Here is a 144,179-nt window from a genome sequence, read left to right as displayed (position 1 = left end):
TTCTAATTGGGGATGTCTGAGAGACTGAATAGACAATGGGAATAGATAATGGAGGGAACAGAAAGGCAGAAGTTTGAAAGGCATCTGCACAAAATCAAGGTAGGGCTAGGACTTTCAAAAGGAGATAAAGGAAGGCCTTTCTGGGGCCTATAGACAGAAGGGTGCCAGATTCTTTTAAGGTGCATCTGAATAAGATTAAAAGGTAAGGCTAAGGCTTTCAAAGGGAGATGAGGGTCTGGGGCCTGTGAGTCAGGTTCCCTTTGGGGCAAAGGGCAAAGATCTTGGCTTGGGCTCCGCCCCCATCACTATCCACCTCTAAAGAAAGAGATGAAAAGTATGATATGGTCTTACATATATGTGTATGAGTGTATATGTGTAAGTTTATAGATATCTATGTACATGTACATGTGTGTGTATGTGTGTATATATATATACATACACACACACACACACACACACACACACACCCCTATCCGCATTTAACTGTAGCCTTCTTTAGGGTGGGGGAGAGGGACAGGGAGGGGAAAAAATAAAAGCACAAATACGCACAGTGAGAACAAAAGAAAAACTAGAAGGAAGCAAAGAAAAGTTGGGTAGCTTTGACAACAATGGGTAGTATTTATCATATAGGTTTTCTTGAAATGGAAATGTATTGTTTTATACTGAATCCTCTCATGTTCAGCTGTGTCCATGGAAATCTTTTTCTTTTGTCATTTTATATTTAAATTTAAAATAAATAAAAAAATTTACCAAAAAAATTTGCATTTTTTCCTCCCCTTCTCAGTATTGGTGAATTTAGTTCTGTACTATCCTTCTGTATTATTTAAGAAGAAAAAAAAGGTGATTTTTATGATTTAAAAAGAAGAGTCAATACATTGGCAAAGTAGGTTAAGTAACAGTCCAAAGACTTGGGTTTTTAGTCTCAGCTCTGACCCTAACTAAATACTTACCTTAAATGAACCACTGAAACTCCCTGGGCATTAGTTTATATAACTTAAAACTTGAACTAATATCTGCTCTACCTAATTCACAGGTATATAGAAGTAGATTAATATAATATTAAGCAGTCATTTGAGCTTTAAAAAATAAACTTCCTGATTAAATACATATAGATAGCTACATATGTATGTAGTAAATAAATGGTATTTTTTTACTAATTTTTTTAATTTCCACTTTACAGTAAAATATAGCTTAGATACAAAAACTCATTGTTTATGGGTTGCTCTTTTTACTTTGGTATTAATTTGTATTTGTCAAGAAAAGGAGACGATTTTTACATCTAATACTGTAATATCTGCATACTAACATCAGCATAACTGAAAGAAGCAGATACTTCTGGTACTGCTACCATAGTGGTACAGGGGATAGAGAACCAGGCCTGGAGTCCAGAGAGATCTGAGTTCAAATCCAGTCTCAGATACTTACTGGCTGGGTGACCCTGGGCAAGTTGCTTAACCCTGTCAGCATCAGTTTCCTCATCTGTAAAATGAGCTGGAGAAGGAAATGGCAAACCACTCAATTATCTTTGCCAAGAAAACCCCAAATGGGGTCATGGAGAGTCAGACACAACTGAACAACAATCCAGGATCAAAAATCCAATTAGGGACAGCAGCTATTAAGGACTCAAATTCAGGTGCCCCACATACATAGCTTTTTTCTCTCCGCTACATGCCTACAGCCCTTGCTTTCTTTCTCTGAGACTCCTTATGGTGACATAAGACTCATAGCCTGTTATTTTACAGTGGGCACTGCTCCTACTGAGTGAGTATACATGTGTTGGTTTATTTCCTGCTGAGCAGATGCATCTTCCCTGTTGTTAGGTACAATGAATTCATCTACTGACAACACAAGGCTTGAGCAAACGTCAAAAATGGCCTCAGTGACAAGCCATCAGACACATAAGTGTATCCTGCTGGTGCCCAGGATGGCTATTCCCCAAAGCTCATTCAGAGAAGTGACATACAAAGGAACTCTGGATCTTCTTTCTTCACCCTAAAGCCACAATTGACTGTAAATGTTCTGTGTTGCCTCTAGGACCCCTAGATCTAAATTCCGATTTTAATATACTATGACCTCATCTCCTAATAGCATCAGGAGTGTCAGCTACAAGCTACACTAAATATCAAACCATTCCTTCTGTAATGATAGACTGGCTGACCCTCGAGTTGTTCATCAACCAATGAGGTTCTAAGCATCATCCAATTTTGTACCAATGACGTAAGAGTTATAACAACGCAGTTATTGAGTTTAATGCAGAACAACAGCAAAAAGCACGGGCATCAGAAACACTCTTGAATATACATCAGGATTTGACATTATTGTTAGTCAGTGGCAGAGAAATCTAAGGGGTACTGAAGACGAGAAAATGTTACAACATACCTTGCACATAATTAGACCATTAACCAGTGTTTATTGATTTGGAAGAATATCCAGCCCTGCCACAAACTAGGTTTGTAAACTTAGTAAAATCACTGAACCCTTCTGGTCTTCAATATTTTTCTTTGTAAAGAATTGGGGTGGGGGAAGGGAAGGGATGGTAGTTAGCTTAGATGATTTCTAAGGTCCCTTCTGGTTCTAAAATGGTATGATTCTATGACTCTACGATAATTAAGCACCAATTTTTAGCATATTATTTCCAGAAAAAATGATGCTGGAGTAAGCTAATTTCGGGGGGCCTCAGTTTTTCTGTTTGCAAAATAAAACAACTGGACTTAGTGATAGTAACAACAACAACTAATAGTGATGATGATGATAATAAATAGCTAGCATTTGTAAAGCCTTTTTAGGTTTGTAAGATACTTTACACATATTATTTTATTTGGTCCTCATAGAAACTGTAAAGATCTCACAGGTTTTATATAAGTAGTTTCTCTTCTATTATATTTTTAATAAAATATATAAAGAACATTACATGCTTTAGAAAATAAAGATCTTTGTACTTAAAGAGCTTTCAGGGCAAAAGTCAAACAAAATGTGCATAAAACATCAGCTACCACCATCATTATACCACAACTATACATATTGCTAAGAAAAACACAGTTGCTTTTTCAGCTAGATGAAGGAAATGCCAAATGATGAAAAAGAAAATGTTAATTTCTTCATTAAATTACTGCTTTAATTAAATACCTAACTTTAGGCAGTTCCTCATTTGTAATTATTATTTCAGTTTCAGATTTTTAATAGGAGAAAAACAATTTATATAATTTTACATATTAAGCCTGATTCAGCCATATCTATTATGTTGAAAAGATTTCATGCCACTTACAAATATAAAAGTTCATCACATGTTTAAATTTTAACTACTGCAGCTTACTCTGGAGGTCAAGGTACTTTTTTATTAAAATTTTTTTTTTACCTAGACCTTGATATACAGATGAGGTTTTTGCAAAATCATTCCTTGCATTTCTTAACTAGACATCTGTACCTTGTTTGCTCAGCAGTGGACTTTAACAACAGAGCCGCAATTATCCAAGGTTTCAGCCAGTACATCAGTTTACTTAGCCTTGACCTTTGAGTTCCTGGCATTGGAGGCTGCTGAGCAAAGGCTTTATTTACCCCAGTCAGGATATCAGGGAAGTGATTCATGTTTGATGTGGGCCATGGTGGCCACTGACACCTGAGGTCCTTCCAATTCTGAGATACATGCATACATATACAAATATGTTTATAACATGTGTGTACACATGTTACAAATATGTTTATAACATGTGTGTACACATGTTAAATATACATGTACACACACATATATATATGCATATATATATATATATATATATATATATATATATATATATATATATATATATATATATATATATATACACACACACACACACACACACACACACGCATGCATGCAATTCCACAAAGTCCTATTGTGCTTTCTCATCATGGTATGGAAGTTACCTTGAATTCTTAATGCTATGCCAGCAAAGTGTAAGTTCTGTTACTATTATTTTTTAAAATATTAATTTTTAATTTTCAACATTCACTTCCATAAGATTTTGAGTTCCAAATTTTCTTCCCTTCCCTCCCTTCCCCTCACTCTAAGATGGTGTGCAATCTGATACAGGCTCTACATATACAATCATATTAAACATATTTTCATATGAGTCATGTTGTAAAGAAGAATTAGAACCAATGGGAGGAACCATGAGAAAGAACAAACAAAAACACAAAAAAAGAGAGAAAATACTATGCTTCAATCTGCATTCAGACTCCATAGTTCTTTCTTTGGTTGTGGATAACATTTTCCATCATGAGTCTTTTGGAGTTGTTTTAGATCCTTGGATTGCTAAGAAAAGGTAAGTCTATCAAAGTTAATGTTGCTGTTATTCTGTACGACGTTCCCTGGTTCTGCTCACTTCACTCAGCATCAATTCACATAAGTCTTTCCAGGTTTTTCTGAAGTCTGCTGGCTCATCATTTCTTATGGAACAACAGTATTCAATTTTATTCATATACCACAACTTAGAACAAGTCTGTTATGCAAGGATCATAGTGGGATATGGAGAAGCACATAGCACCTAGCGATGCCATGATTTTTGGCCATAACAAACCATAAAATAAAGAAGAACTAGAACAGCTCTCACTCTTGTACAAGTTCACTTCTGCTTTTAGGGTAATAGTGGCAGAGTATCAGGAAATGGGGTCAAAGAATGATAAGATTCACAGTTTTTAGATTGTCAACAAACTTTTAGACTCTATTTAACTATTAGACTCTGAATGTGATATTCTTGTCCAATGATCAAAGAATGGATATATTCCTGTCAGAACTAGATCATATCAAGTTGCCATCCTTAGTTAAGTCAGAAAAAAGAAGTAAGTTAGAGCTAAGGGAAAGAACTGCTAACAGATATTCCTTGAAGATATTTTTTCGAAAGCAGTTAGTATTTTATCCTGTGCCCAAAGGCAACAAGAAAGTTTCTTTCATGGGATGTTTGGTCATTACATACATTTCAATGCTAATGATAATTATTTGCAAAAAGATCAATTAATTTATATCAGTTATGCTTTTGAATAAATTTATTATAGCCAACCTTGGCATATGTTTTTCTTTTTCCTACTTCTTGGAAAATTGATTATAATGATAACTATAATAATCGCTAACATTTATTTAGTACTTTTAGGCTTTGAAAATGTCTTACAGGTGTTTTTCTCCTTTGATCCACCCAACAATTCTATGAAGTAGATGCTGTTATCACTCCCGTTTTAAGATGATAAAACTATAGCTGAGAGAGATTAAGTGACTTGCCCAGGATCACATAGCTAGATATTTTCTGAGGCAGGTTTTGAACTCAGGTCTTCCTGAATCCAGGTCCAAGGCTCTATCCACCTTCTCACCTAACCAATATGGAAATAACTGCCTGTGATGCACCAACATTCAAAGATTAAGTGGTAGATAAATTGTACAAAGAGCTTGACAAGGGTCCGCAATTTAAATCAATATATACTCTGTTACCTGGTGACATCAGTGCAGGGGGGGTGGGAACTGAGGAGGGAGAGAAATACATGTGGAGAAAAATATATAGTTGGTCCAGGCATGGGTGAACCATTAGGTGTGAGGAGGCACTCTGTGTCCTGTGCTTGTGGGGCAGGGTGGGTATGTGAAAAGGGAGCTACCAGATATCATAACACTGGTGCAAAGCTTTCCATTACCCAGAAAACAAAGAAACCTTTATACTCTAGCTGCTTACCTGGCAGGGAGCTACTATTCACCAGTATTCCTCAATTTGCAGTGGCTTATAATACTATACGCTCTGCAGGCCAAGGATTTCCACTTTGAAATTCTATCCATACCATAGTGTAGGCTCTTACCCTTCGAAATCCTAGCTGTTCCCTGAGACCTGCTTCCTCCTTTGTGATGTAGATAAGGTTGGTAATAATTTACCACAAAGAACAAAACCGAGAAAAAAAATGGAAAAGATTTGTGAAATCACTGTAACAAAATTTTCTCCACTAAGGGCATCTGAACCACCACACTTAGTAATACTATATTCACAAATGTGCTTTATAGAAGAAGGGGATACAGCTCTGATTCTTTGAATTCAATCTAGCTTGCTTGTCAATACGAGTGTCACAAATGTTTAGATTCCTTAAGAATCTGTCCAATATGGTGGATCTTTAATACTGTCTTTGGCTGAAAAAAAAAAAAGGGAGATACAAATAGAGACAGACAGATGAAGAGACAGAGACAGAGACACACAGAGACAGAAAAACTCCTAGAGAGATATCAAGTATTTATTAAGCACCTAATATGTGCCAATGCCAGGCACTGTGCTAAGTGCTTTACAAATGTTATTTCATTTGTGATAAAACTAAAACAAACAAGTGGGAAAATGAACCAGACTAGACAATGTATATATAGCAGAGATGCATGCTAGAGATAAAATAATTGTAAGAGTCTGACTGATACACAAGATATCTGAAAGTGGGAAGATATTGAAGGTTTGGGGGAAAAAAACACAAAACAACAAAGCCTTAGACTTTATTAATATTAAAAAGGCAACTGAAATTATGTCAACTATATATTATATTAACCATTAACCTAGATGTGATCTATGACATCCAACATATGCGGGTTTTTTTTTTTTATACATTAACACCATTGGGTGTCATTGTAGAGGGTAGAGGTAGCTGGCTAGTACTTCTTACTCTCTGTTCTCTCCTCTCTACTAGATGGGAGTTTAGCTGAGTCCTTCCTGAGCCTTTCTCATCTTTTTTTTTTGGGGGGGGAGGTAGGGGTGGTTTAGGATGTAATTATTTCCCTCACCTCTGTCCCCTCTTTCTCTCTAGAAAGTTAGTCATCTAGACCTTGTCACAATAATTAGCTCACTTTTTTGTTTTAAACACCAGTATAATGATGGTAAGGCCTATATGGACTCTCTATTTTGTGGAATTTCTATCAAAAAGTTATTAATGTAATCCCAAAAGTTCAGATACTCCAGTCAGGAAAATTCCAATAAAGATTTGGTTCTTTGCCCTAATTTAAATTTATGTGTGTTCCTAGCTTACCCCTAGTCTCTTTTGTTTGATACAAAAATCAGGATATGGGAAATATTTAGATAAGAGAAGTAAGCAGAGTATTATACTGTTACTAGACAAGTATGGGGAAGGGAAGTTGGGGACAAAGTAAAGGGTTTTGGGTGAACTTTTCTCAATTCTTGAAGAGGTGAGTAAAGCCAATAGGGTCAGACTGGGTCTTCTGTTTTGAGATGCTTGCAGGGCCTGATGGCCCATCTCTGTCTTTCCTTTGCTTGCCATAGTTCAGTCCCCCTTTCAGCTTTTCCTTCTGGTTGACTGCCCTGTGTTACCAACTCCTCACTTCTGCTGCTCAGCTTTTATTCCCCACTCCATCCTCTCACTGTCTTGTACAAGCTATATGTGTTTCTTTAACTTAGCATGAATCAAGTCTGGTTCAAAGACTGCAATAGTCTCAATTCACTCGGAAGGCTAAGAAGAAACATCTGTCCATATGAACAAATCCCAAAATGCCAGCCAGTTCTCAAACCCCTACTGCATTCATTCACACACGCATAATTCTATTAAATTACAAATACATATACATTCAGGAAACATACATATAAAAGGCTGTGATGCAAATATTAAAAACTGGAAGTCCCTGAAAATTTTACTAATCTGATTTTTATCTCCTAATGGTGGTTTGGGAAATTTAGCTGCTAGTATTGCAACCTTAGCTCAAATCTACCAATCTGCCTCTTAGAAACTTTGTAAATAAGCTTCTCTTCAATCAGAAAATCTAACATGTTAATACAAAGCCTTCTAAGAACATTTAGCTTTTTTTATTTGAAAATCATTGTATTTATTTATTTAAAAAATTTTTTCCATATGCTTTTGAGTTGAAAATTTTTTCTCCCTTTTTCTCCCCCCCCACCCTCCCCAAGACAGCGCACAATCTGACATAGGCTTTACATTTACATACCCATTAAACATATTTTCACATTAGTGAAGTTGTAAGTAAAAATTAAAACCAATAGGAGGAACCATCAGAAAGATGAAACAAAATTCAACTTAAGGTAAAAATAAGTGAGAGCGATTCGACTTCCACAGTTCTTTCTTTGGATGTGGACAGCATTTTCCATCCCGAGGCCTCTGGAGATGTCTTAGATCCTAGTAATGCTGAGAAGAGTTCAGTTTGACATTCTTAGTCATTGCATAACGTGGCTGTTATTGTATTCAAAGTCCTCTGGGTTCTGCTCACTTCACTCAGCATCAGACCATATAAGTCTTCCCAGGTTTTTCTGAAGTCAGCCTGTTCATCATTTCTTATAGAACAATAGTATTCCATTACATTCATATACCACAACTTGCTCAGCCATTTCCCAATTGATGGGCATCCTCTCAATTTCCAATTCTTTGCCACCACAAAAAGAGCTGCTATGAATATTTTTGTACATGTGGGTCCTTTTCCCATTTACAACATTTAGTTTTGTAATTCCTAAATGACATTGACACTATGAATTAAGAAACAGAAAGAACCATATATATGGTTGGGAACTATAGTCGGTTTATTTATTTTTAATTTGATATAGGCATCTTACTACATGATCATCTAGATACTCTATGGAATCACAGAATGTCAGAGCTGGAGAACTTAGAAAACATATAATTCATTTTCTTCTTTTTAAAGGTGAGAAAACTGAGGCACAAATCAAGTTACTTGTTCAAGATCACATAGCTAATAAAACTACTAGTTTGGACTTGACTTCGATGAGGGAGGAAAGGAAAAGAAAAAATGCTATCAATGCTGAAAATTCAGGCTATTGTATTTCCTAGAAGGGAAGATGAAAGATCTGAGGAATAAAGAATTTTTTTAAGTTACCAGAAGAAAATGAAGCATTTCTTTTAAAGAATCTTCCAAGCAAAGACACAAAGAAGAAAGCTTGCTGTATACATGGAACTAAGCAACAGATGTGATGTCCTTCTTATAAGGAAAAGAACAAGGCCTTCTGAAAAGGAAGCAACAAGGAACAATGACATCATCAATACAGACAGTATCCCGTAATGGTGAGAGGAAGAAAGGGTGAGTGGTGCTGGTGGACAATTTCCCAGTGAAGGGTATGAAAGTAATTATATATTGATCTGACAATAATAGAAAGGTCTGTCTTCTCAGAGTACGTATCCAAGATACAACAGAAAACCTCACAAGACTGGTCAAACCTGATGATTACCAGCTCCTTCCGGAGATTTATGTGGGCAGAAATTATGCTTCTAGGAGGAACATACATAAACACACACACACACACACACACACACACACACACACACACACGCACGCACATGCACACACACACACAGTCAAGGATTATGAAGTCTTGGACAAGAAACTGAGAATCTTACGTGGTATTTTTTTTATTGTTTCTGTTGATCAAGGAAAGGGCTTCAGAAGAGAAAGGTAGACTTGAGAAGTAAATAATTCACAAAAAAATAGGATTTTCATTTCCGGACCATGGCTTAAAAGTCAGAAATAATATACTTCTGGCCATAGATGGAGCACAACTAACAATTCTTCAACAAGCATTTATTAAGCATCAAGTACATGCCAGGAGGGCAGGAGGTGGTGCAATGGATAGAGCACCAGACTTGGAGTTAGGAAGATCTGAATTCAAATTTGATGTCAGACACTTATTAGCTGTGTGACTCTGGGCAGGTCACTTTACCTCTATTTGCCTCAGCTCCTCATCTATAAAATGGGAACATGATGAAGAAAGAAATGGCAAATCACTCCATTATCTTTGTCAAGAAACTCCATGGGTTCATGTAGAGTTGGACATGACTGAACAACAACATATGCAGGCATTGTGCTAGGTGCTGGGGACACAAAGAAAAAATGAAACGATCCCTGTGCTCAAAGAGCACATATTCTATTTGGAATACAATCTATCTATACAAATAAATACAAAGTAATTTGGGCTAATTAGTAATTTGGTAATTACAAATACTATTATACACACACATTATTATGAATAGAATAGGGGAATGGTGAGTACCAACCAACACCTGGAGAGAACTAGGAAAGGCCTCTTGTGGGAAGTAGCACTTAATCTGAACTGTGAAAGTAGCTAGACATTCCAAGAGGGAGAGAATTCTAGGCAAGAGGTACATATAGCCTGTGCAAAGACGTAGATATGGGAATCACCACATGTGGGGTACTGCAAGAAATCCAGTTTAAATGTATCATAAAACACATGAGAGGGAGTAATGTGCAATCACCACGGAAAAAAAAAAGTTGGAACCAGTATGTAAAGGGCTTTGAAGGTCAAACACAGAAGCTGCATTTTGTCCCAGAGGGAAACACTGAAGCTTCTTGAGGAACAGAGTGATGTGTTCACAGTTGTGCTTTAGTAATGTCAACTTGGCAGCTGTGTGGAAGACGGATTGGAGAGGACAGAGGATAGATGCCCAGAAATAAATTAGAAAGCCACTGGAATAGGAAAGAAGTGATGAAGACCCAGATTAGCATGATTATAACATGAGCGAAGGGAAGAGGATGGATTAGGAGATATTGTAGAATTAGAACAGTGACTGGTATGTGATATTTGCCTAGTATCTTGCAAATCTAATCAAAAAAGCTTTAAAATAAAAAGGAAGCAGGAAGGGGAAAGACTAGCTACATTTATCTTCCAAGCTAGATTCCAAGGAGAGAAACTTCAAATAGCAGTAAAGACATTTGATAATTTACAGGATGCAATAAAGGAAGAAATAATAAAAATGTAATAAAAAGGCAGCAATAAAACATAGCTTCAGATGCCTACACAAAGATGCACAAAGTATAGATAACAAGCAAGATAAACCAAGTACAAGGGGGCAAACTTAGGATCATAGATTGGAGCTGGAGGACCTCAAGACTGTGTCGTCCCATACCCTCATTTTACAGATAAGGTAACTGAGGCCCAAGAAGGTTAAGTGACTTGTCCAAGGTCACAAAGGCACTAAATATCAGAAGCAGGATCTGAACCCAAGTATTATGTCTCCAAAGCTATTCTTCTTCCTATTGTACTAAGGTGCCTCCTCACTGGAAAGTTACTAAAAAAAACAAACATGGTCTATGTAGCTACTTCTCCAATCCTGACTAGTGGGTTGGGTACCCTCAGGGTTCTATGAGTACCTTTTAAGGGTTGTTGGGGTTATGACTTACGAGCCTCCACTTTGTGTATTCCCTCAATACCATTTAAATAGTTAATTTATCTCCTTAATATCAATTAACCAATGAACATCAATGAGCTTTTAGAAAGGGATATTCACTGAGAAGGTACAGCCAAGACAACACAAAAACATCTCAAACTTGGAGCATGCCCTCCCCTCTACATACCTGCTCTGGCAGGGAATCTACTTAATTTTAAATGATTGCTACAAAATATCCCCATTCCTGGCCCCGGGAGTACTTTTCTCCCTTGTTGGCATAGCCAATGGACCAGTTGCTTTACTGCTCAGCTGGGCTAGCTCCTTCCTGGGCTGAGTAAAGCAGGTCACTCGGCTGCTACATCTCCTTACCTCACCCAGCTGCTATGGCTACAAGCAGACTCTTGTTACTAACTCTAGTAGCTGTAAGCTTACAAAGTCATAACCTAGTACATACCTTCTCTGATACCCATTTACTTAAGACTGGGAAAGAATAAACACAAAGAGACAAAACAAAAAGATTCATGGCCACATGGTAGCTGGGTGACAGAGAGTGCCGGACGCCCCTCTCCCACGTGGAGGCCCACAGCAATTACTGCTTCATTTGCCACTGGGGAAGGGATTGAGAGATTAGTACTCCTTTTGTGTACACCCTCATCTGCAGTTAAGCAGCCAAATAAAAAACTTTTTGTCACCACACAGTAAACCAACAGGAATGATGGGAAAGGAAATGGAAAGGGAACAGAGATTCCATCATATGTATCTTGAGGTAGCCTTAGCATAATCCCACACGGATAGATACCAAGAAAAGCACATTGACATGCTCTAATGACTAAGCTCTAATTGTCTAACCCCATCATGACATTGGGATAAGACCTAGAACTGAAATGACATTAGGAATTCTAAATGCAGGAACTTCCTCTACCAAAGTAGGTGGGCAATTCTGGAAACTGATGCTTTATTGAAAGCAACAGAGTTATCTACAACATTATATATTATAATGATATACTTATATGTGAAAATCCAAGAAGCATCAGGGGAGTGAAATTCATGTAACAACAATGGAAGAAGAAATAGAAGCAATTTTGTCAAGAAGTCTATTCCCAACTCCCTGAACAAAAAGAGGAAAGAGATGAGGAGGAGTTCAGGAACCAAATCACAATCATGGTACAGAGGTATAATAAAGTAATAATGAGGGACTGTGATAATTCATACATCTTCTAGAACTTTCTGACAAAAAATAAAGCAGATAATCCTGTCTTGATTAGCCTTAATACTACTTATATCCTCAAGAAGGTATAGAAAATCCCACCCTGGATTTGATTCTCACCAACATGGAAGAACTGGTCACTGAGGTAGAAATGATGGCAACTTTAGAAGTGACCACTCTATCTTAGAGTTTGTGCTAGAGAAAAAAAAAAGCCAGGTATAATCTGACAGGTAGCATAGATTTGAGAGAATATATTTCAAAGGGTTCAGAGTAAGGACATGCAAGATCCTATGGCCCCATATATATAAATACATTATAGCTGTACTTTTTGTTGTGGCAAAGAACTGAAAACTAAAGGGGTATCTATCAAATGAGGAAAGGTTGAGCAAATTACAGTAAATGGAATATCTCTGTGCCATAAAAAAATGATGAAAAGAATGGATTCAGAGAACCTTTAAGCACTTGTATGAACTAATGAAGAATGAATTTAGAAGAACCTAGAGACAACTTATAAAAGGACTACAACATTGTAAAGGAAAACATCTGTGAAGGAATTAAGAACTGTGATCAATGCAATGACTGCAATGATCAATTCTAGACACTGATAATGCATCATGCTTCCCACCTCTTGGCAAAGAGGAGACACACTAAGGCATGCTGAGTGAGATATAAATTGTCAGATACAATGTAGGTGAATTTACATGCATACATACATATATATATGTATATTTGTTGTTGTTGTTACAAGGGAGGGCCTGTATTTGGTAGGTTCTGAGAAAGTGGGAAAGTAATGAAAGTGACATTTTTAAAAAAAAGGAAGGAAAGAGTATCAATGAAACATTAAAGAAATAAAGAGAAGAGAGCAGAAGGCAGTTCAGATAGGGACACAGCACAGAGCAGTGATGAAACTACTATTTTAAATTGGAAATATTCTGTACCAAAAAAAAAAATCCTGAAACTGAATGTGATGGGAATTCATAGTTTCAAATGTAGTCCTCTTTTTTCTGCTCTTCTTTGTTTAGGGAAATGTTCAAATTTATTGATGTCTATCAAGCTCATAATAACATACCTGTTGTGGGGGTTTTTTTGTAGCTATATTGGTGAAAAGAGAATTAAAGGATAGCACTGCTACTTAGAAGGAATAATAACAATAATAGTATAATAACTAACATGTATATAGTGCCTACTATGTGCCAAGTACTGTGCTAAGTGCTATAAAATTGCTATCTCACCCTCACAACAACCCTAGGAGGTAGGTGCTATTATTATCCCCATTTTACAGAGGAGAAAACTGAGGCAAACAGCGATTAAGTGACTAGCCCATGAACACAGATGTAGTAAGTTTCTGAGGCTGGACTTGAACTCAGATCTTCTTTACTCCAGGAGTTCTATCCATTGGCATGGGATTATGATAACAGAATAGGAGAGAAGTGAGAATTATTTAACTTTGATTTGATTTCTTTTATCTCTGCCAACTAGAATGACCTTTTGACAGAAGAGGACAGAATAAAAATGGAAAACAAGTTTAAATCCAAGATAAGTAAGAGATAATAAGAGAGTACTTATTGACTCTTAATGATCTCAGGTCAGCAGGTCAAATGAACTACAAGATATTGAAAGAACTACCATATGTAAGTCCTGATCCATAATCAACGACCTTCAAAGGATTTTGGAGAATAGGATTTTTAAGAACAGGAGACATCTGGCAGGACTGGAGAAGAGCAAATATCATTTCAATTTTCAAAAAGGAAACAGAATGTAGTATATAAACTATAACTCAATAAGCTTGACTTTGTTTCCTGGCAAAATTCTAACAGGTATCATCAAACATAAAGTTTGTGAACATATCAGAACATATTATCATTAAGAATTGGAGGAATGTGGGACAGAAGAAGGAAATAAGCAGTTACATAGTGTCTACTAGGTGCCAAGCATTGTGCTAAGCACTTTATTATTTCATTAGATCCTTAAGTAAGGTGGGTACTATTATTTTTCCCTTTTTACACTTGAGAAAACAGAGGCAAAACGGACTTGCCCATGGTCATATAACTAGTAAATGTCTGAGGCTGGATCTGAACTCCTGTCTGCTTGACTTTCAGCCTAGCACTGTACCGCTGAAGAGCCTCCTTGCTAGTACAGCTTCATTAAGAATTGGTAATGGTACAACAACCCTCATTTCCTTATTTGACTGGCTTACTAGCCTGACAGATACAGGGGTAGCACTTTCTTTGGGTTCTAGGGTGCTCTGTGGTTACCTATTCCTAACATTATAGATCACCAATTCCCATTGGTTTGCTTTCCTTTAAAAGTCAACCAGTATAAATTAGCTCTTAGCAAAGGTAAGCTTCACAAAGACGAAGACAAGAAAAATACAAGAAGAGTTTCAAAACATTCCCCTGACATAAATGTAGAGAATCCTCTACCACACACATACACACACACACACACACACATATATATATATATATATATATATATATATATATATATATATATATATATATATATATATCTCCAACATATATGGGTTGAGTCACTTAAAATTTAAAAAGAATGATATATGTATGGCAAAGGCAACTCAGAATTCCTGGTACTTCAGGACTTGGAAATTTCTTTTCTTCATAAAAAGTCCTCATGCAGTGTCCCTTGGGTTCAGCAATTTTTTGCTAGGCAAGATGCTCAGCTTTATTTCCAGGTCCTGCTCCTTTCCACAGCTCCTATTTTTGTTAGGACTAGCTCTCTTTGAGTCCATAGCTGGCTCTCTTTTCTGCTGCCAATGGTACTGTTCCTTGAAGTTGCTTTATTCCTTGAGTGACTGCATTACTATATCTCTGACTCTCTGGAGTGTGTGCCTGACCTCACTCAAATGTGCTTCAAGCTAGGTGCCGCAGTGGTCCAAATGCTGGGTGTGGAATCAGGGAAGCCTTGAGTTCAAATTCAGCCACAGACAGTAGCTGAGTGACCCTGGGCAAGTCATGCAACCTGTCTGCCTCAGGCTCCTGAACTGTAAATGGAGATTATAATAGCACTTATCTGACAATGTTGTTTTGTGTAATATTTGTGAAGCACTTAGCACAGTGCCTAGCACATAGTAAATGCTTAATAAATGGTTGTTTCCTTCTTTCCTTTCTTTCATTTGATGATCACTGTCGGTGTGTCGCCTATTCTACTACTAGGCACTAAAGCTGATGGTTGTGAGAGAAAAGAAAAATCTCTTAATCTCCTCCAGCTGAAGTGTCTTTCACAAAGTGGTCCCAAGCATGGATTTCCTCAGATTTCCAATGAAATACTACCTCTAAGGCTTCAAAGGTGTGTTGAATTTTTGGCTTTTCTCATGATGTCCTTCTTACTTCTACAGCTATGATTCTAACAAAATGGTATATATACATCATAAAGGGATCAGGGTACAAAGACATCTTTAGAGCTAGTTTAACACATTGTTAACATTTTTGCAATTATATTTTGAGTTGTTAGGACTGGGTGACCGGACTGGAACAATTTACCTACAGCTATAAATAATAATTTCAGGGGCAGCTAGGTGGCGCAGTAGATAGAGCACCTGAGGTCAGGAGAACCTGAGTTCAAATGTGACCTCAGACACATAACACTTACTAGCTGTGTGACCCTGGGCAAGTCACTTAACCCCGATTGCCTCACCAAAAAACCAAAACAAAAACAAAACAACCCAAAAAAACCAGAAACAGAACAAGTGTATGGAGCTAATAGTTCAATAATTCACTTCAGTAGATATTCTTGAATTCAACTAGAAATTCTCCGGTTGTCTTATCCAGCAATCTGAGTCTTTGAAATTAAATTCTTACCAATCATCAACTTGTGCCTTCGCATCTCCCAATTAAGGAAAAGAAATGCATTACCTAGGAAAATAGTCATAATAATTGCCTTCTGGTCGCTGCCCCCTCCCCCCCAATTAACATCCAAAAATCCTATTCTTTAATAGACAGAAACAGAAAACACTTCAGATTGTGGGAACACCAAAAACAAGGATCAGGAAATGTAACAAAGTGTAGGAAGAGGAAAAGTGTGAAAGGAAGTATGACCTGGATTTCAAGCCAAGCCTGGAACATTTTGCATGAGTTTCTCCTAATTGCTGATGTGATGCTGAGAGGATAAGCGTGAGCGCCAGAGCTCTGGATAAAGGAAACATTCTTCATTACTTTTTTGAATGAGATATGTGTGGTCCTCAGACTCTCTTTGGGGACAGCAGTGAAGAGAGACAGATTCTGAAAGTGGTGGACATGTAACAGAAGTCAGTTCTGCAACATGTCCCTGATTTCCAGCTTGCCTCCCTGAAGACTTCAGGGAATTTCCCTATGTTGAGATCAGGGCCTTTCTTGGGTTTGAGCTAAGATATATTACTTCTAGCAGAAGAGCTCATTAATTCTGTATATTTTCTCAAAAATTTTTTGAAATTCTCTTTGCTATTTTCTTAGATAAATGAGTTTACTCACTGATGAGCTATTGGTGATGATCCAGCATTTGGTAGAAAGAAATTAAGCCTATGGATTTAAGATTGGGATAATTTCTACCTTGTCCCTCCCTTCCAATAGAATAATCAAGAAAGGAATTTTATTTTGAATCTACTATATTCCAACACCAATAATATTTAATAAGGCAGATATGGTATGGTATTCATCTCTTGAAGACTGGAGAACAGGGTGTCCAGCCAGCCTCATGGCTCCTTCTCTTACTGCTATCAAGGTAGGAATCACAGGTTTCCCTTGGAGAGGAGAGGACAAGATTCTAGAGATATTTGTCAATGCCTCCTGTAAGACTCCTTTATACTATCTTTGTGGTCATACATATCTTACATCTTTACACAAGAAAAAGGTGGAATGTAGAGAAAAAAAAAGGAGGCATCCAAAGAAAGGCAGCAGGAAAAGGAAACAAGGAAAAAAAAACAAAGTTAGGGCAGAGAGACGGAGAGTAGGTAAGTAAAGATCTAAGAGTCAATGTACATTGTATAACTCAATTTATATAATCAAAATGCTAAAAATAAAATAAAAATGATTTTTTAATATTCATTTTAAAATAAAAGTACAGAAGGAGGGGGCCAAAGACAAATTTTTATTTTTATTTTTTTCCTTTTTGGTGAGGCAATCGGGGTTAAGTGACTTGCCCAGGGTCACATAGCTGGTCAGTGTTTTATGTCTGAGACAGAATTTGAACTCAGGTTCTCCTGACTCCACCACACAAGCTCTATCCACTGTGCCACCTAGCTGCCCCTGCAAAGATAAATTTTTTAAGATGGTTTTGCCTAAGGTTTGTGAAAGTTATTGAGATAGTCTACATCAGGTGAGGGGAACCTGTGTCCTTGAGGCCACACATGGCCGTCCAAGTCCTTTGGTGTGGACTGAGTCCCAGTTTTATAGAGCAAATTTTTTTATTAGTGGATATTTGTTCTGTGAAATTTGGATTCAGTCAAAGGGCCACACTTGAAGACCCAGAGGGCCACATGTAGCCTCGAGGCTACAGATTCTAGCATTTAGTGCAGGCACTTCACAAATATAACTTCATTTGATCCTCACAACAACCCTGAGAAGTGGGTGATATTATTTCTATTTTTACAGATGAAGAAAGTGGTGCAGACAGAAGTGACTTGTCCAGAGTCACACAGCTAGTTAAGTGTCAGAGGTCATATTTGAACTCAGGTCTTCCTGATTCCAGGCCCATCACTTATCCACTGCGCTATACGACTGCCAAGATGGATGCTAAAGCAGATTCAAGGGAGTTGTGAGGGATGTAAAACACTCATTTGGGGATTTATCTACTAATACAAAGAAAATATACAGATAAAGGCAAAAATATAAAGTGGGAATTTTAGTTTATCTTTATTTTAGTGTCCTTTTCCTGGAAGGAAAGCTTAATAATATCAATCGCCCCAAGTCATCTCTAACCCCTGTCCCCTCTGCCCCCATCCAAAACAGGAAGTGACTTGATAATATAACTTAGTTAATGTAAGACTCGGTGGAATTTGCATTTTCAAGCCTTTTATCTCCAATTGTGGGATGAATCACAGTTTCTTACTATTGGAAGGACCCTCAGAAGTTGTCTAGTTCAACAGATAGGTGATCAAGAATTCTTCTGTAATGTTCCAGACAATAGGCAATCTATCCTCTGGAGACCTCCACTGGTAGTTAACTCACTGTCTTAAGACAATTCCCAACACTTTTGTATAGTTGTGAGAAAGCTTTTCCTTACACTGGGTAGACATCTCTCTGTAATTTATACCCTACTGCTTCTAGTTCTGCCCCCTGGGGCTAAGCAGAACTATCTAATACCTCTTCTATATAACAACTCTTCAAATTGTCATAGGAACAAAAAATTAGATCTAGAAGGAAACTTAGAGAGGTTGTGCAGTGGATAGAGTGCTGGGGTCTAGAGTCAGAAAGACTCATCTTTCTGTATTCAGATCTGGCCTCAGAAACTTACTGGCTGTGTGACCCTGAGCAAATCACTTACTCTGTTTGCCTCAGTTTCCTCATCTGTACAATGAGCTGGAGAAAGAAATGACAAACCACTCCAGTATCTTTGCCAAGAAAACCCCAAATGGGATCACGAAGAGTAAGGCAGGACTGAAAAAACAACAAAACAAGTCATCATTTTACTGATAAAGTAGTTAAGACCAGCAAGATAAAGTCTCTTGCCTAAAGACACACACATACTTTAAGGCAACTATCATGCCCTGTTGTTTCTCTTCCAGGCTTCTGTATTCTAGGTTAAACATCCTTATTTCTTTCAATAGGTGAATGAATGACAGTCTCCAGTTCTCTCATCATTCTGATCACATTTTGGACACAATGCTTATTAATATAATGACTATGACTTTTCAAAGGATTTCAGGGAGAGAACAGAAAATAATGGGCTCATAGGGGCCCATTATTGCCACTCCCAAAATCCCAGCTGCCCTCTAATCTCAGCAGGTGGCCTCTCTTCCTAATTCACTGAACACAAAGCCATCTATCTCATCATCTAGAGCTGGTTCTCTCCTTAAGACAGATACCTTATCTTGGCTATCCTGCCCAGGGCTGGTTGCTGTTTTTCCCATGACTCTCTCACTCAAACACACTGGTCCAGGAGTAAGAGTTGACATACTCCTTTCTTTTTGCCACCACTTCTGGATCATCCTTCTACTACCAACATCTAACAGCTTCCCCTACTCTTAAGGTTCATTTCATCAGCCTATTTCAACCTGAAAGACCCTTCGCTCTCTTTTTTTTTAGGTTCAGTATGTGGTTCATAGTCTTCCTCTCCATTTAATTCTTGCCCTTATACTTCAATATATGTTAATGTCCCCTTGAACATCTTGACCTATTTCATCAGCATCCTCAATTCTTGCGGCATATATCTTTATTCCACTCACAGGAGCATTGTGTTCAGTTGTGTCCTACTCTTCGTGACCCCATTTGAGGTTTTTGTGGCAAAGATAGTGATGTATTTTGTCATCTCCTTAACCAGCTCATTTTACTGATGAGGAAACTGAGGCAAACAGGGTTAAGCGACTTGCCCAGGGTCAAACAGTAAGTTTCTGAGGCCAGATTTGAACTCAGGAAGATGAATCTTCCAGAATCCAGGCCTAGCACTCTATCAACTGCGCCACTTAGCTGTCCACTTTAGATCTCACTAAAACTATATCATATCCACCTCTTTGAAATCTGTAGCTCCCCACTCTGATCATAAACTCTTGTCTTTACATCTTTTCCTGTACCTATTCTTCCTCCTAAACCCATCCTTCAGTGTCACAAAAACTTTATATCTCTATTTCTCCATGTACCCTTATAATGACTTGATGTTCCCTCTTCATAATTGAACAAATAAAGGATACCTTTTTTAATTCATCAAATATTTATTTTGATAAATAGTATTTTATTTTTTCCAATTACATGAAAAGATAGTTTTTAACATTCATTTTTTATAAAATTTTGATTTTCAAATTTCTTTTACCCTCCTTCCCTTCAGCAAGCAATTTGATAGTTACACATGTAAATATATTTCCACGTTAGTCATGTAAGAGAAGAAAAAGAACAAAAGGGCAAAGCCACACACACACACACAAAAAGCAAAAACAGCATGCTTCAATCTACACTCAGACTCATAGTTCTTTCTCTGGATGTGGACAGTATTTTTTACCACGAGTCTTTTGGAATTGTCTTGGATCATTGTATTACTGAGGAGAACTAAGTCAGTCATAGTTGATCATCACACAATGTTGCTATTACTGTGTACAATGTTCTCCTGGTTCTGCTCACTTCACTCAGCATTAGTTCATGCAAGTCTTTCCAGGTTTTTCTGAAATCTGCCTGCTCATCATTTTTATAGCACAACAGTATTCCATTACATTCATATAACACAACTTGTTTAGCCATTCCCCAATTGATGGACATTCCCTCAATTTCCAATTCTTTGCCAACATAAAAAGATCTGCCATAAATATTTTTGTATGTGTAGTGCACATTTCTGTATATTTCCTCCCTTTTTATGATCTCTCTGGGATACAGACCTAGTAGTGGGATTGCTGGATCCAAGGGTATGCACAGTTTGATTGCCCTTTGGGCATAATTACAAATTGCTCCCCAGAATGGCTGGATCAGTTCACAATTTCACTAACAATGCATTACTGTCCCAATTTTCCCACATCTTCTCTAATATTTATCACTTTCTAAAGGATACATTGTTATCTATCTTTGAATCCAGTACCCTGTGACCTAATACCATTCCCATCCATCTACCTTCTCTTCTACTTTCTTTGGCAGGAAGTCAGGAAACTACATCAACTTGTCACTACAACTTTATGTTATCTAATCTCAGTTGTACAGCTTCATTGTTACAGAATTTTTTTTTCTTCCTTGATTACCATACTCTCTGCAGCAGCTGATTTGAGTTTTTTTCTATTTCCTTAAGCCTTCAACACTGCCCCAATAAACCCAACTACATCACCTCTTTAACTTGTCTGAAAAAACTGAGACCATCAGAAATGATATGCCTTTTCCCTAATTCACACTTCAAAACCCCTTTATATCTTCACCTCTTCTTTTCTTGTTTTCTTCAGTATCTGAGGATAAGGTGGCTCTTTAGTTAAGGCTATTCTCTCTACTTGTGCCCTTCATCAAATTCCTTGTATTTTCTAGGTGGTTGATCCACAGATAATTTCTTATCTTTCAAATCTTTAATCTCTATCTACTGCCTTCTATGCCTGCAAATAAACACAGAACTTCCCTGTCTTATAACAAAACAAAAAACTCTTTACTTACCTTTTGAGAGAAATGATTATTTCTTTCATATCTTAATAACCAATTGTTAAATTAAGATTAAAGTTTTCCCTTCCTATTTCCTCACGCAGAAACAAACCAAATCCTCAGGGGTACGCGCTTTTCAATCTTGGGGAGACCCAACCCAATTAGAAAACCTTACAAACAGAATCACGTCGAGGCAAGATCTTGCCCTTAGGAAACAAGCCTCTCTGTCTCTGAGACCTTCCATTAGAATTTAGGATGACTCACCTTATAAAGGGGAAAACCAGCCAGAGTAGTCTGGGTAGAGATGGATGCTTTTGTTCACATTGCTGGAGGGGGCCCGAGTCTCATGATCACATCACATTCTTAGCAGCAAGAGCTGAAGACTTTTTGCCCACCTCCTCATTAATTGTTAACCAAGCAGTTGATTTACACCCTCAGGTACACCTTTTCCAAAGGCTTTTTAAGCACAGAATGTTCTCCAGAGGATGTCTTTGGTTTACAAGATAAAATCACTGACCATATTTTATTAATTATTTGCTAGCCATAATTAATAAAATGATTGCAAATTACCCAGAAATTATGGCTCCTGGGAAAATTTTATTCATTACATTTACCTTCACTTCCACTTAAATGCAGTCCCATATCTCCTCTTCCTCTAAAGAGAGGCATCTAAGTGGCTCAACTGAAAGAGTGTTGGACCTAGACTCAGGAACATGTAAGCTAAATCTAGCCTCAGATTTTGGGTGTCATGGACTTCTTAAGACTGGTGAAGTCTATGGACCCCTTCTTGGGCTTGGTCACAATAACAAGGAAAAACAAGGGTGGAGAAGCTCTAGCTTTCTACGATTAAGCAAGAGAACTTACGATCTGTAGCTCACAGCTCTGGGGCCTAACAGACAGAACTTATTAATTACTACCCCTTTGGAATCATATCCAATTGATTAATACTGACTGGAACAGAGTAGGGGTCCAAATGAATTATTTCTCACATTCCTCCTTTTTGATCCACAGAAAGATGCCAGCCTATTTTTGGATTGTTACAATCTAAATGCACAGAAGGCAGTCTTCCATGGGCGATGCAAAACCAGAAGGGGGCAGTTCCCTTAATGAGGTGCAAGGGTGACATTAGTGAAGAGAGAAATGGGCACAACTTATAATATGCTGATTATACTCCATTTGATTAAACATTAACTCATACTAAATATACAATAAATGTCTGAGGTGACTCACTGACCAAGAACCATGAAGGATAGGTACCTCCTAATAAAATATGACTTACACTTTTTTTTAATTTTTAAGTTCTTATTTGAATTTGCCAACCTAAAAATGTAAATCCTCTGGTCTAGTGATATTCATGCATTATTAAGATTTGAACTAGTTCTCACTACCCCACTTGGTTATTGTAATAGCAAACTAGATATGAAAATACGGGGACCATAGGGCATTTGTTCAAGCACAGCAACACAAGAATTGTTTGCCCTACACACAGGCTCTGGAAATCTTCTGAATTTCTGAAAACAATTCAAGCATTTTTGACAAATAGTCACCCTGTTATAGTGATGAAAGGCACATCTCTGCAGACAACACAAAGAGACCTAGATAACTAGCATAAGGGGTGGAGGATAATAAGGAATAGGTTGAGGTCTCATGAACAAAGGAATTATCAGTTATTGCTGTCAGTGGTGGAGTAAGAGACTGAAAAGGAGGATTCGAGGTTCCAGTCACTGCAGTCTCAGCAACAGGTAGATTAAGAACAATTTGTGAAGTGTATGATGATGATAAAGGTGTACTTTCTGGAACAGAAGACAGAGTGTGAGAGAGTGTTGATGGTGGAAGACTAGATTCATACCTCTCATGAAGATTTCCTGACTCTACAAGGTAACACTTTTTCAGGTGACAAGCAGCACAACTGAGGCAAGTAGCAAGAGTTATGGGAACAACTTGCCTCATCCCATCTCATACAGTTGTCCAGTCTCTGAAACATCCTCTGATGCAGTCCTGTGGTCCTCTGGAGATCTCTTCTTTTAGGAATACTGAAATGAATGAGGCTTCAGAGCAGTGTCTAGTGGATGGGTTTCTTTAGGTCAGGTCACTTGCAGAGAGCCCCTTCTCTGCTAAAAATCCCTCACAAAATAGACCTTAATACAGTTCTAGTTTGCTACTACAGAAGTTTGGTAATGAAAGCTAGCTCAAATCTTAATAACACTAATATGAATATCACTAGACTACAGGATTTACATTTTTTGATTGGCAAATTCAACTGAAAAATTAAAAAAAATTCTAAATCCAAATTTTATATGTCGCTTATATTATTACTAATCTTGTTACAACTATTTATTAAAACCAACTGAAAATTTTTCACTCTAGCTATTTACTTGTAGCTGCTCATCCCCCTTAGGAGGAGGCTAGGGAACTACTAACAGAACACACAACTGAAGTCATTTAAAAGTTGCCAGAATAGGGCAGCTAGGTGGCACAGTGGAGAGAGCACCGGCCTTGGAGTCAGAAGGACCTGAGTTCAAATCTGACCTCAGACACATAACACTTACTAGCTGTGTGACCCTGGGCAAGTCACTTAACCCCCAACTGCCTCGCAAAAAAAAAAAAAAAAGCAACTTTACTAAAAGTTGCCAGAATAACTGAAATTGTGACACAAAAGTTCTGGGGTGGGATGTATAAATACTTTGAGTGTTGATTTCAAGATAACATAGATCAAATAAGTTCTTTATAATAAAACATATTTGCCTTTCAAGATATGCTCAACATCCAGGTGCTAATAATATACCCAAATAAAATTGTCTTTTCCCACTTAGGTCCATCAATACTCAATTATCCTCACATTAATTTTAGTAAGGACTAAAATTTTAGGCTAAATAGCTCAAATTTTATACCTATTTCTTATTATAGTAGCTCAGATATGCTCCAGTATTAACCTGTGAAATTAAGATATAATATTGTATTTATACTGATAACCTGCCATGATTATAGAAATTTGCCATGAAAAGAAAACAGGGACATCATACAGTATGGGAAAAACGCTTCCCAAACTTCATGTCAGTTCCAGGCTAGAGTCATATAAATAGTCAATTGTACTGAGGTATGCTTAAAAGGTAGAATATTTTTCATTCAAGAGGAAATGTCATACTGTGGAAATCTAGTTGGGATAATCCTATCTCAGCACATGCCAAAAGTTATTCTCCCAGCCTCGTCCATGAGAACTTCACCTGTAATTCATGAATGTCAACCCCATACAGTTACTGGCATCATGGATCATTGGCCTAATAGGATTCCTTGACAATCATAGCTGGAATCAGACTCAAAATAATATCAATTACAGTCCCATGAGGTCTAACAGGAAGTTCCAATAATCACAGCTTCATAGCTTTAGGTGGATTCAGTTATTAAGGGTCACATATCCTTAATGAAGATGAAAAAAGTTCAAGGTCTATAATTTTATATTTCTAAAACAAGCCAGGTTCTTAAGTTGGCTCTGAAGGGGCTTATTCCTTCTAGATCTGCTTCCCAAGTTCTAAGATCATGTCAGAAGACAAAACTAATATAAAACAGAGCTATAAGAAGAACTAAGAATATCAAAAGCATATAATTCACCTGAAACTTCAGAAAATTTCAATTGTTGTATCATGAATGCCTGAATTGGAAAATGAATCTGTGTTTACCTTAATATTATTAGATAGATGTTTTAAACAATTTTTGCGCGTAAAATTCTTAATCCAGTTTTGAAAATTGTTTCGTATTTCCCCTGACATCTCCCATTAATCATATTATTATGATGAAAATATTACAGAGTGATCTCTTATGAACTAAATAACCCCTTCCCCCCACTGGTCTGTAGATGAAGCAAAAGAGAGAACATCAGAACATTTCCTGAAAACAAGATGTGACCCCTATCAAGGTCCATGCAGGCACAATTTCCTTGGTGAAAGCTATGATATCAGAGAATGCTATAGCTTTAGAACTAGGGAATTGCTCAGCCTTGGTCAAGGACTGACTTGGGGACTATAATAATCTTTTTCTGTAAGTGCTCAAAGAGGAATGCAAGCTAGCAGAAGGACAATATGACCTGAAATGCAAACTGATTAAAATCTACACTAGTTGGACAAGTGGTTGTTATACCAGTTGTCAGTGGTATGGTGTCTGGAGTAACTCAACTTTGCTTAATTGAATCTATTATTTCTTGTGTGCCACAATGGCCCCCTCTTATGAACCAAAAAATTATACCTGGTGATAGAAATTCTGGGAAGGCTTACCTTCCTCAGTCACTCAGACCCAAGAGGCTAGTTTAAGCTTTGTAGTACTGTTTCTACTTCTTCACTACAAGTTCACACACAGTGAATAGTTGGTTCAAAATAATAGCATTAAAAGATACAATTACATGAGTTTCCATATGATCCCAAATGATACCCACTTACTACTTAAGATTTGTATTTCTCTTGCAAATCAAAACAACTCTGAGGTACCGTATCACACCTATCAGATGGGCCAACATGACAAAACAGGAAAATGATAAATGTTGGAGAAGATATGGGAAAATTGGAACACTAATACATTGTTGGTGGAGTTGTGAAATGATCCAATCATTCTGGAGAACAATTTGGAACTATGCCCAAAAGGCTACAAAAATGTGCATACCTTCTGATCCAGCAATAGCACTTCTACAGCTATATCCCAAAGAGATCAAATAAATGGGAAAAGGACCCACATGTACAAAAATATTCATAGCAGCTCTTTTTGTGGTGGCAAAGAATTGGAAATTGAGAGGATGCCCGTCAATTGGGGAACGGCTGGGCAAGTTGTGGAATATGAATGTAATGGAATACTATTGTGCTATAAGAAATGATGAACAGGCTGACTTCAGAAAAACCTGGAAAGACCTATATGGTCTGATGCTGAGTGAAGTGAGCAGAACCAAGAGGACTTTGTACACAATAACAGCCACGCTATGCAATGACTAATATTGTTAAACTGAACCCTTCTCAGCATTACTAGGATCTAAGACATCTCCAGAGGCCTCGGGATGGAAAATGCTGTCCACATCCAAAGAAAGAACTATGGAAGTCAAATCGCTCTCACTTATTTTTACCTTCTGTTGAGTTTTGTTTCATCTTTCTGATGGTTCCTCCTATTGGTTTTAATTTTTACTTACAACTTCACTAATGTGAAAACATGTTTAATAGGAATGTAAATGTAAAGCCTATGTCAGATTGTGCGCCGTCTTGGGGAGGGTTGGGGGGAGGAAAGGGGAGAAAAATTGTCAACTCAAAAGCATATGGAAGTGATTGTTGATAAATCAATAAATTAATAAAAAAGAAAAAAAAGATTTGCATTTCTCTACTTTGGGTGGAAAAGGCCCTAGTTTCTCAAATGGCAGTGCTGCCAAGTTTTACAATACCTTGTGAGCAGGGCTCATCCCAAGGAACCTTACAAAAATTTCCTCAAATGACTTTGTCGTACTTTTCTTCCAATAGTTTACCATTATTATTATTTTTCTAGGTTTTTTATGCAAAATATACTCTAATAATCATGTAACAGGTATATTTATAATTTAACCGTGTTCAGATTCAAAAGAGGAAGAAATTTGCTTTAACAGCTTCTCTTAGCCTTCTTATACTTAAAACAAGCCATTTGAGAAATCTGGAGTGCCCTATGAACTTTAAACTGAATTGCCCTAGGTATTATAAGAATCCATTAGAACAGAGGTTCTCAAACTTTCCATAGTGATAGAATCCTTCAATTCAAACAAAATTTTGAGCCCTTACAGTAAAATCCTCTAAAATTATTATTTTAATGCCTATTAACAAACATAAGGCTCATTTAAAATGCAAACTTCGGATGTTTCAGAGTTCCTCATAGCACAATTTGAAAAACTGGAGAAATATATGATTAATTCATAATGTGTTGAAGGGACTAACTAGAAACATTTCCATCTAGGTCAGTTTGGTTCTCATTTGTGGGGAGCAGCAGTGATTTCCAGTTCATCCCTGGCCCCCCCAATTCCATTTGGAAGAGCCCTATGTGCTCTGGGAACTAATTTCAAACTAGCTGTCACTCTGAGGAAAGCAAAATTTCTTTCTTATTCTTTTATCATATTAGATTGTTTTATTTTTAATTTCATTAATTTAGTTTGGTTCTGGGCCTGGCATGCACTAAGGTAAGGTAAGTAACCTGTTAGAATTTATAAAACATTTTTTTCGTATTGAATTTGTGCATATATATATATTTGGGGGGGGCAGAGTAAATGTAATCTTTAGGCCTAGCAACTTTGGTAGGTCTAAGCCCCCTCACCAAAGCAAACAAAAAACAAAAAACAAAAAAATCCAGAAAAACCCTACTAAAATAAAGACTGTCTAAAGACAGTGCTAAATGGATTCTTTGCACGCCCTCAAGGAGGTCATTCAAAACTGAGCCACACGGATATTATGGATATGAGTCTTTAGTGAGGGAGACAGAAGGGGTGTGTGTGTGTGTGTGTGTGTGTGTGTGTGTGTGTGTGTGTGTGTGTTGTGTGTGTGTGTGTGTGTTTTTGGGGGAAAGCTCTCAAATAGCCTGAACCTCCCCAACTTCCCAGAGAACCATTCAGAATTTGGGATAGGGACAAATATGATACATGCACAGTTTATTAGAGACAACAAATATTCATTTGGGAAGCACTGATCTGTTAAGCTTGGAGCACCTTCCAATGAAGCTGTATACATGCTGAGGCATTTAATGCAGCCAGGATAACAACCACTCCTGACCGGCCCCTGGGTCTGTGCAACAAGATTGGATAACAGATGCTTGGCTAGAGTCAAAGAAATGGATCCTAATCTGACTAAAAAAGCTGTAGAAACACCTCTTCCTCCACCCCCCCCTTTTTTTGGTTCTTCTCTTGGTGAGCATGCTTTCTGTCTTGAATTTCTAGCAAATGGGGGAAGGAATTTCTCTTCCTCTTCCCAGAAGCAATGGTGGCTATAAGCACATTGCATCAGAAAAATGTGCTTAGCTTGATGACCTTGGGTTTTTGGCTGCCTTCTGTTCATAGTTACTGTAACAGAAATCACTGAGGTGGGTGCTAGCAACCAAACTCAATAACTTTTTTTTTTATTTTAAGCATATTTTCACATTAGTCATGACATATGGAAGAATTAGAACTAATGGGAGAAACTCCGAGAAAGAAGAAATAAAACAAAACAACAACAAAAAAGGGAGAGCAAATAGTATCTACATTCAGCCTCCATAGTTCTTTCTCTGGATGAAGACAGCATTTTCCATCTTAAGTCTTCTGGAGTTGTCTCAGGTCCTTGCATTGCTGAAAAGAGCTAAGTCTATGAAAGTCAGTCATTGTACAATGTGCCTGTTACTGTGTATAGTGTTCTCCTGATTCTGCTCACTTCACTCAGCATCAGTTCATGCAAGTCTTTCCAGATTCTTCTGAAGTCTGCTTCATCATTTCTTATGGCACAATAGTATTCCATTCCATTCATATACCACAACTTGTTCAGCCGTTCCCCAAATGGTGGGTATCCCCTCAATTTCCAATTCTTGGCCATCACACAAAGAGCTACTATAAATGTTTTTGTACATGTAGGTCCTTTTCCCATTTTTGTAATCTCTTTGGGATATACACCTAGAAGTGGTACTGTTGGGTCAAAGGGTATACGGAGTTTGATTGCCCTTTGGGCATAGTTCCAAATTGCTCTCTAGAATGGCTGGAACAGTTCACAACTCCACCAACAATGCATTAGTGTTCCAATTTTCTCACATCTTCTCCAACATTTGTCATTTTCCTGTTTTGTCGTTAGCCAATCTGATAGATGTGATGTGATTCCTCAGAGTCATTTTGATTTGCATTTCTCTAACCAAGTGATTTAGAGCATTTTTTCTCCCTGTTCATATCCTTTGACCATTTATCAACTGGGGAATGACTTGTATTCTTATAAATTTGATTCAGTTCTCTATATATTTTAGAAATGAGGCCTTTATCAGAGACATTGGCTGTAAAAATTGTTTCCCAGCTTTCTGCTTCCCTTCTAATCTTGGTTGCATTGGCTTTGTTTGGTGCAAGACTTTTTTAATTTAATGTAATCAAAGTCATCCTTTTTGGATTTCATACAAACTCACTAACTTTTGTATTCATCAGGTAGTTGCCAAGGCTAGAAAAGGTGTAAGAAGGCTGGAAAGGTAGGAAAGAAGCAGGCTACAAAGGGCTTTAAAAACTAAAAAGATTTTATATTTGATTATGGAGGTAATAGGAAACCACTGGAGTTTGTTGAGTAGGAGGGTGATGTGTTAAGACTTTTGCTTTAGAAAGATCAATTTGAGTCGAGTGGAGGATAGATTGAAATGGAGAAAGAATCTTTCCAACTCTGAGTCTGAGATAGCTTGAATTAGTTCCAGTGAAAGATTGCCTGTGATTGAAAAGTTCACTGATCTAAATTTATCCAATTAGAGATTCACAAAAGGTTCTCAAAGTATAGTCCCAGGATCTTTAAATTCTCATTGGCTAGGCTCCTGTAATGTTAACGTTTATTGTATAATGATATCCGTATTTCAGCCTTTTATGAATTCATAATTTATTAAAGTAAATACAGAAACATCATGTTATCCATGTTTTATCCGAAGTAACACCAGTCTTTCAATAAGGTGTTTTTGCTTTCTTGTGTTTCTAAGTGGGGGAAGGTGAGCAAGACTGGACAGATTTAATTTTTTGCCCCACAGATAAGGCCAGGAAATAAAAAATTTTGAGAACTATTTCATATGTAAGACAATAAACGATAGTTTCACTGTAGCACCACCTAGTGGTTATATAGAACGAAAACTAGCTTGTTTTTCCAACAGTTGTACAAATAACCTAAAAAAATATACTGGAGAACCAGGGAAAATGGCATATTGTGAACAAAAAATTTATTTAAATTTCGCTTTACTTCTAAAGGTGAATAAATACTAATAGCAAGCATTTGCCTGTTGCTTTAAAGATTGCAAAGCACTTCACAGAAGTTACCTCACATGATTCTTACATCTATTCTGTGGAGTAGGTGTTACAATTATCTCCAAATCAAAGATGAGGAAACTGAGGCTCAGAGGTTAAATGACTTCCCCAGGGTTACAGAGCTAGCAAGTATCTGAGGTAGGATCTGAACGTAAGTGTTCCTGACTCCAAGTACAGCGCTCTATACATTTTATCACCTAGCGGCTTTGAATGAGAAGCATTTACTGTAGACATATTATGGTTAGGAAAAGTGTTAATTGCTGGTGATAAAACTGACATCAGTTAATATCATATTTTTCTAAATATAGATCAGAAACTTTGCAGATACTCAAGATCCACATTTATATTAATAAAATCTTTAAGTGGATATACAAATTCTTTTATCATATACCCTTTATTTGCTGTTCCTTGTACTTAGCATTCCATTTCCCTCCTTTTTCCATACCTTTGCACATATTATTCCCCCCCCCCCGGAACTGGAATACATTTCCTTTTCTCTCCTACCTCTTACAAACTCTAGCTTCCTTCTAGGGTCAGCTCATATGTCCACTGAAGACTTCTCTCAGCAGAATGTGTAGATGAGAACAATTTGTTCCAGTGGCCATGAAGGCAGCTGAAGCAAGGCTGTGGAGCCTTTATAGAGGCTGGTCACACATTGAAGATGTCAAGGTCATCAGCTGCAGCCCAGGGCCATCCAGTCATCTTGACTTTTTCCTGCCACTGGACTTGGATGACTCTGGAAGAGAGAGTAAGGGGACTTGCTGAAGCCCTGTGAGTCTACCAAAAGCAAAACAAACAAAAAACCCAACCAGTTCAGAACCTAGCCATCTGATGGTCAGTAGGGAGGAAACAGTTCCTGCCAAACCCCTAAGAGTGAATTACTAGAGGAAGGAGCAGATCCTCTGTCTCCTCCCTCATACTTTGATCAAAGGTGGCCCTAGCGACACAAGATTTGAACTTCTAGTATTTTAGCACTGTCCCAAGTGGAAGACTGGCAGCAATGTTTGCAAAGGGAGTCAAGGACAAACTAAGGAAACTAACCAAGGGAAGATAACTTCAGGACTATAAGGAAGCCAGCAAAAAGCTGTATCATACCAAAGAGGATTATCTCAAGGACTCTAGCAAAAGGACTTCTAGATGCTGCAAGTTATTATCTATACCACATTTATTCTAAGATTGAGCCCACATTCTCCTGGACTTCATACGTACTGTGGGAGAGTGTGACACTGACTTTTAGGTGGGTAGTTTTGAACCAACTGTTGTTACTCTACTCCTTTAATAAACACCCCCTTTCTAAAAGCTAATTAAATCAGACTAATAATCAATGGAGGAAGCACACTAGTGGGACCTCTAGCCTCTCAGATTCTCCTAGAACCCTTAGGAGAGATGTAGTAGACATTTCCTGGGGACCCTGCCTGCCACTGCCAATCTGGTTTGGGAGAGAGTAGTTCCAGAAACATGCTTCACATTTTGAAACATGCAAAGTATTATCTAAGTATAAACTATTATTATTTTATTTCTCTGTCCCTTTAGGAAATACTTTTTAGATAAGGAACTATAATTGTACAGGGAACATTAGTTTTAGAGTCTGGAGAGACAGGATGAATCCTGCCTCAGACACTAACTAACTATGGCTATTGGCAAGTCATTCATTCTCTAAGTCTCTCAATTTTCTCATCTGAAAAACTAATATAATACTTGTATTAGTCATTTCACAGTCTTACTCTGAAAAAAAGCACTTTGCAAGTCTTGAAATATCATATTAATATGAAGCTTTGAACTGTATAATTGATAAACACAATGTCCTTTCTTCCAAGTTCACAGAACCTGCCTGAAATCAAAGGACAAATATGACAAATATTTTCAAACACACATAAAGAATAAAATAGTGTCAACTATAAGCTCTATGTAAATAGGTCTTAAATTTATATCTCTAGCCCTAATTTCCAGTAAGAAGATTAATATTTTCTAGATTTTCCCTGATGCAGTTTCTTCCCTCTCTTCCCCTTCAACTTGGGGTAGGCTCAGGCCTTTCTTCTTTCCTACCTGCTAGGGATTAATGTTCTCCAAAAGTAGACAAAGCTGCCCCTCAGGACCTGATTGAATCATTTTTCCCTGAGCAGGTTCTTAGTCCCCACAGGTATAAAAAACCTGTGAATCTAGGCCACTTGGAATTGGCATATTCCTGAACATTACAAGTCACCACCATGCCTCTCACAATAACCTAACCTCATGATTAGATGAGTTTCCATAAGAAGATGAGAGAGTTCATGACCAGAAAAGCTAAGTGTCCCTGTATCTGTTACATATACTTACTATATCATACAAAATAAACCTCCTTTTGTCATTTTGTCAATGTCTTGTGAGTCTCATTTTGCCCCAATATCAAACCTAAACTAAGAGAATGCTGGCATCAAAAGCACCTCCAACATCCTCAAACCACTTGGATGTACTATCCTATTACCTCAAACTCAATAGCTTGAAAACTGAACTCATTCCCCATTCCTAACCATTTCCTTTCCATACTATCCCACTGTAGCCAAAAGTATCAATTATTCCAGAATCTTGGATTTATCTTTTGACTCTTCCTTCTCTTTTACCCCACATGTCCAAATTATCAACAAGTCCTGTCACTGCTTCCTTAAAAACATTTTCCCGACCACTATTTCCTCACTATCCCTTGTTGTTTGGTTGTTTGGTTAAGTCCAACACTTTGTGTTTCTTGACAATGATAACGGATGGTTTGCCATTTCCTTCTACTGTTCACTTTACAAATGAATACAGGAAAACAGGATTAAGTGACTTGCCCAGGGTAACACAGCTACTAAGTGTCTGAGCTCACAATTGAACTCAGAAGATGAGTCTTGCTGATTCCAAGCCCAGCACACTATGTACTGTGGCACCTCGATATCCACTCTCATCATGTAGAACTGCATCACTGCTAAAATTCCAAGTTGGTCTCCCTACCACCAATCTTTCCAATGAGAAAGTACTTTCAAAACATACACTTTTTTTTATCCTTTCTGATAGGGATGTTTGTGGATTGTTAGAAGACAGAGGGTAGGATTTGTGTGTTTGTATCTACATATTTTGTTATTGAGTCATTTCAGTCATGTTTGACTCTTCATGACCCCATTTTGTCTTTGTTGTTGTTGCTTTTGCAAAGATATTGGAGTAAACAATTTGCCATTTTCTTCTCTGGTTCATTTTACAGATGAGGAACTGAGGCAAACAGCGTTAAGTGACTTGTCAAGGGGTCACACTGTTAGTTAAGTGTCTGAGCAGGCCACATTTGAATTCAGTTCTTCCCTGACTCCAGGCCCCACACTATTCAGTGGGCCACCTAGCTGCCCTGTATCTGTATCTATATCTAAATAGACACACACATATATACATAGACACATACATATAAATACATGCATGTGTATGTATGTTTTATATGCTTCTAAAAGTATAATAAAAGCCATACAGAAGTATTTTTAAAGTGTTAAGATAGACATTAAAGAACTCCAGCAGAGTGTTGAAATCTCTTCCCATCTTCTTTCCTCTCCCTTTAGAGTGAGGAGGGAGAATAAATGATGATACAGCTGGTAACTGGTAGAGAGTGGAGAAAAAGAGAAAGACAGCCAGAGAGAATGGTAATGTCTAAAGAGAGAGGAAAAAGGACTCTGGAGTTTCCTCTCACATGCATAAGACTAGACAATCCTAAGAAATTTCTTTTTTGCCAGCTAGAATAGGTATCTACAGCCATGAAGAATGACTGAAAAAATGTGAAGGGAAGGAGGGGAGAACCCTTACCTCTTTCTGCCAGCAAAGGACCAGGAATAAACTTTGGAGAGCAATATTGTTAAAGGACTATGTGTCTGGCGTTGCTTATTAAATGATTACTGTGCTGTAGTCTTCTTCTTTCTTACAATAAATTTCCTCTATAATGCACTATGTTCCTCCTGATGCAGTTTAACATTTCATTAGTTTTTTTTTTTAAGCTTCTGTCTGTTGGCCTGTATTAAACTTGAAATCTACTAAAACTTCCAGATTATTGTTTCAGATGAATTGCTAGGTCCAGCTGTACCCATCCCATTTTGTATTTATGATACTGATTTTTTTGAACTCCAAACATAAAACCTTACATTTTTCTCTTATTAAACTCTATCTTATTTGTTACAGTCCAACCAACCTATTTCAGATATTTTTTAATCCCAACTCTGTCCTCCATTAAGTTGTTATGTATCCTTCCCAGTTCTGTGTCATATGAAAATCTGCTAAAATGATATACAGGCAGAAAAATTAAGACTGGGTAGAGCTGGAGAAGAACTTTAAAGGCATTTCATAAACATTAAAACATCATTAATATCATCAAAAGATTATTAAATGGTTACAATTTTCAAAGAGTAGAAAATATCATGAGAAGGAAGGAAAGTGACAGGAAGCAAATGTTTTTAAGTCTAGAGTAGGGAAAAAAAGCTAAAGGGAGTGGCTCAGGAATGAAGAATTGCACAGTGTGAGAGGCAAGCACATGGTGTTTATCAAAGGTTAAAAATGCTCTCTAGGAATGTAATTGTAGAATTTTAGAGTTGTAAGGAATCTTAGAGGTGACTTCATATAAGCCTCTTCACTTAGCAAAGGAGGAAATTAAGACCCAAGCTTGCCTAAAGTCATATCTAGTTATGGCAGAATGTGAACTAGAACATAGGACTCTAATATATAGCTTGGGAAAAAAAAAACTTGGGATAGCTAGGTGGTGCAGTGGATAGAGTACCAGCCCTGGAGTCAGGAGGACCTGAGTTCAAATCTGGCCTCAGACACTTTCTTACTGTGTGACTCTAAGCAAGTCACTTAACCTCAACTGCCTGAAAGAAACAAAAACAAAAACAAAAACAACTCATTTCATTCATTAAAAGAAAAAATCATAAATGACATTAATACTGTGATTTAATGCTTGAAATTGCTTTATATAACTTATCTCACTCAATCTTTGGGTAATATAAATTGATTGCATCACTGGGTTAGACTGAATCAAAGGGATCCTGAGGCACACCAGGATTACGGAGATATATTTTAGACGTGTAAGATCTAGAACAGTTTTACTGATAGTGAGGGTCTGAGGAGGATTCAAATCCATATCTTCCTGATTCCAAGTCCAGTGGACTACACATTATACCAATTAATTGACCAGATATTTAGATATACATAGGTGTTTGTATACATGACACTGTGCTTGGTAATGCTGCTCAGTTAACTAATGTTATGCTGCTGATGTTCCTTAATTATAATTGGCACACCAAAAAAATCTCTCCCTTCATATAAAACTGAATGTAAGCCTTTGTTTATTCTTGAAATCTGAATTTTAAATTTTGCTTTTATATGGCAAGAAAGATTAAGTAAACGCATTTTAAAATAGTAACAAGAACATGGAGTAACGAATTTATTACAGGTATACAACGTTAATATGAAAAATGAAAATTTACCACCACTTTATTCTTCATAGTTAGGCTTACTCATATAGCAAATAGTTAACATGTGGGCTGGGTTGCCAAGATATAGTATGGAAAGGCGGCAATGGTCAAGAAACTGAGGGAGAAAGCAATCATCTATGAAAACAAAGGTCTGATTTAAGAAAAAAACTTCCTGTTGACCTCTGGGTGGCTAGGGAAGTTTGATGTTATTGCTGGTATAATAAGTTCTTCAATTCAGTCTCACCAACAATCCTTCTTCCTTTACCACTGAGCAGCTTTACCTTGTTCTTCCATTGGCTAGTATTTTTAGTGGCACAACATTCAGTTTGCATCTATAGTGCTCTTATTTTATGGCAAGAACGCCGTTATCAGAATTCAGGAAGAGGGGAAGAGTGGGACTAATAGCATGGTCATTTGATACTCAGAAAAGCTATTAATCTAGGGCTTCTTCTATTCCCTTGGGTTAGAGGCAGGGCACCAGGGACTGCAGTGAATCTACATATATAGTGTGAAATAACCTTACACATCTAGAGATATTAAGGCAAAGCCTATGGTAGGTAAGGGAGCAGTGAGTACAGAAAAATTTGAAAGTATGCAACAATCCAGAGGGGGGCAGCAATTACTCATAGCATTTATATCTGCACAAGGCTATCTAGAAAACAGGTCAATTCAACAAACATTTATTTCAATGTCTACTGTATATAAGAAATACGATAGGTGTTGGGAAAACAAATGTATAAAACAATACCTATCCTGCCCTCTAGCTCCAATTTACTTAATCTCTTCAAAACCCTGCTTCAACAATCATTCCCTCTGTCATTAATCTTCAATAAATTTATCCCCACTTCTCTCCCAAAAACTATTTTCAAAGCAAATTATGAGGTCAGAAGCATCCACCTTCTTTCGAAGGTAATCCAATGATCTGCTAGTCATCAAATCCAATAGTGTTTTCCTAATTCCTGTACTAATGTAATATCCGACAATGTCAACAATTCCTTCCTGTTAGATATTCTCTCCTATACATGATTCTGCAATATTATTTACTGGTTCTTCTTTTAACCACTCTAATTGCTCCTTCTGTCTCTATTGGCTCCTCATCCTCTTTCCAGATGCATTCCCTTATTTATTGGACCCTAAATGTATGTAGCTCATTTACCTATTTACCTTTGAATTCACATTCATCATGTAAAGTTATTTCCTCCATGAATCCTGTCCTGATGTCCCATCAGTAATTTATTTCTGACATTGCATTCTATTTTGCACCTAACAAACTTATCATGTTATACTGCATATTATAGTTATCTGTATAACATATCTAATCCTCTTACTATACTATAAACTCCATCAATGCTGGAGAACAATACCTATTCTTTTTCTCCCAATGCCTCAAATACTACCTGTGTGCCATTGGACAAAGTCGCTTAACCTGTTTTCCTCTGCAAAATGGGGACAATAATAGTATCCTCCTCCCAGGGTTGTGGTGAGGATCAAATGAGCTAAAATTTATCAAGTGCTTAGTACAAAGTCTGGCACACAGGAGATGCTTATAAATGCTAGCTACGATGATGAAGAAGTAATCATAGGAAGTACATCTCAGATGACTGAGTACCAAAAGGCTGAGTAGTTTTCTATCCAAACCCTTGAATAACTTGCTTATATCAATGCCTCTCATGCCTTATCCTTTCACACTTCTTGTTTCTCTAACCATGATTTTCTACACTTACACCACTGCTGTGCATTCTTCTACAGCTCTTGTCACTGCCAAGGAGGGTGAATGAACTTCATATAATCCACATAACTCTTATCTGGTAGATCAGAAAGTGTGAGCACAAGGTGGAAAAATATAAGAATAGTTGAAGGAGATGGCTGAGGTAATGGGGAGCGGTAGAGATGAGTTGGAGAGGGATAAGAATGTGGAAGAGGTAACAACAGGTAGACATTCTCATCTCAGCAAAGGGCAACCTTGGGCTTGGGGGGCAGGAAGTGGGAATTTGCTAGTCCTCATATTTATCTGATCATCAGAGGGTACAGACAAATGCAGAGTAATAGTTACGAGGAAGGTCACATGTGGAGAAGGTTAGCATAATCCTGGGGAAGCCACTTCATTCCTCTCCAGCAGGCATTCCTGACTTCTCTACTATCAGGCCACAGTTCTTCATTCTGAAGCTCATTCCAGCCCTTAAATTCCCCACATTGGAAGTACCTCCACTCCTAAGCCTATCTCTCTGATTTGATGGTTCTTCCTAGAAATCTCATTTAGGAGGGTGCCTCAGTCAGCTATGTACCAGACTTTACTTCTAACTTCCAGGCATGGCAAAGTTTCATCTGTTTAATCTGTACCTACCCCTACCTTTTATGTTACCTTGCCCCATCAGAATTAAGCCAAGGTCTTGAGGTCAGGGACTATGTTTTTACTTGTATTTATATTCCCAACAGTTAGTATTTGTGCCTGGCACATAAATGCTTAATAAATGCTTGTAGACTTGATTTTCTTTCTCTATACCTATCCATTACCATTCCTGAGATACTGGTGTCAGGAAGGGTAACTGATAATAATAACAATGGACCAGAGGGCTGTATGGTGAAGAAGAATTTTGTTCTCAGGCAATAGTCACTTGATTTCACTCTAATTCTCCAACAAATTCCCAGAGAGAGGCTGGGGCTATGGGCTCTGGCCAAACCTTTAGTGATATAGAGTGCCTCCTTGATCCCCAGTAGTGGTTGTCCTCATTGCATCCCTGATGATGAAAGGTTAAAAGGTTAGTTACCTTAGTTGTTAATAGCAGACAGCACAGTGACAGAATGCAGTGTTGGAACTGATTGCACAGATGAGGGCCAAGAAGTTTGTGAGTTAAGTCCCTGGAATAAGTCTGAGTTCAATTTCCACATTTTATAGTTGAGGAAACTGAGGCCCAGAAAGTTTAAATGTTTTGTCCAAGGTACTAAAGATAGTAAGTAGCAGAGCTGGGATTCAAGTGAAGAATAACAAAAAGCCTCAGTCAGGAGACCAACCAGGATGGTGAATATTCCTGAGATCATGTCACAAGAGAAATGGCTGAATGAAATGGGGATGATCAGTCTGGACAAGAAAAGAACTGTCTTCAAGGAACTGAGAGGCCATCAAGTGGAAGTGGGATTAGATTTGTTCAACTTGGCTTCAGAAGGCAAAAGTAAAATACCTGCAAAGACAGGGCAATTTAGCTGATGTAAATCTAAGTTTCACTAGCAGAATTATTCCAAAGTAGGATGGGTTGCCTAAGGGGCTAGTTGGTTTACTATCATTAGAGGTCTAAAAAAAGAAACCCCAAAACAAAAAACAAACCAAGTATCGTATGATGAATTTTCAGATGTGTTAGAAAGGTATGGACTGGACAACTAGAGGTGCTTTGAAGTTCCTTTCAGCTCTGATTCTGACTCCGTGTAATGTTCTTTCCATTACAATAATTCTCTCCCCCCCCTCCTTATTCCTGATAAAATACGGCTTCTTAGATTCAAGAAATCAACATTTGGTCAAACTACTATAAAAAAATTATGACATTACGTTTTTTACTCCTTCTCAGGTCAACCCCATAGTGGGCCATCTGCAGAAGAGGGGCTGCTACAGGCCCCTGGCAGTGCTCCAACCCTCCCTGTGACCCAGAGCCCATACCTGATGGCATCACAAAGCATAATTATATGACTTGGTCAAAGGACCTGGGTTCAAATCCCACTTCTGACACCTAATACTTAAATGACTTTGGGCAAGTCACTTAATCACCTTGGGCCTCAGTTTCCTAATCTCTAAATGAAGTTTGATTAGATGCCTTCTGAAGTCCCTTCAATGCCATGTATAATCCTATTCCAGACTTACAGCTAAGATTAGTAGCCTAAAGATTTGCTTGCAGAGTGTTTTCCCTCTTTGCCTTAAGCAATATGACAAATGAAATTCTATGGATATGCTCACTCTACTTGCAAGTTAGCAGTTAATCATTAGTGGGCAGCTAAGCATTCAGTGGATAGAGTGTTAGACTAGGAGTCTGAAAGACTTAGTCTGAATCCTACTTTTGACATTTATTGACTGTGTAATACTGGGCAAGTCACTGAGTCTGTTTCCTTATCTGTAACATAGGGATAATAATAGCACCTATCTCAGAAACTATAATGAGGATAAAATGAAATAATAATATGTATGGAGCTTTACAAAACTGTTAAATGCTATATAAATGTTAGATATTATATTTGGGTACCATGCATATGTCTTCTCACGTTTCCAGTATATGGACTGATAGCTAACAGGGATACAGCAAATACAGAAAAGTGCATCTAGGTCCTTTTCTTCTGTGTCATGAATGACTCTCACATAAAACGATCACACCTCTGTATTCTCCTCTTCCTCCTCCTCTCTACCTTTCTAATGAGAAAGAAAAGTATCCTTTAAATCGCAGCATTCTCTTTTTACCAAACGGTACCAAATGCATCTGCTATAAAGATGAGATTCTGGTTAAATCCATTATCCATTCTTGCCCCTAGATGGACAGCCAGTGATATAAGCTTTTACCAAGTCTCTGTTTCTTTCTTGTTGTGCTTTGTTGAAACAATATTCTGTTCTTCCTACATACTGTATTACATTTCCCCCACAGAAACATTTTTAAAATGGTGGTTAAAGTTCCCAACTAACACTATTTAACCCACAACTTGAAATTCTAAAAAGTGAGGAAAAGCAGGAGGATAACAAAGTTCTCAGAGTGATATGAAAAGGAGAAATACAAATGTATTTTATCTATATTACAGTTAAATGTTTTTTAATGGCAAATAAATAATTCTTACTAGCATAAAAACAAAATAAAAATAGAAACAGAATTATTTCTATGTGTTCTATATAAATGTATATAATATAGAAAAATAAAAAGAATCTCAATGGAGGTGGTTTTCAAAATGTAACTTTTTTATACCTATAAAATGTTGTAAACTATAGCGACATAATCATGAAAATCTTGAAAGCCTTATAAATCAGCAAATAGAAACAATGGGAGAGGACGAATAATTTTTTATTTTTCAAGTATTAGTCACAGGAAGCTCGATTCACAGTTTGATTCCTTTCAATTAATAAGCAAGTATATTTTTTGTATAACATTAAATATAACAGATATGCTATATTAGCCCCATTTTTGCACATTCTTTAACCAATTTTCTATCAACCAACAGTCTCTCCCAACAAGACACTCAGATTGTTAAGACAGGGAATGCTTCAGATGGAATTGTTAAGGCAAGTGCTTAGGCATTTGAGAAGTGAATAATTCTCTCTTACATTTAATAACTAATTGTTGTATTAGTTACGCCAACAATGTTGCAAGGTACTTAGATTCTTCCAAAACAATCTGATAATTTAGTATCAATGGAGTAAAATTCAGGTACTGTCTTGCATAGCTTTCAAAAACCTTCCCAAGGTTGTAATTGAAGAGATCTGGACTTGTACTCCATAGGGAGAGATAGGTACCCTGGATCATCACTGCTCTGTTAAGAGACGTAGACTAGCAAAGATAGCAGGATAGAGAGCTTCTGATAAGCTTTTACATGTTGCAAGATGTCACAGACATAGTTAAGGGGAAAAAAGGTTAAAAGTCATTTGAATATGTAAAGCAACAAACCTGTTTAAATTTAATAAGTTTTAAGTCTGTTTTGCAAAAACTTCAGTCAGTACTGAAGAACCAAGTTAGCATGGTTCTCATACAGAAAAGCTCATTTGAAATATTTTTCAAATAAATGCCTCACAATTACCAGTGTTACAAAGAATTCAGGAATCTATTCTTAGAATCCTCCAACAAAGTATTATAATACATTAAGAATGAAAAGGGGATGTTCTTAGAAACCTCTTTACAAGCCCATTTGGCGCACAAACAACAGGTCTGCTTTCCAGGGAGGCCTTAGTTTGAATGGGGATGCTTGCAGGACCCCTGGTGGGAAGTTAGGTGTGAACTCTCATCCAAAAGAGAGGATGTGGGAAGATTCAAGGGAGGAACTAGAAAACAAAATGGACACAGTGTCAAAAAGCTGCCTTGAAGCTGTAGTTAACTCTTTTTGCTTCCGCACTTCCATGCCACCTGGCAACCAGAGGTAGATGCCCTCCCATCTTTGGTTCCCATTCTGAGGAGCTGAATGTTAAGACTCTGGAACTTCATAGATCTGGAATTGACAGGCAATGCCTTTCAAAAACTGATGCTCCTGTTATACTAGTTTGCAGTACCAGGCTCTGGTAAGGCAGAACAGGAAGCTTGTTTGACAATGCTGCTTATAAAACTAAAATGAGTAATTCAATAGCTTACACTTTGATTTTTATACAGCAGACACCTAATATATGTTAAATGAACATTTGTAACACTTTTGCAATTTTTTTGTAGGCATAAATACCCAGAAGGTCAGTGAGCATGTGAGTTAATTCTACTAATGTTAATATTAATGGTACTTCCTGAATATAAATTCCGCCTATAAGTGAAAGGTCCCTTTTATTTTATCTGGTGAGAATACAGTCAAGAAAGTGAATAGCAGGATAGAATTTATGGAAACAATAATTTTGCATTTTAAAATTGATACGAAAAGTGAGGACAATAATAGCATCTGATAGGGTTGTAAGACAGAACTATATAAATGTTAAATGTTGTGATAAAATTAGCAGTGAACAGTAAACAAAAATGAGACACTGAGGCCAAAGTTAACAACAATATTAATAATAACTAGCATTTATACAGTTTGTTAAGGTTTGCAGAGACCTTTATCTCATTTATTTCTCACAATACTGTGCTATTATTATCCTCATTTTACTGATTGGGAATCTGAAGCAGTAAGAGCTTGATGACTTGGCTGGGATCACACAGCTACTCCGGTATTTAAGACAGGATCTGAACTCAGGCCTTCCTGACTTCAGGCCCAGCACTCTTTCCATTATTCCACCTAGGTCAATCAAATATCAATAACGGAAAAGAATTATGGCCATGAATTTCAACAGGTAAATAGCTTCCTCCCATTACTGCTCTAACCTCCTCCCAATCAAGTTAGACTTTGCACAGGCCTCCCCCTCACTTAAATCTTAAAGGGGGGAGAAAGAAAGAGAGAAGAGTAAAAAAATGATTCTAGTTGTACGTTTTGAAAACCAAATGAAGGTTGGGAATTTGAAAAGGAATGGTTAGACAATGAGTCAGCAAAACTGACTCAATCCAACAATGCTGGTTAAGTGCCTCCTATGCACAAAGCACTAATATAGCTGCAGAGGGAGATGAAAAAATAACAGATGTGACATGACTGCCCTCAAGAAGGTTACAATTCAATAGTTAAAGGTCATAATACACAAATAATTACAATAAAAAAACACAAAGTAAAGGCATGAAAGTAGTATAGAGTACTATTACAATTCTGTGGAATGAAATTCATTTTCAATGGAAATGGAATCAAAAGGAGTGGAGAATGATGGAAGTCTTTACAGAGGTGGCATTTGAGCTGGGTTCTGAAAGAAATCTACCTAGCAGCTTATTCTTGGTCTCCTTTGCTGGCTCAGCAGCTATGTCATGTCCCAATAGTTGGTCTTCCCCAAGGCTCTGTCCTTCTCTACACTCTTGTCTCATGGTGGCCTCATCACCTCCCACAGATTTATAAACTCTATGCAGATGACTCACAGACCTATATTTCAAGTCCTTATCTCTGAGTTTCAGTCCTGTACAACATTGCCTACTGGACATTCCAAACTCTATGTCCCAGAGAAATCTCAAACTCAACACATACCAAACAGAACTCATGATCTTTTCCTCAAACAGATTTCACTTCTAAACTTTCCTATTTCTGTCAAAGGTACCACCATTCTTCAAGTCATTCAGGTTTATAACCCTATTATTATCCTTGACTCCTCACTTTTCTTCATCCCATGATTCTAATTTTGCCAAATAGTTTTCTACCTCTATAACATTGTTTACATTCATCCCTTTCTCTACTCACATAGGCACAACCTAAATTCTGGCCCTCATCATCTCTCACCTAGACTATCATATTAGCTTCCTAATTGGTCTCCCTGTCTCAACTCTCCTCATTCCAGTCTATCCTCCACAAGTGATTTAACCTGGTCATATAGCTTACCATATCACTTCTCTACTCAAAAACCTTCAGAGACATCCTGTTGCTTCTAGCTACACATAGAAACTCCTCTATCTTTTAAAGCCCTTCACAAGTCAGTCCCAACTTACCTTTTCATTCTCCTTATACATAACCAATACACTTTATGATCTTATGGTTGCTCATATGATAAATATCTCCCATCTCTGTGCCTTTTATTTTTTTAATACTAGTTGTCACTTATTTGCTATGTCTAGAATGCAATCCTTCTCCTTCCTTTGGCCTTCTTTCTTTTAATGAAGTTAATAAATACTCCTTCCAATTCTTCCTTCGAGATGGTGTTCAAGCACCATTTTCTACATGAAGCCTTTCTTAATTCTAACTGCTATGGTTCTTTCTCTCTGATCACTTTGTATTTATTTTGTTTTTATTCTCTATATACTTATATATGGGTACGTTGTCTCCCCCAACATATTCTTCAGAGAAGAGACTGTTAGAGTTTTTTCTTTGTATCTCCAGTGCTTAACACCTGGCACTTAATGCCATGGCAGCAGATACTTCATAAATGCCCATTGACTGATTTCAGTGGGTAGAAACAGGATCAGAAATATAAACCAATTGATAAACATTTATTAAGCAACTACTTTGTGCCAGACACTGTGCTATGTGCTGGGGATACAAAGATGCAAAAGACAGTCCCAGTCCTCAAGGAGGTTACAACAGAACGTAGGGGACAAGATGCAAACAAATGCTAATATAAAGCAAGCTATATACAAGATAACTAGAAAATTAACAAAAGGAAGGCCCTGGAATTAAGAGGGGTTGGGGAAGGCTTCCTGTACAAGGTGGGATTTTGGCTGGGATGTAAAGCTAGTAAAGTCAGTAGTTGGAGTGGAGGAAGTAAAGCATTCTAGGCATGGGGAACAGCCAGAGAAAATGCACAGAGTTAAGAGATAGGGTTGGGAAATAACAATATGCAGCTCTTCAAGGTTTACAAAGGTCTTTAACTCTCTATTTATTAATAAAGATTTATTAAACACTTTTGCTCTAGGCCCTGGGAACACAGAGGCAAAAAATGAAAATCTCTGCTGTCAAGAAGTTTATATTTTATTCAAGGAAAAGCATGTACACATGATATAAAATACACATTAAAGTAATTTTTTTTTTGAAGGAGGGTGAGGAAGGCACTAGCAATGGAGGTAGAGGATCAGAAAAAACTAAGCTTTGAAGGAAGCCAAGGACTCTAAGAATAGGAAGTACTAAAAAGTAATTGGGTATAGGTACACACTGCCAGTCACTTGGCACCAGCCTATAGAACTATCAGAAAGCCTAATGCGGCAGTAAGCACAGCAACAGATTTGCCAGGGAGCCAGATAGGAGTTAAGTGCCAGTTCTGAGAGATGGAGAATGGATAGCATGATTTTAACTACCTTAGAGGAGTTCTTTTGGGAATTATTAGCATAGTAGGTAGTCTGTGGGTCCTCCTCCCAAAAAAACCACATAAGGCAAGGACAGACTTAAGTCACTTAAAATGGAGTCAAATCAGGGATCATTCTATTTATCTACTATCCTCAAAGGAGCTGCTGGGATACACTTCGACTCTGTCAAATCTCTCCCCTACAGTTACCCAACACCTATCACCCCTTATTCTCCCACATCTTTGTAATGTTTGGTCTCTAATTATCTAAGAGTTCTCTTATGCCACCTGCCTAAGCTCTACCACAGCCTTCCAATATTCTCTTAAATTCTAGTTCCATAATCAATACACTTACCTTAATTTTAAACCTTTTCCTCGTGTACTCCTATCTTTTGGTACTTACAGAAAGTTGGCTCCCTCTTCCCACCTCTGTGACACAACTCCTGGCCATCTCTTGCAGTAGTAGTTGAAAGTTTTCTCATATCACAACTCCTCTCCTTATACTACCATTATTCGGCACCTTCTTCTTAAGGCTCAACCTATCCAAATTTATCATACAATACACAACCTTATGGCAGTCATCTGCCAGCTCCTAACTCTCTCTTCCTCTTCATATGACTTCATTACCAGGCTGAGAATCTCCTCTCCATCTCAACTAGTGCCCCCATGCCACCTTCTGCATGAAGCTTTTCCTATTCACCCCAACTGCTACCTTGTATTCAACTACTTCAAATACAGCAAATGAGAACACAAACGAGCTAAGAAATGGTTTGGGGGAAAAGAGGTCGGTTAATCAATTAGTAAGAGAGCAAAGCGGGTCTGTAAATAACGTCAATTATTTTTTAATGTGATCGGTTTGCACAATTTTTTTTCCCTCTTTCTTTTTTGTTTAAATAGAATTGTTAAAAGGGATGACTCTTGGAGAGAGAGAAGGAATATTTATTAATTCCATTAAAAAAAAAAAAGGCCAAAGTCTCCCATTGCATCAGGGGGCCATCTTCAGTTGTCATGATCTATATCTTGCCACTTGACCCAGATGACTCTGGAGGAGAAAGTGAGGCTGGTGACTTTGCACAGCCCTGTCTCACTTAAATCCAATTCACTTGCAAGTCATGGCATCAGCTTCCTGATGTCATGGTCTCTTCAAGAACGAAGGCCAAACAAGAACAATGCTGTTGAATGGAGTGAGCGGAAATCACAATTATGCCAACAGAATCCACCACAAATTTAGGTTACCTAATGTTAATTGAATCCTCATAGCAACAACATAATTCTTATATTCCCTCTAATTGATTCTCTGGCTCACTCTCCACAGCAGCTGTTTCAAATCTCACATCACGCACCCCCCCCAACTCTCACAGTTGAAGTGTTCCCCTCACATTTACTAAGAAAACTCAGACAATTTACTGAGTTCCTTCTTTTCTCCTTTGCTACATTTCACTCCCTTGACATAATCCCTGATTTTCTCCTCCTCTAAACTTTGATGAATAGGTTATTTTAATTAGTATTGACTACTCAGAAGCATTTGACACTGACTATATTCTTGCATGGACACCCTCTGCTCTCTGAGCTCTCCTCCTTATCTAATCTCTTTTCTTAGGTACTTTTGCTGGTTTATCATCACCTCATACTCCATAACATATTATACTCCAAGGCTCTAAACAGAGCCACACCTCTTTTCTCTCCAGCATACTCAGGGACCACACCAACTCTCACTGGTTCAAATGTCACCTTTATGCAGATGACTCCCAAACACACATAATCAGACCTCATTTCTCATCACCAATTACCTTGTGGAGCCTTCAAATTAGGTATTGCAGGAACATTTCAAACTTGGCTTATTTTTATCTTTTGGCATTATCTTTTCCCTAAAACCTGGGAGAGAAAAGTAGGCGATTTTCCTATTTTGCCTGAGATCACCATTGCCTCCTAGTTCCTGATGTTTGCATTCTTGGTATAAACTTCAGCTCCTAACCCCAAGTATCCAATTCCTTCCTCCACACCTCTTACCTCTCTAGTTCTGGCCCTCATCACCCATCATCATTCATATGTATGCCATATACTTTTTTTATATGTACTTGTCTCCTCTGAGAATATAAGCTTTACTGCAAACAGAGTTTCATTCTTCGTACTTGTATACCCACTACCTAGCACAAGACCTGGCATTTTATTAGATGCTTAAAACTTGATTGTAATATACACACACACACACACACACACACACACACACACACACACACGTATATGTGTCTCTGCGTAGGAAGGGGGGAAGGGGGGGAAGTGGGGGAGGGAGGGAGAGAGAGAGAGACTGATTTATTCAGTCAGGCACTGTAAGGTGCTGGGAACACAGATAAAAATAAAAGTCTCTGTCTCTAAGAAGCTCACTGGGGAAATGAGTACAAATATGTAAAGAGAAAGTAATTTGGGGGAAGGGGTGGGAGCTCAAAGCAAATAGGACAATCAGGAAAGGCTTACAGGAAGTAGTACTTAAACTGAGGTTTGAAGAGAGCTAGGGATTCCAAGAGGCAGAGGTGGGGAGAGAGTGCATTCTACATAGGGGGGAACGGTGTATGAGCAACAGCAAATAAGCCAATGTATGTAGAAATTAATATAGATAATAAAGTGTAAAAAAACCCTGAAGGACGGTTTTATTCCCATTCCTGGTAAATCTTTTGGTTTTTTTTTTTAAAGATTCTCAAACAATGGAGAAAATGTACATGATGTTCAATATGTACTTCACTGATATTTAACAGTAACGGATGATTAATTTATCTGAAGAACAAGGTTCATTACAAGGAACAGTTTTCTGGGTAATTTTTTCAGGCATTTTCTATACTCAATGCCAACAAATAACACAATTTAGTTCTTCCTAATATTCAACATTCTGAGAAAACACACACTTTTTTTTCAACTTCTGGAAATTAGTTTTGAATGACAAAACTTAAAAAATCCATTTTTTTCCACGACAGTTATTAAAAGTCTTGTCAAACACTGAGGCAAAGAATTCCAGATTTAAATTTTTTAAATATTACAATAGATGCATATTCTTATTGAAAACATTTGTAGAAATTTGGAAGGCATGAATCTCATTTGATTCAAGTTATTCTTTCCACTAAAAAGATATGTTATATTCCTGGAAATCATGCTGTAGATTAAATTAGATCTAACTTCAGAAGCATCTGAATACGATATTTTCTACTTCTTGAAAACATTACAGATACCATTTAGTAAATTATAAATGATATATTATGTATCAAATGCCCAACAAGGAAACAAATCAATAACAATTAAACTTTTTAAAATTATGCAATTCTGATCTACTGTATAAAGCTCATAAGATCATTTCATAAGTTCAAAAGGTTTAAAGAAAGGCCCTTAGAGGCTCTCCTGTCCAATCACATCATTGATGAGGAAAATAAGGAGTTTACAGATGGGAAAACAAAACGAAACCTAAGAAGTTAAGCAATTTGCCTAAGGTTACACAGATAAGTAGTTCTTATTTTTACTTCCTAATACATACCATTTCAACCATATGAGAAAATAAAGGAACACCACAAGGGTCATACAAAGATTTCCATGGGCAAATTTGGACAGGCAACTTTGGGAAGACATAGGGTTTTTTTGAGAAATGGGTATGTTTCATTATTTTAAATTTTTGTATAATAAACAGAGGCCTCAGAAAATCAAGTTGGTGATCTTTCTGTGCTAGCCCTTCAGTTGCTATTTTGCTAGCACCTGCAACTTCACTTAACACCCTGATAGCACAAGGCCTATATCTCTCTTTAAAATGTATGAATCAAGCCTATCACTGAATTTTTAATTACTTCATCTATCACCAGTTGGTATCTTACAGTATCAGAAAAATCTCAACATCAAGGCTGAATGTGAATCTGAAACCAGAAAATCAAAAGCTCTTTACATCTCACCTGTGACTCTATATGTTGCTTTAATACTAATGGCTTGCAACCCTCACTAGACTCTTGCTTTTTTCTTTTATCAATTAGTTTAAAAAAGACTACAATGGTTTGGTATGTGTATATAAACAAGTTTTTTTTAAATTAAAAAGTGACTTTTCTTATACCTTTTTTTAATTAAAAGAAATTCCCTTTTGGAGCCAGTTTTCCAGACACACAAGAAAACCAGTTTCATTACTTTGGGTCACAAGCACTACCTCTTCCTTCACTAATGCCAACGGTGAAGAAATTCACTAGATAGAGACTATGTTCATAGTAACTGAAAAACTCTAGAAAGACTGGCAGTGGGGCCACAATAAGACTGGGAGAAAGGATAATACTGTACAAGAAAATACCAGAAAAACAAAGTTCTAATAAAATGAAATCATGCATGTAATTTGCTATTGCAAAACTTAACTTCCTATATAAAACATAGCTATTATTTCTATGCTGCTATAAGAGGTCACAACTGGCTAACATAAATGTAAGTATTGAAGGCTGCTTATATTTCTAAGTATATAAATTTGAAATGTCCTATGGGATTAGGTGGATTCTATATACATGATGATTTTTCTTTTCATTAAGAGTTTAGTATTAACTTCAAAGTAGTACACAATGTCCCAAAAGTCTTAGTATGCTGCTGAAGTATAAAACTGCACTAAGACTTTTGGGATAAACTATATATCAAGTCTATTTTTTAATGATTTGGTCAATAATGGAGAAAGCAAGTCAATCAAATTTGAGAAAGGAAGATTAATACAAAAAATGACAAAATCAGGATTCAATAGCCTGGACCACTATGTTAAAATGACAAAATTTACTTCAGTATTTCAAGGATCCATGATTTTATTAGCTTGAGTACTTCCTCCACTCAGTACAGTTTGTAACCCTACACAACTTGAGTCTTCAAGAGATGATGTGGTTGAAAAATTCTTCACACTGCAGTGGACTTGGTTGATGAGCTCTTGTATACAGGTATACAGTTTATTACTAGGTCCATAACAGAAGTTCTTCAGGATGATAGGCCCTGACAGAACTTATAATTCATTAATATAACCTTTGGGAACATGGTGTCACATGTGGCATCAGAGTAGAAGCTCACTAAATTAAAGAGGAATAAATGTCAAGCACTACTTTAAGGTTAAAAAACAACCAAACCTCATATGTATAGATATGGGATTAGGAACAAATGGCCTGAACAGTTTATGCTAAAAGATTTCTAGCTCGTAACTAGCCAATCGTAAGCTTTTTTTCGGGGGCTCCTTAACCTTACAGGTGTGAGCAAATCCAAGCAGGGAAAATGCCACTATTGGTGCAGGCTGTATCAGTAACTGTTCTGTAATGTATAGTTTTAGGGAACTGCCTAGGGCACTTAGAGGCTAAATGACTTGCCCAGGGTCACAGAGTCAGTGCCAGTGGGATTTGAACCCAGTTTTCTTAATTCCAAGGCCTGCTGCCAATCCTCTACACTGTGCTTCCTCTCAGCAATAAATTTAATATCAATCAAAAGCATGATGTACCTAAAAATTTAAGTTGCCTTAAGAGAAATAGTGTCTAATTCATAGGTAACAATTGTCCTACTGTACTCCATACCAATCAAATCACTGCTGGAATATGTTTACACATCTCATTTTAGGGATGACATTCATTTACTCTTTCAGTATACTAGCCACATACTAGATCTTGCCATTATCCACAAGTGATTCACTTCCCTTAGTATAAACTCTGACATTCCCCTACCCCTATATGACCATACCTCCTAGAATCCTTCAATCCTCATCCTGCTCTAGAATCTTCAATCTTTCTCTCTCACCTGGTTCCTTGTCCAACTGTCTTCAAACATGCCCAAGTTTCCCCTACCCTTAAAACAACAAACAAACCCTGCACTGAATCTTAGCACTCTATCTTTAAAAAACTGCACTAGGTCTGTCATCCTACATAGCTTTCTTCCCTTGCTAGGCCAAACTTCTTGAAAAAGTTGTATTCATTCAGTGCCTCCACTTCTCACTCACTCTTCAACCCTTTTTAATTTGGCTTTCAACAACCTCTTCGATCAATCCCAACAACTTTCCCTAGCTTCAGCAATGCTCTCAACTGACAAATCTGATCATCTCTCTCAATTATAACACTGCTCGAACCTATTTGTTGCATTTGATATTAGTTATAACCCTCTTCTGGATACCCTTTCACATCCGGGTTTTCATTTTACTTCTGTCTCCTGGTTCATCTCCTGTCTGATCACTCTTAGTCTACTTTTGCTACCACATTAGCTGTGTCATGCCACCCAACAGTGGGTGTTCCCTAAGGTTCTGCTCTGGATTCTCTTCTCTTCTTCCTCTATACTCTTTCTCTCTCTACAACCTCATCAGTTTCCAGAGGTTTAACTGTTTAATTACTATGTGCTATGTCCCTAAGCTTCAGCCCTTTACCGACTGGCTACTGGATATTTCAACCCAGATTTCCCAGACACCTTAGACTCCACATGTCCAAAACTAAACTCATTATCTTTCCCCCCTAATCCTCCCTCTTACATACTTTGCTAATTTTTTTTGGAGGCACCATTCTCCTTCCACTGTTTTAGGTTCACAATCCTGGAGTTATACTAGCCTTCTCATTGTCTCTCATCTCACACATCCAACTAGTTTGCAAATCTTGTCATTTCTATCTTATGACATTTCTCATCTCACCCCCTTCTCTATATTCACTCAGCTACTACAGGCCCTCAACACCTCTGGCTGAGAATTGTTACAACAGCTTCCTGATGGTCTCCCTGACTCCAGTCTCTTACCAATCCAATTCATTCTATACACTATTACCAAAGTAATTTTTCTTAAGAGCAGATCTCACTATCACTCCCTTAATCAACTAATTTCAGAGGTTTCCTACTGCTGTGAGAAAAAAAATACAAACTGTTCAGCTCTGTACGTAAGTTTATCTGAACTACATTGACACTGTTGATGACTAAGTTTTTGGGACACCACTTTCTCCTACCCAACTGAACCTTCTTAGGCACCTTTGCTGGATCCTCATCTAAACCATGACCTCTAACTATAGGTGTCCCACTGGGTGGGGTCCTGGGCCCTCTCTTCCTCTCTTTCTATACTACTTCACTCAGTGATCTCATCAGCTCCCATGGATTTAATTACCATCTCTAAATTCTAATGATTCTCAAATCTACCATCCTGCCCCAACCTCTGATGACCTCCAATCTCACATCTCCAATTGCCTTTCAGATATCTCAAAATGGATGTTTGGTAGGCATCTTAACTCAACATGTTCAAAACAGAACTCAGTATCTTCCTGCCAAACTCTCCCTACATTCTGCATTCTCTACTGCTGTAGAGCGGAACACTATCCTCCCATCCCTCAGGCTCACCATCTAGGAGTTATCCTTGAATACTCACTCTCTTATATCCTCCTTAACCAAGCTCTTGCCAAAGCCTGTTGGTTTCACTTTTGAAACATCTTTTGAATGTGCTCCCTTTTCTCCTCTGACAAGGTCATCATCATCATCCTGGTTTAGGCTGTCACCAGTTCACATCCGGACTACTGCAGCCTGCTGGTGGCCTGCCTCTTGTCCCCATCTCAAACCCATCATCCATTCAGCCATGAAAATGGTTTTCCAAAAGTGTAGGTCCAACCATGTCACTTTCCTGCTCCAATTTCTGTGACTCCCTATCACCTTCTGGGTCAATACAAAATCCTCTACTTGGAATTCAAAGGCCTTCATAACCTAGTCCCCTCCTACCTTTCCAGTCTTCTTAGACCCTTATTTCCCACAAAGTACTCTTCAATCCAGTGCCACTGGTCTCCAGGCTATGAACAAGAAATCCTATGGAGACAGCTCCAGGCATTTTCTCTGGCTTCCCAAGGCCAGGAATGCTTTCCCTACTTGGTTCTGTATACTTATCTCCCAGGCTTCCTTTTACATTGAAACTATAATCCCATCTTTTACTGGAAGCCATTCCCAACCCCTCTTAATTATTTCCTATTCATCACACAACAAACTTGCTTTGAATATGCTTGTTAGCATTTTCTTGACCCCATTAGACTGTAAGTTCCATTAGGGCAAGGACTATCTTTTACCCCTTTCTCAGTACTTAGTACCATATCTGGAACATAGTAGGCCCTTAATAAATGTCTGATTGACTGAACTAGTTTTCTCCATTAGAATGGAAGCTCAATAAGAATAAAAATTGCTTCATTCTTTTAATTTGTATCCCACAGTGCTTAATGAATACTTGCTGATTAAGTCAACATAAATGTTTGTTGAAACTGAATTATATAGAATCAGGGAAAGTGATCATTATTAGAAGATAGTAAAGTGATTGTAAACCATCTTATATATAATGATTATAGGAACTGAGAATGTGTAAGGTGGGAAAAAAAAGGAGACAGAATAGTTACATTCAAATTTAAAACTCAACTCATAATGGGTAATAGACTGATGTTACAACAGCTTAGCTTCCTTAGAACTTTATGAGGGAGGTTGAATTTAACTAGATAAGAGAGAGATCTGCCTCACAATGGCGTGGTTCTAGAAAGGGGAATCCTCATTTTATTCCCCAAAGAAGTATTCAATCTGAGGCTGTCAGATGTGGTCAGAAATGTTATAGAGGGAAATCTTTCTACAGAGTAGGAAAACTAGACCCAAATAACCTTTAAGATCCCAATGGAAATTTCATGGGTCTTTTGCATTAAGCCAAAGAACAGCAGAACAAAATAGTTTCTTTAACTACGATTTCGGGCTATTCAACATCTGGTTTTTGGTAATTTTACTTATTTTCGCATAAGAGTTAACAGGAAAATTATGCCAAACACTTTTTATGTTTTGTAGACATGGTATTTACATTATTTTGTAATACAGGGAAAAAAGTACTGGTATCTTCATTCATTAAGAGCTGGGTTGCAGTCCAGCTATATTTACATAATCTTGGGCAGGTCACTTCACTCTCTTAACATCTATCAACTCAGGAGTTTCAAAATGGATTACAGGCATTTTTTCTTTTTAAAACCTGGTCACACAATTAGGAAGGTGTGTGCATCACGTGTTTCTTCTTACCAAGGATTACTACTCCAGATACACAGAGGTAGCAGTATGAGGGAGCTAAATACTACTACTGGTCTGACTAAAGTCCTTTTATACTGGATAATTAAAAAAAATCTTTCCGCCAAAAATGGAGGAAGGGGGCAGTGTTAGACAGACTGAAAATTCTATGTTAAAAGCCTGAAAACCAGATTTTGATAGCTCAGTGACTAAAGCATCATAACCGCCCTCCCCCTTTCTTCACCTCCGCCCAACTCCCACAACAACACCCACACACTAACTTAGTGTCTTATTACCTAAACTTTACATTTCCTCTTATTGCAGTTAATACAACAAAATTTTCACTGACCCCGGCCCAGAGAAGGCACTGAACGTTTACTGATTACTGACTTTACAAATATCATCTTCTTTGATCCTCACTAGGATCCTGGCAGCTAGGTGTCATCATTATCCCCATTTCACAGAAAGGAAAATTGAAACTGAGAGGTTAAGTAACTTGTCTAAGTTCACACTGCTAGTAAAGGACCGAGGGCACATTTGAATTCAAGTCTTCATGCCTCCAACTTGAACACTATCTACTGCACCACCTTGGCTACCTAACAACATGAAAAGAAAGGGTCATGAGGCTTAATAAAACAGCCAATGACACAAATATTAAGAACTCCTGAGATATACAGACACATCGAGGTCCAGATTAGTGCAAATAATGAATTCTCCCTTATGTGGTCACATTAATTCAAATTCACACGGCATATTTCCATTGTGATGGAACCAATTATATTTTTCATAATCACAACTTCGAATCCATACAACCACTCCAGGGGATTAATTTTTTCAAATTAATCGGGGCCCAGCAGTAACATCTATCTCACAGGATTGTAGTACAGGCCAAACGAGGTAAATTGTAAGAACATGCATTTACTCATCAGAAATTGCTACAAAAGGTGTTATCATTAACCCAAATCTTAGTTGGGAAAAAGCAGTAGTTTGACTAAATAGGGTGGCTCCACTTTTTAAAAAAAAATTAGGCCATCCAAAAAGGTTTTTTTTTTTGAACATGGGGCCCAATGAGAGGTTAAAGGGGCTCGAGCACCGCAGGTCTCAGGGAGAGCCAGTTACTTAAGCATAAATTTGAGGGCTCCCCCGAGGCGTTCACCCGATTAGCCTCAGCAGCCCCGTCCCTCAGCACTGTGTCCCCAGGGCAATTTTGTCAGTCGCTAATAAGAACTTCGGGGGACGGCCGCCCCCGGGCTATACCCACTTACCCGAGGAGCAGAGGGGCTGGGAATGGGGCAGGGAACCCGATCCGCTCCTCCTCGCTTAGCTCGGGCAGCTGGGACCACGACCCCGGGCCCAGGCCCCGCTAACAGGCCTAAGTTAGTGACGCGCGGGCCTGGCCTCGTCTTGCCTCGTCTTGCCTCGCCTCGCCTCGCCTCACAGCACTCAGGTGACCTGTGACTGCACACAGATAAGATTCGTCCACAGACGCCGACTCGCCGCGCGTGCGCACCAGACCGCCACGTGCCTCGCCCACAAGTCTCTCACGTGCTTCAATCTTCTAGAGTTCCTTCTTTCTCTGCTAGGAGGAGGGTGTTTAGTAAACTAGAGTGCAAACACGGCCCGGCCTCACAGAAAGATAGACCCGTCTCTGCGCGTGCGTCCCACTGGGACGCGATTCTGTTTCCGCTTCCGGAAATAAGGCCTTGCGGAGCCCCTCTCACGTGATGTGGAGGCGGGGAGGAGGAGCAAGGCTTGGTGGCGGGAGGGTGGAGGGAAGAAGAGAGGTCAGCGCGGACGTCAGAGTAGGGAGCGGAAGGTCAGGACTGCTCGGAGCGGAAGTGAGACGGGGAGTCTGTCCGCCATTGTGGACCCAGGGAGCGGAGTGCCAGAGAGAGAAGAGGAACGAGCAAGCGGAAAGCAGAGGCCCCCCTCTCCGTCTCCCCAGTGCAAGCCTCCTTTCTTCCTGGCCTCGCAGCCGGCGGCGGCGATAGGGACAATCACTTGGCGGAGGGCGGCGGCCGACGGCTGGGAGTACACGGGGAGAGGCCCAGGCGGCGGCGGCATCAGCAGCAGCAGCTCTCGGGTTGCGGTGAAGAATGTCAGCCACTAGCGTGGATCAGGTGAGGAAGTTGAGGCCTCCGCCCGGCGAGGCCCCACACCCCGGGTTTCCACCCTGGGGTGGAGATCCGGTTTCTGTTCCCCGCTGCTGCCGGTCCCATAACGGTGCTGCCCGCCCGCCGGGCTCCAGCAGCTGCCGGCGGTGCCGCTGCTCGGGGCCGGGGCTGGAGCCGGCCGGGGTGGAGGCGCGGGGCCCCAGCCGCACACAGAGGCAGTGCTCGCGTGTTCGGTGCTGAAGTGGAAAGGACCGCCGGGCTGTAGGACTCGGCCTGGGGGACACTCGGTAGAGACCCAGTGAGAGCCAGGAGATTGGTCAGGAGTGGTTGGTAGACGGCTTAAAGATGGTGGAAGGGTGGGGGATGGTGGGGTGTATTAATTTTACGCCAATTAGTTAAAAATAACTTGGGTTTGGTGATTTCTTTGATTAACACGCTTTTCCCCCTCCTTCCTCTCTCCCTCACTACAACCGTTCTTCATCTTGTTACACAGAGACCTAAAGGGCAAGGAAATAAAGGTGAGCGTGAATTGTTTTTTACCTAAATATTGTTTCCTTTTGGGTGACTCTTGAGGCTGGAGTATTGGCTTATTTTTTCCTTCTTTAAAACGTATACTTTAAATAGAAACGTTACTAATCATACTAAGGGCAGCTTTCATAAGTTCAGATGCTACCCAGGCTTTCAGCATTTTCCCGCCTTGCATTACCTTTTTTCAGAAGAGTGCAGAACAGATTTCCCAGCCATATTCTTTTTTTTTAAGGGAAAAGGATATTTATGGTCACAGTGATAATTCTCAGTTGGTCAGTCATATATATATGGAATTATGAAACTATGCCACAAAGTTTCTGCACTTCATATGTAGACAAGTTTGTTCTTAAAGTCGATATGTAGTTCGACATCTCTAGATTAATTGGGACACAGTTGTAGCCTACTTCACATTCAGCATGGCGTGTTAATGAAAATTGTTATTCTCTTAACCACAAATTGTACCAAAATCAGTTACTAAGACTCAGCAACATATGAGAAATCAAAAGTGAAGAAGCATGCCATCACTATATAGTGGTGTGTGAATGAGTCTTTTGTCCATGAGGAAAGTTTGTTCTAATTTAGGAATAATTTATGACCTAATAAACTTATGTTATTGATTATATGTATAAAGGGCATCCTGAAAGTCTGACAATCAATATATATTACTGGGGATGATTTTTTTTCCTCTTAAAGGAATATTTTCTTTGCTTATGACATGGTCCTATGCAGTCAGCTGATGAAAACATGATAGTCATGTGACATGAAGTGTGGAAAAATAACACTTTTCAAGGGACGAGGATTCAGTAATTTTTTTTAAAGGGAAAGCAAAACTTATCACTGACCTAGTATTGTAGGGTTTGAAATTATTAGAACTAAAAGGATTTTTCCCATTTATTCTCTATTTTTAATAGCAGATTTTTATTCCACTAAACTATCATGTAGGTTCATTTTCCCCCCTCCCTCCACCTTCAGTCTTCCTTATATTTATCTTGAAATATTTTTCACATCACATATTTCAAACTTGGTTAATTCTGAACCATGGACCTGCCTTTTTCTAGTCATGTGGGTTTTTTCATCATACATTTTTGTACTAAATTTTTCTTAGTGTTAATTTTAATATCAGTCTTTTCATTTATATAAAGTTCTAAAATACAATATTTTTTTTGGAAGGAGAAACTTCTTTTATCTGAACTTGTGTAGTGTATTATGAATGATAAAATTGTCATCTGTGTTTAACATTATAACTTACTTGTCTGTTCTGTTAAAAAACATTAGCTCTTCCACAGCTACCTGGAGAGTATATGCATCCCTCCCTCCTGCACCCACACACCTTCTCTCTCTTTTTTTTCTTTTGCCCTTTTTCTCTCCCTTTCCCCTTTCTCCCTGCCCTCTTTCATTCACACTCATTGGTTTTTGAAATTAAAATTCCATTTTACCAGTCTCCTTGCCAACTGGAAGACTGAAATTTGTATGTGGTTTTTTTTTCCCAACTACTCACCTGGCATAATTGACTTACATAAATGGGGAAGTGGTTGAGTTGCTAAATATTTTGTTTCCAGATTTAAGGTAAGTAAACAAGTTCTAAAAGGTGTATATATAGTTTTTCTTAGCATGGCATTTTAAAAAGGATATCAACTACATACAGTGAATTTGATTTTTGACTTAGATGGAAAAGATGTCGTAATGACAGTTTTGGTATCTTAGATTGAAATTATTTTTATGCTTCTAAATTGAGGGTTTTTTTTTACACTGGGAGTAAATATTTTTAATTGCACTTGATTTTAATCTTTGAATGACACCTTTGTTCTATTGTCTGTAAAAACATAGAGAAAGCTTGCTTGGGTAGTTCTTTATCCAAGAATTTTTCTTTCTTTCCCCCTTACTGTTCAGTTCATAGTCTCATCCATGGATAGAACGTTGGACTGGGAGTCCCAGGAGACCTGAGTTCTAATACTGGCTGTTGCTACTGACTTGCCAAGTGAGCTTGAACACATTTCACCTTTTGGTCAGAATTTTCCCTCCACCTGTAAAATGAAAGTAGTAATACTAGCCATAAATCCCACTGGTATGTTATGAGGATTACTGTATTTACATCAAGTTTAGTCTGATCTTTGGATTCTGCTATATAAATTGGAACACATTTCATCTTTTGGTCAGAATTTTCCCTCCACCTGTAAAGTGAAAATAGTAATACTAGCCATAAATCCCACCGGTATGTTATCAGGATTACTGTATTTACATCAAGTTTAGTCTGATCTTTGGATTCTGCTATATAAATCGGAAGGCGCAATATGCCTATCAGAAAACGTTTCGTGTCATCTGTAAGAAAAGAGCTCTTTATGTTTTGATTTCCACTTCACCGCCTCATCTATAACTGTATTGCAACAATGATCTACAGTGAAAGAGGGAAAAATTGGATTGTCTGCAAAACATTGGAAATTAATTTTGAAAACTGCTTTAAAATTGATATGTAAGTAGCATATGTGCACCTAGCACACTTTTTTATGTTTCTTCAGAGGGAGGAATAAGAGGGAAATAATGTAGTTTAATACATATAAAAATAGCAGCCATTAGTTACATACATACGGTAATTAAATAATGTTGGTAAAGTGCTTTGAGCTCCTCTGGTGAGACTTACAATTTTAGAAATTTTCCTCATATTAACAAAGTAATCATTAGTGGTGGTGGGCAAAATCACCATTGGATATTCTTAAATGAGTGCAAATTTAAAAAACCACTATACCCTAATTTTTTAAAAAAAGTATTAAGCTATTTCATTTTATATACTTTCATGGATTAAAAGTGAAACTATTTTCAAATTCTTCAAAACAATAATAGGTACAAATTGTAACAATTGATGGAAAATTTCCTGTGTTCGTTATCTATGTATCCTGCTCTGCATAATAGATGTGCTCCCGACAAGTTTGTGTAAATTGAAAATTCAAAAATAGAATCATTTCCCAGATCATGACAGAGATACTTTGTTTTAATTTATGATTAATCCTCAGTTCTCAGTGACTCCTTATATTTTTAGCACTGGGTTTCTCTATCTTAATTTCTGTGTCAAGTGATGATCTGAATGGAATATAAGAATAATTTGTAGGAAAACATTTATACTCTGAAAGCTCTTTGAAAGGAATTCCCTGCAATTCCTTTTCAAAAGTAAGAGTCTTTCTGATAATACAGTGTATTACTTATAATTTGTTGTATGTTTTGATTTTGTATTTTCTTAAACATTTTATACTTGTGTTAGTTAAGTTAGGACCTACCCTCGATTGTCCTTGGTGAGATGAGAGTACAGATGTTTAATTGAAATTCAAGGATAAATATCAAGTGTTTGCTAATAATTGGAACCTACTTTGTCATGGAACTTTTTATCTGGTTAACAAATAGCAAAATTGTATAATGAAGCAAAGATTTGCTGCCACTTTTCCTTAAAGGCAGTGCTGATGATGCAAAAAACAGAAGGACCAAGTGTCAGACTTAGAGTCTCAGGGCGTACCTTTTTTTTCTACTGCATCTCTTCCATTGGTTTTATTGTTCTAAAGTTAGGCAAATACATATAGTCTACTCCTCACCCAACTAGATATATACAAATGCATTTGTATAATTGTTGCTCTTAAAAAACTAATGAGTTAAGACAGGGGTAAACCTTGTATTTGAATGGTTCTTCCTCCCCTTCCAAAATTAAAAAAAAGAATCAAAGCACTTTACTGTCATTATTTTTATTAATATTTTATTTTTATTAATCCTCAGAACATTCCTATGAGGAGATAGAGGGTATATGGTATTATCCCAGTTTTTGTAGGTGGGAAAACTTGATGCACAGATGTGTTGACTTTCCTAACTTCTTGGTGTAGTCAGGACCAGAACAAAGATCACCTGGCTCCTAAGACCCATGTTCTATCTTGATTTGACTCTGCTCCATAGAGCAGAGTAAGCAGGAGAAGGATCATGTAAGTCATCTGTTCTCTTTTCCTTGAAGAAGGTTTTCAGCCCTACCGGACTGTGTTGGATTTCACGACCATTTCATGGTCTGGAGCTTTGAGTCTCAAAGTATTGTATTGTAACAAGTGATATTCAAAAACTAAACCAAAAGATTTAAAAGCTAAGCCAAAAGACTGTTCCAGAAATATATTTTTAAAAAGATATGTTCATATTAAGGGTTTTGATTTAACCTTAGATGACTCTGAGGTTCAGTGAAAAGTATAATTCATATTCTAATTTTATGTAAATTGCTTGTCAGTATGAGTAAATTACTTTTGATAAAACCTTTTCCTTCAGGCTGACATTCCTTGAGTAGTATTTTTAGACATTTGTGGACGTGTTTATGTATCATTTTAAGATCACTGATCATATTCAGATAAATTTGGAGGGGTAACTTTACAGATTTGAAGATTGTTATTGTATTTAGAATATGCAATATGTTCAAAATTTCTACTGAGGAAGATGAAGAAATGGATCAAAACAGTGGGTTAGACAATATTTAGGCTAATTTTGAGAAAAGTTTTCTGTACTTTAATGCTTAAATTCTAAACAGGTTTATGAGAGGTGTTGGAATATTCCCTGAGCACTGAAAATTATAGGAATTTATAATTATTTGCTTGAAACTATTAGATTTTTAAATGGTTATTGTTTCTTGGTGTTAGAAAAAACAACACTTTCTGTATTAATTACCCTGTGCAGTATATCTAGAATAAAAAACCTGTTTTTTTGCTGGTTTGTTGTTGTTGTTTGTTTTTTGAAAGTTAATTAACTGGAGCTATAGCTAAAATTTTAAAATTAAAAAAAAAAGTGACAAAACCTCATGTACTGGAGAGATCCAGTCTCATACAGATCTGAAACTCAGGGAACCATCCCTTTTATTCCTGGTTTCCTGAACAGTTTTCAGTTTTGAACAGCTCTAGATGCAGCATAGCTTAGGTTCTATTGCTAATCTAAGCACAATTGGTTGAGCTATCTTGGTGTGGAGCCAGGATCATGTCAACCTTTCTATGTAAAATTCTTAATGTTGCCAGGCATTCCTATTTTGCGGTCCTCAGAACAGCCCAAATTTTCTGTATTGCCATCTTACTTGTTAGACACTGAGAAACCCTTCCATGAGACATTGATTATGTGTCACCCTCAAGTTTTATATAAACAAGATTCAGGGTAAAAGCTGGTCAGCAGTTGGACTAATGTGGTAATAGTGTTGGACAAATTGTACCAGCCTGCTAGTTTTTAGTTTAGAGGAAATGTTTGTGCCATGATATGCTCAATAAATAACCTGTTCTTATTTTTACTAGTAACGTGACTCTTAGCTGGACCAAGAGCTGTCAGTATTCTAATTTTTTTATGATTTTAAACATCTGGCTGTATAAACCAGACATTAAAATTGTAGGGACACAGGTGTATAAAAGTAACCAGCTTATTACCATTTGGTATAGGAGTAATTATTATAGCAATTTTTGATATCTTTGCTTCTATATTAGTGTGAAATACTTTCTGAAACTAAGCTAAACCCCTTTGGGATGTTTAGATTTTTTTTCTTAAATGCAGGAAAAAATTTCTTTCACCAGTTTTATTTTTTAAATATTGTTTTCCCTGTTACTTTGGGTTTAGCTGAGTAATAACTTTGGAATAACCAGAGATATGATACTTTATTTTTAGAATGTTCTATTTTGTCTTGATTCACTTTCTGTGTGATTTTATTCAATGGTTTCTGCTTTCTCTGAAAACAAGACAAAACCAAACTTAAAATAGATATTGAGGGATAACTTAGGTTCAAATGTAATATAGTAGTGTGGTTGGGATATTTTATTAGTGGTAATTTTATATGGTCATTTGTAAGAAGGTGGGTTGTGTTTCCTTTCGTTATATTATGTGTATGTAAAATATACTTTGTTGCTTTGAGGAGGGCAGGGGAAGGATTTCTGATTGTTTAGTCACCAAGTAAATAAATTTCTGGTACTTAAATACTTGTGTTTCAAAGTCTGTTATTACTATGAATGCAACATAGATTTTTTTTTTCTGAATTGTATTGAACAAGAATAAATACATTTGGTTGCTGTATGACTATCTTAAGATATTGATAGTGCTTCATTGAGTCATCAGTATCTTATCAATCTTACTTTTTTAGTTTCAGTACAAAATGGTTCGATTCATCAGAAAGATGCTGTGAATGATGATGATTTTGAGCCATACCTAAGTAGCCAGACAAATCAGGTAAGTGTGTACTCATTCCTGAAATGATAATCTGCAAGTCTTCTGACATAATTTTTCCCTTTGTTATATAAAACAAACTGCTGTATACAGAACATCATACGTTAACTTTTTGAGATAATTTTTAAGCGCAAGCAACAACAAATTATTAAGTGAAAATGTCTGTAGCATGAATTTAAAATTTTAGTTGCTATGATAATGTAGGACTAGATATTTTACCTTCTGTGTAAAGATGATTACTTCAAGAACTATTTTCTTTTGGAAAATATACTATGCAGACATATTTCAGATTCTAACATCTGCTTTGGAGAAAAAGAGTAAAAGATGGGCTATCTCCATCCTAAGTCTTTTTTTTGAGAAGGAAAAGGCTGAAACACAAGATTTGATATTTTTTAATACACTTGGGTATCACTTCACAAGAAAGTAGAATGGAAAATTAAAGTAATTTTAAATTTCAGGTGAAAAAATCTTGCCTGCTCTTGGGTTTTCTGGACGATTACCGTATTTTGTCATTTTGCTTTGACTATAGGAATCCAACCCTAATATAGAAATTTCTGAAATATCTCATGTTTTTATAATTGATTATGATAGTACTTTTATTTTTTGTTTCAGAAGTTTTTTTTAAATAATTGTAGTGACTTTTGAGAGTCATGAGTTTGTTTTGTTCCCAACTGAAATATTTCTGTTGATCATTGATAATTTCGTTGCTCAAAAATTGGTATGTTCATAGAATCTTACGAATTGTTATATTAGTCCATTTTAATAGAAAATTTTAATGTTTTTATTTATTAAGACAAAAAAACCTTTCTACAGTAAAAACATTTTGGGAGATGGTGTGAATATGAAGTCAGTTGCCCAAATAAACCAATATTTAAAGCTTTTCATATTCAGTTAGTTTTTAATTTTATATATGTATATTATTTCTAACTCATATAGTGTGTGCCTTTTAAAAATAGAATTTATTGTAGTTTATAGTAGACAACAAAAATACACTTTTGATTAAAGAAAGGTGAATTATTAGTCCACTTGGATAGTAATTTCAATTACGATGCAAATAATTTAGATAAATTTTACTTAATAAGAATTGATCTATTTTGCAGTTGATTAAAATAGTTTGGGTTTAATAATTAGCACTTTGCATGCTTTATTTTAACTTTAGCTTACTTTATCTTAAAATTCAATTTTATATATAACATAAGCTGAAATGCCATTTTATTAAATTGATTGGAAAGTTGAAATTATATTTAACAATGACACATATGTTACTTGATACAGTAGGATAATTTTATGGAACAAATCCTGGACAAGGTAGAATAGCAGCTTTTTGTGCTTTTTTTTGTACACTTCTGGAAATTTGTCCACATTTCTTACCTACTTCCTAGATAACATTTCTCACAGAAGAATTCTGGTTGTAAAATAAGCTCATTTATCTTAAGAGCGTCAATAAAGTGCTCTGGTTAAAGAGAATTTCTAGATATGGATATATCTAGAAAAGTAGTGATGTATTTATTTGCTTTTTGGCCACAGCATGGTTACCATAACACTTAAAACCATGTTGAAAATAACTATCTTCCCTTTGTTCAGAAGGCATTGTAGTGTTCCAGAGTAGCCATTTTTGAAATCTGGGAATATTAAATTTTTATTAAGGTTTTTTTGTTTATCGTATCCCTGTCATTTTCTCAATAACTTCTCTCAGAGTTTTCCTTTTTAAGAAAGAGAAACAAGTGAAAATGGACATCAACCATGTTTGACAGTATGCGCAGCATTATGCCTTTGTAGTTTACTCCCTCTATAGCAAGAGGAGGAAAATGTTTCACCAACCATTTGGATTCAACATAATTCAAATATAATAATTTCCAAATTGTTTTTGAATTGCTAAAATACTGGATTAGAAACCTTTAATGTCAGCAGGTACTTCTGCACAAATATAAGATGTTACGCATTTATGAAATAAGTGTATATACAGTCTATTGAGTAACTTTAATCTAAAAGGTTTTCAAATGCAATGCAGTGAATCATGTATCAATATTGGGTTTAAGTATCAATATGGAACTAAATTGTTCTGATTGGCATTCTAGCAACAAACAGTGCCTTTGAATATTAAAACAGTGCTTAGTGATAAACTAATACAAAATCTTTCTGGCATTTACTATACCCATATGAAGAGTACAAAACATGTTTCATGTTGTTTCTTCCATCTATAATGAATATGTCACAGCAACATTAAAGTATATTTCCTCAGTTTGTGTCCCATTCATGTTTATTTGTAGGCAGCTAGATAGGATTTAAATTCTAATTGGATAGGACCTGGATTCTAGTCCTAATTCTGTTTAACTAGGCAATCTCTAAGGCTCTTCTGAAAATTTTGTTTATAAGTGAATGTGTAAGTTTGTTCAGTTTTTTCTCAAATGTTTTTACTTTTGAAGTTAAGAATTTAAATTATTTCTCCCTCCTAAATTTTAGTGTTTCTAAAAGCAATTGTTAAATAATCCCACTGTATTTAAAAATGTACTCACCTGGTTATGCAGACTTTGCTTTGACTTTGACAAGAAATGCGGTCTTCAAGTTTGTAAATATGGGAAATGTTGCTGTACTACTTCATCTAAAGTATTGTAGAATGAGATTTTTTTCTGCTCTTTTTCTTCAGAACACCCTTAATGAGAATAAAAAGTTAACTTTGTCATTGTTCTAGAAATCTGTACTGAATGAGATTTCTTCCCCCCATAAGCATATCTTTTATTTGCTTATTATAGCCATTAATTTTTTTCTGTGCTAGCTGTTTTGTTCCCTGGCCTTCAGATTCAGGAAATGATTCAAGATTTGGAAATAGGATATAGTCAAACTAAGATTGTTAGTTCTCGTGTATACTTTGTTCTGTTTTGAACTACTGGAATATTGGATTGGCATAAGAAGCGTATAGTGGGACCATCAGTATGTCTTATATTCTCTAAATCACAATCGTAGTCCTCAGCTTTATCCCTGCTTTTAGGATAATTGTCCCTAAGGTTGTTAGCTAATGAACTCTTCTATGCTCATTAGTTTTTATCAAATTTATTTAATTTTGTCTTTATCACATAATTTTTCTCGCATGACTTAAATATCAAAATTTTAATTTAGATTCACAAAATTTCAAATGACCAACTAATTAAAATTTAGTGAAATTGCACAATAAATTAGAGCACTCCTTCTGTTCAATAATAGTATTTTCCATGTTGCTTCCAAGTTTTCCTTTAAAGCATGTTCCTCAAAAACACTACCGTTTTTTTTCTCAGCCATTTTGAATGAAAATCGGTCATCGTTTTTGGTTAGTAGGAAATTGGTAGTTCTTTCTGGTCATTTTTGAGTCCTGAATTTTAAGTAGATTTGAAACATTTCACTATTAACCTAAATAAATTAGAAATTACTTTAACAAATGTTTGGGAATCTTTGGAGCCTTTAAAAATATCAGGGTGTCTCACCTTATTAATAGAATATTAGACCAGAAATCATGAGATTTAAATTTGAGTCCCAGTTCTGTCTCTTCCTACCTCTCAGACTTTGGGACAAACTACTTGATCTTTCTAGGTCTCAGTTTCCTCATCTCTAAAATGGGGGTATTAAATGAGCTGGTCAGTCTCTTAAGTTCCCTTTTTAACTTTTATCTATCTGAAACTTAAAGCTTAAAGTAGCATTATGTAGTAGGACATGGAAGGTACCTTCAAGATCATCTGGTCTAATCCTTTCATTTTTCCGTTGTGGACACAGAAGCTTAAAGAGGTTAAATGACTTGCCCAGTGTCACTGCCAATAAGTGGCAGAGTCAGAATTTGAACCTAGATCCTCGTGAGTCCAAATCTAGAATTATTTCTTCTGTGCCACCAGACTGTCTCACAGTTCCCTTATTTTAGGATTTTAAAGATTTGGAAACCTGAGATTTAGACACTAAGTGACTGGATCCAAGCTCGTGCAGCAGAGCTGTGATTATAATACTGTCTCTTGACTTAATCAAATGTGTTTTCTGCTGCATCATAGTATATATTTTGAGTGCATTCAAGTCAGCATTTTGCAAATCAAATCATTTTAAATGCCCTGGGAGAGCTTGCTATTTAAAGGATCATTGTAGAAAATACTCTGGGTAAAGAAGGTCTTAAAAATGTAAATAATCCCTAATTTAGGGAAAGGGTATGTTTTTATTTTTATATACAGACTGTTCTTGTTTTTCATAAATTCACATTGTTCAAATTTGACTTCCTGGGTAGCTGTAGGGATAGGGGTAGCCACCAGCAGGAGCCCTGTGGCAGCCCCCAGCCAGGGGTCTTCTGTTCCAGGCACTGAAGCTGCTTGGGCTGTAGGGTGTAGATCTGCAAAGGGGGCCAGGCAACATGGTGCTCCACAAGGGGTGGGGGAAGTCTGCAGAAGGGTACACTTACGCGTGAACTGTGTGTAACTGGGTATGTTAAAGTAGAGCATACATCATATGTATTTTTTGAAGTAACTTGGATTGTTGAAATTTGTCTGCCTATAAATAAAAATACATTTCACTACTGATTTGTGGATTTTCTTTTTCAGAGTAACAGCTATCCACCAATGTCAGATCCATACATGCCTAGTTACTATGCTCCATCCATTGGATTTCCGTATTCTCTTGGTGAAGCAGCATGGTCCACAGCTGGAGACCCACCCATGCCATATTTGACAACCTATGGACAAATGAGCAATGGTGAACATCATTATATACCTGATGGTGTGTTTAGTCAACCTGGGGCTTTAGGAAATACTCCCCCATTCCTTGGTCAACATGGATTTAACTTTTTTCCTGGGAATGCAGATTTCTCTACATGGGGGACAAGTGGATCTCAGGGACAATCAACACAAAGTTCTGCTTATAGTAGCAGCTATGGTTATCCACCCAGCTCTCTTGGGAGAGCCATAACTGATGGACAGGCTGGATTTGGCAATGATACTTTGAGTAAGGTGCCTGGCATTAGTAGTATTGAGCAAGGCATGACTGGATTGAAAATTGGTGGTGATATGACAGCTGCTGTGACAAAAACTGTAGGTTCCGCTTTGAGCAGTACAGGTATGACAAGCATTGCAGCAAATAGTGTACCCCCAGTTAGCAGTTCAGCCCCAAAACCGACCTCTTGGGCTGCCATTGCCAGAAAGCCTGCCAAACCTCAACCGAAACTTAAACCTAAGGGCAATGTGGGAATTGGGGGACCTGCTGTACCACCACCTCCTATAAAGCATAACATGAATATTGGAACTTGGGATGACAAAGGGTCAGTGGTAAAAGCTCCACCCACCCAACCAGTTCTGCCTCCTCAGACTATAATCCAGCAGCCTCAGCCATTAATTCAACCGCCACCATTGGTGCAAAGCCAACTGCCTCAACAGCAGCCTCAGCCACCACAACCACAGCAGCAACAAGGACCTCAGCCACAGGCCCAGCCTCACCAAGTGCAGCAGCAGCAACCGCAGCAGCTGCAAAATCGCTGGGTAGCTCCTCGTAACAGAGGAGTAGGTTTCAACCAGAACAATGGAGCAGGCAGTGAAAACTTTGGTTTAGGTGTTGTTCCTGTCAGCTCTTCACCATCTGGAGTAGAGGTACACCCAGTGCTGGAAAAACTAAAGGCCATAAATAACTATAATCCCAAAGACTTTGATTGGAACCTGAAGAATGGACGTGTGTTTATAATCAAAAGCTATTCTGAGGACGATATACATCGTTCCATTAAGTACTCTATCTGGTGTAGTACTGAACATGGTAATAAGCGTTTGGATGCAGCTTACCGTTCTCTGAATGGCAAAGGTCCACTCTATTTACTCTTCAGTGTGAATGGTAGTGGACACTTTTGTGGAGTGGCTGAGATGAAGTCTGTTGTGGACTACAATGCATATGCTGGAGTCTGGTCTCAGGATAAGTGGAAGGGCAAGTTTGATGTTAAATGGATCTTTGTCAAAGACGTTCCCAATAACCAGTTGCGGCACATTCGTTTGGAAAATAATGACAACAAACCAGTTACCAATTCAAGGGACACTCAAGAGGTACCCCTAGAAAAAGCTAAGCAAGTGCTTAAAATAATTGCTACTTTCAAGCATACCACCTCAATCTTTGATGACTTTGCACATTATGAAAAGCGTCAAGAGGAGGAGGAAGCCATGCGTAGGGTAAGATGGAAATAAGTGCTATATTTAAAAAACTTTTTTTTACAGAATTCAGGATTTAATATTAAGATAGTTTAGTGATATTTATTGATGACTGATGGTCATAATATGTAGCTCTTGCACCCAAATTCATGAATATTTGTTTTTGAGTTGTTTATGATAATTTGTGAAATAAAAGCTCTATTCAATATGATGATTTAAATGAGCATATATATGTGTGCCACTTAAAGACAGAACAAACCTAACATTTGATAATCTATTTTCTAAAAGGACAGTTGGAGGGATGGAGAATGGTTGGTGTTTAAAAAATAATTATTTGGTTTACAAACAAATTATTTCGGGGTTCTTTGATAAATAGCTAGTGTTTAAAATTTTTAGTTGATAACAGTGTTTTTATATACAGCTTTCTTAGACTAATCTTCCTTTTCTTCCTCACTCCTAACTGTCATACTTGGCGACATCAGTATCTGTTCTCTGAGTCATGATCTCAGTTTCATCAACCCTCAGTTCCTATGACCTCTTGCTTCACTTTACTTCAGCCGTACGCAGGGGTGGTCATATATTAGACTTTACCATCGTTTGAAACTATCTACCTGCAAAATCCTAAACTCTGAAATTCTTCTTTCCACGTAGACTGCTATCTTTCTACCATTCCTGCCTTGTCACTCTTGGAATCTGTTCTTTGTGCTCAACTTTTAATCTTCCCTATTCTCTTGTTCTGTGACTTCACTTCTTTCTTCTTTTATTAATCCCATAGCTATTGAAATAAAAAAATTCTTATCCTTAAATCTTTTCTCCTTCCTGTCTTTCCACTCTTAGCTTTTTACTCTGGGACACCCCTGCCAAATACTTTTCTGTTCCTGTTATTTTGTACTACTGAAAGGAATCTCAAAATCTTACTGATTGGTATAACTGCAAATTCATGCTACTTAACTTCATTTGAGGCCTTTGCTTACTGTTTAGCCTTCCTTTTATTTATCTCATGAGTCAGTCCCATTCACAGTCTAAACCACCACACTATTACTTCTGCAGACCTCCCACTCTTCACCCTACCCCCCCCGGAAAAAAAAAGAAAAAAGAAAAGACCTCATCTGACTGAAAAGGTTGAAGCCATCTGTGGCTTTATGATATAACTGAAAGATTGTTGAGTTGGGAGTCAGGAGAGACCTGGGTTTAAATCTTGTTTTTGATGTACACTAGCTATATGACCTTTAGCAAATCACATAATTTCATTGTCCTAGTTTTTTCATCTGTAATTAACCTCTCATACATACCTTAGAAGTTTTGTAAGTATCAAATGAGATAATGTAAATGACTTTGCTAACTTTAAAGTGATTTGTTATATAAATGCCAACTTTAGCATCTCCTCCTAGCATCCATACTAAAGACCTTACTATGTCCTTATCCTTCCTCTCTCCTTTTGTTCAAATCTTGTTATCACTGTGTTTTTGCCTTTGATCTGATCTCTCTAATGTATAGGAATGTGCTTCATTTTGGTCATACCCTTGAGCTTGTATGCATGCACTATCCCTCTCACAAGTAGCTGCTTCCTACAAATGTGCTCAGAACTTCCTACCCTTAAAAAACACAGAAAACTTTTCCTTTAATCCCTTTAGACTAGGGCATCCTAATTTTTTGTATCCTAGATCCTTTGGCAGTTTGGAGAATCCAGTGGACCCTTATATATTGTTGCATAAATTCATAATTGAAGGAAATAGTAAACTTCAATTGGAGATTAGTGAAAATAATAGTAATTTTTTTTTTTGGCTAAATTCAGGGACCCCTTGAAATCTGTCCATGAACTCCCAGGTTAATTCTTCAGTGTTACTTTTCTAGACTATTAGGCCCTTGCTTTTGTTCCTCCCTTGGATTTAAGTCAGTCAGCAAACATTTTTTGAGCCCCTTCTACGTGTTTATACAACGTCTTAGTGAGCCAAGTCCTGGAGATAGAAAATGAATTAACCTTTGCCTTCAGGTACTTTATATTCTATCAGGGAAAACATACATACATACATACATAGACATACACAGATATATGTATATACACACATACAAGTATGTGCAAAGTAGGGTTTTTTAAGTGGGAGGGTAGGGGAGAGATAGCAACCAGCAGTTGTGGGCACAATTGGAAACGGTTTCATTTTGAAAGTGGTCCTTGAGCTCAGTCTTGAAGGAAATACTAACCTTTTTTGCTCACTTCTGTGGCTTGCTCTATGTAATTGAAACTCAAGGCTCTCTTCTCTGTTCCCTTTTAGGTCTCTCCACTTTTGTTCACTCAGGTTCTCCTATGCAGAACACAGTAACATATTGTTCATCTCTCCTTCTTGTAAATCCTTTTCTTTTTTTTTTTAATTTTATTTATTTTTTTCTTTTTAGGCAATTGGGATGACAGTTGGGGTTAAGTGACTTGCCCAGGGTCACATGACTAGTAAGTGTCAAGTGTTTGGTTAGAGGCCGAATGTGAACTCAGGTCCTCCTGACTTCAGGGCCTGTGCTCTATCCTCTGCACCACCTAACTGCCCCAGGAAATCCTTTTCTTCAGGGCTCATGTTAGATACCACCTCCAGCAGGAGGCCTTACCAGATCATCTGCCTGACAACTGAATGTGAACTCTTCCTTCATGAATTTTCTGAGGCCATTTTGTGTTGCTTCATTATTTTTTATCACATTTTACCTCATATCATACTTTGTATATGTGACCTGCTCCTTGAGGGCAAACACTGTCATGTTTAATTTTCATTTTCTCCAGCTCTTTGCACAGTGCCTGTATGTCGTATCACTTGTTAAATTATAAGGTCATAGATTTAGAGCTGGAAAGGATTCGTTTAGTTCACCTCTTGCTGATGGTGAGGAAACTGAGGCCCAGAGAAATGACTTGCCCAAAATCATGCAAATAGTAACATTAGAATTAGAACCCACAACCTCTTATTCCAAAAATAGCATATTTTTTGTTGTACCTTTTTTGCCTCTTATTGACTGTTATCTCTTGTACAGTGAAGGCATGTTTATATTTAATGAATTTAATTCAGTAAGGGATTGGTGAAAAAGTTTATAGAATATCAGGTAGTAGCAAATTGTATAACAAGTGATTTATTGAAATTATGATATGTTACATATTTAGCTTTGTACTTTGGAAACCTGGAAAACCAAAACAGTTTCCACTGAGTTTTTAATTGAATTTCCTTTTCCTAAATTTTCTGTTAGTGGAAATAGGAAAAGATTTATTAGTGTTAAGACATGTTAAAAATAAATTTATCCTCATTTCAGTTGTTGAGTTTTTAATAATTATGATCATGAAAAACTTTATACCATTTAAGTATATTAAGTATTTTTTTGTATTATACCTTTATTTTTAATTTGTTTTTGACCATCTCTAAGGACAAATTTAACTTTAAAATAGTTTTTTATCTAAGTTACAGCTTCTGTAAGTTATTGAGGATAGAAGGAGTCAAAACTTTACTGTTGGTGGTAGCATTACTTACAAGTGTTCTTATAGCTGACATTAACATAGCACTCTTAAGTATCATCCCTATTTTGCGTATGAGGAAATTGAAGTTTCAGGAAGTTATATGACTTGTCCAAGGTAAAAAAGATAGTGTCTTAGCTGGAATTTGAGGTCTTAGCACAAGCTCAGTGTTTTTCCCACTGTATAACTCTGTTTTTGATTTTCAGAGAACCTGTACAATTGCATGGCTGTTATCTCTATGAACCCTCTACTTGCCATGTAAATTTCCTGGAGCCATATTCTTCCTTTTCTCCTGGCACTGCATTTTCCTTTTGCTGAGAAGCTCCATCCTAGGCAGGAGAAGTAATACTGTTTCCATAAGACTTAGGGGTTCATTTGGCCTTTTTGGGTAAAGATCTGAGCCTAACCATTCATTATTTATTATGCCATTTTGAGGGAAGAAATATGCTTACAATTCTAAACAAATAATTTAAAATACAGTGAAATAAGTAGACTTTCAGAATATAAGCTGTTTGTAAATTAGAGACTGCTTATATACATTTTATATATTCCATTTCTTGGAAGTGTTTAATGTTCTTATTAAATTCTCATCGAATAGAGCTTTTTAATATATTCTGTATTCAATTTTATAATTTTTCCAAGTAGAATTGAAAACTTAACATTATTATACATCCTCAGCATTTACCTTCTCTTTTAATATATATCATTTCTTATACAATACAAAGATATACTGTAGTCTCAAATTGTACCAGAGTATAATTCAGCCCAAGATTTCAGTCATGAGTTAACAAGGGAAAAGTCAGGTGGCTTATTAAATGACAATCTTATACACATAGACTTTTCACCTTGCAAAATGGATATAGCACAAATTGATCTTGCAGCTGAAAAATAATTTTCAAAATGTTACGATTTCCCTTAATTCTATATGTTATCTTTTCTGTGTGTAAAACCTAAAATTTTATTGTAAAGAAAGTTATCTGAAGACTTTGGTTGCAATAATCAGTAAGTAGAGACAGAGGGGAAAAAGATAACATTCATTCAGGGGAAGGTAAGATTTTCTGAAAGATTGGGTCTCTTGATAAAGGACAATTTTTAATGACCCTGTGACCCAGGAATAAAATATTAATAGCTTTCTTGTCTATAAATTCCTTATGATTTACAATTAAGACTTTTTCCATTTGGATTCTGCATATCTTTTGTGACAATATCTGTTACAGCCCCATATTGATGCTTGAGTCTATGCCTATAATATTCATATAATGCAAGTCAGTGATATGAGATTAACTATATAAAATTCACTTAAATTTTCTAATAGTACATCTCTCCATATATCGAGTAGTAGCAGTGTTTTGCTTCAATTTCTTTTTTATTCCTATGTTCCTTACTTTAATAGTTGACACCTGCTCTAAGACTTCCTGCAGAAATAGCTTTCTAAATGGTGGTTTTCATATGTATCTTCCTGTTATAGTTTTTTCTTCCATCCCATCATAATTGAAAAATTCTTAATAAGAACATAAGAAATTTTAAAATCATCATTGAAGACTAGAAGACATACTCACATATAGGCCTAGCATTTTGTCTGTTTGCCAGAAATACATTGAAGACATGATGTTCCGGTAAACTGATGTCTTTATAAGCTAAGAGACATTAAAGTTATTGAAAGCTCCTGCTTTAATATGAACTCTTGAATATTAGTAGGTATCTCAGGATTATGGTTAGACAACAGGAAATGAGCCATTAAACTCCAGCTTCCTTATTGAAATATAAAAAATAAAAACATAAGTCCATGTAACCTTACACCAGTTATATAAATATATTTTTCTCCTAGATTTGAGATTTAATTACTATAGAACTTAAGATGGAAAACTTTCTCTACCAATGCAGAGAAGTAGCTGTTTTGCAGTTAAAATTCTTAGAGTTGTCTGGGGGACTGAGTAGTTAAGGTAAGGGAACTTCACACAAGCAATATGAATTAGAGAGACTTGAACTTATATCTTCTTGACTCTCTAAGGCTGACTCTACCCACTGTGTGATATTGCCTTTCACCAGTTAGCTGCATTTTAAGAGCTATTTTCTTGTTCATATAGATTGTTAATAGGCTGGTTCTATTGATTGGAATATGGTGCTAATGTAACCTTAAGTCAGATTCCTTATGTGCAAAATAGGGATGATAATTGAACTACATATTTCACAGTTATGAAGAAATTATGGCCCTTTTCCTCCTGTTTCCACCCACTACTTTTTTTCTAAACCCTTCCCCCTACCCCCTGAAAAAAGGTTTTTTTGGGGAAAAGATGGGGAGTGAAGTCATGGAAAGATGATATCATGTTTAAGTCATTCACTTATTATTCCACGTAGCGTTTGAGATTATTTGCATAGCCATAGAAAAAAAACATTACATTTTTAGGCTAATTTAGTTAGGTAAAATGTCCACTTTAAAAGTCAATCAAAATATCAGAGATTTTTAAGAAATATGAGTTTGTTGCAATTAGAACAATACTAAATGAATCCTGGCCTTTTACATTCCTTTACTCTCCTATTTTGTGCACAATCATTTACACTTGAGAAGAGATAAGTTAATGCATCCCAGATGGTTTCATTATTACCTTGATAATTTGAGCCAAATATGAAAGTTTGGAGTCAGTCCTTACATACTTATATAGCTTTTGTTTATATTTGAATTAAGGAACAGAACTTAAATGTTCAGAGTTGAAATTGAGAGAGTCAAATAGGGAAAAATAAATGAATAGCTTTTGTGGCCTTGCCTCCAAAAGTGCTAAAATAGAATGTATAAGGTTAAATTTGAAAGTCAGAGAGCATATTCATCTTTTCTCATTGATTCTGACAAGGAAAATGGTATAAAATGGGGAAAATTAAAGAGGAAAACCAAACTTTTTAATTAGGTGGACAGTGATATTTTGATGCAGTAATCTCAACACATTTTATTCAAGTGATAATCTCATTCTTTCTCATAAATTACATGATTTTAAAGTTTTGTGAGTATTTTAATTACTCATTTTTTCCCCTTATTTGTGTGGTTTTCTTTTAAAAGCTACTACTATGCATTTTTATAGGCTTATTTCTAAAATGATTTCATTTTATCTTATTTTTTTTAATCTTGTTTTTTTAAGGCAGTTGAGGTTAAGTGATTTGCCCAGGGTGACACACCTAGTAAGTGTCTGAGGCTGGATTTGAATTCAGGACCTCTGGACTGTGGGACCAGTGCTCTATCTACTATGCCACCTAGTAACCCCAGTGATTTGATTTTTTAAAAAATTTTTATTGATGCCTTTTAAAAAAAAATCACAATGATTTCACCAGAATCCTTCCAGAGAGCTCTGTCCCATACAACAAATATTTTTTTTCAAATAATATTTTTTAAAGGCAAAATAAATCAGCCTAAGTGATAATACATTAAAAAATCTGAAAACGTGTGCAATGTACAACACTTAATGGAACTCCCATTTCTGCAAAGTGGATGGGATTAGGGTATCTTTTTTTTCCTTTAAAAAATATTTTATTTTCCCCAATTACATGTAACAACAATTTTTAACATTCATTTTAAAAAATTTTTAGTTCCAAGTTCTCTCCCTCCCCCCTTCATTAAGAAGGCAAGCAATTTTATGTAGGCCATACATGTACAGTCATGTAAAACATGTTTCCATATTACTCATGTGAAAGATAAGACCAAAAAAGTTCAAACAAGAAAAACAAAGTTTAAAAAGTGTGCTTCAATCTTCATTCAGACTCCATTAGTTCTTTCTCTGGAGATGGAAAACATTTTTCATCGTAAGTTCTTTGGAATCCTCTTTGTATTGCTGAGAATAGCTAAGTCATTCATGGTTGATTATCATATAATATTACTGTTACTGTGTACAATGTTGTACTGGTTCTGCTCATTTCTCCTTTTATCAGTTCATTTAACTCTTGCCAGGATCTTTCTGAAAATATTCTCCTTGTCATTTCTTAGTACACAATAGTTTTCCATCACAATCATATATCACAACTTGTTCAGCCCTTCCCCAATTGATGGGTATCCACTCAATTTCCAATTCTTTGCAACTACTAAAAGAGCTGCTATAAATATATGTCTGCATATTGGTCCTTTTTCTTTTTGTTTTTTATGTCTTTGAGGTACAGACCTAGTAGTGATATTTCTGAGTCAAAGGGTATGCATGGTTTTATAATCCTTTGGACATAGTTCCAAATTGCTCTTCTGAATGGTTGAGTTAGTTCAGAACACTAACAATGCATTAGTGTCTCAGTTTTCCTACATCCTCTCCAACATTTGTCATTTTCCTTTTTTGTCATAGTAGCCAATGTGGTAGGTGAGGGATGGTGCCTTAGAGTTGCTTTAATTTGCATTTCTCTAATCAATAATGATTTAGAGCATTTTTTAATATGACTATAGATAGCTTTAATTATTTCCTCTGAAAACTGCCTATTTATATCCTCTATTTATCAACTGGGGAGTGGCTCTTATTTTTATAAATATGACCCAGTTTTCTATATATTTGAGAATGAGACCTTTATCAGAGAAACTAGGTATAAAATTTTTTTTACAGTTATGATTATTGTGTATTTTCCTCCATCCTCTTTCTCCCCCCATTTATCCTATTCTCTCTTTCTCTGCTTTCACACTGTCCATCATCAAAAATGTTTTGCTTCTGACTACCACCTCCCCCAATCTGCCTTCCCTTCTGTCAGCCTCCCCATACTCCCTTCCACTTCTCTTCTCCGTTTCCCTTCCTACTCTTCAATTTCTATACCCAACTGAGTGTATATGTTATTCCCTCTTTGAGCTAGTTCCAGTGAGAGTAAGGTTCAATTCTGTGCCATACACACCTCCTCCCTCTTTCCCTCGGCTGTAAAAGTTCTTTTGTACCTCTTTTATATGAGATAATTTCCCCCATTCTGCTTTTCCCTTGCGCCTTCTCCCAGTGTATTCCTCTTTCTTACCTCTTAATTTTTTTTCTCAGTCTTTAATTTTTATTAGGTATCCCATCATATTAAACTCATATCCATGTCCTCTGTCAGTGTACTCTTAACTACTCTAATAATGAGAAAGTTCTTAGGAGGTACAAGTATCATCTTCCTATATAGGAATGTAAACAGTTTAATCTTATTTAATCTCCTATGATTTCTCTTCCCTGTTTACCTTTTTATGCTTCTCTTGAGTCTTGTATTTGAAAGTCAATTTTCTGCTCAGCTCTGATCTTTTCATCAGGGATGCTTGAAAGTCCTATTTCATTGAATGTCCAATTTTCCCCTGAAGAATTATATTCAATTTGCTGAGTAGGTGATTTCTGGTTATAATCCTAGCTCCTTTGCCCTCTGTAAGATCATATTCCAAGAGCCCTCTGATTCTTTATTGTAGAAGCTGCTAAATCTTATGTTACCCTGACTGTGGCTCCATAATATGTGAATTTTTTTCTTTCTGGCACCTTGTAGTATTTACTCCTTGACTTCGGAGCTCTGGAATTTGGCTATAATATTCCTGGAAGTTTTCATTTTTGGATTTTCAGCAGGTGATTGGTGGATTCTTTATATTTCTATTTTACCTTTGGTTCTGAAATATCAGCTCAATTTTCCTTGATAATTTCTTTCCTTTTTTTTTTTCCTTCTTTTTGGTGAGGTGATCCGGGATTAGGTGATTGCCCAGGGTCACACAGCTAGTAAGTGTTAAGTGTCTGAGGGCAGATTTGAACTTGGGTCCTCCTGATTCCAAGACTGGAGCTGTATCCACTGTGCTGCGTAGCTGCCCTGATAATTTCTTGAAAGATGCTATGTAGGCTCTTTTTTTGGTTATGGCTTTCAGGTAGCCCAATAATTCTTAAATTATCTCTCCTAAATCTATTTTCCAGGTCAGTTATTTTTCCAGTGAGATATTTCACATTGTCTTTTATTTTTTCATTCTTTTGATTTTGTTTTGTTTCTTGATGTCATGGAGTCTTTAGCTTCCACCTGCCCAACTCCATTTTTTAAGGAATTATTTATTCAGTGAGCTTTTGTACACCCTTTTCCATTTGGTGGAATCTACTTTTTAAGTCATTCTCTTCAGTGAATTTTGATATATCTTTTTCCATTTGGCCAATTCTGTGTTGTTTGTTTTTTTTGTTTTGTTTTTATTCATTCATTCATTCATTTATTTATTGTGAGGCATTTGTGGTTAAGTGACTTTCCCAGAATCACACAGCTAGTGAGTGTTATGTGTCTGAGGCCAGATGTGAACTCAGGTCCTTCCGACTCCAGAGCCGGTGCTCTTATCTACTGCACCACCTAGCTGCCCCATCAATTCTGCTTCTTAAGGAGTTCTCTTTAGTGGGGTTTTTTTTTTTTTTGGGTAGGGAGGGTGGCTCTTCCATTTGGCCTATTCTGTTTTTTAAGGTCCTTGTTGTTTTCTATAGTATTCTTTTTTTGTGCCTCCTTTACCAAGTTGTTGGCTTTTTTTGTAATTTTCTTTCATCTCTTATTTCTTTTCCCATTTTTTCATCTGCCTCTCTTACTTGATTTTAAAAATTCTTTTTGAGCTCTTGCAAGAATTCTTTTAGGGCCTGAGACCATTTCACATTTTTCTTTGAGGCTTTGTATGTAGCAATTTTGACTTCTTCTGAATTTGTGTTTTGATCTTGCCTGTCGCCATATTAACTTTCTGTGGTCAGGTTATTTTTTTGTTGTTTGTTCATTTTTTAGCCTATGTCTTGCTTTTTAACTTCATGCTAAAGTGGGACTCTCTTCATGCAGTGGAGGGGTCATCATCCGAAGCTTTCAGAGCTAGTTCTGGGTATCTAAGTTTTCAGTTCTTCCAAGGAGGTGTGGTCAGTGCTGTCCTTGCCTGTGCTCTGGTCTGTCAGTGACCACAACTACTCTTTTCCAGCTGTAACTGTGACCAGAGTTCCTGCTCCCCTGTAGCCACAAGCTTTGTTGTGCTAGTGCTCCTCCTTGCCCTCAGACTTTTGACTCAGGATTGTGACCTGGATTTGTGTATGGGCTGTGCAATAGAGTCCTGCACCTAGTACCAGCAGCAGGATCCCTTTACTCTCCGTCTGACTAGTTATCCAACTCCATTACTCTCTGTGGGCTGAGAGCTTTAGACATTGACATTGATTCAGTTGCTGGTTTGCTGAGGTCAAGCCTGTGCTGGGCTGTAGTGAGCTCTACTTTCACCCTGATAGGAAAGACTTCTGCTGCTGACCTTCTAAGTTGTCTTGGCTGGAAAATTGTTTCACCCTGTCCTTTTTGTGAGTTTTACCAATCTAGAATTTGTTTTGAGGAATTGTTTAAAGTTGTTTGGAGGGGAACTTGGGGAGAGCTTAAGCAAGTCCCTGCCTTTTCTCCTCCATCTTGTTTCTAACCCCCTCATCTTTTCTTCCAAGCCATGTTTGTTTTTTTGTAATTTTGCAATATTCACTTATTTATAATCTGTCCATCTGTCTGTTTTTTGAGGGGGCAAGTAGTTCTTTGTTTACATTGTTCTCATTTACATTGTTGTAGTCACAATATATGTTATTTTCTTGGCTTTTATCTACTGAATCAGTTTATGTAAATTTTTCTGGGCTTCTTGGTATTTATCACTTTGTCATTTCTTACAATGCAGTAGTATCTATCAATCATATACAGCTTTAGCTTTTTATCAGTTGCTGGGTATCTACTTTGTTACCAGTCACAAAAAGTATTGCTATAAATATTTTTGCAAGTATGGAGAATTTCTTATTGTTGTAATCTCTGGGTCAGAGGATGATGTCAGTTTTGTTTTTTTTTTGCTAGGCAATGGGGTTAAGTGACTTGCCCAGGGTCACACAGCTAGTAAGTGTTATGTGTCTGAGTTCGGGTTTGAACTCAGGTCCTCCTGAATCCAGGGCTGGTCCTCTATCCACCACACCACCTAGCTGCCCCAATTTTTAATTGCATAATTCCAAACAGCTTTCCAAATGGTTGCACTGATTACACCACTACCATCACACTAAGTTCCTCTCTTCCCACAACCCTCCAACATTTACTGTTGCCATCTTTTAACATCTTTGCCAGCTTTCAGGGTATAAGGGGTGTCTTACTACTGGAAACGTGACAGATTTTTGTACTGTTGACCAAAGGTGACAGATTTACAGTATCATTAACAAGAGAATTTCTGCCAGTGAAAAGAAAAATGTTTATTTCATCAGCCCCAGTCTTCCATTAATAGTGCTATGAGTAGATAGAAATAGAATGACAATATAGTTAGAGGTGTGGCTTCCAAGCCAAGACAACCTGTCTAAATTCCTACCTGAAACATCCTGGCTGGGTGAACCTAGACCTGCATTGATAGAAGAGTTACCCCACCTGAGAGTTCCCAGTACCAATGAAACCACATGTTTAGTACCTATCCTATGATAGATAAAGAATGAATATTTGATATTCTGTGATATATTATTTCTTCTAAAAACGATCCTTTAGAATTCATCATACACAGTGTAGCCTTAGGACTTTTCTATTGCATGTAATCTTTGATAGCTTAAATTTTGTGAGTAGTTTTAATTGATTTTTCCCCCTATCTTATTTGAAGTTTCTGTGTACCATACAATAACTAAATTGTTCACATTCAACTGATTAGAATGACATTTTCTCAGCTTGTGGTATAGCTAGTTGTGAAAGCAGCCTCATCAAATATAGTAACGTTGTAGTTATAAAAGTAGTATTCAGTACCTGGTTTTGTATATTTTCTTAAGTTGATTTCAGTAGAGAGAAGCTGCAAGATATATAGCTAGAGAGCTGGCTTGGGAGTCAGACCTAAATTTAAGTTCAGCTTCTCTGGTAGTATGTGCTGTCTAACTAACCCTGAGTAGGCACTAAGACTGTCTCCCATATAAACCCTCCAAGAGTATAAATTGCAGAGCTTTTGCTCTGCATTAGTAGTGAAAGTTTCTTTGCTAAGAAACTGAGAGTGGCCTCTACTGATGAAATCACAGTTTAAAAAAAAGAAAAGTAAGAAAATATGCAAATTATTTTAAGTACTTTTAAAAAAAATCAAGAGGTAGATAATAATTTTGGTTATCTTAATATTCTTTTTGAAATCTAGTTAAAATGCAGAAGGTAACTTTATTAACTGAAGATGTCTGAAACTCCAGAATTATGGAAATGAAAATGCTTTATTTATTGTCTTTGAGTTCATGTGAATAGTTGGGATTTTTTCAACTTTTCTAATTTAAAAAAAGCAGTTTTTAAAAAATGTTACATTGGATTTCAGACCTATCGCAACGCTACTCAGTAAGCCATCTTTTGTAACAAATTAATAAAAAGAGAGGAGAAAACCATTTAGCAAAACTAGCCAACACATTGATTGAATCTGGAAGCGTGCATATACATTTCTTTCTTTCTGTCTGTCTGTCTTGCAATTAGGGTTAAGTGACTTGCCCTGGGTCACACAGCTAATAAGTGTCAAGTGTCTGAGGTTGAATTTGAATTCAAGTCCTCCTGGCTCCAAAGCCAGTGCTCTATCCACTGCGCCACCTAGCTGCCCCACTCTTCTTTCTACTACACTTTTTGAATTTGGTCTTGTTCACTTGATGATTACTGGGTATATTTTAGTAGACACTAGAGAAAGTTTTCAAAACTTTTGTTACTTCAGTATGACATTTCGTTTTATCAACTAAAAAAAAGTACATTAACTTTAAAATTGTAGCATCTGTTTTAGTTGATTTTTTTGAAGTCATTTCTTTATAGTGTAAGATGAAAGTTAATTGAAAGTGTTTCTTATAGATTGAAATAACAGAAATAGGAACCAGTCATTCAACACATTTCCCTGGATTAAGGAGTTTGAGGGGAAAGATAATTTAATTCTGCTTTGGCTGTGTTGGATTTGAAATGCTCATAGACATCTAGTCCAGCAAAGCCTGAGTTGTGGTTCTGACCCCTCCATTAAATGGCTCTGTGACCTTATGCGACTTACCCTTTCTAGGTTTGAATTCATTTTTATCTATCAAATAGGAGCTTGGAATAAGATTATATCTATGTCTTTTTAAGTTCTAAAATTCTATCATATTTTCTACTTTGCCCGTCTTATGCTATCTAGTGTTCTAGACATGAGGAATGGAAGCATAATAGGGCAACTTTTTTTTTCTTGCAATGCCTAGTTTGTAGTAATTCAGTAGATATTATTGTATCCAGGAAACGAAGCTCACTGATCTTCTTGGTATTTTCTGATATAAATTAATATTATTGTCTTGTTCCACACCAAATCTCTACATGTTTTGAGAACATTGAAACTCAGTACTTGAGGATTGATATCATAAATCATTACTGTTAAATTTATAATTCATCTTCCCCATGGATTCTCATAGAACTAAATTTTAAATATCCTTCAAACCATATTTAGTTAAGATTATAATGTCTTTCAGTAGGTCTATAGTAGTTTATTTTTCTGGTTCCATAACTTTTGTTTTTTTCCCAACAATTTTATGCTTGAAAAATTTACTCCAATTTTTTTGTTTTTTTCATTGTCTACGTTTCACATTTATTTGTCCACTATCCCCGACCCCCACTCCGCATCACCCAGAGAGCCATCCTTTATAACCGGGAATAAAAAAGAGGAGGGAAAAAAGTTCAGTGAAACTTAGGAACACAACATATCAACCAAGTCCGATACTGATGGTGTTCCCCACATCTGCAACGAAAGCAAGAAAGTGCATTCTTTTATCTTTTCTTTGGAATCAAGTTTTGTCATGGTGGCTTCACAGCATTTACTTTCAGTTGTTTTGTTATTGTACTTTCCATTTACATTGTTGTAGTATGTATAATTATTGTTTCTCTATTTCACTTGGTATCAATTTATGCAAGTCTTCCCATGCTTCTTTATATTGGTCATATTCGTTGTTTCTTAAATTACAGTGATATTCTGTTACATTCTTATACATAACCTATTTAGGAATTTCCAGATTGATGAGCATCTCCTCCCTCCACAGTCTCCCCTACCCCCCAGCCCAGTTCTTGGCTTTAAAAAAAAAAGTACTGCTTTTTAGCATTTTCCCTACAATAGGACCTCTTTTCCCCCTTTTTTTTTCTTTTCTTTTTTTTTTTTTGGTCATTAACCTTCTTAGTGTGTATATGCAGAGGAATCTTTAGGTCAGATGGTTAGCCACTATCGTTGCATAACTCTATATTATTTTCTTGAAAGGGTCAGTTCCTAGTTCCATTAATGATACATTAGTATTCTCATCATAATAATTCCTGCACATTTCTAACTTTCACCATGTTTGCCAATTTGCTGGACATGAGGTAATAATAGTAATAATCCAACATTTATATGGTGCTTATTATATGCACTGTGCTCAGTACTTTACAAATGTTATCTCATTTGAGCTTCACAACAACCCTGGGAGATAGGTGGTATTTTTATCCCTATTTTATATTTGAAGAAAGTAAGGCAGCAAGAGGTTAAGTGACTTGCCCAAAATGAAACAACTAGCAAGTATCTGCGCCCAAGTTCGAATTCAGGTCTTTCTGATTCCAGGCCCAGTCCTCTTTCTACTGTAACACTTAGCTATCCTTGAGACAAAGTCTCAGTGTTTTGATTTGTATTTCTTATTAATTTTAGTTATTTGGAACATTCTTTCATATGGTTGTTAATAGTTTGCAGTTCTTTTGAGAACTTTTTGTTTTAACCACTCGGGTATTGGGGAATAGCTTTTGGTCTTAATATGTTTCTGTCTGTATGTATTTTGGATATCAGAGACATTAGATAAAGACATTTTTTTTCCAGCCAATTGCTTTTCTTCTTAAATATGTTAAATTTGTTCATGCAAAATCTTCTTTAATGTCATGTAAGTGAAGTTATCAGTCTTATCTTTTATAATAACCTCTATCTTTTGGTTAAAAACTCACTCCCTACTCATATTTGAGAAAGGTGCATGATATGCTTTTCATCTAATGGCTAATAACATAATCTTTAATATTCAGATCATTAGTAAGTATTTATTATGTACTATGTGCCAGGCATTGTGCTAAGCACTGGGGGCACAAAAACAGGCAAAAGACAGTTCTTACCTTCAAAGAATTCACAGTCTAATGGGGGAGATAATAATCAAATAAATGTATAAAAAGTTATAGAGAGGATAAATAGAAAATAATAAGGGAGGGAAGGCATGAGAATTAAGAGGGACTGAAAAAGGCTTCCTGTAGATGGTGGGATTTTAGTTGGGTTTTGAAAGAGGCCAGGAAGTAGAAATGAGGAGGGAGAGAATTTTAGGCATGGGGGACAACCAGAGAAAATGCCTGGAACCAAGTATAAAGAAAACAGCAATAAAGCCAGTGTTAGTGATGAAAGTAAGTAGACTGGAAAGGTAGGAGGGGCAGGGCTAGGTTATGAAAGGCTTTGAATGCCAAAGAGGATTTGTATTTGATCCTGGAGGTGATAGGGAGCCACTAGAGTTTATTGGGGGGGGGGTCATGTGGTCAGACCTATACTTTAGGAACCCACTCCCAATATCCATTTAGTCAGCAAATATCATCTTGATTCCCACATGTTCCATGTAGTCATCTGGTCCTTGGAAATATCTTCTCTTGGACATTCTAGAATAGGCCCCATTCTTAGGATAGCTCTGAAGAGGGCTCTGCTTCTCTGGTTTCAAGTCATTTGTATAAATTCCTAGGTAATTCTGCTAAAATCTGCCAGTAACAAGACTCAGTCCAATTTAGTAGTTTCCTAAATTTGGTGAAGACTAGCTCATGTCTTATGGTTCTGATGCTATTAACAACAGAGCTATAAGAAGAACACCGGATTAGGAACCCACAATTACTAAAAACTTGAGAGAATTTCAGTTTTTACATACCACTTGCTGTTTCTATCTTGATTGGAAAAACCCTCTACTTGATATGGACTATGCTATCAACAAACTGAAGGAAAAAATTAAAAAAAAAATCCATGATGATCTTACTTGGAAAATGAGCCCTTCTGTGGCTTAAAAAATATACTTCAAAATAGGAAAATGATTTCACTTTCTTTACAATTATCAGTGTACTTTTAGATGTAAAATCCATAGTCCAATTTCAAGAATTAAACATACTCAAAGTGTGAATATCCCATTAGATACTTTTGGAAGCCAGTCTCACACACACACACACACACACACACACACACACACACACACACACACACACACACACACACACACACACACTCATGTACTATTTCTTAGAGAAAACAGTCTGATCCTGTTGCTTTCTAAAAATTTAGTGTTCCGTTGAAGTAGAAAACATTTACTTTATCTTTGTCTTATTACTTTGTATAGCTCCCCTCTTAGGAGAATGTCATCACTGTATTATAAATTGAACTCAAATGTTGTAGTATTAATTAATAGATTCAGTCCCACAACAACAAAACTTATATAAATCAAACAAATTTCTACAATTTACCCTCCTCAGTTATAGAAATCTACAGGAAAAGGAGGGACATGGTTATAATATCAAGACTTGTCACATCAAGGTTACAGACTGACTTGATATAAACGATGATAGAGGAAAGCTCCTTTAGATGTTTAATTCCAGGCATAAGTCATATTTAACAGCTAGTCATGTAACAATATTCCACATATTCCCAGGGTATCAAAAGCCGACTCCGGATAAAACAGGTAGGGAATTTCCTTCAAAAAGGAAAAAAAACACTACAGAAAAGCTGAGTCAAGAGGATCCTGCCTTAGGCCATACTGAGGTCATCCTCTCAATTTTTTCCCAGAGATAGACATCTACCTATAGCAGTTATCAAACTGCAACACATGCCATTTTCTGCTTGAATAGTTCATTGTTGGTTTAATGAGCAGTTCAGACAACCATATTTGAGATCAAATTCAGAACAGTATTAAATTGCCATCCTGAGAGATTTTACCTCAGATAGCAGAATTTCACCAATCATAGCTCAAATGTTCAAATAATAGCTAACAAGGAATGAAAATATAAGGACATTTCACTTACCTTTCATTTAGAAATTAAGAACGATCACATACTGAGATTCCACACATACAGTGAATACAGGATAATTGACTTTAAAAAACCCCAGGAGATTTGTTGCTATTATAAGCTTCCAACCTGTATTGCCCATTCATCCCTAAAGCAAGATAGAATTCTTTAAAGCAGAGGTCTGTTGCTATTAAGTTGGTTCAAAGATGAAACCTCAACATACACTATTTATTAATGCATTGAAGTTACATCTTTAAACCACCTTCTCTACATTTTCATATATGATGGCCAAATATTTCCAGATGAAAACTCACTTATTATGGTAAACTTGTAAATGCCCCTATTTTGGCAAGGAGTGGGAGAGGGGATCCTGTTTTCTCAGTCTTAGCTTCTGTAACTTCAGTACTTTATAATTTCACAACATTCAATAAGACTGATAAAATCTTATGATCCTGCCTGAATATGTTTCAAGGGACTTCATAGATGAAGATATCTTAAAGGGTTTATGCAGGTTTTCCCTCCACACAATAAATTATCATCATCATCATCATCATCATTCTCTATTTGAAACAAAATATATCCCATTAAATACTGAACAGCTTTCGAATACCATTTTTTAAAAATAAATTGTTTTAATAGCTCAAAAGTAATTTCTCTTTTAATCCAGACCTTGGTTAATATATTAGTTTATAAGATTTCACAAAAATTTCAGAAATACAGTAATAATATACACAGTATTATGTATTTAAAACATGAAATAAAACTTATTACCAGTCATATAACATCAGTTCAGTTGAATGCATTTCCAAATTTTCTTACACAGAATATCATTCATTTGTTAATGCTAGATTCAAAAGTAGTTTGTGTTTGGTTCTGATTTACCATAATTGAGTTTCAGAACAAAATTTTTATCTCTTTTTAAATTATCCAAAAAGTTAAATCAATTCCTTTTATGTTCATAACCTAGCCTCACCCTCCCACCTTTTCTTGAGGCTTTCAGTTTTAACTCTGAATAAAAGATAGGGAGAGGCTCCAAGTGGCCGCCTCAAATTCCTATTCCCCTGCATTCCTATCCCCCAACTTTGGAGCTTGGGGAGTTTTCCAAAGATTGTGATATATCCTTTGAATGGTCTTTCTGGGGCAGATACTGTATTTCCCAGTCATATCCCAGATTAACAAAAGAATCCTCACTCCATTGAATTTCCCCTCTGAAATTTCAAAACTGTTACCTTTTTAGGTTCTTAAGAGCTTACAAATGCATAATCTTTTCTAATTTCCTTAGGTGACCTTGCTTCTAATTTACCTTAATAATTAATTCTGGTTTTTTTTGGCTTTGAAAGTTCTACTTCAGCCTTCCCAAAAGACATTCTTAGTTCCTGGTCACCTCCTGTCATTGGGAATATCTATCTCCATTATTTATGACATGGTCTAGGTTCAGGTGGGGGTGGTAAATCTAAGACTTCTCTTCAGTTTTGTTTGTTATTGTTTTTTAAATCTCCCTTCCATTCCTTAATTAAATTTTGCTTGTTCTTAAGTTGCTCTCTTTTTTCTTTTCTCTTTTCATGGTCGAGAAAGTTAATAACTGGCAGTTTTTAAGTACTGGGTAAATTTAAACTACTGGTTACAAAGACTTTTTTTTTAATACTTTGGAACTGCTTTTAAACTAACTTAGTTCCCTTTCTCTAATCAGTAAAATCATCTTTCCTACCTAGCGCAAAAACAATAAATCTGTTCATCTCCAGGGAAAGAGATAAGTGGTCCAATGTGATTTTCCCTGTATTTCGTAGTCATATTCTTATATTTCCTTGAAACAAATTCTACAAAGTAGCACCCCAAAACTCACTAAGATATTTCAGCATTTGTTAAGCTCCTTCTGAGTGCTTTATCAGATAGCACCTAAAGGGAATGAGCTCCTTATTCAGCACTTGCCTCAAATCTGCTTGTCTCAGTGGAAGCAACCTTTCTGTGATTGATCTCTTTCACAACTTCTTTTCCAGAAAGGGGAGAGGTGCTTAATCTTAACTGCAAAACTCCAAAATCGACTAAGACATTTTTAGCAGTTACCATAATTTAGAAACTTACAGTAAAGATATTATATCAAAGACAAATTTAATCTCTAGTTTTTTATAATGACATAAATTGCTACAAACCAGAAGTTTTCCCTTTTTTTATCTGACTTTTTATCTGTTGCTTCAGCCTGATCAAGGCTGAAATAAGTGTTTCACTGGTACTGAGAGTTTAGCATCAGATTATAGAAAGCTGGGGGAACTATTTTGAGTATGAAACTTTGTTAGTTTTCCCCAGAATTCTGAACTCTGGCTGCTTTTTTTTTTTTTACTTTAGTCTTTGTGGCCGGCTGCATTTGCCCCTTTGAAATCTTGCAAAGTATAAATAACACTGGATATGACATGAAGACAATAGAATAATTTTAGACAATACAATAAAAGAGACACATAGAAAGTCAGAGCACACAATTTACTAAAAGCCATTTCAAGACCTTTAATTTGCGGTAATTGAAAGTTTCTTCTTCAGGTTGAATTTGGGACCTATTGAGATTTTCACATATTTTAGACCAATCTTAATTTCTTTACTGCCAAAATAGGTTATCAGCTGAATCTTTTGCAGTTTTAAACAATATTTCACACAGTTTAATATGGCATATTCTTCTGGTCCTGAGCCAAAAAACAAAAATTTCTGGTGGGCTTCCTATGGGTATGCTACCAGATCTCATAATTTCCCCAACAATGTAGAAGTTTACCCTATCACGCTTCTACTGTGAAGAGGCTATCCTTAACTTACGCCCTTAAAGAGACTTCCCAGAGCCATCTACTTCCCCAACAGAGTGGGGACTAATCTTTCTCTCTCTTTTTTTTTTGATGAGGCAGTTGGGGGTTAAGTGACTTGCCCAGAGTCACATAGCTAGTGAGTGTTATTTGTCTGAGGCTGGATTTGAACTCAGGTTCTCTTTGACTCCAGGCCCCATGCTCTGTCCGCTGACATTTTATCTTCCCCAGCAATGTCAGGTCTTATCTTAGTTCAGAAGAATTTGAGATCGAGGGGGAGACTGACCTCTGGGGCAGTCTTCCTGAATAAGTTCCTCAGTGAAAAATTGACCAGAACAAATCCCTGTTGTTCTGTGAAGTTTGGATCCAGTCACAGGGCCGCACTTGTGGACCTAGAGGGCTACATGTGGCCTCAAGGCTGCAGGTTTCCTAAACCTGCCTAGGATATTCTTCCAAAAAGCTAAACACAGCAAATCGGGACCAGACTCCTCTGTAGATATTAGACCTTGAATACAGATTTTTCATAAATTTTATGTAAGAAAACAATTGACAGGCATAAACCAGGATGTAAGATTAAGTAATCTGATTTCTTATTGGAGGAAAGATTTGGGACTTTCCTAGTTATGAAACAGAATGCCACTCATTTCCCACGATGGGGAAGGGGACAGTGGAAAATGAAACCCAGGTCTCAAAATGGACTCAGTTTGGTTCACACAATTTCCATATTATAGGTATCTCAAATTCCACATTTAGAAAAGTTATCTTTTCCCCAAAAACTTCATTCCTTTTACTGATTTGTGAGATCTGAGTCACTTGCATATCTTTGTTGATGAGATCCCAAAGTAAGGGAGTATGAAGAGAAAAGGGCCCAGTACAAAACCCAAGCATGCTGCTTGCAGCATGCCAAAGGATTTTGGGTGGCCGCTGAAAAATATAGAGGAAAACATTATTTGTATATAGAAGAAATCCTATGGTGTGCCACAAATGGGCTGCAGGCTGTAAGTGGCCAACAGGTCACAAGTTGTGCAGGCCTGCCATAGAACATGAATGATGATCCAGCAAAGGAAGCTCCATGGCCAGACAGGTAGGAGAAAAGCCTGAAAAAATCAACATAAAGAAAATTGGCGGAGCAGAGATTATTTGGGGAGAGGTAGCAAAGGCAGCAGAGAAGTCAAGAATGAGTAATGGATCAGACCTAACAGTCGAAATAATAATCCCAGGGTGAGCAGTTTTAATGATAAAATTATAATTATAATAGAAATAGCTAGCATTGATATAGCCCTTTAAAGTTTGCCAAGTGCTTTACAAATATTGTTTTATCTCCCCAGCAATCCTGGGGGGTAGATGCTGCTATTATTCTTATTTTACAGATGAGGAAACTGAGGCAGAGATTAATTGACTTACCCAAGGTTACACAGCTAGTAAGTGTCTGAGGCCAGATTTCAATTTAAGTCTTCCTGACCCCAGGTCCGGCACTCTATCCACTGTGCCACCTAGCTGTCTTCTCTTTCTTGGTAACTATAGCTTTAACTATCATCTCTATGTGGATTCCTCTCAGATCTATATATTTTATTTTATTATTGTCGGGTTTTTTTGTTTTTGTTTTTTGTTTTGTTTTGCTTGGCAAGGAGGTTAAGTGACTTGCCCAGGGTCACACAGCTATTAAGTATCAAGTGTCTGAAGCCAGATTTGAATTCAGGTCCTCCTGACTCCTGGGCAGGTGCTCTATCTGTGCCACCTAGCTGCCCCCTCAGATCTATATATAGTTCACTCTCTCACTTGCTTCAGGCCCTTATCTGCTATTGGCTGTTGGACATTTTAAATGTGATACTTCTACATGTCTACAATTGGATGCATTATCTTTATTTTCCAAACCTGCCTATTTCTCTTAAAAGCACTACCTACTACACTTCCAGTCTCCCAGGTCCATAACCTTGGCATTATCCTGGACTCTTCACTTTACTTCACCCTACATATTCAGTCATTGAGCAGATACTGTGGTGTCTTTCTCTTCTCTCCACTCAGATAGCTATCACTTTAACTCATCATTCACACCTTGATTATTTCAGCAGCTTCCTAATTTAACTTCTTACCTTGAATCTCTCAGCACTTTCACTTCATCCTATACACTGTTGCCGAAGTAATTTTTCTGAAGTGCAGGTTTGACCATGTGACTCCCCTACTTAACCAATTCTAGTGGCTACCTTTTTCCTCAAGGATAAAATGTAAACTCTTTTTTAGCTTTAAAGTCCCTTCATATCCTGGCTTCAGTCTGTCTCTCCTTTTTGGACATTAATCTTTTCTACATTCTACATTCTACACAAACTGACGTTCTCTTTGTTCTTCACACATACCATCTCTGGAGCTTTAGGACTGGCTGTTCCCCATGACTGGAATGTACTTCCTCCTTAATTTCTGCCTTGGATGTTCCTCTCTTCCTTTAACCGGTAGCTAGCTCAAACACTATCTTCTGCAATAAGCCTTTCCTTATCCCTCCACCTATTATTGCCCTTTTCTTAACTAGATATTAATGCTATTAATATTCTTATGTTCTTGTTATTTCCCCTATTAGAATGTAATTTCCTTAATAATAGGGATTTTTTCATTCTTTGTACTAGTAACTACTACTTAACATAGTATCTAGCATTAATACTTGTTGATTGGAGAGTTTCGAAAGGCATTTTGAGAATTAAGATGGAGAGTTAAAAACATTTGGAATTTAGTTTTCACTCATGAAATTCTGAGTTTATATATACTTTAATATGTTAATAAAGTTTTATTATCTTTGATAATTTTTCATATTTACCATTTTAAGAGAGATTTACTCCAGTTAGCCTCTTAAAAACAGTTTTAAAAACTTTTTTCCCCCAAGTATCCTCCCTTCCCTTTAGAGGAAAAAAAATTAAGATTTTTTTTTTGCTTTTTTGCTAGGCAGTGGGGTTAAGTGACTTGCCCAGGGTCATAGCTAGTAAGCATCAAGTGTCTGAGGTGGGATTTGAACTCAAGTTCTTTTGACTCCAGGTCTAGTGCTCTATCCACTGTGCCACCTAGCTGCCCCAAGACAGTTTACCAAAATAAATACTCCCAGACTTTTTTTCATTAAAGTAAAAATACACATATTTTTGTTCTAAGATCTAGTTCTCTTTGGAAGTAAATTTTAAAAAATAATTCCATCCTAGTGATATATAATAGAAATAACTTAGGTCTTTAAAATTTACAACACATTTTTCTCATAACCTTGAGACATAAGTAGTTCCAGTCTTACTATTGCTGTTTTAGAGGAAATGGGCTCCAAAAGGTTTAGTAATTGCCCTGGTCCTCTGAATCAAGTCCAGTATCCTATTCATTATGCCAAATTCTAGGCTAACCTTTGTGTTTCATTCTTCTCTTTTGTCCTCATTAACTCACCTACTCTAAATCTTTTTCTTCACTTTATCCTTTCCTCAGATCTCTGAGAAGTGGCTCCTGTATTCTTGATTACCATCATCCGCTAATTTCCTCCACCAAATCTTCTCTGTTTGTAAAAGGTTGGGATAAAGAAGATAAACTAAAGTTCTTTACAGCTCTGCTTTTATGAATGATTTAAGGACATTCTATGATATTTATGAGGGCCATTTTTTTAGAATTTATAAGAGTTTTTCTTCCATCATATATTTACTTTAATAAGCAATTGTGAAAAATCAACTGGACCACTAGGTGGCTCTTTATTCACTTCCAAATCTTGTATAGCTTTATTTGTTTTTACCCTGTATAAACTTTTGGTTATTGAACAAAATAAATACCATTGTAAATTGAATACAGGGTCCTCTGCACTGATCTAAACATATGTCAATTAAACTACAAATAAGAGGCAGTGCTGTTTTTTATTTTACATTTTAGTAAAGTGGAAGATTTTAAAATAAAGGATTAGTTGTCTAATTACAGTAATACTGTTAGTTCCATGTGTTGTGTTAAAATAATTTGTCAGAAGTTTTGTTTTTAGAAGTAGAAATTACATTGAAGGCTTAGTTAGGAGGAATCTTAATAGCAAATATTCCAAATGAGGCAAAAATCCGTCCCTAGATACTTTATTTAAAATAGGACAAGATTCATAGGACTGATCATAGATTTATTTCTGGAAGAGACCATAAGGAAAATGTTAGAGAATGGCCAAGCAGAACGGGAGAGGGATTATAGATATAGAACAGGCCTGTACAACATGTGATCCACCGGCCTCTTGCAGCAGGCCAAAGGATTTCAGGCAGCCAGCAAGAAGTGTGGAGGATGTAAAGAGTGTTTTATATGTGCTTTGTTTAACCAGCCCTCCGATAGTTACTGTTGTGCCCGTCATGTAACTTGGCACGTGGGTTGCCACTGTACATTTTCCCCTGTTTGTCACGTAACCCAAGGCAACCAGTTATAGTCTGAGAGGAGCAATTTCATGATAAATAAAAATCTTAAGTAATAAATTTAATTAATTGATATTAATTGAAATTTCCCCCTTTTTAAAATATGGTTTATTTACAAAATACTTTAATCATTAATTATACCTTTACTTGGAAAGTGAGCTGCTAAAAACCTATCTGTGGCCCAAAGAAGTTTAGCCTGTTTTAATTTTGGTCCTTACCTACTCCCAAGTTGTGCAGGTCTGATATAGAATTAGAATGGGACCTTAGAGGCTAGCTGGTCCAATACTTTTCCCCCCACCCCCATCTTGTGGATGTGACTCAGAGGCCCAGAGACATAAATGACCTTGTGTCAGGTCAAAACATCTTGGGGTCATTAGAAATTCTAGGATTGGAAGAAGTTATTGATGAGTGACACAAGTTTCTCTACATAGCAGCAGCTCTCTATGCTGAGATTAGAGGTGAGACTTGAGATGTAAGTGCTAATCTGAAATTGGACCTTCTTGTTTTTTATGGTGTGAAATTGGTAGAAAGGGTTTGGACTTTAAAATTAGGAAGAAATCCTTTGTAACAGAAAAGAAAGAAAAAATAGAGAAAGAAGGAGTCATGAGTTTATATGAGTTTACCTAAGGTTGGGCTTATTTACCCTCAACTAAGTGGAAGCAAATAGAATCTTCAAATGAGGTATTTTTAAAATACAACCACAAATATGTGCCATTCTTTAATGTATTATGAATTTTTGTCCCTTTTCCCCCTAACATAACCCATTTCATTTTTGACAGTTAATTGTATCACTGTAGTTAAGCTTCCAAGTTAAAAAATAAAGCAAAAAAATCTTTTAAAATAACATTACTAAGAATTTTCTTGGTTTAGATTTGTGATTTTTATCACTGTAAGGAAATAATATCCTTCACTAAAGCTGACAGCTCTGTAACTTAGTTTTTTAGAGAGGTTCCTGTGACATTGAGAGGTTGTCACTTCATCATGTTGTGTCAAAAGCAGTACAGGAACCTGATATGATTGACTCCAAGGTTAGCTGCCTTACCAGTTATACCACACTCCTTATCATGGAAGTAGCATGGTATGGCAAAACGAACTTTAACTTGGGGGGTCAGAAAACCTGTGTTCAGGTCTCAAGTTTCTTCATTTGATTTCTGTATACCTTTGAGAAATTCACTTAATAGCCTTTTGCTTAATAAAATGTAAATGATGTACAGCTATAAATTATTGTACCAAGGTTTATACTTTTCTAAGGTTATTAATTATGTACAGAAATGGTTGGTGCTCATCTCCTATTCTTCATTGTGCCGTTGACATAACCCCAGCTTATCTAAATGGACTTTGGAAGATTCCACCGTGCAGTGAAGGCTTTGAGTAAGACACAGTCTGCTTTTGTGACTAGTTTCCCATCAACTAAATCAGGGAGATTCATTTTCCCATGAAACAAAAAAATCAAAATTTCATTGGTTTGTGATTTTGTAAAAACCTGACAAATACTGACTCTTTTGTGCCAGAAGTAAACATGACATACTTTTAATGATTACTGTGTAAGTTACAAATTTGTACCCTTTCTACCCAGTGTTTTTTTCCAAGGTTATCTTGTTTAAATTGCTAATCTTTTCAGGTACTGAGCATTGCCAGCATGTGTTACTGTGTTTTAGTAATGCATGGAACATGGTCTTCCAGAATTTTTAGCTTCATTCATTCATTCAGCCATTCATTCATTCATTTAGTGAGGTGAAGCTGATACATAGACAACTCAGATTTACTGTGATATAACACAAAGTTTCTACGTAGTATTTTCCTTTGAGTTCTACTAAAACTTTTTTTACCTGCCAATTCTATCTATAGAAGACACAGTATACTCCCTGCTTCTGCAAGGGGAAATACAGAGAGAGCCTCTATAAGGACATATCACTACCTTCCCACCAGCAAAATTATGGTCTCAGGTGTGAGAAAAAAGAATTTAGATACCAGACTCCTCAATCATACCTTATTTCTTAAGGTATATGCAATTGTTCCTTTCAACAAGTTGAATGAAATGAATTTTGAAAATTCAGGTCTTGTTTTTTCCATTGACTTCTATCATAAAATGTAGACTTTCCCTAGAAAACAATGTTGTAGCCAAACTTAATGATAGCCACACTTATAAAACATGCCACAAATTTTAAAGGGATATATTCAAAGCAAATTTTCAGTAGCTTTACTGGAAGGTTTAAATAAATTAACTTCTGAAAAATAGTTTTATAGATATCTTTTCTTTACATATCACCTGCCTTCTTCTACAAGAAGGAAAAATGCCTCCACACTCTGCCCCTATCCCCTCATATACACAAACCACACAGTGTATCGATGCTTTGGTATAAAGTGAATTTAAAAAAAACCATGATTGGGAATGTAAGGTCTATTTTTAGATTTACACACACACAGTGATTTTGTTGGAGCAGGGTAATTTTACAGGACACAGATAAGGTAGTGAGGATTTATTTTGTTTACTGAAGCTGAAAAAGTACAATTGTAATCCCAAAATGAAATACCTTTAGATTTAACTTATATAAAATCAGAAATAAAATAAATTTGTTTCTAGGTATTTTTGTTCAACAACACACACTTAAATGTAGTGAGCATTATTTAAACTCACTTATAAAGTATCTTAACATCTTAAAAGGTATCTTAAAATTAAGATTCTTTCAGCCGTTAGTTAATACAAGAAACTTAAAATATTATGCCGTCAGTTAATCTTTGTTTAGGCAATAAAAGAAAGATACACCTTCCTGCTTTTCCAGTTCTCAAATAGTTTTTTCATTTGGAATGAATTGAGAATTGTATGTAACCTGAGCTGCTTTAGGGTTGGAACTATGTTTTTGTTTGTTTTTGTGTCCTTGGGGCCTGGAACTGTGCTTTTTTTACTTAATTTTGCTTAATTGAGCTACAGTGCAAAATAAAGAAAACAATTTTTCAGAAGAAACTTCAGCTATAAAATAATTATTCAATAAGGATAAATCCAAGTACACAGTAACTGGACAGAGTTGGTGTTTAATCTTGTTGGTTAATTGCATTTCCTTTAGTGTGCTGTAGTTTAAAATTTAGACAACAAATATTTGTTTAGTTTTAACTGAAATTTGTTATAGTTGATGGTACCGTGGGGAAAAATATTTCTACATTTTTAAGTAACTCTTCCCCGTTAATGAAGATTAACCCAAATAGTTTTGCTAGTAAGAAAATGAATTGTAGATGGCCTCAGACACTTTTCATATAACTTTTCTGAGAAAGTTACGTGAGCATATTATCTTACACTATGTAATAAAAGGCTAGAAATTATTGTTCTGTAATTTTTATCCATATTGCTATAAAAAAATCAAAATTTGTCATAGAAACACATGCTATTAAACACAAACATTCCCCTTTCTCTCCTCTGACAACTACTAGCACTTGTGTAGACCTTCATGACCTCATGCTTGGAGTCCAGTCTATCCTCCAGCCACCAGCCAGTGATTTTCTTAAAAGTGCAGATCCAACCCTGTGGGTTCCTTCCCTTCCAACCCCTACCCCCTTCCCACTCAGTGGCTCTATATCACTTCCAGGATCAAATACAAATCCTATTTGGCATTCAAAACCCTATAGAACCTAGCCTTTTCCTACCTTTCCAGTCTTCTTACACCTTATTCTCTTTGATCCAGTGACACTGGCCTCCTGGCTGTTTCATGTATAAGGCACTGTCTCAGCTCTAAGCATTTTTCTCTGGCTGTCCCTTTTACCTGGGAATACTCTCCCTCCTCATCTCTGCCTCCTGGCTTCCCTGACTTCCCAGCTAAAATCCCATTTTCTCTGAGAACTCCTCAATTCCATAGTGCTTTCCCTTTGTTAATTATTTCTTATTCATCCTATATGTAGCTTGTAAGTACAGATTTGTTTCCTTTCTCTTGTTTCCCTTCTCTCTTAACAGCCCCTTGAGGACAGGGACTTTTTTTGGGGGGGAGGGGGCCTCTTTTTGTATCTCTAATTTTTAATATATGCCTGTCACATAATAGGCACTTCATAAATTTTTATTGACTGACCTTATATCTTACTTGAAAGAGTTTCCTTCTGATGTGATCAGTAATAGAGGAATAGACTCTAATGGACTTTTTGAGAGTGGAAATAGACCACAAGACCATGGGTTTAGAGCTAAATGGGACCTTATAGGCGTATTCTTTCAAATTCCCTTATTTTACAGGTGAGGAAATTGAAGTCCAGAGAGGTAAATTATAATAGGCAAAATTTATATAGCACTTTTTAAGGTTTGCAAGCACTTTACTTACACCGTCTTTTGATCCTTACAGCTGTGTGGAGTAGGTGGTATTATTATCTTGTCATTTTACAAATGAGAAAATGAGACAGATTGAAAGACTTGTCTAGAGTCTTGTAAAGGGGCAGCTAGGTAGCATAGTGGCTAAAGTGCTAGGCCTGGAGTCAGGAAGACCTGATCTCAAATTTGGCCTCAGACACTTAATAGCTGTGTGACCCTGAGTACTTCACTTAACCCCGTTTGCCTCAGTATCCTCATCTGTAAAATGAGCTGGAGAAGGAAATGGCAAACCAATCTAGTATCTTTGCTAAGAAAACCCCAAGTGGCGTTATAGAAAGTCAGACATGACTGAAACGACTGAACAATCAAAAGAGTTGTATAACTAGTAAAGCATCTGAATCAGCATTAAATCCTGACTTCCAGGTAAGTCCCTATCTCATCTAGCTGAAATGGAGGTAAAATTACTTCCAGAAGGTTACGCTGATTTTGGACATCCATGGGGTTGCTCCAAATCCCATGCTCTTTCTAATGTACTACACTGCCTTTCTTTTATTTAAGTGGAAGAAATTAGTAAAATCGTTATAAGAAGTAGGTAAATAATGGTGAATTTAGAATACACATAGAAGGGAAACAGGACACCCCCTAGTCCTTTTATGTTACACAAGTTATTCAGTTCTGTGTGGACATATATAGACGTTATGATTTTTCTTTTGCTTTTTTCTATTCTGTTTTGGTAATATATGTAACATTTCTTTTTGCAGGAGTGAAAAATCTGTTGGCCATGTGGTCTATAGCTAGCAGTTATCATTAACCAGCTGTTGAATTCTCCTTTACTTTTCATTCAAATGCTAATTAATCTCTATGCTTAGTAGAAAAACCCCACCCAAATCTTAATAATATCATTGCTCATGATAAATTTCAAAGTGAAATAGACTGCACTGTCCCTTGGCAGAAAATTTGAATTGATTGAAGAATATTTAAGTCCTAATATCAGATTGACTTGGCAGAGAAATTCAGTATTGATGTCTTCTCAGTCTGTTGCATTTGGAAATTTTAGTTGACTATAAGAATTAGAATAGAATACTTCATATAATAAATGGATATATATAAGTTAAAGATGAATTGTTTCAATTGTATGAAGTTGTTTGAATGAAGAAATTCTATTGTTTTTATTTTGGTAATAATATGAAAATGGAAAACTATTCTTTAGTCTCACTTTCAGGACTTACAGTCATCCTACTCTTCATTAGGACTATCCTTTGTTTCCTACTCCTTCCCAGTGTACACATTCTGCTTCCTTCAGACCACTTTGAACTCTTTTTCATTGATATGACATTCATTCTTAGCTTGATGTTAACAGTAATTTTTAGACTTTCCCCTTTATCTGTCAAAATTGTAACACTACGTTGCAGTGCCTATTCCTCAAAGGATTGTTGTGAGGATCAATGAGATAATGTACACACAACATTTTTAAATCTTAAATCATTCTGTAGGTGTTAACTGCTGATATTAGTTGTGTTGGTGATACCATTTTTTATCTTTCAAGGACTAGCCTGAATTGGTTCATCTTTATGAATCCTTTTCTGAATAATCAAGCTCTTATTGATTTCCCTTTCCCTAAAATGTAACTGAATCTTAAATTATATGGTATATAATGCTTGACTGCTTGATGCAGTCAGCATTTATTAAACATTTTCTATGTGCCAGGGCATCATGCATAGCACTGTAGATAAGAGGCTCACATTCTGATGGATTATTAAGTGCCAGGCACTGTTAAACATTTTTTACAAATATCATCTTACTTGATCGTCATAACAGTCATGGAAGTAAGTGCTATTATTAAACCTCATTTTTATAGTTGTGGAAGACTAAGGCAAACAGGTTAAGTGGCTAGTGTACAGGATCAGATTTAAACTTAGGTGTTCCTGATCCCAGGGCTAGTAGTCTCTCTGCTGCACATGGCCTAACTGCTAGACCTTGGAAACCATCTAGCTTAATCACTTGTTTTATTGGCAAGAAAACTGGCTTTAGAGGGCTAAATGATTTTACCCTCTTATACCAAAATATGCCTCTCCTTAATTTTCTTCTGTGGATTCTTAGTTCTGGTCTTCTGTTGACAAGTAAAATAAAAAGTTTCCTATCTTCATATGGTATGTCTACCCTATCCTTCCTAACTAGCCCTAGTTCTTCCTACAGACCCTGATCTGAGGAAGTTTTGAGACTCTTTACCCTACCCTCCAAATATACTTTAACAAAACTAAGTTATGTGAGCATTTAGTTGTTTAGGAACTGTGCTGTGAATGTAACAAGGGCTTTGGGGATTTGTTTTTAGTTTTGATCTGATTTGTGATTTCAGCAGTGTTGAGAGATCCCAGCTGAGAAAAACTTCCTTCTACCAATGCAGATCAGTACCTATTCTGCAACTTAGTCCTGTCCTTTCTTTTTCTTTCTAGTATATGGAATAAAACAAGCATTTCCATAATCTAGTATAATTAAAAAAGACTGCTCATGAAACTACTATGTATAACTTGCTATTCCTTTTAAATATACAACAAAGTTATCTGTAAAATTGTTCTATACATACTTTATCAGTTCTTTCTCTGGATACAGATAGAGTAATCTGGGTGTTTATAATAGTCAAAACAATTCATTCTTAAAACAATATTGCTTTTACTGTATACGTGTTCTCTTGGTTCTGCTTATTTTGCTCATCATTATTTTGATCAAGTCTTTCCATGTTTTTTCTCAGATCACTGAGCTCATCATTTCTTATAGCACAATAGTATTCCATCACAATAATATAACTTGTTCAGCCTACCCCCAATTCATGAGTGCCCCAACAATTTCCAGTTCTTTGCCACCACAAGGAGAGCTGCTATATAAGTATTTTAGAACATATAATTTCTTTTCCTTTTTCCTTAATCATCTTTGGAAATAGACGTAGTAGTGCTATCACTGGGTTAAAGGGTAAATAAGACTTAGTCTCAGAGAATTGCCTGAGGCTCTGATACTTTAAGTGACTTGGTCACACAAGTGACAGGGTCACACAGAAAATGAGGTCAGGGTTGGACTTCAATCCATGTGTTTTCTGATTCCAAGCCTGTGTACTATTTTTCTAAAATAAGTTTTTATTGATATTTCTAGCTACTCTAATCAAGAAGCTGTATAACTGTATAGCACTTAAATATCATCATTATTACTATGACACAGTAATTATGCCTTTGGAATTTGGCTATAATGTGTTAATGACCACATTAGAAAATGTTGGTTGGGCAGCAGTATACAGAATGTCTCTGTATTAAACAGAAAAAGTGGCAATTGCTACACATATTGAAATGAAAAGCATTTGTTATAACTTCATTTTGTGTTTTTCTTTCAGGAGAGAAATAGAAACAAACAATAACTATGTGGAGATGCCCTGCTAGAATTACAACACTAATGATGTAGACTCTGGAAATGCCTCCTATGTCTAAGAAGACATTATTAAAGCTTTTTTTTTTTCTGCTTAAGGTGACATCTTTGAACACTTTAACACACAATTGACTCTACTTGTATTGGTTCTCATCAGCGCATCTGCCCTTATACTCTCTCACCAAACACTTGAGAACTGTAACTTCGTCAAGCACTTTCTGTCCTGAAGCTTTTACCAGTATCTGCTGTCTTTTGTAATTATGCATCCTAGCTAAGGCACAGGAGACTGAATGAATGCAAGGATTCATTAACTCTTTGAATTTGTTAAATACTAACAACCATTAGAAGTGGTTCAATGATGTAAGATTCACACTGCTTCAACTTTTTCTTTGTCGTAGTTTTTTAATTGTCAGTTTTTAGCTATTTGACAGATTAAAAGCAAAATCATGCCATATTTAGTCCTGGAGTAAAACTCAAGTCTAAATGTTCATGTGAAAATTATTGTAGTACTTTCAATATGGCAAAGCAACCTTAAGCTATATTTTAGCCAAACAAAATATAATCTGAAATTATATTAGAATGATATTTCCCTTGTCTCAAATTGTTTGGTGTAACAGAATATTGATATGCAGCTTGGTGGATGTCACCAATTAATGCACATTCTTCTTCCTCTTCCCCTATTCTCCCCTCCCTCCCAACTTATAACATGTATACGGAAAAATGTGCATTTGTCTGAGGAATAATTTTGTTTGCTACCACTTGATGAATCTCAAAAGTTTTGAGTAAATGTACCTCAGTCTAATCAGACTTTTTATGACCTTTCTAACTACATTTAAAATAATCCTTAGTTCTTATTTCTGGGTCTTTGCGAGCCTGACAGATTGCTATCATGAAGTAAAAACTTACTCCTAGATGATTCACTAGCTAAATAAACATAGTTCTTGTTTAGCAAGCATATACCGTTTCTCACCTTTTTTCCTCCAGCTTTCTCAGTATCCTAGCATCCTCAAAATACTTTGAAATATGGCCTTGATCCATGGATTAAATCAGTATATAAGTGAATGTGTTGATGTTTTATTGATCAGAGCTATATAAATGGGAATATAGCATATCTGGGTATTCTTGTAGTTGTCTTTTTTTTTTTACATCTTACCTTTTCTTTAATTTTAGCTACGTATCAACATTAATTTTGTATCTTGGAAGAAATTGATTTAAACAATTTAAAACATCAAGCATCTGTATTAACTGATTTGACTGCATAACATGATGATGATGATGATGATGATGATGATGATGATGATGAGATGATGAAGAACATAATATACTAGCACCAGAGATTACTGTCCTAAAAGGAAAAAGCTGTGTAGAAAGAAAATGGGTTAAGGCTGATAATAGCAATACAGTAGATCCGAATACCTTGATGTTTCACATTACTCCACATATGTTTACATCATGTTTGGAAATGTTTTCCTTTACTCTGGTCTCAGTGATCACTTCAATTCCGAAACTTAATGGAAATATAGCATTGGTTTCTCTGAGGCTTTCATTTAAATATTTTTAGGTTGCACAGTTCTCCTTCCTGTGCAAATTCTGTATCCAAGTGAAATGATACAGTATTTGCAAATAACTATAGCTATTTCACAGCTACTTGGTAGTCAGTCTAGTTATTTCAGTGTGTTGAGAACATTCAAATCTCAGTAGCATATAACAAAAACACTTTTCTTAAAGGGAAATTGCACCTATTTTATCCATTCTAAGTGTTTAAAAAAAGTAAGCCATGAAAACTTTTATAATGTGTCTATTATAGTTGTTTATAATTGCAATTGGCATTTGGGTATAGTTACTAAACTTTTTTTTTTTAATCAGTAATATAGGGCATATCATATCATCAGGATGTTGGCTGTTCTGCATGTTCTGAGGAGCTGATCCTTTAGAGCTTAAGAGAGAGCCTGAGCCCTTCTCTACCCCTAGAGGGCCTCTCTTTTTGGCACTTTAATACAAGTTTTGTTTTTTAAAAATACATCTAGTTCAAATTTGTTTAATTTACATAGACTTCTATGGGATAAATCAGCATGGGAGCACTTTTCAGCAAGCCAGCTGATTGCAATAGCAGACTCAAATGTCATATGTAATTAAATAGTTTGAAATAAGATTTATTCACGGTGAGAAATACATTGCAGTGCCTTCAACCTGGATTGCTAATGTTAAGTGAAATAGGTGCAATAGTCCTTTGGAATAAGAATTTTCTATTTTATAATGTAGGGTTTTCTCCCAATTGGTAATTGTTTTTCTTCATTAAATTTTCTTCTGAGCACCCGTCTTCTCTTCCTTCTTGGTCTATCAACATGTACTTATAAGAATTGTTTTCCTTCAGTGAAGCTAATAGATGATTGTCTCAGCAGCACAACTGAATGTTCTTTAACTGTAGGACCAAATGGGAGAGAACCTGGGTTCTGAGATGGGAGAGCACTTACCAAATATTTGAAGTAATAGAGCATACAGAAAAATTATTGGCCCAGTAAATTTCTTGTTTAATGTTTTTCCTAGTTCTGGTTTGAATGTTTCTTATTAAAATTACCTTCTATGGGTATTTTATTTTGGAAGGTGTTCTAGTTTATATATTTAAAAGTAAAGAAATAACTAACCAAAATTAGTATTCTTTCTCTATACATACTGGTACTTGCAGATTCTTTCCAAAAGAAGCCCCAGCCTTTTTGAGTTCTGGTATTTGTTTTCATATTTTTAACTTATAATGGTCATTCTAACTCAAGAACTGTGTTCTTTTTGAATACCATGCATGGGGGTGGGGCTGATGTTAAACGGTTTGCAATAAAAAGAATCAGCTTAAGTAATTTAATACTTTCAAATGAATTTTGCATCCTTTAAAAATAAGTTTAAGGAATTTAAGAGACTTGTGTTTTCATTAAGTTTTGCATATCTTTTGTTATGCCATGTAAATTCCCTTCTCTTTTTCTTATGATTAAAGAAAAGGTTATGATAAAAATGATTAGTTCATTTACATTCTCTTGTAGCAAAAACATGGGACTTTGAATTTTGTCGTGTTTGGGTTTGTTCATTCATGTGAATGATGGTACAGTTGGGTGAGGATTTCTGTTATGGTACCAAAACTCACCATTTGGTCCTCTTTAATCTTTTGAGGGTTTCAATAAAAACTGTTCACTCACACCTGCCTTTTTTTTTCTATATTCTCTTTTGTCAATATATAAGACACTGCCCAATGAAGAATAAATTTTGCAACATTTTTTGCATATGGAATTATGGCTTTTCTGATTTATACCTTCCCCTCTGAGTACGAATAGATTATAACACAATCTAGTATGAACTTTGGTTTTAAAACATGTTTTTCAGGTTTGTATTAAGTTTGGAATTTCACTAGAATAATTTTTCTAATTGTTTAAACAGCTCATTTCGTTAGCATTATATAGCTCCTTCCGTTTTAGTCAAGTATCTGGAAGAGGAAAGCTGATGTCAAGTTAAATCAGCCCTTCTCTAGCCTAACGTGCCTGTTAAATTTCCTTCCTTTTTTTTTTTAAATTATTCCAACCTCTTTCTTCTTCCTCCACCTAATCCCCAAAGCTGAATGGCATAGTCTTATGTTGAACTTTTCCCTTTACCGTGACATAATGCTGAGTATGCATGTAAATAGCAATTGTTTTATGCTGGATAGGTATTTTAAGAAAACAGGGATGTGGTGGTGATAGTAACATAAAGCAGCCTCTTCCTCTCCCATCTAATATACCCTCTTCATTTATTGGAGTTATTTTGATTCCACCTTGTGCTTTTCAATAAATTATACTTGCTCTCCTTCCATCTGTTCAGATATATGGAATATTTCTGTACTGGGAGCAACTTGTAGCGTAATTATTAAGAGTAGTCACTGAAGCTGAATACTTCTAATTTATGTAATTAATTAAATATCATTCAAATAGCAAGAACAGTTACTACCTAAAGGGCACTGTTAAGACTCACTTTTGATGATTTTGCTGCATTTGGTTTTCTTTCTCTCACTTATGTTGATTTTCTTTCACTTTAAGAAGTTAAATTTGCAAATAAGATGATAAAGACTTATTTTTTAATGTAATTCTAAATTTTTTTTGGGGGGGGGCTAGGCAGTGGGATTAAGTGACTTGCCCAGGGTCACACAGCTAGTGTCAAGTGTCTGAGGTCACATTTGAACTCAGGTCCTCCCGACTCCAGGACCGGTACTCTATTCGCTGTGCCACCTAGCTGCCCCTCTAAAATTCTTATAAACTAAAAACAAGCTTTTCCCCCTGACTTGACCTTAATATTTGTTTTGTATTTCTGATTATTATGCCTTCATTTTGAAGCTGTTTTGGCATTTGTAAGTAATAATGTTCTCCCCATTTGAGCCACATAACATGTTTTATTTTTAGGATAGAAAAATTAGTATTTACTCAAATAATACTTCTTCATGTCTTCCCCCCCACCCCCCCAGCATAACACAGCAGTCAAAATCTAGCAACCACTTACCTCTCCTCCTGTCATTGCCAAAACCAATCTTGTTACATGTTTGCCACCAGAGGCTAGCTTATTATTTCTCAATCATTGAGATTACTATAGTAGTAGATGTCCTTAAAACTAAATTTGCAAGTAATTCTAGTTTAATTTAAATTACTTTTATTAGATATTTAAAGACTGGCCTGGCTACTGACTTCTTTCAAATAGCTATGCTTAGTGAAACACTTTAGTATGCAAATTTCTGCAGTGAAACTTGGCAGTGTAGAAGGTAATTGAGCCTCTGGAATCATGGGAAGGTAAATAAACATCAACTAGAATATTTTAGGAGTTTGGAACCTTGTTGCTACCTAGATGAACTCAAGCCTGTTGTTTGTGCAAAACAGTCAAGATCACCTTCAACAGATAAAGTTAAGACACTTCAACTGTTGGAAAATTTGTTAGGTATGAGAAGGGAAAATTTTAGAGTAGGATAGGACCCTCAGGAGAAAAATCATATTTCTTTACTAAGAAAATGTTTCTATTTCAGAAATAGGCGTGGAGTGCTTATAAGCAGTATTACTCCTGTTAGATTATTGAATAAGTAGCTGCATAGTATTATTTCTTCCTTCATCCCCCATATCTATCCTGTACCTAGATACTGAATAAATGTCTCTTAAAATGTGTTTAAAACACTGTGAACAGTATTCGAAGTCTTTTTTTCCCCCAAAATGGAGTCATAGTACATATTAATATAAAGAGTTGTATCTTCCCACACCTTACCCCCCACCCCTTGCCTTGAAGCTGTGAAGCACAACTTTGGAAACAATTCCATGAACAGTATATCTGTGTGTGTGTGTGTGTGTGTGTGTGTGTGTGTGTGTGTGTGTGTGTGTGTGTGTGTGTGTGTGTGTGTGTGTGTGTGAGAATTGGACCTGGGAATCCATTGGTATAGAGCATGCCTAACAAGGACATTCTCTGCCAATGTAGAGCAGCACCTGCCCCGCAACTTCCATGGGCTTAGGGGTAACCTAGGGGTGTGGAGAGGTAAGTGATGTATCCAGTGATTCTCTTGCAGACTGTGTGTGATGAAGAACTTCAAACTGGCCCTTCCCAACTTTGAGAGCAGCTCTCTTATCAAATATGCCATGATGAAGACATAGGTGCACATATGCAGATAATATGAATATTTTAGGGGCCATGTAAAGATTTCAAGTTGAGAACTGATTGCTGAATATCATCAATTTAGAGCTGGAAATGAGCTTAGAGATTATCTAATCCCCACCTTATTGACATATAAACTAAAGCCCAGAGAGTGGGCTTGTCTGTAGTCTTACAGGCAGTAATTGGCAAAGCTAAGATTTGAACCCAGATCTTCTGACTAAATTCAGTGTCCGCCCTTCCCCTTGTAAAGAATAACACATAAGTAAACAACAAAGTTGTCATTTTGAACTTTTATGTTTCTCTCTTCATTAACTGGATAAACTGTTTTGAGATTATGTTCATTGTTAACAAATAGTCTTAGTATAATACAGTTCTTAGCCCTCTTTGCCATGTCATGGCATCATAGTGGAAAGGTGGTTACACAGTTCTGAGGACCATTTTGCATTGTTACCTATTTCTTACGTGGCTAGAAAATTTGATTATTCAGATTTCTGGGATTGAGAGGCTGGCTGGTCCTCAGGTGATAGAAGCATTTTAATACTAGACCTAGCAATTAAATATAATTCCTTCTTTCCCACCCACCATGATAATGCTGGTTTGTTTGTTTTCTTAACAAAGTTACTCTCATCTAAATACACAATATTTATGTGGGTTAGGTTTTTTTTTAAAAAAAGTCATCTCCCAAGTTATTAAGGCTTAAAACTGCGCAAAAACTTTTGGGACACCCTGTATAATGTTTTTTTTCCTTCAGTTTCTTTTCCCCTTAAGAGAGAGGTCTCAACTGTCAGTTTGCAGATGAATTGAACCAGTTTGTGCACAGTGAATGTGTGCTTAGATACAATTATCACAATCCTACTCCGGTGCTTCATTCTGGGACGGGGCAATCCTGGGTTCTTAGAGATTGTACCAATAGTGTATAAGCTGTGACAGGTCACACATATAACTCTGGAAAGGTTTTGAATATGGACCTTGTGGTGGAATGTATGTCTCATCTGATCATTAACTTTAGCCAGATTTGGAGATGCTTACCATTAAATGGGTCACATCTGCCTTCATAAAAGTTCTTGATGAATTTTTTTTTTGTGCCATATTCATGTCATTCAGCATATACTGAATAAAGTGTTGCATCATTCTCTTGGTCAAAGATTGGTCACATCTTTTTTGTCCACACTTTTTAACATTTTTTTCTCTATTGAGTTTAGCTTACTCATCCACAATACACCTCTCTAATGCCCTCTGGACGATACTCATCTTCAGTTGTTCACAGACTAGTATTCCATGACTCTGTTGCACAGCCACATTAGTAGGATATTGATATTTAAAGTATGGGCTTTGATTAGGTTGAAGGCAATGGCCCAAAAGACATCCTGCTCACCCTCTTACTGTTTAAGTCCAAGCCCAACTGTGGTAGTGGTTTCTAAGATAAACACAAATTCACTCATGACAAGTTTTAAGTCTGTATGATTTTATATCGTCATCTGGATATGACACACTTAGGTGTGGTTTTTTTTTTCATATTTGAATAGTTAGGCCAAACTCTTGTGTGTTAATGGATCTTATCTAGAAGGTTTTGCAGTGTTGTGTGGTATAATATAATCAGTGCAGTGCCACCTGCAAACAGGAGAATCTGGAGGCCCTTATCATCTATAATGAATTTTCGACTTAGAATGTGTGCTGGATATCCTTCATGATGCTATGAATGCCTTGAAAATCAAATCTCTGTTTCATTCCTCCCCAATTAGCAAATAAGACCAATGTTATGTTTTTAAGAAGTTGGATAATTTTGTTGCATACATGGAAGACCCCTTATTGGTGAGAATTTAAGGTGATATTTTATTCTACTGAAGCAAATGTGTGTGCTTATGTTAAATAGTAATAAAACAGGATTTTGCATTCTCTATATTTTTCAGTTTTTTGTTTTTTGGGGGGTTTTTTGTGTTTTTTTTGTGGGTTTTTTTGTGTTGCAATTGGGGTTAAGTGACTTGCCCGGGGTCACACACCTAGTAAGTATCTGATCTGTAGCTGAATTTGAACTCGGGTCCTTCTGACTCCAGGGCCAGTGCTCTATCAACTGCACCATCTAGCTGTTTTTTTTTCTTTTTGGGGGGAAAGGGGTGCTGAGGCATTGGGGTTAAGGGTCACACAGCTAGAGCCAGTGCTTTAGCCATTGTGCCAACTAGCTGCCCCTCAGCCTTTTTTTAAAGTATGGATGCAGCCAAGTATAGAATATTATTTGTCAAAGCTTTTCTGTTCCTTTTTACTATCCTCATTAAGGATGTTCATGCAGCTTATTTTCTTAAAAATTTTTTTTTATAAAGCAGAATGCAAGTGTTTGGGTTGTAGAGATATTTTTGATCACTTTTTTGATGATGTTAGAAATTTTTCCTACTCATTTAATATCGTCCCTTCCCTCGTAGATTGTAAAAATTGATGCCTTGAAGGTTCATAAATATCAAGTTGAAAAGAACTTTGGAGGTCATCTAGTCCAACTCTCTACATTTGAGCAGATTAATATGTAGAGAAGTTAAATAATTTGCCTAATGTCACACAGATGATAGGTGGCAAAATCGGGTTCAGACTCATGTATTATACCTTTTTATTGGACCATGCTTAATCATATTCAATTCCCTTGCCTCCAACGTGGACTTACTTTAGTCCACTTGATTTTTCTCTGTTCACTTGTCCACTTCTACTTTTTTAAGGACACCCAGGACTAACATTGGGTTCTAAGTGTGGTGACTTCACTGCCCTTGATGGTGAAAAATTTGCAAGAAAACAAAATTAAAGATCTTCTCTATCTTTTATTGTTGTTTTCCTTGTGTGATTAAATGGTCGCTTTACTCAGCTGAATCTTACTGTCTATAAAGTTACCAATAATTTCACAATTGCCACATCTGATTGTGTTTTCTCAATACTCTCTCTATTTGACCTCTATTTAGCGTTTAACATTATTGACCACCTCTCTTCAGTACTCAGTACTTTTCATGACATAGCTCATTCAGTTTTCTGATTATTGCTGCTGTTCAAGTTCTCACCCCTTGAACTCTGTTCTATTCAAGAAGGGAGGAGAAATAGCATGAGTCTATATGGAGCCACAACTGTCCTCTTCTCTGGAGTGCCATCAATCACTCCTAATGTGATATGGCTTCCATTTCTCTTTGCAGCACAGTTGCCCCTTCTCAGGACTGCAAAATCCTCTTGGTTCTGCAAAGCCATGAGAACTCTGATTATTTCTCACTATCCTTTAGTGGTTTACCATCCCCAACGTATGAATGTACCAAAAGGCTTTGTTCTGAGTCCTTTTCACTCTTTTCTACACTATCATTTGGTGGCCCCATCAGTTTCAGTGTTTAAAATGTCATCTGTATACAGATTCCTAAATCTGTATCTCCTGACCTAGTTTCTCTGCTGAGTTAAGGATAACACATTTCCAGGGCAGCTAGGTTGCGCAGTGGGTAGAGCACCGGCCCTGAAGTCAGGAGGACCTGAGTTCAAATCTGGTCTCAGACAAAACACTTGACACTCACTAGCTGTGTAACCCTGGGCAAGTCACTTAACCCCGATTGCCTAAAAGCAAAAAAAAAAAAATTTCCAACTACCTAATCAACCTATCCCTATGTGTCCCATATGTGTCAACATGTCTAAAACAGAACTCGTGATCTTTCCCATCCATCCCTGTTGCAATTTTACCTATTTCTGTTACATCACCACCAACCTTAAGTCATTGAGGTTCATAGCTTGGACTTGATCCTCAACTTCTCTCAGTCACCCCATGTGTCCAATCAGCTGCTACATCTTCCCCTGGAAAAATTGAAGTCACTGAAGTTTAACATACATAATGAGTAATTTTTAAGGATCTTTTGAGTTCTTCATAACGTTTCTTTATCATTATCTGCAACAGGTGTTGGTACATAAATTGCAGTTATCTTAATGGTTCTTTTTGTTTTGTTTTATTTTCACTGATTATGATCACCTTAAGATGAATATTACTCAGTACATATATATATTAAATTGCTCTGTTGCTTGTAGCATTTGAATAATTCATTTTGGCCAATGAGAGGAATTGCATCCTGGTATTCCTTTTTCCTTCCATCACCCCACCCCACCACTTGATTTGCCAGTGCCTACCACTATTTTCTCAATTGGCTGAGTTCTGTTCAGTCGTTTTTCTCAGTTATGTCCAGCTCTCCTGACCTCATTTGGAGTTTTCTTGGCCAGCATACTGAAATAGTTTGCCATTTCCTTCTCCAGCTCATTTTTACAGATGAGGAAACTCAGGCAAACAGGGTAAAGTGACTTGACCAGGGTCACATAGCTACTAAGTGTCTGAGGCCAGATTTTGTCTCAGGTCTTCCTGACTACAGGCCCAGCACTCTATCCACTGAGCCATCTAGCTGCCCGAAATTGACTGACTAGCATTGTCCTTATTGGAATTTCTACGAGTTTAGGATGAATTGTTTCAATAAATGGGCGAAATGAAGTGTTTGAAAGATCCAATTGGATATCACCTTAAGTCAATTTAAATTTAGATCCAAAACATCCCTGGAAAGCCATTCATTTTGGAAGAGTTCTTTCCTCCCCTTTAGATGACAGAGAATGTTGATGAGGCTGAGTACCAAGGCTGATTCAGTCTCAAAAGATGTTGAGTTTCTTGATGATGAGGTTTCTGGATTTGAATCCTGAGGTAGGCAAAAATTGGTTAACTGGAGTCTGAGATAATTATTCACTTTTTTTTTAAGGCAACTGGGGTTAAGTGACTTGCCCAGGGTCACACAGCTAGTAAGTGTTAAGTGTTTGGTCTGAGGCCAGATTTGAACTCAGATTCTCCTGACTTCAGGGTCAGTGCCTCACCTAGCTGCCCTTAATTATTCGCTTCTTGATATGAGGACTGGCCAAGACCCAAGACCATCAGCCTAGATGTGAGAGCACTGACCTTACAATTAAAAACGAGTGTTATTCTTTTAAAGCATTTTTTTTATTCTTATCCTATTATAGCATATCTTGTACCAATAATTCATATCATATGTACCATGTGGGTAGAATATCTGTTGTTTTACGTGAAGCCCAACTTAAATGGGTAGACTCAACTTTTATTTAGGTTTCTGATAACTAAAACTAAATGAGATGAAACAAGTTCCAAAAGTATTATTTGTGACATTGAAAATAACAAGGGCTATAAGGCTAATTTGGGTGGAATGGAGGCTTTTAGTTTCCCAATCCAATAGTGAAAAACTGATCATCCATTGCTACTGGTGGCGTTCTATCTTGTCCATCTATTCTTTGAATCGTGGAATTTGAGAATAAAGCACTTAAGCAGCCACTTAATCTAACACAAGCCAACATATAGTAGGTGCTTACTTATTTGATTGATTAATAGAGCTTTGTTATGACACCAGTCTAACCAAGCCTCTTTTTAACTTCTACCTATCACTCTTGATTCTGTCCCCTGGGGCCAAATACAAATTTTCCAACCCCTCTTTCACTGGACAGCTATTTAAATACTTGACAGCGATTATATTTCCATTAAATGTTTCCTTTTCTAGGCTAAACATTCCTTTTTTTCCTTTGTGCCTGGAGTCAGGAAGACCTGCAGTCAAATCTGGCCTCAGACACTAGCTGTGTGATTTTGAGAAGTAACCACCTCAGTTTGCCTCATTGCCTCAATAGTAAAATGAGGATAATAATAGCACCTACCTCACAGGATTATTGTGAGAATTAAATAAGAAAATATTTGTAAAAAATGCTTGGCACAGTGCCTGGCACAGAGTAGGTGCTACATAAATGCTTATTTCCTTCTTTTCCCACAGTCCAAAGGAGTGCTACTGAGTAGGAAATGAAGAGATGGCTGGCTTGGGAGCCCTCTTTAAATAGAGGCTTTTGGAAGAGTTCTTTCCTCCCCTTTAGATGGCAGAGAATGTTGATGAGGCTGAGTACCAAGGCTGATTCAGTCTCAAAAGATGTTGAGTTTCCTGATGATGGGGGGGGGGCATAATAGAGTCCAGTGCAAAGGAGTTAAACTAGTGGAAAATGATGTGGATTCAAATGGTGCCCTAAGGGTTAAAAGGAATATTAAGGGTTGCTTTTCCAGTACTTCAGAAATCCTGTAATTTGGGAGCATCCTAAAGTCTTTATCCTGAAATACCACAAAACTCCTTACCTTCTAAGCTCTCTTATCCTGTGTTCCCCCTATCTCTAATGTTTAACCTGTGCTCCCCCTGCCCTGTCCTTAAATCTTTAAAGCATAAAGAATTCCTTTTGTCTCCCTTATCCTGTCCTGTCTTTAATCTTTAACCTCCATAAAAACCTCTAAAACTACATCATTATTCTGAAACCTCTATATAAGTATAACTCCTCCAAATATCAGAATCTCATTTAGCTTTCTTACTGAGGAGGCCCAGGCTGCTTACAGGTTAAATAAAGCTCCCAATGAATGGTTAAGAGAATGTCATCTAAGTGAATTCTTTCACATCCAAACCACTCTTCCAAATCTGACCTCAACAGAAAATGAAAGGGTCACTACATTGATCTGAGTTCTGAAGTTTGTTAAAAGTTGTTTCCCCATAGGTTGTTGTGTTCATCATGTAAATTTCCCTTGTTTCCCTTTATTTCACACTTTGTTTCTATAAGCTTTTCCAGGTTTCTATGAATCCTTCATATTCCTCATTTATGGTGCAATAATATTTCGTTATATTCATTAGCCCTAGTTTTTTCAGCTGTTTTCCAAAATTGATGGATACTCACTTAGTTTCCAGTTCTTTTCTACAACAAAAAGTTCTGCTCTAAATATTTTTGTACCTCTCATTCTGTCTTTGATTTATTTGGAGTATATACATACTTGGACCAAAGGCTTGTAACTCAGTTGTGTCAAAATTGATGAGGTAAAAAGGAGTGCTGTAGGCAGATGGAGCAAGCAGGATGCAGGGTGTGAGATATGAGATAAGATGCAGGATATGACCAGCCAAAAAAGTGATCAAAGAAGACTATGCATTGAAGCACCGTGAACTTACTGTGTGCTTTCACAAAGAACCCCTTTACCTGACATTCTAGAACAACTTTCCCCCTCCCCCTTTCCTGTTGCCTTTGCTTATCTGTGTGGATTATGTGACGTCCCTGAAATAGTCCTCCCCTTCCCCCTTTCCTAGTCTCTGCTTATCTGTATGACAAAGGCACCCCCAGATTACCTGATGTCCCAGGCATTCCAGAGCTATGCCTGCCCCTCCTCCCCTTCCCACTATCCCATCGAGCTGTATAGAGACCACACGCCTAACCCTAATAACTGCTCAGCCTCCCATAGGGGAGCAGAGTCCACTGCCTATGCTCTGCCTCTCCCACGTGGGAACAGGCCTGCTTGGGTACATCACCCCAATAAATGCCTTTCTTTATCTTAGAGACTGAGTGAAAGTGAATTCCTTGAAGACACTAGGACCCATACCTCTACTATTTCTGGTGCATCCCAACATTTTTTGGGATGCACCCTGAACTCATCAAAAGTCAAATAGAAACTGGGGCCCCTAATCCATACATAAGGATCTCTGAGTACCACATATTGACTTACTTTTAAAATGTAATGTTATCTATGTTTTAATGGATTTTTATTTATTTTGTTACATATTTCCCAATTATATTTTAATTTGGTTCAGGCTGTATTCAGGAGAAGGCCACATGTTTGACACCTCCTTTGTAGCTCATCCAACAGTTACCATTTTCATCTCTTCCCATCTGGATGTAAAGTAGTAGCTCAGAGTTATTTTAAATTGAATTTTACTAGTGATTTGGATAATTTTTATACAGTTGCATTTCTTCATTTGAAAAGTGCTTCATTTTCTCTGATGATTTATCTATTTGGAAATGACTTTTATTTTAATTTTTTTCATCAATTAACTATATATTTGGCATCAAACCCTTAAAGAAATTTGCTGAAAATCATTAAATACTCTTTCCTTTGTAATTCTATTTTATTTGTCAAAAGCTTTTCAAATTTATGTAATTGCAATTATCCATTTTATCTTTTATGATCTCTATTGCTTGTTTAGTTAAGCATCCTCACTCCCAGGCATTGTGAAAATTCTCTCCTTCCCTTCCCCTCTGTGGAGTGAGTGAGTGTGTGTATGTGTGTGTGTGTGTGTGTGTGTGTGTGTGTGTGTGTGTGTGTGTGTGTGTGTGTGTGTGTGTGTACCCAAGTACAGGCACCTGTACTTGTACCTGTAGTGGCTTGCACACTCTCTCTCTCCTTTTATATTTAAGTCATTTATCCATTTGGAGTTTGTTGTGATACGTGTTGTAAAATATTAGTCTAAACCTAATTTTTGTCAAACTGCTTTCTAGTTTTTCCAGGAGTTTTGTTGAATACAATATTCTTTCTTAACTTAGTAGTTGGTGTACTTGTATTTATTAAATGCTATTAATATATTCGGTTGTTTCTGGATTTTACTTATTTAATCAATTTCACTGATCAACTTTTCTATTTTTAGTTAGTTTTGATGTAGTCTGAGATCTGGTACTGCTATGCTTCTTCATTCCTAGTTTTAAAAAAGAGTTAGTTGCCTTGAGATTCTTGGCCTTTCCTTCACGTACCCACCCGCCTCTCCCAAACCCCCTTCTTGCTCCAGACTAGGGGGAGGGAGGGCGAAAGTATTTATATAATGCAGACTATGTACCAGGCACTGTGCTAACTAAGTACTTTTCAAATATTAGCTCATTTGATCCACACAACAACCCTGTGAGGTAGGTGCTGTTATTGTCCCTATTTTATAATTGAGGAAACAGACAAATAGAAGGTAAGTGATTTACCCAGAGTCACACAACTGGTAATAAAAAAAAACCTTCCAGATATTGAGTTAGCAAAACAAAAACATACAAACAAACAGTTTAAGGCCCAGTTTATAAGGTTAGTAACACTGCAGAAAACAGTTAAATCTGAAGACATGTGTGCTCTCTATTCTCAAGATCTGATCCTTCATTAGGAGAGGACTTTGAGGGAGCACTTCAATTGGGAATAGCTGCCTATCTGGTCCCACTGTACCCAGTGACAGCCTATCCTGTACCTTAAGTCTGAATACACCTAGGACCAGGCAGTAGCCACTCAGTATGAAGACAGGACAAAGAAATTATACCTCTAATGATGCACAGTTTTCCTCAAGACTAAAGGCAAAAATCTGATGAGCCTGTGAGGACCTGGATATTAAGTGCCTATTCTAATGGAGTCATGAAGTTTTGCTTCATAGGGGAAAACTAGGAGACTTTACTAGGGATTGTTATGCTGTGGAATCAGAAGTTTATTCTAGACCTGTCTGTACTTTGAGATATAGAAATAAAGGTGGAGAGGGAGAGGGGAAGCCCAGGGCTTGTTTTTCTAAAACTAAATGAATCAGTCAGTAAGCATTTATTTTTTTAAAATATATTTTACTTTTAATTTATGAAATAAAACAAGCATTTTCATAACAGTATAATAAAAAAGATAACACACAGACCACTATGTGACAACTTGCTATGCCCTTTAAATATACAACAAAATTATCATGTAAATTTCCTTTTTTTCCTTTTTTTTTCTTCCCACTCTCTACACGCTAGAGATGGCTACCATTAGACAGAAATAGGTGTATATATATATAATATGTGTGTGTGTATATGTATGTATGTATATATATATGTACAATTATTCTATACATACTTTTATTTATCAGTTCTTTCTCTGGATGTAAAGAGCATCTTTCTTCATATGTCTTGTATAGTTAATTCAGAAATTTATAATAGTCAAAATGACTTAGTTACTTAAAGTTGTTCTGTTTTGTATGTTTGTTTTTTGCTTTTATGTGAGGCAATTGGGGTTAAATGACTTGCCCAGGATCACACAGCTAGTAAGTGTCAAGTGTCTGAGGTCTGATTTGAATTCAGGTCCTCTTAACTCCAAGGCTTAAAGTTGTTCTTAAAACAATATTGCTGTTACTGTATACAGTGTTGCCTGATTCTCTTCATTTCACTCTTCATTATTTTGTACAAGTCTTTCTATGTTTTTCTAAGATCATTGAGCTCATCATTTCTTATAGCAAGTGGTATTCCATCACAATCATATACCACAACTTGTTCAGCCATTCCCCAGTTGATAGACATCTCTGCAATTTCCAGATTTTTTTTCACCACAAAGAAAGTGTGTGTGTGTGTGTGTGTGTGTGTGTGTATATGTATATATATATATATTATATATAGTATGTGTGTGTGTGTATAGATATGTACATATCTATACACACATATATGTTAAGAATATATAGGTTCTTTTCCTTTTTCCCTAATCATCTTTGGAAATAGGCCTAATAGTGGTATTACTAGGTCAAAGAGTATAGGTAGTTTAACAACTCTTTCGGCGTAATTCCAATTGCTCTCTAAAATGGTTGGAGCAGTTCATAATTCCACCAATAATGAATTAGCGTCCCAATTTTTCCACATCTCCTTTCCCCTTCAGTTATTTTAGCCAACCTAGTAGGTGTAAAATGAGAGCTCAAGGCTGTTATAATTTGCATTTCTGTAATCAATAATGATTTAAAGCATTTTTTCATATGACTATAAATTGTTTTGATTTCTTCACTGGAAAACTGCCTGTTTATATCCTTTGACCATTTATCAACTGGGGAATGACTTGTATTCTTATAGGTTTGACAAAGTTTTTTTTTTAATATAAATTTATTTATTTTTAGTTTTCAACATTCGCTTCCACAAGTTTTTGAGTTCCAAATTTTCATCCCATCTCCCCCCTCCCCCCACCCCAAGATGTCATTCATTCTGAATATCCCTTCCCCTACTCTGTCCTCTCTTCTATCTCTCTCCCCTTCTCTTATCCCCTTCCCCTTCTATTTTTCTGTAGGGCAGGATAGACTTCTGTACTCCATTTCCTATATTTATTTCCCAGTCCTCCCTCCCCACCCACCCTCATTGAAAAGGCAAGCAACTCAATATAAGTTGTACATGTGCAGTTATGCAAAACACGTCCATAGTAGACATGTTGTGAAAAACTAACTCTATTTCCCTTCATCCTATCCTGCCCTCCCATTTATTCTATTCTTTCTTTTGACCCTGTCTCTCCTCAGAAGTATTTACTTCTGATTAACCCCTTTCCCAATCTGCCCTCCTCTCTATCATCCCCCTGCTCTCTTGTCCCCTTTCCCCTCTTTTCCTGTAGGGTAAGACAGATTTCCATACCCAATTGAATGTGTATGTTATTCCCTCCTTAAGCCAAATCCTATGAGAATAAGATTCACTCATTCCCTCTCACCTTCCCCTGTTTCCCCTTCCACTGTAAGAGACTTTTCTGTGTTTTTTTTTTTGTGAGATAATTTACCCCATTCTACCTCTCCCTTTCTTCTTCTCTGAGTATAATCCTCTCTCATCCCTTAATTTTATTCTCCAGATATGACCCCTTAATCTTCAGCTCACCCTGTGCCCTCTATCTATCTATCTACATATACATACATATAATTTTTTTCCTCCAACTACCCTGATACTGACAAAGGTCTCATGAGTTATAAATATCATCTTTCCATGCAGGAATGTAAACAGTTCAATCTTAATAAGTCTCTTATGATTTCTCTTTCCTGTTTACCTCTTCATGTTCCACTTGAGTCCTGTATTTGAAAGTCAAATTTTCTATTCAGCTCTGGTCTTTTCATCAAGAATGCTTGAAAGTCCTCTATTTCACTGAATGACCATTTTTTCCCCTGAAGGATTATACTCAGTTTTGCTGGGTAGGTGATTCTTGGTTGTAATCCTATCTCCTTTGCCCTCTGGAATATTATATTCCATGCCCTGCGGTCCTTTAATGTAGAAGCTGCTAAATCTTGTGTTATCCTGATTGTGTTCCACAGTACTTGAACTGTTTCCTTCTGGCAGCTTGTAATATTTTCTCCTTGACCTGGGAACTCTGGAATTTGGCTACAATATTCCTAGGAGTTTTCCTTTGGGGATCTCTTTCAGGAGGAGATCTGTGGATTCTTTCAATTTCTATTTTGCCCTCTGGTTCTAAAATATCAGGGCAGTTTTCCTTGATAATTTCTTGAAAGATGATGTCTAGGCTCTTCTTTTGATCATGGCTTTCAGATAGTCCAATAATTTTTAAATTCTCTCTCCTGGATCTATTTTCCAGGTCAGTTGTTTTTCCAATGAGATATTTCACATTGTTTTCTAATTTTTCATTCTTTTGGATTTGTTCTACTGTGTCGTGATTTCTCATAAAGTCACTATCTTCCAATTGCTCTATTCTAATTTTTAAGGAAGTATTTTCTTCAGTAAGCTTTTGGACTTCCTTTTCCATCTGGCCAATTTTGCTTTTTAGGGCATTTTTCTCCTCATTGGCTTTTTGGACCTCTTTTGCCATTTGGGTTAGGTGTTATTTTCTTCAGTATTTTTTTGGGTCTCCTTTAGCATCATTCTCAGTTTTTCCTCTACTTCTTAACTTGCTTCTCAAAATCGTTTTTGAGCTCTTCCAGGCCTGGGACCAATTCATATTTTTCTTGGAGGCTTTGGATGTAGGGGCTTTGACTTTGTTGTCTTCTTCTGGTTGTATACTTTGGTCTTCTTTTTCACCAAAGTAAGATAATATAGTCTGACTCTTTTTGCGCTGCTTGCTCATGATCCTGGCCAATTACTTGAGTTTTAAACTCTTTGTTAAGGTACGAATCTGCTTCCAATGTGGAGAATGTACTGTCCCAAGCTTCGGGGTTTGTACAGCTGTTTTCAGAGATACTTGTAGGGACCTGTAAATTTTCAATTCTTCCAAGGTGGTATGATAAGGGGCAAGGTGTTTACTCCTTTCCTGGCCTGCGACTACAAGTACTCCTTTCTGTCCTGTAACTATGATGAGGGGCTCCTCTTTCACAACCACTACAAGCTCCACCAAGCCAGCATTCCTCCTCACCCCAGCACTGCTGCCCAGAACTGTGACCCAGATCCAAACACGGGCAAAGCAAGAGATTCCTGCCTCAGCACTGGCAAAGAGATCCCTGCAATCCGTCTCTGATCAGCCACTGGATTCCCCCTCAGTCTGTGGGCCGGAAGCTCAGGAAGCAGTTGCCCCCCGACAGGGCCACACTGTTGGGGAATGGAGCTGAAACCCCGCCTTCCTTTCTCAGGCACCTACAGAAACAGACTTTTCCCACTGACCTTCTAAATTGTCTTTGGCATTGGTGGATTGAGAAGTCTGAAAACCTCCACAGCTGCCCAAGATTCAGTCCTCTGAGGCCTGCTCCAGGTTTGCTGCAGCCTGTGCGCCCACGCTGCGGACTGTGCACCCACGCTGCGCTCCCAGTCCGGCACAATACACCTTTCTGATCAATCATCCAGGTTGTCTTGGGCTGGAAATTTGTTTCACTTTGTCCTTTTGTGGGTTCTGCTGCTTCAGAATTTGTTTGGAGCCATTTTTTATGAGTATTTGAAGGGGTTTGGAGGAGAGCTCAAGCAAGACACTGCTTTCACTCTGCCATCTTGGCTCCGCCTCCCAAAGTTCTTTATATATTCTAGATGAGATCTTTATCTGATAAACTGTCTATAAAAATTTCCCCCAATTTTCTGCTTACTTTTTTATCTTGGCTATATTAATTTGTATAAAACCTTTTTAATTTAATGTAATCAAAACTATCCATTTTATCCCTAACTTTGCTTTCTATCTCTTTTTTTACTCATAAATTGTTCACCTATCCATAAATCTGATAGGTAATATGTTCCATGTTCTTCTAATTTTCTTGTAATAGCTCTCCTTTTATCTAGATCATGTATCCATGTTGTCCTTTTCTTGGTAAATGGTGTAAGATATTGGTCTAAACCTAGTTTTTGCCATTCTGCTTTACAGTTTTCCCAACAATTTTTACCAAATAATGATTTTTTATCCCAAAATCTTAAGTCTTTACACTTGTCAAATACAAGGTTATCATGTTTATTTGTTGCTTTAAATTGTGTGTCTATTTTATTCCATTGATCTCTCTTTTTATTTCTTAGCCAGTACGAAATAGTTTTGATAATTACTGCCTTATAATATAGTTTAAGATCTGTTACTGCTAAAACTTCCTTCCTTTACTTTTTTTTAATTTTTTTTGCTTTAATATTCTTGACTTTTTGTTCTTCCCAATGATTTTTTTTTCTAATTCAATAAAATGATTTTTGGTAATTTAATTTGGATGGCATTGATTAGTTTAGGTAAAATGGTCATTTTTATTATATTGAACCTGCCTACCAAAGAACAATTAATATTTCTGATTTTATTTGTGTAATTTTTTTATAACTTTCTGTGTATAGTGTCTGGTTTTGTTTTGGCAGGTATACTCCCAGGTATTTCATACTCTCTAGAGTTATTTTAAATGGAGTATTTTTTACTATCTCTTACAGAGTTTTGTTTGTGACATACAGGAATGCTGATGATACATAGCATCGATCATTGTGGTAGGGACTGTAACTAAAAAAGCATTATAAGTTCCTCTCAGATGCTTATATTCCTGCAGGAAGACAACATGCACATATATAGATTGTACATATATACAAAATACATAGAAAACAGATACAAAATTACTTTGGTGGGGAAAAGCACTAGTAAGTGGGGGGGAGGGTACCAGGAAAGACCACACACAAAGAGAAGGGCTTGAGCTGATGAAGTTTTTTTTAATTCTTTTACTTTTAAATTAAATGTTTTCTATCTCCACCCCACCCCAGTTTGAAAGAAAAAAAAATCCTTGTAACAAATATGCAGAGTCAGATATTCTAAGAGCTAGAGGTACGAAGGTAATTCCAGGCAGGGAGAACAACCAGTGCAAAGGCAAAGAGATGAGAGATTGAGTTTTATGTGTGAGGAACATTAAGAAGGACCAAATGAGAGAATTTTTTTTTTGCTTAGGCAGTCAGGGTTAAGTGACTTGTCCAAGGTCACACAGCTAGTGAGTGTAATGTGTCAGAGGCCAGATTTGAACTCAGGTCCTCCTGACTCCAAGGCTGGTACTCTATCCACTGCACCACCTAGCTGCCCCAAATGAGAGATTATTTGTAAAATGTTTATTTAACACAGTGCCTGGCACACAGTAGGCACTTAATAAATGCTTCTTCTTTTCCCTCCTTTCCCTAGCTACCACCTATCACATAAAGGGTAATAAAGTTGCGAAGGTAGGCTGGGCTAAGTTGTGAAGGTCCAAACAGGAGTTTTATATCTGATCCAAAAGAATCACTGGAGGTAGGGATTGGTGACGTGGCCAGATAGGTGCTTTAGGAAGATCACTGTGGCAACTGTGTGAAGATCAGATTAGAGTAGGGAGAAACTCAATACGAGGACACAAATTAGGGGTATGTTGGAATAATCTAAGCAAGAGATAACATGGATTTGAATTATGATGGAGATGAAAAGATTATGAGAGATGTTTTGGAGGAAAAAGATTTAGCAACTGATAGGAACTATGGAGTAAATGAATGAGGGATTAAAATTGACAGCAAAGTTTATGAACCTAGGTGGGAGACTAGAGGGATGGTGATCTGGTCCTAAAAAGAAATGGGGAAATTCAAAAGTTGAAACCTGAGTGGGACTTTAGCCGCCATCTTGTTCTGAGCCATCCATGAAAGGAATACCCATCATATCATGCTTGATAAGTAGTTGTCCAGCCTGTCCAGGGAAGGGAACCCATTCTCTCTTTCTTTCCTTTCTTTCTTTCTTTCTTCTTCTTCTTTCTTTCTTTCTTTCTTTCTTTCTTTCTTTCTTTCTTTCTTTCTTTCTTTCTTTCTTTCTTTCTTTCTTTCTTTCTTTCTTTCTCTTTCTTTCTTTTCTTCTTTCTTCTTTCTCTCTCTCTTTCTCTTTCTTTCTTCTTTCTTTCTTTCTTTCTTTCTTTCTTTCTTTCTGATTGGGATTAAGTGACTTGCCCAGAGTCACACAACTAGTAAGTGTTAGTGTCTGAGGCTGAATTTGAACTCAGGCCTTCCTGACTCCAAGGCCAAAGCTCTATTCATTGCTCCACCTAGCTGCCCCTGAACCCATTATTTCTCAAGGCAGTATATTTTACTCTTGAACAATTCTAATTGTTAGGAAGCTTTTCAAGTTGGCCTCTTTTCAACACATTGCTCCTCCTTCTACTCTGTAGGGGAAAATCAAACAAATCTAATCCCTCTTCCGCATGGCATCCTTTCATATACTCAAAGACAACTATCATGTTCCTCTTAAGACTTCTCTTCTCTAGGTTAAACATCCCCAGCCCCTTCAACCAATCCATATATGACATAGGCTCAAGGCCCTTGACCCTCCTGGTTGCCTTCCTCTGGATATTCTCCAAATTATGGATGTCTTTAGTCCTGTACTAAGTACAGTACGCCACCTGATATCTTAGGAGGGTAGACTACAGTGGAATGCTATGCCCCTAATCATATCACTTACTGCCTGAACTTTCAATCCACTAAAACACCTAAATCTTTTTTTTTTCAGAACAACTGTTGTATAACCATGCCTTCCTGTCCTGTACTTGTGAAGCTGGTTTTTATTCAAGCACAAGACTTCATATTTATCCGTATTGAATTTCATCTTATTTGATTCATCCCAGTCCTCTACCCTGTCAAGATTCTTTGGGATATTGACTGTCATCTAGTACATTAGCTATCCCTCCCAGCCTGGTGTCATATGAAAATTTGATGAGCATGCCATCTCTGCCTTTATCTAAGTCATTGATAAAAATGTTAAACAGTAGGCATCGATCCCTAGAGGTACTCCACTGGAGACTTCCTGCCAAGCTGACATTGAACCATGAATAAATGCTCTCTGAATCCAGCCATCGAACCAATTCTGAATCTATCTGAACGCAGTACCATCTCTTCTATAGCTCTCCATCTTCTCCACAAGACTAGTATGAGGTAATTCATCAAATGCTTTGCTAAAGTCTAGGCAAACTGTATCTACAGCATCCCCTTCATCAACAAGTTTAGTAATCTTGTCAAAAAAGGAAATAAAGTTAGTCTGGCATGACCTGCTCTTGATGAAGCTATGCTCGTTGGTTCCTTATCAAGATATTTGCCAATGATCTCTTTAATGATATGTTCTAGATTTTCCAAGTAATCAAAATCCTGCTCACTGGACTACTAGGTTCTCTTGCTGTTTTTGAAAAATAGGACAAAAGTCATCTTTTGGTGTGTTTGAGCAAAAAAAAAAGATAATGAGATCTATTTTGGACATATTGAATTTGAGGTACCTACAGGACATTCAGTTTGAAAAATTCAATAGGCTGTTGGAAATGCATGATTGAAACACAAGAGAGTGACTAGGAACATAGCCAAATGCTCCTGGACATAGGGCCTCTGAGGACAATGAAATTAATGATCAAAACAAAACATATATATATATATAATTTAATGAATGAAATAAATTAAAAATTACTTTTCAAAGAATAATGAAGTTCTGTTTGTGAACTTAGATTTTCAAATCAATATGTTTTAAAAATTAACTATTTTTTTAAAAAAACCTTTTTCTGCATTTGAGCAATATTTTGTAAAGATGCAACATCACTGCAGATGGCCCTTATATGTGGACTGGTAGAGATTATAAAAGCATTATTTCTGTGAACTACCTACAGATGTTTGATTTCAAAACAACAGATATCTATTGTAATGCCTACTATGTGCAAAATACTGTAAGGAAATGAAGGTACAGTTCTGTCCCTTGTAGTGCTTAGTAGGGGAGATACCCTACATACCAACAATGATAATTCATGGTATAATTTGGCAATACGGCAAGAGGTATAAAACATTAAGCCACTTTGAAAAATATATAGCTCAAAGCATTTCTTTATAGTGTTATTTTAGCAAGATTTTCATAGGAATTCGAGACTTCTGTAATAAAATGGAGCAGTCTGAATATGCCTGAATGCTTTCCTAGGTTTCATCTTCCCATTTGCTTCTGTTGCACATATCTATTTTCAGAAAATAGTTTTCCTTTGATTTAGGTAGCTAGTTGGTGCAGTGGATAGAGCCCTGGACTCATCTTCATGAGTTCAAATCTGGCTTCAGACACTTATTATCTGTGTGACCTTGGGCCAGTCATTTAACTCTGTTTGCCTTGGTTCCTTACCAATAAAATGAATTGGAGAAGGAAATGGCAAAACAGTCCAGTATCTTTACTAAGAAAACCCTACATGGGGTCACAGAGTCAGACACAACTGAAATGACTGAACAACAATAAAATGTTCTCTTTAATGTTAGAAAACTGATCCCTCCTTCTATTTCCCTATTGTCTCTACTGTTCAGGAGGAAAAATGTTTGACATTAGAGGGAATTTTGCCATTTATCAAAAGCATTTAAATATTTTAGCCAATTACATTGTACTTTCTTGCTCAGCATGCATTTTTGTTATAAAAGAAGAGAAACTAAAAAGTAGCAAAAGTAACAGCAGAGGGAGCTATTGAGATTTGATTAAATTTTCCATTGCGTTTCACTAGTTTGGACTTTAAGAAGAATACGGTAATGTTCTCAGAGGCTTGTTCATTTCAATTACTATTGTGCAGTAAAAGGTTTATCTAAATAGTTTTTTGTTTGTTTGATTGTTTTTAAAACACTAGTAAAAAAGATAGGAAGTTTCCAAGCCTAGTACTGCTCACCATCTCCTCTACCCCCAATAAACAGGGAACATAGTTTGAGAGCTGAAGGGATCTTAGAGGTCATATTGTCAATCTCCCTCATTTTATAGATGAAGAAATTAATAAAAAAAAATTACATACTCACATCACAGAAAAAGCACTTTGTAATCTTAAAGCACTATGTAAATGTGATTTATTTTCCTATTTTCAACTTTTAGAGATTTGTTTCATGTATCTAGCATCATAAAATTATATTTAGCCCCCCTGAAATAAAATTTGCAAGGTGAGAGTAAAAACTTGGCATATGAATGATGATAAAAAAAAGCGTTTATTAAGCACTTAGTAAATGCTAGGCACTGTTAAGTGCTGAGGATACAAATAGAAAATCAGGATAGTTCCAGCTTTTTAGGAGCTCAGATTCTAATTGGGGGAGATGACACCTATTGTAGACTTTAGTTAAAGGGTAGGTGGTAAGGCCCATGGATGTGTAGGGTTCACTGGCCAGTCAGAAAGCAATGCCTGTAGGTCTGAAGCATGCAGGGCAGATAGTAAAGCCCAAGGGTCTTCCATCTTACCAGTACTAGTTGAAGATTCCTTGCTCATCCAATCAGTGTGACTCGCTATCTTCCAGGCAAAGGTTGAAGGGATGAGGAGGGTGGGGCTAGATGGGCTTGGACCACCGATATAGAAAAGGAGAAAGTTGATTTGAGACTAAAAGTGGATCAGGTACTCTCCTCCCTAGGATGGGGCAGAAGTGTTGGAAGGAAAGCCAAGGGGAAAGTACTATTTTCCCCTAGGCTTTTTTGCTTTAATAGCTTAAAACAGCAGTATTAGACGTAAGACTTTCAGAACATCTTATTTTGGAAAACAAAACAACTGAACTAAATTGAACTAAATGAAACAAAGCCTAGATTTCCTGAATTCTGCTATTAACTAGCAGTATGATGATGAGCAATTTCAGCTCCCCTGCCCCCTACCTCCCATTTCAGTTTCTTTGAATGTAAAATGAATATTGGACTAAATAAGAGGCAATGTGGTATAAGTGGAAAGGATGCTGGACTTAAGGTCAGAATAGAATCCTGCCCTCTGATGCGTAACTCAAACTGTAAAAGCTGGGCAGCTCACTTAATCGTTCTAAGCCTCAGTGTCCTGAAGAGAAGCACCTGCAGTGCTGCCCCAGGGTTATGAGATCAAATGAGGCAATTTTTGCAAAATTTTAAAGTAGTTATGTAGATGGTCAATTTTTATGGTACTCGTTATCTCTAAAGGTCCATCTCACAATATTCCCTTTAGCCATTGTGCTGACCTCACTGTTGTACGCCTGTGAAACCTGGACAGTATACCAGCACCATGCCAGAAAACAGAGTCACTTCCATTTGAATTGTCTTAGGAAGATTCTGAAGATCACCTGGCAGGATAAGATACCGGACGCTGAGGTCCTTTTTCAAGCTGAATTGCAAGCATTCTAACTCTGCTGCATAGAGTGCCACCCCAACGGGCTGGCCATGTTATTTGAGTGCCAAACATACATTTGTCTAAAAGACATTTACTGAGAACTCACACGAAACAAATCTTCATATAGAGTTGAGAAGAAGCAATACAAAGACACTCAAGGTCTCTCTGAAGAAATTTGTAATTGATTGTAAGACATGGGATACACTGCACAGGACTGCTCAGCATGACGTGCCCACATCAGAGAAAGCACTCTGCTCTATAAACAAAGCAGAATTGCAGTAACTCAAAATAAATATGAGATGCACAAGTTTAGAGGCATCTTCACTCCAAATGTTTATATGGATTATTTGTGCCTGACCTGTGGTACAGCCAGTTGAGCTTATATTGGTCTGATCAGCCACTATTGGACACAGTATACCTTGACTCCAACATAGTGAACCAATCCTCTAAGATGCTACACATTTCATATGAGTTACAGCACTGCCCTGGGATACCAGCAAGAAGCAAGATGAAGGTCATTCACTGATATGGTTCTGTTCACTGCTCTTTGTTCTACTGATGACTTTTCTCCTATTAGTTTTCCATCTTTCATACATTCTGAGTGGGTGTTGTGGACTCATTGAGCCACAATTAACTGTCTTTTGTACCTAGCCACTGTCATGATCTTTCTTGCCACTATTCCCAATTTAGGATTTATGTTTTATGTCCCCACTAATTTGCTGCCTTTAATGGAGTTATAGTTTCTTTATGATGAAATATCCATGGCCTACATATCACTTGGCTGTTTGAAACTTTCCAGCTCTTTGAGTTAAGACCAAGATTAGAATGGATCTACCAAGGGTGGGGAACCTGTGGCCCTTTAGGTCCTCAAGTGAGGCCCTTTTATTAAGGGGATTTATTTTGGGAAGTTTGAATTCAGTCAAAGGGCTGCACTTGAGGACCTAGTGAGTTCCCCACCCCTGAACCATTTAAGCCTTTTTGTTCTTTCCCCAAGCCAGCTGTTTACTCAGAATAGCCTCAGGTGTCGATGGGAACCACTCTGCCCAAATAATTCAACTTAAAAAAACAACTCTAGTTTTCATGCCTGATTGAGTGATGACAACAAACAAATCCCGTCCAGTACTTCCAAAGCCTTTGGGTGTTGTGCCTCCCACTGAGTCCTCCTTGAGCAAAGAAAGGCTATTTTCATACCCGTTTTCTTTCAGGAATGGAGCTTCAAGAAGTCACCAGAGACACTGGCAGGGGATGGACAGATTGGGATACTCTGGAGCAGATGCCAGGATCAAGGAGGTGTCCTGGGAACCCTGTGCTCAGATCCCTACATAGGGCAGGATCCCAAGGATTTGCCCCAGAGTGGGATCTTGAGGTGAATGGAGCTTTCTTAAGTCCTTTTAGTGTAGGGTGCTGACTTTTTTCTGGGTCAGACTCCCTCTCCCCAGTAGCAGCAGAATTTAGGAGATATAAATAGCACCTTCTTGAGATTTCTTCCTCTCTCTGCCATCAGCAGTAGCCCATCTTCAAGCAGTGTGGAAACCTCTTCTTGTTCTGGGGCCCGTTTCTACTCCCTGACAGCTGCATCTCAGGGAAGCATGGTCCCAACTTGTCCTAGGCATAAAAAGTGTTAGTTACACCACAAGGTGGGGATGCCCCCTTTCCTCAGATCCTCCTTTTGAAGCTCCCACTCATTTTTTTTTTATGCACTTGGGGTTAAGTGACTTGCCCTAGGTCACACAGCTAGTGTCAAGTGTCTGGTCTAAGGTCAAATTTGAACTCAGGTCCTCCTGACTCCAGAGCCAGTGCTCTATTCGCCTGTCTCCCCTCACCCCCCCCCACTCAATTTTAAAGCCTAATTTTTTAAATGACATTTCTTCTAAGAAGTCTTCCTGTCCCCCACCCCCACCCCTTTTCCCATTAATAACAATCATCTCTTTCAGACTTCACATAGCATCTTACTTTGTAACCCTCAAATGCACTTATATAGTGTTTGGGCATTAGATTCAATAAGTACTGAACATATGCAAAGTACTTGTAAATTATGGTAAAGTAGTAATGACAAAGGAACAGTCAGTCCCATACCTCAAGAAGTTTTCTTCTCCTGCGCTAGCGGAGTGGGGAGGCATGCCAAAAACACATAGGCATGTGTGTGAGAACAAAATATACAGGGTCAGGGAAAAGTGATTTGAGGGGTGGGGCAACACTAACAGTTGTGGAGATCAAAAAAGGGGTCATAGAGCTGATGACAATACAGCTGAGCTTTAAAGGGACTTAGGAATTCCTGCATTGAATAGAGCTCCGGGTCTGGAAGGGGGAAGGCCTGAATTCAAATGTGGCCTCTGATACTTACTAACTGGGTGATCTTGGACAAGTCATTAATCTCTATTTGCCTCAGTTTCCCCAACTGTAAAATGGGAATAATAACATCCAACCCCCCAGGGTTGTTGTAAGGAACAAATGAAGTAATATTTGTAAAGCACTTAGCACAATATCTGGCGCATCGAAGGTGATACACAAATGTTTATTATCATCATCATCATCATCATCATCATCAATAAATCAATATTTATTAAGTACTTACTATGGACCAGACACCATCATCATCATCATCAACCTCATTGTCAAAAGTAAGAGAGCAGTCTCTGCTCTCAGGGAGCTCATAGTCTAATGGGGGAGACAACATGCAAACAGTTATATGCAAATAAGACATAGACAGGATAAATCTGAGGTTATTCCAGAGAGAAAGCAGTGGATTAAGAGAGATCAGGGAAGGCTACTTGCAGAAAAGAGAAATTAACTGAAATTTGAAGGAATCCAGGAGGCAGAAATGAGAAGAGAGAAAGTTTCAGGCATAAGGGACAGTCAGTGAATACATATGATTTGGGGAGATGGAGTGTAGTATATGAACAATAGCAAGGATGACAGTGCTACTGATTTGTAGAATTAGTGGTCAGGAGTGAAGTGAAAGCGGAACAGAAAGGTAGGAAGGGAGCAGGTTTTAAAAGTGAAACAGAATTTATAATTGGTCTTGGATGTAATGGGGAATCACTGCAATTTATTGAATGATGAGGTCAAACCTGCACTTTTGGAAGAACACTTTGATAGCTGAGTGGAGGATGGACTGGAGTGGGGAAAGACTTGAGGCAGGGAGACCAACCAGATGGCTATTGCAGTATTCCAGCTGTGAAATGATGTTATTGTTGTTCAGTCATTTCAGTTGTGCCTGACTCTTCGTGACCCACTTTGGGATTTTCTTGGCAAATAGTAGTAGTTTGTCATTTCCTTCTCCAATGGGGGTATGCCAAGATGATGACAGTGTCAGAGGAGTGTCCAAAATCTGTATCTCCAGTGTTCCAAAAGTAGAATCAACAACTTGGTAACAGATTGGATATGATGGCTAGGAGGAGTGAGGGACAGTGAGGGGTCAAAAATGACAAGAAGTAGAGGGGAAGAAGGAGAGCAGATCAGGCATGGAATATAGCCTTTGCAGAGGCATGGAATTTCCGAAGGATGTGGAATGTTGTATATAGAACAGCAGGTGTGGCAGGAATGTAGTGTTTGAGAAAGAATAACATCATTTTAAGTCTGCAAAGGTAGCCTGGAACCAGATTGAGGAGGGCTTTAAATGCAAACTAATCAATCAATAAGCAAAAAAAAATTCCCTTTTTTTCCCTCTCCTATCATCACTAGGGCACCAGCTTAGCTTCTTGAGTTGAGAATTGACACAACCAGTTTTGTGCTTGTGTGGAGCATGGATTGCAAAAGAGAGAGACTGGAAGTAGAGAGACTAATTAGGAGGCTGTGGCAATAATCCAGGCAAGAGGAGAAGCAGACCTGAACTGGGGTGATGATTGTGTGAGTCTAAGTAGCTAAGGGATGAATGGAAGAGCTGTGGTGGAGATACAGAATTTATAAGACTTGACAACTGATTGCATATATTGGAAGGAAAAATGAATAGTATAGGAGGGTTTGCAAGGATACAAACCTGGGTGATGGGAAGAATGGCAAAACCCTCAGTAGAAATAGGGAAGTTAGGAATGGTGGTTTGGGGTGGGGGAAGAGGAGGGAGAGATTAGGAGTACTGTTTTGTGAATGTCACAATTGAGATACTCATGGGACAACCAGATGGACATGTCAAACAGTCAGGAAGTGTTGTGAAATGTAGATCTGGAGAGAGATTAGGGCTGTGTGTGTGTGTGTGTGTGTGTGTGTGTGTGTGTGTGTGTACATATCACTGTCATTTGTGCAGAAATATTTGAACCCATGGGAACTGATCAGATTACCAAGGAAAAAAGTATAGGGAGAAAAAAGAAAAGGGCTAAGGACATAGGTGTACAGTGTACATACTCTGAGTGGTTGGTATGTTATAATCCAGTAAAGGTGATGACAAAGGAATGGTCAGGTTATTAGGAGGAGCATCAAAAGAAGAAAATGTTATGAAAGCCGAGGGAGAAGTGAGTAATCAAGAATAAGGCTGCCATATTAAAAACTGCAGAGAGATAAAGGAAAAATGAAGGTTGAGAAAAGGCCATTGGATTTTGCAATTCAGAAATCATTACTAACCTTCTAGGGAGCAGTTTGTCAGATGGTAGAATCTGAAGCCAGATGGCAAGGGGTTGAGAAGTGAATAAGAGACCAGGAAGTGATGTATAATGTAGACAGATTTTTTTTGGGGGGGAGCTTGGGTGTGAAATAGAGAAGATGTATAACCTGATGGCAGTGTAATGTGAAGAATTCTAAAGGATGAAGAGACCTGGACATATTTTTAGGCAGCAGAGAGGGATCCTAGGGTGAGGAGAAATTTAACATAAGAGGGAAGGAGGAGGCAATTTTGGGGCCATGCTCCCAGAGGAGATAGGATTAAGAGCACAAGCTGAAGTTTTGGCCTTTGATAGAAGGGTAGTTTATGAGGAGTAGTTAACTGTTATCTCTGTTTTCATCAGACACTAGAACAAAGGAGAGAATGGACTTTGAGGTATAGAGCTGGATAGAAGAAAAAGCCCATGGCTGATGGCCTCTATTTTCTTGGTCCAGTAGGAAGTGAGGTCCTCTACTGAGGACTGCATGTTGCAGAAGTTTTGAGAGAAGAGTAGGTTTTACTAGCTCTGTGACCCTGGGCAAGTCACTTTTTTTTAATTAATTTATTTTGATTTATCAACAATCACTTCCATATGCTTTTGAGTTGAAAATTTTTCTCCCCTTTCCTCCCCCCCACCCTCCCCAAGACAGTGCACAATCTGATATAGGCTTTACATTTACATACCCATTAAACATATTTTCACATTAGTGAAGTTGTAAGTAAAAATTAAAACCAATAAGAGGAACCATCAGAAAGATGAAACAAAACTCAACAGAAGGTAAAAATAAGTGATAGCGATTCGACTTCCATAGTTCTTTCTTTGGATGTGGGCAGCATTTTCCATCCCGAGGCCTCTGGAGATGTCTTAGATCCTCGTAATGCTGAGAAGCCTGGGCAAGTCACTTAACTCCATTGCCTAGCCCCACCCCCCAAAAAAAAAGAAGAAAGAAAGAAAGAAAAAGGAAGAATAGATTTATGATAGTCACTCTGAGGAGTGAATAGCTCTTTGTGTTCATGTTTTTATCCCACTACTGGGTTTTTCAAGATCAGAAACCCCTTCTTAGCTAAACTTTACTTTTCCTGCAGTACTCTGCCTCATTTTAACACTTCAGTGGATCTTCCATGTGGCTGTTACCCTCACCCTTGACCATGAGAAATTAGGTACAGAGGGAGTAGTCCCTTAATTTTCTTGATATTGGAAACTCCTGGATGAAGACTCTCCCTTTACCAAGATAGAGCCATACTTTCTTTGCAACTTGTAGTCTTAAAAAGTAGCCTGAAGGCACTAAGAATTTATGCAACTTCACCAGGGTCACACAACCAGCATATGTTGAAAGTGGAACCTGAACCTAGCTCTTCCTGATTTCAAGTCATTTTGGTTATTAAAGGTTTTCATTGAGCTCCAATCATGTGTCTAACAGAATATTATTGGTTTTTTTTCTTTCATTTTTAAAAAATTTTTTTTCCATATGCTTTTGAGTTGAAAATTTTTCTCCCTTTTTCTCCCCCCCACCCTCCCCAAGACAGTGCACAAGCTGACATAGGCTTTACATTTACATACCCATTAAACATATTTTCACATTAGTGAAGTTGTAAGTAAAAATTAAAACCGATAGGAGGAACCATCATAAAGGTGAAACAAAACTCAACAGAAGGTAAAAATAAGTGAGAGCGATTCGACTTCCATAGTTTTTTCTTTGGATGTGGACAACATTTTCCATCCCGAGGCCTCTGGAGATGTCTTAGATCCTCGTAATGCTGAGAAGGGTTCAGTTTAACATTCTTAGTCATTGCATAACGTGGCTGCTATTGTGTACAAAGTCCTCTTGGTTCTGCTCACTTCACTCAGCATTAGACCATATAAGTCCTTCCAGGTTTTTCTGAAGTCAGCCTGTTCATCATTTCTTATAGCACAATAGTATTCCATTACATTCAAATACCACAACTTGCTCAGCCATTCCCCAACTGATGGTCATCCTCTCAATTTCCAAACAGAATATTATTGTTAAAAAGATTGCTTTATATTTGGCAGAGAACTTTGGGGTCATTAAAAGTACTTTGCAATATCTCATGTAATCCAGTTTGCTTTGTTCCTCCTTTTCAATTCTGGACCCAGTTCAACATCCATCTACAGGGTCTGTATTGGTGGATTAACTCCAGGGATTGTTTATGCAACTATGTATCATAATCTGGACAATAGCTATTCTTTATTACTCTGATTTTTCCTATATGGATAATTAGGCCAAACTTTTGAGATTATAGTTCTCATTTGGGTGGCTCTTCAATGCTTTGAGATTTGGTACTATCAACCTATTTACAAGCAAGTTGGTGTATATCGTTCCAGAATATTTAGAGAATGCTTTCTTCTACTTCCACTCCTCCCTGGACATCCTCCGGGATTGTGACAAACACCTTTTGCAAATATACACTTCTGTTTTATGCATCATTTCATATTTCTAATCAAAATTTTACTGAAAATATTGTTTCATCTTTCAAGGAATTTCTGGTTTTAAATATATGCACAGAAGTCTTATTGGAAGGGATTCTTTAAGAGGTGTCATTTTGTTTTACTGAATCAAATACTTTTTTATAGATAAGAAATAATATTGGGAGTTGAACCTTACATTTTCTGTACCTTTTTAGACAATCACATGATGGTAGATATGTGTTTATTTATGAAGGCTCACCTCTTTTCTTTGTTTTTCATACCTTTCTATGTGTATAACTTTTTGATGTGTGTATAAATTCTTGGGAAGGTTTCCCAGAGATGAGAAATTAAGCACATATGTCAATAGTGATATTTCTTTTGTCATTAGCTTTCAGGTGAAAATCACATCTGTGATTCTTCCCCCACCCCCCAAAATATTTGGTAACCTCTCCTCTTTCAAATATTTTTGGAATCAATCCCTAACCATCCAGGTACTTCCACCAAGGTGCTAAACCTAGAGTTAGGATTTGAATCATGCCTCTGACAATTACTAGTTATGTGACTCTGGATATCATTTAATATCTCTCAGCCTAAGTTTTCTCATGTGTAAAATGTGGATAATAGGAGGGTTGTTGTGGGGCTCAAATTGAATTGTGTGTATGGAATACATACATTATATATATATACATATATACATATAAAATGTGTATATACATACATATGCACACACAAACATATATATATACATATATATATGAATATATGCACACACCCACATATATGTAGGTAGATATAGATGGAGAAATAGTGCTTTGCAAACCTTTAAAGAGCTATATAAATATTAGTTACTATATATGATGTCAGCTGGCTGCCATTTTCATCTTTATTTTCTTTCATGCCATTACTATTTCCTCTTGTAGCTCACCAGAGCTTAATATTGAAGTCCAAATTTGGGATCTCAATTGACATTATTGGAGAAAACTTTTTGTTTAAAAAATCATTACCTATCTCTTTCATATTTTTTTGTCTGATCATTATCCTTCTTCCAGTTTCATCTTTAAATGCTGTCAGAATAATTGATCCTAACTGGGTCTCCAGCCAAACTTGGTTGTTTTTTTTTTTTGTGGCTTTACGTTGCTTTGCAAGATGACACGACTCATAATCATACACTATCCCCCCTCTGTCAGATTTTACAAATGAGTTTATATTTGAAAAAAGTATTGCCTTTGGCTGTTATATCTTTCCTTTTAACTAGGAAGAAGAGTGTTGGCTAAGGTAGGATCCTAAATCAGCATGGTGATTTGTCACAGAAAGTTCCTTATGAAATGATTTTGTGGCAGTATAATGTAGTGCATAGAGAGTTGGCCTCAAAGTCTGGAAGACCTGGATTCAAATCTCACCTTCAACACATATTGGCTATGTGACCTCAGACAAGTTACTTAATCTCTAGGATTAAATTCCAGAGAAGGCACTAAACTTCATGGGCAGAAGAAATTTCTTTCCTTGTAGTTCCCTTTACCATTCTATTTCCCTGATCCTCATGAAATTGTGATTGTCACTGTCAATATCTGTTCTATACATTTCCCATTTATTTTATTATCAATAGCTAGTTGAAAAAGTTAGATTGGAGTTGTCTTAATTGTACACTATTTTGTATTTTAATAATTTAGAATTGATATTATTGTTTTAATGAGATGATGGTGTATGTACAGAAAGCTGATTCAGAAAGGACTCTCACATTGATAACTAGTAATTTCCTGTCGGTTAAAAAATCATTGATTTCATTTTATGTAATCTTATCTGGTTCTTTTCTAGTGCTTCTAGTCTCTTTTCTAAGAAAGCTTTTTGTTATCTTATGAACTTTACAAACATGAATATTTTCACATGCAAAGAAGAAAAAAAGAGAATTGTATGTGAAATAGTAAGTCTCTATTATGTATATCTTGTTTCTAAAAAGTACCACTAAATTTAATACATACTTTTTTTTTTTGGAGAGGCAATTGAGGTTAAATGACTTTCTCAAAGTCACGCAGCTAGTGAGTGTTATATGTGTAAGTCCAGATATGAAGTCAGGTCCTCCTGACTCCAGGGCGGGTGCTCTATCTACTGCGTCATCTAGCTGCCCCAACACATACATTTTTCTCAAGATAATTTATTATATGTGAGATATATGGGTAATGTGCAACCTTTTGACTTCTCCATTTCTTGATCCTGAATTTTATTTTCCACCTCAATTTTTGTGTTGTTCTCTGGTGATCACATTTGCATTGAAGTCAGACAGTATTAAGGAGAAGCAGAATAATGCAATAAAAAGGGTGATGGATTTTAAGTTAGAAAGTTTGGGTTCAAATCCCTACTGGCCACTTATTACTTGGTTGATTATGTACAAGTGTCAGCCTCATCTTCCTCATCTGTAAAATGGAGTTGTTACACTCAAGTCCTTTTCAGTATAAAACCTATGAAGAACCAATTGTCCTATTAAATCAGATGTTTAGATGAATAGCAAACATCTAAAACAGAAAGTAATTTTCACAAAGAGCCAACATACTTTATTAAGAACAGGATGTTGCAGACTAACCTCATTTTCTTTTTTGATAAGAGTTACTAAACTGGTACTTCAGCTATAGATATAGTTGACCTAGATCTTAATAAATATTTGATAAAGTCTCTCATGCTAATCTCATGGAAAAGATGGAGAGATATGGGTTAGATGATAGTAGAATCAGATGGGTTCAGAACTGGTTGAATGACATGACTCAATACTTTGATATTAACTTGGCATGAAGTTTAGAGTGGAGTGTCCCAGGATTCTCCGTTTGAATCTGAGCTATTTATGTTTTCCTCAGTGATTTGGATAATGAATGATTGAAGTATTTATTAAGCACTTATTCTGTGCAATGCACTGGGTTAAGTGTTGACAGCATAAATAAATAATATGTCTATATAATAGGACCATAAATGACATATTTATCGAATTTGAAGATGACACAGATCTAGGAGTGATAACTAGCATGGAAGAGATGATAAAGTCCAATAAAACTCAACAGACTAAACTTTGTGTTGAATATATTAAGATTAAATTTTGTAGGGCTGCATGTAAAGTCTTACACTTGGGTTCAAGAAATCAACTTTACAAGTAAATGAAGGAGCCAAGAATTAATTATGCAGAAGTATTTTTCTGATAAATATGTGGGGATTTTAGTGGACTTAAAGTTCAATCATAGGCAATAGTGTGTTATGGATGTAGAGAAACTTTAATACAATCTTGTGTTATATCAAGAAAGTCATAGCTTCCAGAAATAGGGAGTCAATGGTTAGTCCTGCCTTTGGTCCCTTGTTAGACCAAATCTGGAGTGCTTTGTTTAGGTCTGGATGTTATAGTTTAGAAAGGACTTTGATAAACTGAGGAAGATCCACAGGAAGGTAACCGGAATGGTGAATTGCTTTGTAATATAGGACGAGCATTTCCCGGACACAACTTCTTTCCTCCCACCTACACCCCCAGACCTGATTGGCCTATACACAATGGTAGCTTCCTTCCCTGCTCTCTTCCCCTTGCCCTCCCCATCCCCCAGCTAGCAGAGGGTTGGTTTAGGGTAGAACTGTTCTTAGAACTCAATTGGCCCCAGCTTCCTTGATGCAGCTTCCAAGTCATATAAGTACCTAAAAAGTCCCAGCCATTTCCTAGGCCCCCTCAGCATTGGTGGATTGCCGAAGCCCAAATGTGTAATCTTACCTTGTCTTGCTAACCAGATATATTGCCATTTAGAGATGGTGAAGAGGGATTGCATCCAGAGAAACTAAGTATCAGTGTATCCTCATTGCATATCCTTGTTGTATTAGGGAAAAGTAAACATCTTTGTTTTAAATGTTCTATGATTTGCTGTAAGGGAGCAGATCTGTTCTGCCCTAATCATGCCAAGTATAGGGTTGCATAATCTCTTAGAGAATACTAAGATACTAAAGAGAGAGGGGTTCATACCATCTTGCTTATTAATAGGTTAATAGTTAATTAGGTTAATTGAGGGAGTTTACTCACAAGAGGCAATCATCCTGGACAGCAGCAGGACAAAGTAATATCATGGATCCTTGAGCCAACCCCAAGCCAGGTCAGGTATTATATAGAAACAGAACAAAGAAGGCATAGTGCCAAGATGGCCCAGAGTCATGTGCAAGTTTTCCCATGAGATAATTAAAGTTTCTTTGGCTGTTTTCATTTACTCAAGGTAGTTTATAGTTTTCTGTGAAGATATAGGTCTTGTTCTCGCTCTGGTTACCATCATAAACTTGCAAGTGCTCCATGTCAAGGATGGTGTTAGATCCATGCCTACAACTGGAGAACCTAAAGAAGGGAATAATCCATGGAGACATGAGAGCTGCCTTCAGGTGTTTGAAGGGCTATCATGAGGGAGAGAGTTTAGGCTTAGAACAAGGAGTAATGAGTAGAAGTTGTAAGCAGGCAAGTGTAGGCTTGATGTCATGACAATGCTTCCTCACAACTGTTGAGGAGCCCTCTGTAAGAGAAATGGCTTTCTTCAGGAGGCAATGGTCATTTTTACAAATACTCTTAAGTACTGCAATATGAGATGACCAGATGCCTCAAGAAATTTGGGATAAAGCCAACTTTGACAACTCTTTTTTTTGCCCCTATAGGAGAACTTGTGATCTGTTCTCTTTACCTGGAACTTCTTTTAGAGTGAAAATGTTAAGTTGGATCTGGTTCATATCGTCCAACAGTATGTTTGCCTGGTGACCCCTGGGCAAGGCTCTTGCATTTTGAGTACCAACAACTGAACTAAGATGGTCTAAGAACTCTATGATCCTTAGTACCCTCTACTTCATTTTCTGCCGCTCCATCAGAAGTAAAAAGGACCTGCACCTGATTTTGGACCATTTCATATTTTTCTTTGTTTCGTGGGTTACTGTAGCTAGACAATCCATCACCAAATGGCTAACTGGCTGGTGGTGAGCCTCACTAAGCTCCAGATGCAATAGAGTATTAATACATATTGTTGATATGATTCCAGAGCTAAATTCTATGATTCTATCATCTTCTTCAAGCCCATGAACCCCAAATACAGTAGCTACAATAAGTGTTTTATAAGGGCTTTATAAAGTGCTTTACTTAAATTATTTCATTTTGATCCTCAGAATAATCCATAAGGTAAATTAGCTAGGTAGGCATTAATATATCCATTTCACAGATGAGGAAACTGAGGCCCATAGAAATTAAGTGCTACCCCCAAGGACACAGAGCTAGTAAATGTCAAAGACAGAGTTCTCAACTCTTTTTCATAGCACCTCAGCTACCTCTCAAATATGTTCGTGTGGTACTTTTTTTTTCCCTACCTTTTCACAGGTCCCCAAGTACTTGTTTGCATAATAGCTGCACAACTGATTACATCCCAGAGTCTAGATTTGGTGAAATGACATTATTTAATTTAAGGCATTAAGCTGAGGGAAGGCTACATTCAGGAAAAAAAATATGAATTAGACAGTTTCTTTTAAATGTTCCCATTTTCCTCAACACCTATTATTTTTATGCCACTTTCTCCTTCCCTTTCCACAACTCCTGTGATGGAAAGAGAAAGGATCGGTAGTCAGAGAACCTTTGTTCAAATCTTAGATCCCCTACTTTACCTGGAATCATTAGTTATGTGGTCTTGGGTCTAGAGTTCTGACTCTAGTACTCACTTTGCTAATTTTTAACATAAGGGTATAGATGATCTCTAAGGTAAATTGCAGGTTTAAATTCTATATTACTGTGACAAGAATCCCCCAGAGTCATGCACCAAAGCTTGTCCTTCTCAGTAGCACACCATGCTCTGGACCTTTTCATCAAAGCCTCCTAGGACTGAATACCATTCCCTCACAGACCTCTTCTCAGCTAGCTCATTTAATGAACAGATTCATACTATAACATAATACTTTAGCATTGCTAGGCTGCTCACTATTTATTTAATAGCAATGTCCTCTCAGTGATCCTGTGTGGCTATAAAAATGTCATACCACCATTTCAGAAAGAATCAAAATCGATGATACCCTAAAGAGCAAGAAGGCTGCAGAATATTACCAATAATGACTTTTTTTTTCATGAAAAAAATATAATTTTGTTTGAGGTTACCAACATTCTTCCAATCCTCTAGGTTCATAACTTCGGTGTTATCTTCAAATCCTCATTCTCACTCACCCCATGTATTTAATTAGTTGCTGAATCATGTCTTTTCTACCTCCACAACATTTCTTACATGTGTCAATTTCCCTTTATTTCCACAACCCTCATCCTACTTGAAGCCTTCACTTCCTATCACCTGGACCATTGCAATGGCTTCCTAATTAGCCTCCCTGCCTTAAGTCTCTCTCTTCTCTAATCTATCAGTTGTAATAGTGGTGTTGAAGTTACAAATAGAGACAGGGGTCACTCAACTGCGCCTAAGGATCCCCATGGGCTGTATATTGACCTAAATAATTGCACTTTAATATATCTATGTTTTATTGTATTTTAATTTATTTCATTAAATATTTCCCAATGATATTCTAATCTTGTTCCAGCTGCACTCAGGAGTGCCATAGGCAGCATACTATCTGAGGGCTGTATGTTTGACATCTCTGCTTTACATAGACACTGAACTGATTTTCACAAAGCAAGAATCTGACTGTGCCACTGAATAAATTCTAGAGGGTCTCTATTACCTCTAACTCTTCTGTCTGGTATTTTAAGGTCTTCCCAATCAAGATGTTCTTATTGTTACAACCCCACAAGAGCTGTCCCTCTCATCCAGAATGCTCTCCGTCCTCAACTCCACCTCTGTAAATCCCTGGTTTTCCTCAAGATTTTATATATGCTTTGTTTAAATCTATCTATGTGTATGTTGTGTCTTGCATTGTACCGTAAGCTCTTTGAGGGCAGAGACTGTTGTCCCTGTCCTTTTGTCTTCCTATCCTCAGTGCCTAGCAAAGTGCTGAAGGTCTTACTGAAGTGTAAGCCTTGTCATTCTGTGAGAATGAAAGACAGCCCAAGTACTACACTAGTATTCTCAAAAACATTAAAAGATCTAGAGCTGCATTGGATGTATCTTCTTTGGAGGATTTATAGAAGAACATGAATGGCAGCATGTGGGAGGAAAAGGGATTGTGATCTTGTACCTTCAAAGGAAATTAGCCCCAGTGAAATCAAAGATCTATTTAAATAATTCATGAATGAATGAAAATTAATTAAAAAAATTGTCACATGCTTATTATGTGTCAGACACCATGGTGAACATAACAAATAAAAGCAAGCAAGACAGTCCCTGGCCCTACCCTTTAGGAGCTTCCATTCAATTAGAAAAAGAAAACACATAAAGAAGAGCTACAGTTGGAATCTAGGGTCAGTTAGGTGGTGCAGTGCATAGAGCGCTGGGCCTGAAGTCAAGAAGACATCTTCCTGAGTTCAAATCCGGCCCCTGACACTTACTAGCTGTGTGACCCTGGGCAAGTCACTTAACCCTGTTTACCTGTTTCCTTATCTGTAAAATGAGCTGGAGAAGGAGATAGCAAACTACTCCATATCTTTGCCAAGAAAACCCCAAATGGGATCATGATGAGTTGGACATGACAGAAACAACTGAAAAGAAGAATTGGAAGAGGCAGGGAAAGCTAAAGAGGCATAGTTTGGAACTAAGCAGAAAGTGATGGGTTCCATTTGCCTTGTTCCAGGCAAGGGGTAGTGAAATCTCATATGTTAGAGAGTAGAACCCAGGAGCAGGAGTCTGTTCCTGCCTGTGGGCAGTGGGTGACTGAGCACAGGGGACATGGTTTAGAAGTGGCCTGGAAACAAAGATTTTCTCACGCTTTTACCTGCTTGCATGATGACCAGGTCTCTCAGTGACTTAACCCAAAAGAGTAATTTTGACGATTTCAGGAACTATCAGTGAGAAGCAGACCATGTGATTTGGTGGGGGTGGGAGAAGGTTCTTTGGTACTCAATGGATCAAACCAAATGAGTAACTTCCCATTTTGCCCATGTGTTAGAACTAATCCTGCCAGAGCTGTCGATTCAGATCTAAAGATTTTAGAGGAATATCAGTCTAACCAGCTCAGGGCTGAAGTTGGTACAACTCCCATCCAGGACTACTACTAATTATCATGTCTTTTGGTTCCACTTTCTCATGGAACCTTCCTTGATCACTCCAACTTGAAGTCATCTCTCCCTTCTCTAAACTTGTATAGAATTTTCATGGAGCTTTAATTCTTAGATTTAGAAGTGGAAGGGATCTTGGAAATCAGTTAGTCATAATACCTTATTTTATAGATGAGGAAACCATGGCCCAAAGAGGATGAGTGATTTGTTCAGAATCATACAGGTAGTGAGTGACAGAGCTAAGTCTTCTGGCTCCAAATTCAGTGCTTTCCCTACTGTGCACCCCACACTACCTCTTACGGTCTTTTACCTTTTATGACACTCAGCGCATAGCTTCATTTTATAGTTGCATGTGCATGTCTTTTCTTTCCTACCAAAATAAGACATATTTTTTTTTTCATCTTCTCTATCAAATTATAAGTTTCGTTAGGGCAGGGCCCATGTCTTGGTCAACTTTCTATTACTTCATCTTGAGCACATGACTACATGGGTACTTAACACATTCTTTTAGATAAACCTCATTCTGCATTTGAAAATATTTTGAAGCTAGTCTGATTTTATTGTAATTTTAGCTAAGATACAGTCAATGCTGCTCTTTCTGCTTAAAAGAATATTTAAATGGCAAGCAGGCATCACCCAGTAAAAGTAAATCTTCTATGAACATAGAATAGCTCCTGATGTCTTTTGAGTTTCTGTCTGCAAAATATTCCAAAAGCTTAGTACTGCAATACATAATATGATGGATGCATCCAGGTGAGTGGAGCACACCTGTCACAAATAAAGCCTATAAAAATGTACTGCCACCACTATCACTTAGTTCCTTTAGTAACAAGTGTAAAGTGTACTTAATTCTAGCTTTCTGTTCCTTCTGACATTTCCTTCTGAGCAACAACTGTAAAAATGTTGTTTTGTCTCCTGTTCTTAGTTTCTGCTTCAAACAACATATTTTTCTGAGAAAAGCAAACTATAAAGTTATTTTTCTTAACGTCTGATTAAGACTGTTCACAGTCAGAGAGTAAGATGGAATTATATCTCCCTGGGAATAGTGAAATAGTTAACAACAGCAATAGTTACATAGATATATGAATAATATTCCCCATCACTGTAGCAAAATGATCTCTACCTTTGAAATAAAAAAAGGAATTTTCTTTTAATTTTATCATAAGCTTAAGAACTCTGAATCCCTCCAATACAAACAAATAAGTTTTAAAAATAATAATTTTTAAAAAGTGATTATTGCCAAAAGAGACACAGTTTGGTGAAGTACATAGAGAGAGTTCATCTTAGAGTCAGAAGATCTGGGTCATGTCTGACACAAACTAACTGTGTGACTCAGGGTAAATTACAATCAGCATCAATGGAGAGTTTGCACACCATGAGTACACAGAACAATGAAATCATAGATCTTGCCAAAATAAGGTATTAAAAAGCAATAACCAAGACAACTTGTTTACTACTATGTCCTCTTCTGATTTCTTCTTCTTTTGTGTGCTTTTGACCCCACTGGACTTTGTTATTGTTATCATTATTGCTTTTGAAATAATCATAATCAGGGTGTGAGCAGTTAGGTGATACAGTGTAGAGTGCCAGGTCTAGAGTCAGG

At 37.0% G+C, this 144,179-nt stretch overlaps 1 protein-coding gene and 1 long non-coding RNA gene across 6 annotated transcripts; one reads left to right on the top strand and one right to left on the bottom strand.

Annotated features, from left to right (window-relative positions):
- Positions 1-31,096: 31,096 nt before the first annotated feature.
- LOC144456970 (uncharacterized) lies at positions 31,097-56,605 on the bottom strand. The gene is made up of 2 exons (XR_013486217.1): positions 55,807-56,605; positions 31,097-31,328 (listed from the first exon to the last, which is right to left on the bottom strand). It is a non-coding gene; the product is annotated as an uncharacterized LOC144456970 (long non-coding RNA).
- On the top strand, positions 56,381-124,406 carry YTHDF3 (YTH N6-methyladenosine RNA binding protein F3). 5 transcript variants are annotated; one of them, XM_021002186.2, is made up of 6 exons: positions 56,382-56,661; positions 57,149-57,173; positions 59,074-59,161; positions 63,302-63,387; positions 67,932-69,533; positions 123,862-124,406. In XM_021002186.2, the coding sequence occupies exons 5-6, from the start codon at positions 67,950-67,952 to the stop codon at positions 123,964-123,966; spliced, it is 1,689 nt and encodes a 562-aa protein (XP_020857845.1). In that variant the 5' UTR covers positions 56,382-56,661; positions 57,149-57,173; positions 59,074-59,161; positions 63,302-63,387; positions 67,932-67,949; the 3' UTR covers positions 123,967-124,406. The 5 variants fall into 5 exon arrangements, with proteins under 5 accessions (XP_020857839.1, XP_020857845.1, XP_020857844.1 ...); XM_021002180.2 differs by lacking the exon at positions 59,074-59,161 and having other exon boundaries at positions 56,381-56,661; XM_021002185.2 differs by lacking the exons at positions 57,149-57,173; positions 59,074-59,161.
- The last annotated feature ends 19,773 nt before the right edge of the window (positions 124,407-144,179 follow it).

The sequence above is a fragment of the Phascolarctos cinereus genome, unplaced genomic scaffold (genome assembly GCF_003287225.1).
Source record: "Phascolarctos cinereus isolate Bilbo 61053 unplaced genomic scaffold, phaCin_HiC Scaffold_4;HRSCAF=312, whole genome shotgun sequence".
Lineage (NCBI taxonomy): Eukaryota > Metazoa > Chordata > Mammalia > Diprotodontia > Phascolarctidae > Phascolarctos > Phascolarctos cinereus.
The sequence above is the reverse complement of the archived record's forward strand: the minus strand, read 5'-3'. Positions and strand labels throughout refer to the sequence as shown.

Coding starts and splice junctions, on each gene's coding strand:
- YTHDF3 (XM_021002180.2), top strand. CDS start 56,638: ATGTCAGCCACTAGCGTGGATCAG. Junction 56,662..57,148: donor CAGCCACTAGCGTGGATCAG/GTGAGGAAGTTG, acceptor CTTGTTACACAG/AGACCTAAAGGGCAAGGAAA. Junction 57,174..63,301: donor TAAAGGGCAAGGAAATAAAG/GTGAGCGTGAAT, acceptor TTACTTTTTTAG/TTTCAGTACAAAATGGTTCG.